At 39.9% G+C, this 114,037-nt stretch overlaps 7 protein-coding genes, 1 long non-coding RNA gene and 1 pseudogene across 9 annotated transcripts in view; 6 read left to right on the top strand and 3 right to left on the bottom strand.

Moving 5' to 3' along the window:
* Positions 1 to 8,423: 8,423 nt before the first annotated feature.
* LOC114559694 (cytochrome P450 2F2-like) lies at positions 8,424 to 27,850 on the top strand. The gene is made up of 11 exons (XM_028584502.1): positions 8,424 to 8,853; positions 9,401 to 9,563; positions 14,606 to 14,758; positions 14,954 to 15,114; positions 21,645 to 21,713; positions 21,826 to 21,930; positions 23,291 to 23,429; positions 25,335 to 25,420; positions 25,783 to 25,884; positions 26,857 to 26,998; positions 27,125 to 27,850. Exons 1-11 carry the CDS (start codon positions 8,629 to 8,631, stop codon positions 27,310 to 27,312), a joined length of 1,533 nt encoding a protein of 510 aa, XP_028440303.1. The 5' UTR covers positions 8,424 to 8,628; the 3' UTR covers positions 27,313 to 27,850.
* LOC114559697 (uncharacterized) lies at positions 11,103 to 38,879 on the bottom strand. Its single transcript, XR_003693136.1, has 3 exons — positions 38,840 to 38,879; positions 31,229 to 31,350; positions 11,103 to 11,194 (listed from the first exon to the last, which is right to left on the bottom strand). It is a non-coding gene; the product is annotated as an uncharacterized LOC114559697 (long non-coding RNA).
* LOC114559696 (cytochrome P450 2F2) lies at positions 32,109 to 52,490 on the top strand. 2 transcript variants are annotated; one of them, XM_028584505.1, is made up of 11 exons: positions 32,109 to 32,270; positions 36,445 to 36,604; positions 39,524 to 39,676; positions 39,901 to 40,061; positions 41,495 to 41,563; positions 41,820 to 41,924; positions 43,923 to 44,061; positions 46,369 to 46,454; positions 46,746 to 46,847; positions 49,652 to 49,793; positions 51,004 to 52,490. In XM_028584505.1, exons 1-11 carry the CDS (start codon positions 32,109 to 32,111, stop codon positions 51,189 to 51,191), a joined length of 1,467 nt encoding a protein of 488 aa, XP_028440306.1. In that variant the 3' UTR covers positions 51,192 to 52,490. The 2 variants fall into 2 exon arrangements, with proteins under 2 accessions (XP_028440306.1, XP_028440307.1); XM_028584506.1 differs by lacking the exons at positions 32,109 to 32,270; positions 36,445 to 36,604 and adding an exon at positions 37,284 to 37,422.
* Positions 52,491 to 60,324: 7,834 nt separating this feature from the next.
* On the bottom strand, positions 60,325 to 66,349 carry LOC114559642 (protein-glutamine gamma-glutamyltransferase 2-like; annotated as a pseudogene).
* A 15,626-nt stretch (positions 66,350 to 81,975) lies between these two features.
* Positions 81,976 to 83,710, top strand: anapc13 (anaphase promoting complex subunit 13). The gene is made up of 2 exons (XM_028586482.1): positions 81,976 to 82,386; positions 83,334 to 83,710. Exons 1-2 carry the CDS (start codon positions 82,288 to 82,290, stop codon positions 83,457 to 83,459), a joined length of 225 nt encoding a protein of 74 aa, XP_028442283.1. The 5' UTR covers positions 81,976 to 82,287; the 3' UTR covers positions 83,460 to 83,710.
* Positions 82,799 to 88,572, bottom strand: LOC114560831 (lathosterol oxidase). The gene is made up of 6 exons (XM_028586481.1): positions 88,415 to 88,572; positions 87,563 to 87,780; positions 86,321 to 86,453; positions 85,944 to 86,044; positions 85,064 to 85,192; positions 82,799 to 84,258 (listed from the first exon to the last, which is right to left on the bottom strand). The coding sequence occupies exons 2-6, from the start codon at positions 87,770 to 87,772 to the stop codon at positions 83,989 to 83,991; spliced, it is 843 nt and encodes a 280-aa protein (XP_028442282.1). The 5' UTR covers positions 87,773 to 87,780; positions 88,415 to 88,572; the 3' UTR covers positions 82,799 to 83,988.
* Positions 88,573 to 95,496: 6,924 nt separating this feature from the next.
* Positions 95,497 to 96,482, top strand: mt2 (metallothionein 2). Its single transcript, XM_028584886.1, has 3 exons — positions 95,497 to 95,609; positions 95,738 to 95,803; positions 96,248 to 96,482. Exons 1-3 carry the CDS (start codon positions 95,585 to 95,587, stop codon positions 96,337 to 96,339), a joined length of 183 nt encoding a protein of 60 aa, XP_028440687.1. The 5' UTR covers positions 95,497 to 95,584; the 3' UTR covers positions 96,340 to 96,482.
* A 2,260-nt stretch (positions 96,483 to 98,742) lies between these two features.
* On the top strand, positions 98,743 to 99,705 carry steep1 (STING1 ER exit protein 1). Its single transcript, XM_028585707.1, has one exon. It carries the CDS (start codon positions 98,911 to 98,913, stop codon positions 99,586 to 99,588), a length of 678 nt encoding a protein of 225 aa, XP_028441508.1. The 5' UTR covers positions 98,743 to 98,910; the 3' UTR covers positions 99,589 to 99,705.
* A 7,092-nt stretch (positions 99,706 to 106,797) lies between these two features.
* nup93 (nucleoporin 93) overlaps positions 106,798 to 114,037 on the top strand; it is a 32,597-nt gene continuing 25,357 nt past the window's right edge. The window contains exons 1-3 of the mRNA XM_028584843.1: positions 106,798 to 106,991; positions 108,845 to 109,025; positions 109,810 to 109,927. Coding sequence (XP_028440644.1) covers positions 108,847 to 109,025; positions 109,810 to 109,927 — 297 coding nt within the window. The 5' untranslated portion in view covers positions 106,798 to 106,991; positions 108,845 to 108,846. The remainder of the gene's footprint in view (positions 106,992 to 108,844; positions 109,026 to 109,809; positions 109,928 to 114,037) is intronic.

Genomic DNA, 114,037 nt, shown 5'->3' with positions numbered 1-114,037 from the left:
AACGTTAGTACAGCCATGAAAGCAGCACACAAACGAACAGGATCAACGGAGATAGATTCTACATGACATACAAAAAACGGCATGTTTCTAACAGTTCCGTGACCAGAGATGTAACAAATTTTGGATAAATATTGGAGATGTATTTGAAAGACAGAGACAGCTTAGAGCCAAGGGGGTAAGCTTTGCTTCAGAACTCGAGAACTTCAGAATCTTTTTTTTACGTCACTTGACTGCGAATAACTTTACATCAGAAATGTTTGAAGACTCTATTTGTCCGTTGTTTAGTTCCAAAGAAACACGACAATGTATAAAAGGCTTCATTACCTTGTACCTCACGTTATGGTTCCGTAGCAGACGTTTTTGTAAATATAAGCTAACGATTGTGTCATAACCAAGTGACTTGCTGTCGCATAGTAGAGGAATTACCGTATAGTACAGGAGAAGCTCACAGGCAGTTTCAACTTACATTAGCTGTTTAGGTTTAATTACTAATATTAACTAGCATGTTAGTTAGCAATAATGAGCCTGTGCCCATGTTATCTCCTTACATACACCTACACTCTCCGTATCTGTAAGATTGGGAATGATTGAGATTTCTCTTGGCACAGCTACCAGAAGACTTACAACTTTCAGACACGTTGCTCACGTCACATTCTCTCAGTTGGAGGCTGCGCAGTAAAGCTGGCCATCACCGGAAAAGTGCTTCTAATAGCCTTCACTGGTCTCCGTCCAGAGCAACGGGGTCTATTGGTCCATTATATACTGTCTATGCTTAGAGCCCCAAGAGGACTGGCTGAGTTGGCTAATTTACTGAACAGGTAAGCATTAGCTTCGGGCTAATTTATCACAGCTACAAGGGACGGGTATTTTATGTAATTTAAACATTTGTGTACTCACATTGAATTATATAGCTAGAGTAACGTTTGAGACACATTCAGTAAAGTGATCCCGACTGGTCCTGGCAACGACGCCATCCTAACCCTGCTAACTGCTAACGTTACCGGAGTAAACAGCTGTTTACAACGTGTACAATGGTGAGTTATTTTAAGCCAAGAGAGGGAGGCTTTGAATCGGGAAGAGAGGACCGTGAGTTTGTAGTGTGTTTAACAATTGTTGCCGCAATTCTAAGCCGATGAAGTGTGTTCAGTCAGGTGAAATAGGATGGCAAGGTAGTGTTATTTTTAGCAGTTCCTATCTTGGCGTGTGGAGAGGACGGCGAGGCTGTGGTGTTTTTAGTGGTTCCTACTGTAATTCTAAGCCGAAAAAGTGTGTCTGTCAGTTGGGTACAGAGCTCCGCGTGAGCACTGGCTTTTATGACTGTCAATATAACCTGCATCTAACGTTAGCTACTCCGCTGTGCTGTGGAGTAACGTCTGACTATGTGAGACAATCATCTAGCAACATTTTTGTGGATGCTGCGGTCTCAGCCTGGCAACCTCTGTGAACTTCCAGTCTGGGGAGGAGGGGGCAGGGGAGACAACTCTCTCCAGTATTTTGAATTTGTACTGCAGTAACTATTTTAAACACTAGCTGTCAGTATTACATATTGGACCTTTAAGTAGATATAGACTTATTTTTGAATTGAGACAGAGAACGACAGCATCAGTCGTTTACAAGTGACAAAGCCCTCTATCGAATGTAGAAATTATTATAGGAGCAAAGGAGGAAGTCAGGTGATGTTTTAGTGTGCCAAAGTCTGCATAGCAGAGGTCCCAGTTGGTGGGGTATAGAATGGGTCAACGAAACATCGACAAAGATCCCCTAACCTTAATGAAATTTTAACCCAAACCATAATGTTTCACTAGACCAAGTTGTTTTATTGCCTAAATCTAATCAAACCTTAACCATAGAATTGTAACAGCATTTACAGTAGCATTTTAAAGATATGCATTTATGATTTACAAAAATAAATAGCAATATTAACCAAATCATCTCAGTCTCCTCATTGTGTCTCTGTTTTGGTTGATAGAAAAAAAGGCAAGAAGTAAAATATAATACAAAAATTAAAAGAAATACAGTAAAATTGCATTATGGAGTGACTGTGACAGAGGTCTCACTGAAGCATGAAAGAGTTGGTAATGTTCTTAAAAATGACCATAAAATCCCACCTCTCTGTTACAGTGGTAATGAAATTCTCTCTCAGCCCCAAACTAAAAGTGGTATAAAAAAACTCTTTTGCTATAAATGGCACAATGATTCATTAAAGACGCTGATATATGATGTTTACATAATCTTCAAAATTTGATAGCACATGGTTGCTATGGTGTTTGGGGCACAATGAAGAATTGGAGGGGGGGCGGGACAGCATCTTAGACAGATCAAAAAGTGAACGTACAATGTGTACATTTCTGCCGCTAGTGGTCTCTCAATCAAAACCATGGATGTGAAGATGGGCTTTGATACTCTGTCTCGAGAGCCAAAAGGCTTGTGTACACTTTTCCGCTACTGCCTCTGATTCCCGTATACAACATTAAAAGGATTTCATTAGGACATCCTGTTAATAGCTCCCCGGTGGTTAGGTAGGTATTAGTCTCGCATTGACAGACCTTCCTCCACAGCACTGCAAAGAGGGGTCTGGCTAGTCCACAATTTATTCCGGGAGTGGACAAAAAACATGCTCTGGTTTATTGGCATTTCTTTAAACCAATCACAATCGTCATCGGCAGCGCTAAGCGCCGGAAAGAGCCACGGTGCCGCTGCAAAATAGCTTCGGGAAGGAACTTGTTTTGGAGGAACGTGTCCATTCAAAAGTTGTTTTAGTTGTGCAACAGAAAACTCAGATTAGACAGATAGTCTAGCTAGCTGTCTGGATTTACCCTGCAGATAACTGAGGAGCAGTTACCATAGCCCTCATAAATCAGTTTAAAATTCCAACACAAAGAAAGTGTAAGGTACATCCGCCTAAAAAGAGTGAAATCCGGCAGAATTGTGGGTGGCAGTGGAGCAATCCCGGAACTTGATATAGAGCTTGGAGGGTGCAATGGTGTTGCATGCTTAAAGCTACATTGTGTAAGAATTTCTTCCATCTAGCGATGAAATTGTATATGAAAACCAACTGAATACTACTTTCTAGCCCCTCCCATTCTGAGCGCGTTGTAACTCCTACGGTGGCCATATTATTCCAACAAGTACCAATATTAACTTTGGTCTTGTTGCTTTGCCTACTTGGACTTTACTTGAGTCTTTTCTTTTCATGCCACTTTCTACTTCTACTCCACTACATTTTTGTAGTACTTTTTACTCCATTCATCTCACAGCTTTACTAGTTACTTTGCAAATTAAGCGTTTTACACACAAAAACACATGTAATACAATGTTTTATTTAATTTAAACTACCCAACAATATACAGGACTACATGGACAGCTGAAATTATTAGCCGATTAAACACTTGGTTGACTGACAGAACTGTTTTGATCGTTTCCAGTTTCCAATGGGTCCAGTGAGTCTGGGAGGGAGACGGCGATGAAGATTTTGACCAACCACTTTGCACTTGTATAAAAACGTTTTGTAGCTGTAGAATTATTTTGTGCATTTGTAATTAAAATTTCTGGAGGAAGTATTTTAAAAGTGAGGTTTGTGTCTGAGCAATGGATACACAAATGTCCTATCTGTGTGTGCGACCCTGAAGTTACAGACTACAAGCTACGAGTTACAAGCACTTGACTCTGTTTTTACGCCTGAGCTGAATAGCCAATCAGCACAATTCACATGAATGCCCTCAGGCACCTCAGGAAATCAACCACGATGCCATCAGACTTTTAAACCTTGACAGTAGTCTCTTGGAATGAACATCTTACTGTATTTTACTATTCTAAGGCTTATTTTGCTTGTGTCCCATTTGTCTGGGAATCTTATTTATTTATTTTTATCATTGTTCTTAACTTGAACTGAACTGTGTATACTCATTGCTTGGCCCTCGTGTGTTGTCTCTGACATACCCCTGTCAAGCTGTTTATGTGTAAATGGGTTTGTTTGGTCTGCAGACTGTTGAACTGAATTGCCCTTTGGGGTAAATAAAATTGTTTGAACTTGAGCATGTTGCCCACTGACCATCCAATCGGAGAGAAGTCAAATAGGGGGGCAAAGGGTTCTGTTTACTTCGTCCATCTGATATGCTGGAGTCAACATGGAGGAGCCCGAGCCTACTCTTCTGGGACACAGGTGGGTTAATTACACGTGTTATCACAGGACACACAAGTAAAAAAATTGTAATTACCTACAAATATCAAGACAGCTGTGCATGCATCCCAGGGTTATTTAATTTTTCATATTTATTAGTTTATGTGGTCGTTGTTGCAGTGTATATGGGTAGTTAATTAATTGACAATTATTTAATTCATTGCAGAATGCCTGCACTCTGTTGGTTATTGGCAAAAGTTGTTAAATGTAATTAAAACAAAAAATACATTTGGGGCACCATCTCAATAAAGAGAAATTGAACACAGAATTAACAAATGAATGGCAAACAATGAATGAAGCAACCGTTTATGCAGAATCAATCCAAATGGACAGCAGCTTAAGTCTAAAGGGAAGTTAACACCATGAAGGCCATATAGTCACCCTATCTTCCCTACACAACCCAAGGCATCAACCAAGTTCACAGGTAAACAAAGTTTTGACCAACTCAGATGGGTGGCTGGATGGATAGATGAAGACACTGGGAACTTGGTTTTCTCAGCTGGTTATTTCCCTCGGCGCAGCTTGGCTGTTTCTGTCTCTCTGCAGCATGAGGCGAAGGAACTTGTTTTGTTGGAACGTGTACGGTCAAAGGTTGTTTTAGTCGTGCATCAGAAAACTCAGATTGGACAGATAGTCTAGCTAGCTGTCTGGATTTACCCTGCAGAGATCTGAGGACCAGGTAACCATAGTCATCATAAATCGATTGGAGTTTAAAACACCAACACAAAGAAAGTGGAAGGTGATGGACATCCGGCCAAAATGAGGCACATCCGGCGGAATTTTCGGCTGCACCTAGGGCTGGGCGATATGGACCAAAAGTCATATCCCGATATATTTTGGCTGAATATCGATATACGATATATATCCCGATATTTTTTTCCGCAAAGTGAGAGCAAATGTTCAGTCAAAGCCAAAATCAAATATGACATGTCACAAGTAGTTTCATAGAAACAGTTGCAAAATCAAATAAATAATAAACCGGTTTCTTCACCTGGTTCATGATTAAATGCTCAGCTGTTCAAATAATAAAATGTAAACCTAAATACTGTATAACAGGAGTACCTTTTTTGAAATCAAAGCTCCATATTTGTGATTCGTTCCAAAGGTCAATTAAGCTTTTGATATTAATATAATCTACTTTGTTCAAAATGTAATGCCTCATGCCTGTAAGCCTAGGTTTATAGTCCCATTCTTCCACTTGATACTGCTTCCACTTAAGTAAACTAAAAGATGAACTATCGACTACAAAACAAAGAAACTAATTAATGTGTTAATACAAAGAATATTTATCCAATATTTATAATATTTAGTCCAAACGTAAACTTCACCCTTCTGAACTAAGAGTTTCTGCTTCAAGGTGAAGTTTAAAACAGACTGAAATGTCCAGGCTCATTCCTCCACTATTTATTTCTGTATGTATTTATGCGTTACATGTAATTTTAACGGGCACTGAGCTCCAGATCCTGCAGCCGCAGACGGTCTCTGCTGCCCCGCTGTAAGCTTCTCCGTCCGCCCGCCTGCCGCCGCAAACTTAGTGGAACTTTCCGCCGATATCGACATACAGGTCGTCCTGAATACGTGTAAGATCCTGCCGATCACCACTCTGTCTTTGGCTGGTCCGATTTGGATCAGCGGGGACCCCAGCAGCAGCAGCGAGGCAAAGCTGTGTTTTTCCCAGGGAAGAGACGCTGCGGCCGGCCACGGAGCTCTCCGCCTCCCGCTGCCGCCGGAGCTCAGGTTGCTGGTCGGCGGCATACATAATCATAAAACACATTGTCACCTGTTAAATGTTATTCATTGCTGTTTGTTCTTTTCATTTCCTCTATCGAACATAATTAAGCAGTACAAAAGTCCGGCATTTTTAGCGTTGATCTGAATGCTTCGGACCCCTGTTCCAAGATGGCGGCGGTTTTGACGTATGTTTAGAACCTCAAGGCGACATCTGTGTATATATCTATGGGAGCAAGGATCACATTTGAACTATATCGATATATGCGATATGGTCTAATTCCATATCTCATTTAAAAATATATCGATATATTTTTTATATCGATATATCGCCCAGCCCTAGCGGCACCTGAACCATACCAGAAATGAAACGTCGTTGATATAGACTACCTAACAAAAGATCGATGCATTCCTATGTCTGTACATATATATGAGTATGAGGATCTGTGTCTACACAATTTAAAAATGAAATAAATGGTGATGAAATTGCATGCTTTTGTTGGGTTCATGTTGAAGTCCCCACCTTCACAGCAGGGATGCTGTGAGACAAAGCTTTCTGTTGCTTGTGTCTCTTGTGATCAGGCATTTGGAAAAGTACTTAAAATGTAAACACACTCATGTAAAAATGTGTATTTTGTTCTAGATTAGGATCTCCAGTTGTGTCCTCTGCTCTCAGGGCATTGGGTGTTAAAGAGGTTGTAAAGTCAAATTCCTATCATCTTGAAGTCTGTAATAGACTTTGGAATTCACTAAAAGGCTATTCATGCTACATTGCTAATGTTATAGCAGCTTCAGTCTGATGGCTAACTTTTGTTGTTGTTGTGCCATTTGAACAAGTAACATTAATGTAAAATATATTTTTAACAGGTGCTTCCTGACATTAAGCCACAGGCACTTAGGCTATAGCTATGGTAATGTTGAATCCCTAGCAAGATTTGAAAGTATCTGCAGCGGGCTGCTAGGTCCCCCCCCCCCGCAGGGAGACTTCTTTGCGGAGAGGTCAATAGACAGCCCACGACATGGACAATCTGGTTAGCCATTTCCCAGTATACAGTATCTGCTCTTCTCCCAGCAGGGAGTGAAGCGGTTCAAATATCCCATTTCCCTTTTTAAATAACCGCCACCTGCTGGCATGGAGAGTCATTTCCTCTTGTGCAGGCGCAGCAGGGGCATAGCACAAGGTCCAGTCCTGATGGGCCCCCATGTTCCTCAAACACCCCCCCCCCCCACCCCACCACCACCACCACCAAAAAAAAAGAAAATCAATCAGATCTTATTATCTTTCTCTATGAAGGATACATTTGATATTAACCTCTTATCCTAATTGTAACCTAACATAATAAAACACACTAACTGATGTTAGTGTTACTTAACACCTTTCAGTCAAAATGGCTAAACATGGTTTGCTTTAATTTTGATATAAGCTCACCTTGTCTCAAATCCAAAGAGGATGATGAGGGGTCTGTTGCTACTCCACTCCCTGGTGGGACAGTTTCTGAAACTGTGTAATGTTGACATGATATGTCTCTACCGATGAGCTACCAAGCTACCTATGACCAGGGCATGAAGTTAACTTTTTTGACCACCAGCCACTTTGGCAGGTGGATTTTTAAATCCACCTGCCACAGTGCCTTTTACCACTGTTTTTTTTTTTGCCACATAAAGGTGAAAAACAGGACTTGCTGTGTCTCCAAGATCCTATCCTATACTCATGGACATTGCGCCATCATCACGTGCTGTAGTAGGGGGTCCCGCCTTGATAATACTGCATAGGGGTCCGGTGTTGGCTCGTTACGCCACTGCATATAAGAGATGAGATGACTGACAAAATCAGGAGTAGCCTACGCGCACCACAACAACAAAAAAAACACTGGTGAGTTGTTAAAGTCATGTGTATAACCAAATTATCATTTGAAAGTGTATGTTCTGCTCTTTCAATGGGTTGTCTCAGTTCGTTTTTAGCACTAACAGTCGCAGAGATATTCAAGCAGTTTAGCACCATGGATTTCGTTTTCTAGTTTGTGCTCACCTTTCTTTGAAAAGAAGTCAGTTATCAATTATTTTCCCTCATTTTGTTTTCTCTCTTTCTCCTGTCTTTCCTTTCTTTTTTGGTAGCATGATTTGGCTTTCTTTGGGAAAGACATTTCTACAGCAGAAGTTTGCGCTCCACCAGATGCTCAACTGATCTAACATAAACAAAATGCGTGCAGATGGACTAAACCATTTGGCGCATTAGCAAGGGGTGGGTGAGACCTTAGTCTTTTTTTGTATACAAAATGTAGTCAGTCAGTCAACAAAGTTATTCAGCCAATACACTAACTTTACATTTCCTCTGACATGCATTATGAAATTTAATTAGGAAATGAAAATATCCAGGTAAAATAAAATATGTTCCAGACTTTTCAAGGGCCCTCTCTCCCCTTGGGCCCTGGTAATCAGTATTGGTTTTACCCCCAGTCCGACGCCCCTGCACATACATGCTACTCAGCTGTAGTCATTGCTGTGTGTTCAAGTGCAACCTTTTGGCCAAGACACAGGCAACATGAGGAGAAATGAAGCAACGTCAGATTCAGGCTTTATAGCCGCTAGTTCTTTGATGTCTGCTCGGTGTGTCAGCACTATAAACTGTTTCTGCTTGATGTTACTGTTCACCTTTTGCTTATTTACTTTGCTCCCTGTATAGGGGAGCAAAGTACACAACTAGAAGGGGCAGGGCTAAGATGAGCTACACTTTGAAAGCAAGTCAATTAGCTTGCCTCTTCAGTTCAGTCCAGTCCATCAACATGTTTGCCTCAATCTTCTTGATATGGCTCTGCATTGTATTCTTCATCTTTCTACTCAAATCCCAGAGGCCCAAGAACTTTCCCCCAGGACCCACTATCCTGCCGATACTAGGGAACATTTTGCACATGAGCCTAGAGAACCCCCTGAAGGACTTTGAGAGGGTAAGAAAAAAATGTGAAATTAATGTTTTGCTCTTACAATGCCTGAAATTGTTATGGCATTGATGTAGTTACTAATACATTTTAGTAGGTAGCTACTTAAAAGGTGTCTACAATGATTCAATACTTACACTTCTGGCCAGTGTGTTTTTCCTAATAGTAATAGTTTCAGCAATTGCTGGACCACACTGCACTTCTAGACTATGAATAAAACCTATTGGCTGCTGTATTGGTGTAAAGGTGTAAAGGATACTCACAACAGGTTGTCTATACATAGTTGACTGCTTGTGCATTTGGACAACAGCCAACCAGTGGTACAGGTATGGAGTCATATTAGTAGCATGTATGTATGTAGCAAAGTTTTTGCAAATTTGTGTGTGGAGATTTCTGCAACTGTATCTCAATCTATGTGTTCTCATTTGCTGGTTTTTAAATTGCACTTTCAGATGATAAAAGATTGAACTTTTTTGTGTTTATTAGTAATATCCATCTGAAGTTATGTGATATATATGCATTTTAACACTGACATTGTTATATTGTTCTCTCCCAGCTCAGGAATACTTATGGGAATGTCTACAGTCTGTTCCTTGGTACCAGACCAGCTGTTATCATCAATGGGATGAAGGCCATGAAGGAGGCTATGGTGACCAAGGGCACTGATTTTGCTGGACGACCCCAAGACCTGTTTGTCAATGACGCCACCCAAAGAAAAGGTAGAACAGACACGATATGTCATAGGGCAGAGAATATTTTATCGAACTTAACTAATTAAAAAAAAAAAAAAAAAAAATATATATATATATATATATATATATATAGTACATACTGTATGTCAGTAATGTATCTCTTTCCAAGCACATACTGTATGTAGGGATCGGTCAGGTACCATGAATCCTATATATCTTGCTAAAATGTATGGTTGTGCAGTTTACATTTTTATTGTCATCATTACTGTATCCCAGTAAATTAAATGCTGGGAAATGGTGAAAAGGGAGAAACAATCACCTGGGGTAGAAATGACAGGTCACATGTTGCCTAGTTTATCTTTGTAGGAGGCTTCTCATCACCACTCTAAGAAAAGCAGAAGGTGCATACCGCTTACCTAGTAGTAACCTGCTATGCGACTGTACAGGGTATTCAAGTAAGGGCACTTTCACACCCTATAAATAAAATTTTAGAATAGAATTTATTTGCTGCTCTGATAGCCGCAAGCTGTCTGCTTTGAGCGCATTTACCGTCACACTCTCACGTACACACTAAGCACTGAGCTATTCCTTAAAGGTCCTATATAGGTCTTATAAAACCAAGATAGCCTGCCAGAGCTTCATTTATTTGGTCCGAAAGTCCGAACCATCCAAAAAATGCTTTCACACTAGAAACAAACCGGACCACGGTTCAGCTTGATCCGGACCAAGACTAACTCTTGTGGTCGAACCAAATTTGTGGTCCGGAAAAGGTTTCACACCTGTAATTTTGGTTTTGGATCCAACTGAAAAGTCTGTGAGTCCGGACCCAACGAGGTAGGTGTGAAAGCCCCCTAAGATTACAAACTGTAGGAAGCAAAAATGCTCAGTTTAAAGGGAACTGTGAACTGAAAAACTAAACAACGGTTCATAACTTCGCCGGACATTCACATGCAATATTACCCATCAGTCATTGTGTCTTGCTGACATTTACGTCACATGGACCGAATTGGACCCTTGCCGACACGTGGAAGGTATACATCTAGCTTCATAGTCTCCCTTTATCAAAACCATAACATTCAACCAGACAGTTAGACTTAAGAATTTACATCACTTTATTGTCCTACGTTGTAGGAAATTTGGATTGGGTTTCCACCCATGCTGCATCTATAAAAAAAACACATAAAAGAGGGGTAAGACAGCTACAGGAAACAAAAAACATAACCAAGAGCATAATAATAAAAAACATACACTGATGCACTTAATACAAAAGTATTAAAGTTAGGACTGATAACGAGGACATTAAGTGTAACGACTGTATTCCATGCAGTCGGGCCATCTCCTCCTCCTGCGGATTTTCATTTAAGATTTGAGTTGGATTTTAGAAGGTGTTTATGGAACAATTTTCACTCAGTACAAGCGCAAATAACTTTAATCTTCATGGTAATGTGGATGATATGGAGTGAAGAAATGTGTGTGAGACATCAATACTTGAAAATATTACGAGTAATCTTTATTCCCACGTTTACTTTCTACAGTCTGACATCAGTTCACTACCTCACCATCTGCGTTGCCAATTCCCATCCAGCGCGTCCCCAGCAGGCTGCCTCGCGGGTGCCTCCCGGCTTATGGAGCATCCTTTTCAGCAGTCTCTCGGCGTCCTTTCCCCGTAAAAAACGAGAAAAACATCTCCGTGAACACGAGAAAAATAACGTCACATTTACACGTAAAAAACGAGAAAAACGTCTCCGTGAACACGTATCAATAGATTAAGAATAACGTTGACATTTACACGAACTGCCGTGAGACTGGGTTGCCAAATTAACACATTAACATCTCTGTCTCTCATTTGCGACTCCTGTAAAAATGCCACGTCAATATTATGCCAGGTGATGTAAACACAGTGCCCATTTAATTTGACCATTCAGCCCATTAATGTTCCAACTCGCAACTTTAATAGCCATCATATCAAAAAGCGAGGGCAGCATTTGAAATATCGCTATAATACACCGAATGAAAACAAGTAATGTTATGAACAGCAATAAGATTCGGAAATTGTCTTAGTGTGATTTTAGTGTTTTGTTCTGTGTGTATGGTGTTTGTTGTTTATATGTTTGAGAAATAGCCTGAACTTGTTCTCTGGAACTTAATTTACCTATGGGTACAAATAAATGAACCTGAACCTGAAGTAATGTAAGCATTAATTTCAGTAAGAGATCTGTTCCACCCCCTGGGTCGCCACAACCCAGATAAACAAACAATAAAACAACAATAAGAACACAAACATCCCCCTCACAAATACACTCTTTACATTCACTTGCAAGAGCTATGTCCCTACCCATGTCACTCAGTCCACTTGACTCTGAGAAAGTGGGCTGCACTCATTCACACACCACTCGTTCCCGTGCAGGGTTATTACAAACAGATACCCTGCCTATATTAGAGAAGATTAACTATAACACGACTAATTAACATCAGTTTCTAAACGTGATTTTAACTATCCGAAAAACAAAATAGTACGATAAGATAATTGGGCTTCAGTTCTCACCAACCATGACAACAAAAAGTGTCCCGCTGCTGAGGAAGATGGAGCAAAAGAAAAACATTTAAGTCAAGCAAAGGTGACAGCAACTGTCCTGATCCATGTTTAACCAAAATATAGCCTAGACCATCCACATCCTAGTCCATCACGCGCTGAGTAACACCTGTTTATGATCCCTGCTGCTTCTAGTTACTGGTAGATGGTCTGCCAGCAATTAGAAGCAGCAGGGTTCATAAACAGGTGTTACTCAGCGCCCCAGCTTCAACTTGGCTGGGTAAATCAAGAAGGTTTGGAAGCCCTGCTTTCTCGCAGCATCCATCGCGTCGGAGAAGGCTCAACATTTGGTGACGGTGTAGTTGCTGTTGTTAGCAGTAAGGCAAATGTTGTTGTTGATCTTCAGTGGAGAATCTCTGGCAGCTTTCAGGATGCATGAAATTGAGCATCTTGCAAATAATTGTGCGGGGGCCTCTGGCTCCCTCATGTGGCAGACAGATGCAGTGAGCTCTCATGATCGCCAACTTTCTCCAATTGCAGGGAACCATTTGGGGATGGATGAGTTAACATATTGTAGCGCGTTGGTGCCCTCAGCAAGTTCGGGGACGCCAATGATGCGGAAATTGCCCCGACGGGGACCGGTCCTTTTGCTGAGCTAAAGATGATTCTAGTTCACCATATTTCCCCATGGCATTAATTTAAACCGTAGACTGTAACCTTCGTTATTTGCACGTCGAGTTAAGAGCATTCCTTGTTTAGTTTCTTGATGTATGCTATGCAGACTGAGATGTCCGACTGAATCTGGTCCAATTTTCCCACAAAAGTTGTAAACTGTGCTTTGATAAACAATCACTGCTCCTGGGCCCCCGGATAGCTCAGTTGGTAGAGCAGGCGCCCACATATAGAGGTTTACTCCTCAGCGCAGCGGTCGCAGGTTTGATTCCAACCTGCAGCCCTTTGCTGCATGTCATTCCCCCTCTCTCTCCCCTTTCATGTCTTCATCTCTCCTGTCAAATAAAGGTCTAAAAATGCCCTAAAAATTATCTTAAAAAAAAGAAAACCACTGCTCCCTCAAAGCTAATTCAATGACAGAGGATAGCTTGCTATTAGCAGCTAGTTTGTCTATACTCACATCTATTTATTGTTGTTTGCTTCTCTATCTTTCAGCCATTGCACACCAAGGTGCTCAGTACACAAAATAAAGTTATTTAAGTTAAGAGTACTGATATGACTACCGATACAAGTACTTAAAAATCCCTTTGGGGTCCAAGGGAGTTTTCAGACACAAATGATTTTGGTCTGCTCTAACATTCAATTAGAAGAAAGCAGGTTTTTCAAAGTACTATGACTTTTTTCTATTCAAAGCTCAAATTGAAGCTAAAATAAATCAATATAATTCCTGATATCAAAATACTGAGTGAAGTTTAGAAAGGGTAAACGCAAAGTCTGACTGCATCATTCATGTGCATAAAAAGTAGCCATGTGATTTTATTGCTCCAGGGGAGAGGATAATAATTTGGCACGACAGAACTCTTCCTTGGCTCACCAGTAGTCCGGATCGATGACAAGGGGCCCTATCTTGCACCCAGCGCAATTGACGTTGTACACCGATGCAAGATAATTACCTCTCCTGAAGGGTCTATGTTTCTTTTTAATCCTCCGAGTTGGTTACAAGCAACTGCATGGAGGAGGGGCTGGGCTGGTGCCAGTCACCAAAGGCATGTATCATGTGGATGCGCTGACAGTTTTGTTGTAATCAATTAGAATTCCTCATGGGGGAGACAGAAACTACACACTATAGCTTTATATTGTATGTGGCATTTTTTTTTTGCAGTGTGCAAATGTTCCACCAAAACATATTCCTTCCCAAGACCATGGTTGCTGGGTCCAGAGCTGAGGCAACACCCAAGACGATGTGATTAGCAAACAACCCCTGACTGTTTTTTTTCTTCTTTTTCTATTCAGGAGTGTATGTGGAGGGACCAGACCCTTCTCCGCAGTACTGTGGAGTGGGTCTGGCAATGTGAGATTAGGTGTCCAGCAATAAAACTGCAAAGTGAGATCAAATCGGACTTTTCTCATAATATGCACATTCACACTAACGATCACAACGCTCACCAATTATAGTAGTGGGATGGGATTAAGAATTGCTGGTGTAGAAGAATCTGGTCTGTAGTGAGAAACATATCAGCATACGTGTTTAATTTTAAAACATGATCATGAAGATTTACTCACTAGATATTGCAAGCATTAATTGCACATGCTAATGGTTCAATTCCAAAAATGAGAAGCAGGGGACCCTTGGCTGTATTAAAAGAGTTCTGAGAAAATAGAATTAGTTAAATGAGAGAGAAGCAAGGGCCTTAATTTAACAAATTAATTTAGGACTGATCAAAAGCTTTTTCTGTGTTGCAGCAGCAGTGATGCAGCAATGACTTGGACAATTCTCGAATAGATAGCAATGTCTCAGGTTTGAAAGTAAATTAAGAAGACCTGTAAGCTTATACTGTATATTCCTTGTTGTCCTACACTGTAGGATTGATTTTGGCAGATTATGGCTCTATTTGGAGGGACCATCGTCGCTTTGCTCTGGCGACCTTGAGGAACTTTGGTCTCGGGAAACATTCCATGGAAGAGAGGATTCGGACAGAGATACAATACACCATTGATACACTGGAAAAGAGTATTGGTATGTGATCTGAGGGTCCACACAATCCTAATAAGGATGGGAGGGTTTTCTGAGCAGCAGAAATACTCATTACTACTCATTGATAAGGTGGATTTTGATTGATGTGAATTAATTTTGCATTGTGTTATGTTTAATGTTCTTTTGTGTTCTTGCACAATGTTGTATCATACTTTATGTCAACATCGTCTTTTACAGGTAATACCTTGAATCCTCAAGTTATCTTTCATAGAGTGGCCTCCAACATCATCTGTCAGGTTCTGTTTGGTACACGCTACGAGTATGATGATGAGTTCATCAAAGTGATTGTTCAATGCTTTACTGAAAATACCAAGATAACCAATGGACCATGGACTGTGGTGAGTGAAAGCATGTTTCTGCCTTCAAACCTGGCTCAGAAATATTAACAGGTATATTTCCCAAAAGGATTGCATTCTTTTACAGCTAAACCTGTACAAATAACACAAAAAGAAAGCATCAGCAAAGTGTAAAATGTACCCTAGGTAATTTGCATACATTCAGTGCAAAATTAGCCCATTTCGATGCAAGTGAGTCTTATTGCAAAAACAGTTCAACTCACAAAGGTTAGCACTAATAGCCACAGACAGTTACAGGGAAATTATTGGCGTCTTCAGAGAGTTGGTGGTAATGAAGCTCATTAATTAGGTGTGTCCTCTGCTTCAAATCATGCAAGTCTGATACCCATGATATAGGCTTAAGCAATGTCCATCCATCCATCCATCTTCGTCCGCTTATCCGGTGTCGGGTCGCGGGGGGAGCAGCTCCAGCAGGGGACCCCAAACTTCCCTTTCCCGAGCAACATTAACATTAACATAATCCCTCCACCTAGTCCTGGGTCTTCCCCGAGGCCTCCTCCCAGCTGGACGTGCCTGGAACACCTCCCTAGGGAGGCGCCCAGGGGGCATCCTTACCAGATGCCCGAACCACCTCAACTGGCTCCTTTCGACGCAAAGGAGCAGCGGCTCTACTCCGAGCTCCTCACGGATGACTGAGCTTCTCACCCTATCTCTAAGGGAGACGCCAGCCACCCTCCTGAGGAAACCCATTTCGGCCGCTTGTACCCTGGATCTTGTTCTTTCCGTCATGACCCAGCCTTCATGACCATAGGTGAGGGTAGGAACGAAAACTGACCGGTAGATCGAGAGCTTTGCCTTCTGGCTCAGCTCTCTTTTCGTCACAACTGTGCGATAGATTGAATGCAATACCGCACCCGCTGCGCCGATTCTCCGACCAATCTCCCGCTCCATTGTCCCCTCACTCGCGAACAAAACCCCAAGGTACTTGAACTCCTTCACTTGGGGTAAGGACTCATTCCCTACCTGGAGAAGGCATTCCATCGGTTTCCTGCAGAGAACCATGGCCTCCGATTTAGAGGTGCTGATCCTCATCCCAACCGCTTCACACTCGGTTGCGAACCGATCCAGTGAGTGCTGAAGGTCGCAGGCCGATGATGCCATCAGGACCACATCATCTGCAAAGAGCAGTGATGAGATCCCCAGCCCACCAAACTGCAACCCCTCCCCACCCCGACTACGCCTCGATATCCTGTCCATAAATATTACAAACAGGATTGGTGACAAAGCGCAGCCCTGGCGGAGGCCAACCCTCACCTGAAACGAGTCCGACTTACTACCGAGAACCCGGACACAGCTCTCACTTTGGTCATACAGAGATTGGATGGCCCTGAGTAGAGACCCCCTCACCCCATACTCCCGCAGCACCTCCCACAGTATCTCCCGGGGACCCGGTCATACGCCTTCTCCAAATCCACAAAACACATGTAGACCGGTTGGGCATACTCCCAGGCTCCCTCCAGGATCCTTGCGAGAGTGAAGAGCTGGTCCGTTGTTCCACGACCAGGACGGAATCCGCATTGTTCCTCCTCAACCCGAGGTTCGACTATCGGCCGAACCCTCCTTTCCAGCACCTTGGAGTAGACTTTACCAGGGAGGCTGAGAAGTGTGATACCCCTATAATTGGCACACACCCTCTGGTCCCCCTTTTTAAAGGGGAACCACCACCCCAGTCTGCCACTCCTTTGGCACCGTCCCAGACTTCCACGCAATGTTGAAGAGGCGTGTCAACCAGGACAGCCCCTCCACACCCAGAGCCTTGAGCATTTCTGGACGGATCTCATCAATCCCGGGGCTTTGCCACTGTGTAGTTGTTTGACTACATCAGTGACTTCCGCCTGGGAAATCGACGACAATCCCCCGTTATCCTCCAGCTCTGCCTCTAACATAGAGGGCGTATTAGTCGGATTCAGGAGTTCCTCAAAGTGCTCCTTCCACCGCCCTATTACCTCCTCAGTTGAGGTCAACAGTGTCCCATCCTTACTGTACACAGCTTGGATGGTTCCCCTTCCCCTCCTGAGGTGGCGAACAGTTTTCCAGAAGCACTTTGGTGCCGACTGAAAGTCCTTCTCCATGTCTTCTCCAAACTTCTCCCACCCCGCTGCTTTGCCTCTTTCACGGCAGAGGCTGCAGCCCTTCGGCCCCCTCGGTACCCTGCAACTGCCTCCGAGTCCTCCGGGATAACATATCCCGGAAAGACTCCTTCTTCAGTCGGACGGCTTCCCTGACCACCGTGTCCACCACGGTGTTCGTGGGTTACCGCCCCTTGAGGCACCTAAGACCCTAAGACCACAGCTCCTCGCCGCAGCTTCAGCAATGGAAACTTTGAACATTGTCCACTCGGGTTCAATGCCCCCAGCCTCCACAGGGATGCACGAAAAGCTCCGCGGAGGTGTGAGTTGAAAGTCTGTCGGACAGGGGCCTCCTCCAGACGTTCCCAATTTACCCGCACTACACGTTTGGGCTTACCAGGTCTGTCCAGAGTCTTCCCCACCCCTGACCCAACTCACCACCAGATGGTGATCGGTTGACAGCTCTGCCCCTCTCTTCACCCGAGTGTCCAAAACATACGGCCTCAGATCAGATGAAACGATTATGAAATCGATCATTGACCTTGGCCTAGGGTGCTCTGGTACCAGGTACACTTATGAGCATCCCTATGTTCGAACATGGTGTTCGTTATAGACAATCCATGACTAGCACAGAAGTCCAACAACAAACAACCACTCTGGTTTAGATCAGGGAGGCCGTTCCTCCCAATCACGCCTCTCAGGTGTCTCCATCATTGCCCACGTGTGCGTTGAAGTCCCCCAGCAGAACAATGGATTCCCCCACTGGAGCCCCATGCAGGACTCCAGTCAAGGTCTCCAAGAAGGCCGAATACTCCGAACTCCTGTTTGGTGCATATGCACAAACAACAGTCAGAGTTTTCCCCCACAACCTGCAGGCGTGGGAGGCGACCCTCTCGTCCACCGGGTAAACTCCAACACAGCGGCGCCAGCCGGGGCTTGTGAGTATCCCCACACCCGCCCGGCGCCTCACACCCTGGGCAACTCCGAGAAGAAAAGAGTCCAACCCCTATCCAGGAGTATGGTTCCAGAACCGAGACTGTGCGTAGAAGTAAGCCCCACCAGATCTAACCGGTAGCGCTCCACCTCCCGCACCAGTTCCGGCTCCTTCCCCACAGAGAGGTGACGCCCACGTCCCCAGAGCCAGCGTCTGCCGCCCGGGTCTGGTCCGTCGAGGCCCCTGACCTTCACTGCCACCCATGTGGCATCGCACCCGACCCCAACGGTTCCTCCCACAGGTGGTGGGCCCATGGGCTGGAGAGATGGGAGCCATGTAGCTTGTTCGGGCTGTGCCCGGCCGGGCTCCGTGGCAAACCCGGCCACCAGGCGCTCGCCGACGAGCCCGCCGTCTGGGCCTGGCTCCAGACGGGGGCCCCGGGCTTCCTCCGGGCAGGGTCACTCCATCTCTACCTTGCTTCTTCATTGGGGTTTTTGAAGAGAAGTTTTTGGCTTAAGCAATGTGCAAATTAAAAAAAATCAGTCTGTATACAGCGCCCAGATTCCTCTACTTCTTTAAGGTGGGCCCTTTCATTGTTGAAATTCCACATCCAAGCTGTATAAGCATGTCATGGCTGAGTTGAAAATTGCAGTCATAGGGAGCTATAAAACAGTTTCATAGCACATAACAGAGCACGTTGAGAACATTTGTTGAGGCACAGCCAAAGAAATAGGATGAGGCCATCCCATTCTTGTTGTTTGCTGTTCAAGATGCTCCCACTAAGTCTCTTGGTTTCAGTCCTTTTGAACTCATTTTTGGTCACGAGGTGAGGGGCACGTTGCACCTGGTTTAGGATCAGGTCATTAAACCGACATAACCAGGGGATGTCCTACAGTATGTCTTTTCTTTAAGAGCCAGGCTGATGTCAGCCTGTGTAGCTGTAAGCCTTTATTGGTGCTTTGGAGTGCAACAACAAAGTACTTACAGAGATCCCAGAAGAGTCTTGGAGATGCCGTAACCCTGACCAATCAGAGCAGACTGGGCTTTTCAGGAGGGGAGGCTTAAAGAGACACGTGCTCCATCAGAGCATCTCAGGCTAAGGGTGAATACAGGAGCCATGTAGCCTAGAAATCTAGACGCACACCCTGGCGGCAGCAAATGCAATTTGCAGCCAGGGTCAGTCTAGCAACTCTCCGTTGGCTTGCAAACTGGAAAAACCAAATTCTGGTCAGGCCAATCACATTGTGTATAGAGTCGGTGGGCGGGCTTAACATAAGGACGGCAGAGTTGCGACGTTCCGCGTGAATTGCCTGCTACTTGAAAACAAAGAAGATGGCTGCTGCTGGCAAACAGTGGTCTTTCGAATCGGCTTTGGCCGCGACTCTGGAAGACTTGGAGTTAAGCACTGAAGTCATTCTTAAAAAAGGAAAATGTGTTCAGAGTTTTGCCGACCGGATATGGCAAAAGTTTAATTTATCAACTAGCGTTGCTCTCTTGTCTTTCAAATTCCCTCTGCACTCATAGCCAACCAGTTTATCCCGCCCCTTGGATTGAGCCCTGCCAATGGTGAGTTCCCAGACCCAACGTCTTGATGTGGGTCTGGCTTGTCAGGCTAGCAGCCATGGGCAGTATGAGAAAAAAAAGTGTTTTGACATTAAAGCATGTAAACATGTTCTAGCAGAATCACAAAATACATGTATGTATCTGAAAACAGTATATAATAGGTTTACTTTAAAAGCTGATAGGCTTTCGCAACACAGCGAGACAAATGTCTTAATCAAGTTGAAAGATTACATCTATTTTTACAATAGGAGGGCAGTTACAACCTGCACTGCCCTCCTATTCTGCACGAATACGAGGTCAGAATAAACTTTCGAACTTTGGCTCGTTCGTCCTTCCATCATTTAATTCAACTCTGTGATTGCAGCAGGTGTCCGTGCTATTTAGGCTTGAGGAAAGATGGCAACACTTCATCATAATCACGGTTTTGTTCACTCTAGATCACGGGTCGGCAACCTTAGGCACGCGTGCCACCATGGGCACGCGGGACCTTAACCAATTGCACGCTGGCAATATGTGTGGAAGAGAGTTATTGATGTGTTGAAATCATGGTTGACATGCTGAAGCACTCTCATCCGCATGCCAAATTACGACATTCACAGTTGCGCGACCTGTTATTTACGGTAGTTTCATTGACTCATATCTCTGACTGGGAACAATACAAAGAGAATTACCAATGGCCTGGGCAGATGCACTAACGCTAGTCTCGTTACTGTAAGTAGGCTACAATAAAAACCTTTGTGAGTAAAAAAGCCAATACTTCAATGCACTCACCTGTATAGACAGGCATAAACATGTAGAAAGCGATATTTCAATCTGCTCTGTCTGCTCAGTCCACTCTTGTCCACCGCACAGTTTTACGCAAACACAGCTCTACTCTGCAAATAGCAAATTTTTACAAACAAACTAAAACAAAAGCTGCCGGTTTGTAGTCTAACTGTTTATCTTAGTTTGCATTGTATGGGAATCTTGAAATTTGGAAAAAAATGTATAAACTTAACTGCTGGCTGAACAAACCATCCTCTCCGCTGGAGCGGTAAATCTATAGATGTATTAAGACCAAAACGGATGCATGTGGCTACTAAATATGCACGTGAATGACGCGATCGTTAAGTTCGCGTTCTTCATTCTTGATGATGATGCTGGTTGTATTATTTTGCAACAGCATTGTTTCATTGCAAATGAGGCATACAGGACTTGCTTATCAGTCCATTCATCATTAAAGCTGGGCTTTTCCACGTCAACTTTTCACTTCAGCCTCTTTGACAGTGACATTTTTACCTGACAAAGGCCGTTTCTTTCTGCAAGCATCTTCCACCAATCAGGACGCTGCATACTACAACCATGTTTCCATAATCATAATAATAATATACTGTACAATAATAATAATTACAATGTCCTGATTATGTGAAATAAATGTTATCAAATGTTACTATGGAATAAACTGACAGATTCCCTGGATATTAAATTTTGATTTGATGTCATAATTATACTTAATGTTGACATGGCACACTAATAAACAAGACATTTTGAAAAGGGCACTTCATATCAAAAAGGTTGCCAACCCCTGCCCTAGATAATTTCCCCATGCATGACAACTGTACGGTGGGCGGTTTTTTATCTCTCCTGTTTGAATTATATTGAGGCTTAGAGTTACATATTTTAAGGAATGGTTGCTTTGAATGACAGGTGGATGGCATCACAGGAGGCTAGCATAGACTGTAGGCTTCATTCGGCCAATCTCAGCTCCATCAACGCTCCACCTCTTTTCCCATATTTGGAGTAGCCTGGAGTTAGGCACAGCTAAAAAAATGATGGTCGGAGCCACACACTTTGAGCTTCATCTTGGCTCTTCAGAAACCTATGGCTGACGTCACGAACTAGCGTCCATGTTTTATACATGCTACGGTTTGGATTGAAATAAATTAATGATTTATCTTCTGTTACAGCTGTATGACTCTTTCCCCATTATTCATGACCTGCCGCTGCCCTTCACTAAGGTCTTTAAGAATGTTGAGGTATGTTAAAAATATACAAAAATATATTGGGTTGAGAATTTAACATGAAATTTAAGAAGAATATTTTTTAATTCATTCAAATTAAATGAATGTTGACTTGAATTCTTTTCAGACTTGTAGGAATCTTGTGATTGGTTTGATGAAAGAGCACAAGAAGACCAGAGTCCATGGAGAGCCGCAAGACTTTGTTGACTGCTATCTGGATGAACTGAATAAGGTCTGTGTGGGTGTGCGTGTGCGCGCACGTGCGTGCGCCGCATGATCTGCATGTATCTTTAGCTTACGTGTGCACACAAGTTTGTGTAGTTTTCATGCCCAATAGTGTGTATTTGTGTGTATCTATACTGTCCTTGCAATGAGTTGCTTCTTCAAAGCTCGACAGTTAGCTAACAGTGTAAAGTTCTCCAAAAAACACAAGGCATAACTTTTCTAGGGGTCCGACAAAGAAACTTTAATTTCCTTATTGTTTTATACTGTAAAACCGTAACAAGGAGCAAAAGACAATCAGAAATGAGATGAAACCAATACAGAAACCCAAAGTATAGTGCAAACCCACAACTTAGAAAATGCTGAGTTATAACTAATAGCCATGCTAACTATCAATTTAGTGATTTGACATTAGAAAACTCCAATAAACCAAAGATATGCCATGTACAATTCCTTTTACATTTTTTTAGTAATATATACTAGCCTGGGTAAACCCTGACGAACTTCCGGCAAATTTGAGATTTGCTCTGAAGGGTCTGGTGTCAGCCAGGCTAAATATATACAGTACTTATGGACATATAGTATCCAAGGGAACAATGTAGGAAGAAACAGCACTGGCACTCTGCTCTGCAGCCCAATCAATGTAACCTGATGGATTGCTTCGCATTTGCTCGGCATATCCATCTGGGAACTTTCCATTGGAGAATTTTTGGGAAGGGGTGAAAATACTGGTTAGCTGATTGGATGAACCATCTGTCTATCACCTATGTTGGTGATAGACGGGCCAAATCAACCAATCAGATCCACGAAGCGTATGAAAATACAACCACAAGCCGGCCCCTGCTGTTGCAGGCAAAGCATAGCTCGTTAGCTCAGCAAGCAAGCAACATGTCGGTAAAGGATATTTGCCGTTTGTGTAACGAGAATTTAGGAATAAAAGACACCATTTCAGGTTCCCGGACCGCTGTCTGAAAATACTGGTTAGCTGATTGGATAAACCATCTGTCCATCACCACCTAACCCGCCTCAAAACCAACGCTGATTGGCCCGGTCGTTTGGCTAACGGCTCCAAATTATCTCTATCTCAAGATGCCAGACTGATCTGCGAGTTGAAAACTGGAGCTCGCAAGATCAGGACGGTCTCACGAGGCTACAATCAATGGACTTCTGATGGAAATTTACAACTGAAAGTGAAACTTAAATTAAAGCTACTGCTGCTGGTTAGCCAAAAGGGGGCACTGCTGCACACACAATTATGTTAAAAAACCAAACTCCTTCTTAATTTACTTCAGAGAGGTCAGAACAGTATCAGGAATGCATAATAGCATTTAATGTCTGTTTATATTAAACAATCATTCTCCTCTTTTTAGAGAGGCGATGATGGTTCTAACTTTTCAGAAGAGCAACTGATTATGTATGCTCTAGATCTTCACTTTGCTGGGACAGATACTACCTCCAACACCCTGCTTACTGGTTTCCTCTACCTTATGACCTACCCACACATACAAGGTATACATGCACATGTAAATTGCTTTTCTGCCACCGGCTCCATAGTTTTACCATTGCCTTTCTATCTAAAATATGTATTCATTTCATGGTTAGGAATTTTTTCTATGAAAGCCATGAACAGAAAAGGCATTTTTTGTCTTGGGACTGAGTTGTTCAAATACCATTAATTGTAGACCAACTCTACCTATCAATCTGCGCTCGATTGCTCTTCCTTCATCCTCCAACTACCCGGATGTCTGTCACACTAACTTGAAATTGAATTTTGAGAACTGAATCTGAATTGTGAGAACTGAATGTGAAGATATATAGAGAGTTGAATTTTCAGTGAGGATCAAATTTTATTGGACTTCAGTTACAAACGAATAAATTCAATTTCAAATTATACTATTCAGATTCAGTTTTTCAATGCAATGATTCAAATTAAACAATACAATTTCAAATTATATGATTCAAATTCAGTTTTTCAATGCAATAATTCAAGTTTAGCAATTCAAATTCAAATATAAATTATTCAAATTCAGTTTCTGGTGGCACATATTTCAGCCCATATGTATGCTTCTGATATCCACAGAGGTAAAGTCAAAGCCTTTAAGAGATTTGCTCTCAAAGTTTGAAGCCTGGTTGGGATGCTCAAGACCCTCGGTGCTGACTGTAAAACCTCACTAAGGTGTTTGCCGTCCACCCAATCCTTCATTCTGCTCATCCAATAACCGAGCTCCTGTTCTAGGATTAAGACTCTAAACTATGCCATCTGGGCCTAGAAAGAGCATTTTGGGAGCTGTGTTGCATTCTGGATTTTGATTGCCAGTGAAGCAATATAAAGACATCATTACTATTTGTTTTGAGTGCCGAAGATGGAAGGCATCAATTCCAAAAATGGCTGATTTACCACCTGCAAGACTCAGACTCTCAGAACCACACTTCCACTCCAAAGGAATAGATTGCTTCGCACCATTCTTCATCAAAATTGGCAGACACAGTAAAAAGATGAATTGTGGGGGAATTGTTTTTAGGTGCCTTAGGTTTGCACCTAGATGTCCTGACAAACATCATTGTGGATTAATTTCTCATGACGTTGAGATTTACTGCACGCCGAGGAACCCCTGCAGAACTTTTAGGCTAGGGAGAAAAAGTTGAGACAAAACTGAGTCGACCTAAGCCCAGACCAAGTTGAAAGACCAACTGGCCAAACAACAGATATCTTTCCGGTTAGAGTGCTCACCCGGTAGAGTCCTTGGCAGTGGTCGGGTTTGTATCTGACCCACAGCTCTTTGCTAGCAAGAAGCTAGCCACCCTGCACTTTGGTGGTGCATAGTAAAGAGAATCTGTTTAAAACTAACCCCAAAGCTCTTGCTAATTGGGCGTCAAGGCACTGTGAACGTCCTCAAGTGATTAACACTGCAATGGGGCAGCTAAGCAAGCACCGCTGGAGATACAGCTTGATGCTTGCTAACCATTTCTGGTCACAGTTTGTGAGAAGCTACCTACCCAATTTACAAACCGGTCTGGCTGCACAAGGCAACATTTTGGGATAAGGGAAAAAACATCTGGGCTTGTTTGTATTTCTTTAAACCAATCACAATAGTCTTTGGTGGTGCTAAGCCCCGGATGCAGAGACAGTACCCTTGCAAAATAGATAGCGGAGATGGCGTAAGGGGAGAAGAATGCTGGCTGAAGTAGGCGGCCAACGGCAGACTTTATCCCAAAAGAGTAGTGTAGTGTAGTGTCTGTATATTTCTTAGTATTTCCCGGTGTTAGTTTGCTTAGTTTGGTATTCATTGTTAAATTGATGATGTGGTAATTTAATGGCTATATTTTTATTTTGGGTTCATTTGGAAGGTGTGCCAATTTAAGTTAGTTAAATTATATTGCTAATTATTGTTATCTCTCTGCTGTATCTGTCAGAGCGTTGTCAGCAGGAGATCAACGAGGTGTTGGAAGGGAAGGATCAGGCCAGTTTTGATGACAGACACAACATGCCTTACATGCAGGTCATAATTTTACTTTCATTGTTTCATTGTTGTCATGGGTCTGCATGTTTGTTAGAGCATGACACAAACTTTGCTACAGGTAGGGGGTCATTTGCAAACATGTTAAAATCAACCATGAATCTGGTAAAATAATCTGTTTAGGTTGGGGTCCTTGGGTTAGATCAATTATAATCACTGCTTTTGAACCACATTTATCATGATATTTTTTGCCTGGTTGTCAGTACATTGCTGGCAGGTTCCCATATTACAAGTTTATTGGTGTACTGTTTTGTGGCTGAGCTTCTGATAGCCCGCATTGCTTTTCTTCTGCTCCATAAAGTCACATAAAGCATAAGAACATGTTTAAATCTCTCTTAACCCAGGCTGTGATCCATGAAGTGCAGAGGATAGCCAACACTGTTCCACTCAGTGTCCCTCACTGTACAACTAAAGACACAGAGCTCATGGGATATTCCATTCCCAGGGTAAGAAGCAACTTGTATAGTGAACACTATAGTGAAATGTTGTGGAAAGAAACCTCACTGTACTGTATCAGCACGGTACCTTATTGTGAAGGCAAGGTATGGTAACCTCTGTAGGGAACAAAGTTAAACATGCCTCTTATTCAAATTTTAAATCTCATTTGATGTGAGTTATTGTAAGAAAAAAGTTTAGTGTCTTTAATGTTGGTTAGAATTTTTCTAGTTTGGATCAACGGAAGTACATTACCAGAGTAAACCTATCCGCTACTGCCATCTGTGTGTCGAAACAACGACAACAACAACAACAACAACCTCAGAGCTAGCAAGCTAACGTTACATGTTCAAAATGGAAGGGTATGACATCATTTTGAGTCTTGCATTATTATGCAGGCCTGCTTGGTCCTTTTCGGGAATGACTGTGAAGATTTAAAAATATGTTTACGGCATTTACTATCTAACTGGGATGTTTCGGCACCGATTGGCAGGGATTGCTGTGGACAAAGTACACGCAGCATGTAGACATGTATCCAGCTAATTTAAACAGCTCACGTTACTGTGTTGTGTGAACATTAACACTTCATTTAATATCTTATGTAGGGTTTTCTTTTGCGGGGTGCAAATGCTGCACAAAACAAATTCTTTCCCGAAAACATTTTGCAGAGCCACCGTTGCTGCGTCTGGAACTTATCGCTGCCAAGGCAATTTTAATTGGTTTAAAGAAATGCAAACAACCCAGAACGTTTTATTTCCTCCTTTCCTAGAATGTATCCTTGGTGTAGCCAGACCTTACTCCACAGCGCTAAAGGTCTGGCAATGTGACACTACAGATTTTCCAAACAGATTACAATACTGTTTGTACCATACTTCAATAATGGTAGGAGCATTATCTTACTAAGGTAACTTAAATAAATCCTCTAAGAAATTTTTTCTGCCTTCCTCTATGCCCTTTACTCTTTTGCTTAATTTTCTCCTAAGGGCACACTGATCATCCCTAACCTGACCTCAGTGCTGAATGAGGAGGGACAATGGAAATTCCCCAATGAATTCAATCCTGAAAACTTCCTCAATGACCAGGGAGAGTTTGTTAAACCAGAGGCCTTCATGCCTTTCTCTGCAGGTATAAGAGCATAAAACAACAACAACAGTATGGATCTCACTGTATGAAAAATGCAGCGGCATGCAGACAGGGTGGGTTTAAATCAAACTGTTGTGGATGACTTTGAGGTCTTTTTTTATGTCCTAGGTCCTCGTATGTGTCTCGGAGAGGGTCTGGCTCGTATGGAGCTCTTCCTCATCATGGTGACCCTACTGAGGAAGTTTAAGTTCATCTGGCCTGAGGATGCAGGAGAGCCAGACTACATTCCAGTCTATGGGGTCACGCTGAATCCCAAACCTTATCGCATGAAGATCCAACTCAGGGCAACACAGTGAGGCTGTCTGCAGACACACAGACTGGCATTTGCTCTTTCCTTAGTTGTCGGCTGCCCTATTCACAGCAGTCACTATCTAAATGCTAGCTATGACAGCTAAAAACACACATGGTGAATTATGCCAGACGTCATGTCTACATCATATCTGTTTAGGTTACAGGTTACAATGTGCTTTTAATGTACTGTGTGTTCCATTAAGTAGACATAGACTTACTAGATACTTTTGAATTGAGACTGTCCTCCCAGGAAGAATGACAGCATCAGTCTTTTGATATGTAATTGATTCATATGGGATTGATATGATGTAGGCCATTCTGGCCAATCTATCTTTTTAGTCTGGAGTGGAACATTTATTGCAATAGCATTTTAATGATATGCATTTATGAGTTAAAAAATAAATGGCAATATTAACCAAATGTTATCATTCTCTGAAGAAATAAATTACAGTTAACATGCTAATGTGCCTAAATACCAAAATGACATTACTTAGAGATTACATGTTTATAGCAACTGTGGAATAAATATAGAAGTGCAATGGTGCTCATTTCAATATGTGTGTAAGCTTGATTAGATAATCAATGATGCTCTTTGCAATATGTGTGTAAACTGGATTAGATAACCAATGGTGCTCTTTGCAATATGTGTGCAAGCTTGTTTAGATCATTACCTTCCCTGTTAACACATGATGAGCTGGTATTGACAGGTTACATCAGTATGGGACAGTGGAAAAATACAAAATACCTACAGACAGGATGAGAAACATAGGTTGTGAAACAACTGTAATGAGTGTGGTCATGTGAGAATTATAGGTACGCTCCTCAGTGTTTCCCACAGGTTGAGAATTTACTTGTGGTGGTGGATGGGGCACGATGTGACGGTGTGGCATGGGATGGCTGGGTTCAGTAAAAACTGAACAATATCAAGACAAGACAATATCTTTCAGATCAGAAAGTTAATTTGAATGTACAATGTGTAATTTTCTGCTGCTAGGGGTCTCAAAACCATGGATGTAAAGATGGACTTTGATGCTCTGTCTCAAGAGCAAAAAGCCTTGTGAAAATTTTTCCGCCACGGCCTCTGATTCCCGTATACAACATTAAAAGGATTTCATTAGGACATCCTGTTAATAGCAGTGGATAGGTAGGTATTAGTCTCACATTGCCATACCTTCCTCCACAGCACTGCAAAGAAGGGACTGGCTGGTCCACACAGCATTCCGGGAGTGGAGAAAAACATGCTCTAGTTTATTGGCATTTCTTTAAACCAATCACAATTGTCTTGGGCATAGCTAATCGCCGGAAAGCGCCACGGTGGCTCTGCAAAATAGCCTCAGGAAGTAACTTGTTTTTGTAGAACGTGTACGTTCAAAAGTTGTTTAAGTCGTGCAACAGAAAACTCAGATTGGACAGATAGTCTAGCTAGCTGTCTGGATTTACCCTGAGGAGAAGTTAACCATAATCCTTATAAATCGACTGGACTTTAAAATTCCAACACAAAGAAAGCAGAAGGTCACGGGCATCCTGGGGAAAAGGGCGTGATCCGGCGGAATTTCCGGCAGCACCGGAGCTATCCCGGAAGTAGAATGTCGTGGTTAAAGACTAGGTAGGTATTGGTTTCCAGCACTCCTCCATTTAATCCAGGACCAACGATTTATCCAGGACCAACGATTTCCCCTGCTGGTCCGGGCGGATCGTGTCTTCCAGGCAACTCTGCAGCTGTGGGCATGGCCACTTCACAGCTCCTCCCTATGGAGTTGGATAATGTCATCATGAAGACCAATGCTAGAGCTCCTTCCATACATGCTAGTTTTTAGTGCCTTTAAGGGTATTTCTGTACTTTTCAACATGGACCCTATTTTCCCATGCATTTGTGTCTAAGTGACTTTTTGGCTATTGGTGCCATCCAATTCGCTAGGTGGCGCCATTGCAAAAAACTACGGTCCTAGAAATGTGGACCTACAAATGCGGCCCTAGGATTTCCGTCCTGAAACTAAGATTCCTCTATAGCAGGAACATAATATTGTGCATTGGCCTGTTGATCGTACGTCAATGTAGCCGCCGGGCAACTTGTACATAACTTCTGGAAAATGATGTCTGACTCGTCTGCAGATTGGGGCTGTACAAACCATCACCAAATCCAAACCAGAGGCGTCATTTATAAAACTGTGCGGCGAATTTGCGTCAGAAGTGGCATACGGACGAAACATAGGGCATAAGTACGCACAGAAAGATTCAAATTTATAAAACCATGCGAATGCATGTCCTAGACCGGTTTCCCTTTATAAATCACAGTTGCCTCTAAATGTCACGTAGGCCTGCACGATAAATCGTTATATAATCGCGATCTCGATTCACCCATTCGTGATTTAATTTTTACATGACTTTTTGTGTAATTTTTTATTTTTTCTCCAATTAATTTATTGAAAGCATTTGACATTGCCATTAACATGTTTTAATTATATAAAAATACATGTTCAAGGAGTTCAGATAGAGCCTTTATCAGGGCCATATTTAGTTCAATGTGTTATATGTCACTATTTTTGGTAGCCTACTGTACTTAAATGGCCAGTATGTACTTTATTTTCTTTATTCATTGAAGCATCTATGTTTACAGGCTTGTGGTGATGTGCAATGTGTTATAGGCACCAAAAATAATCTATGTTTGGTACTGCCAATTTGTTTTGTTTTGTCATGGTTCATGTGTGCAATAAACATTACACTGCGTGAGAAAAAAATTGTGGCAGAGAATCGTGATATCAATTCTAAGCTAAAAAAATCATGATTCATATTTTTCCCCAAATCGTACAGGCCTAATGTCACACCCATAGTTGCCCCTAAATAGTCGGTGAAACGCTCCAAATTAATATTCATCCATATCGACATGATGCACACAGAGGAAAACAAAGCAAAAGACTTTCACTCGATGTGAAGTTGTAGTTCTTGTCAGAGAGGTGGAAAAGAGGAAAATATGTTTGGAGGGCACAGTGTGGGCATTCCTAATGCCAGAAAAGCTGTAGAGTGACAAAATGTTGCAGGCGCAGTTAATGCCGCAGCCTCAGAGGTTGGACCATGGCCCAAATTAAAAAGAAATGGTCCATTATTAAACTTGATGCAAAAAAGCGCCTAGCGCTACACAGAGAAAGGGTTTTTGCTATGCACGTGGGACCCCGGAGCTAACACCTCTTGAAGTGGGACTGGCACAGCGTGGTTTCTCCAAGTGCTCCTCTGTAACACTGGGCCCAAAACAGCTCAGAGATCCAACAGGACAGCTCAAGGCTTGTTTGCCAGCAAGTCTTCTTGCTGTCAGTCTGAATTTGCCACATCTTCCAACAGTGAAAAATCAGCCATCGTGCGTCATTACGCTTGGCATGCCTTTTTATACCCATCAATTTGATTGTATCTAAAAAGCAAAATGTGTCAGAATCAACCTAATTGTAAATGACAATTAGTTCTGCGCAAGGAGCATGTAGGCTATAATTAGAAACATTTATTTAGTTATTTATAAAAGTTATTTTTATTTAATAAATTCCATAACATGCCAATATAATTACAGAACATATTTGAATTTTCTTTCTGTAAATATATCTTCATTTGAATATACGATAGTAGTGAATAGTCTGTCAATCGACTATTCGCTTAATCAATTATGTGTTTCAGCTGTATTTACTGTTGGGTACTTTTATTTAGAAAAAACATATTTGTAAGCTGTTCATATGTTTTGTATGCAAACGTCTAATTTGTCAACTAACTCAAGCTGTCAAATAATTGAAGTAGAGTACAAAAGTACATTTTCCACTGAATGAGCAGAAGTAGAAATAGTACAATTTGATTTAAGCTCTGTTTAGACCCCGAGGCAGATTCAGATGCTGACGCACTGGATTTAGTGTAGAAGGTTCTTTATTTGGCTTAAGCCAATACCTGCAAGCAGGCTATCCAGGTGGAAGGTGATCTGGCATCTTGTGGCAGGGGACTGGTGCAGGCTGGTGAGTTTGGTGGCATGTTATGGCAGGTGGCAGGCTCAGCTCAGGTTCTGGCAGGTACTGGAGGTGGAAACGGATGAGAATATTTTCAGCACAATCACCCCAACAGAGTAAATCAAGTTTCTTTCACTATACAAGGGCCTGGAGAGTTTCCACATAGAGAGCAGAACAATCTGGCGATGAGAGTGGAGAGCCAGGGTTCTGATACTGAGCTTGGTGGTTGATAAGAGTCAGGTGTGCCATGTAAAGATTGCTGAGTCACGCCCCTGCTGAGAAGCATACACACACACACACACACACACACACACACACACACACACACACACACACACACACACACACACACACACACACACACACACACACACACACACACACACAAAGAGGAGGGGCCAGGGACAAGTCTAGAGGTCACAGAAAGGGCTGTGACAAGAAAGTGGCATAAAAAAGAAAATACTTCAAATGTGCACTAAGTATAGGAATTCAGTTAATGTGCTTGGATTACATTGCACCACTGGCTGGAACTCATTGATTTATTTCACTATTGACAAGCCAAGCCATTAGCTAAATTTGCTTGTTTAAAATTAATTTAGCAATATATAACCTAAGTATAGTGTTTATAGTGGATAATTCAAACCGAAGTCTGTGTTAACTTGTGCCTCTAAAAGTGTGTGACCTGTTTCTGTTAGATGTTCCCATTCACCTTTAATACAGGGGAGCAAGGTACACAACCAGAAGGGGCTGGACTAAAAGCTGAGCTACACTTTGAAAGCAAGTCAGTCAGCTTTCCTCTTCAGTTTAGCCACATCCATTTAACCATGTTTGCCTCTATCATCCTGCTATGGCTTTGTGTTGTTTTTCTTATTCTTCTACTCAAATCCCAGAGGCCTAAAAACTTTCCACCAGGACCCCCTATCCTGCCGATACTAGGGAACATTTTGCACCTGAGCCTAGAGAACCCCCTGAAGGACTTTGAGAGGGTAAGAAAAAATGAATGATGTTTTGCTCTTCCAAAACCTGAAAATGTTATGACATTGATGTAGTTACTATTATTAGTAGCTACTTAAAATGTATCTACAATGGTTGAATATTTACACTTGTGGCATTTCTGCTACTGTTCCGAATAATAAAAGTTTCTAAACTGCTGTGGCACTGCACTTTTAGTGTAAAATATAAAGATGTGGGAAAGTCACTAAAATCTTTGCACAATATGCTTCTGAGGGTAAAGGTTACTTAGAGCAGGTTGACTGTACAAAGTTGACTGCCTGTGCACTTGGACTATAGCCAACCCATGCAGTACAGGTATGGGGCCACTGTAGCAACAATATTTCCAAATGTGTAGAGAGTAGAACAACTGTATATGTGTAGACAAATCTGTAGATGCGTACATGGATATTATTGGCTGAAAAGTCAATAAGACCTTTGGCAACACCGACACTGACGCCAATGTTTCGCTGCTTGATAGGGTCTTATCGGTCAACCTTTTCACCATAACTGGAAATCATGTGTAAATGCTTCACAATAAATATGAGCCCAATCAGCCACATAGTAGCTCTGTAGTTATCGCCCAAAATGCCACGGCTTTTACACTGTAAGTGCGATTGACTTGAAATGTCACATATCCAGCTCACTCTGCTCTACAAAAACCCAATCTTGGATCGTAAACGTCCCGCCATGATGGATTTTTTGCTCATTTGCATAATGGAAAAACAGAAATATGAAACGACTTTAAACTGTACAGATTCACAAATCTCAGTACGTATTTAGAGAGGCTTTTACACATTAGGAACTGGATAAGGCACACATGGACTGACATGCAGGGTAACATTCTATAATAACCATTTCTAATAAATGATAAATTGATGGTTTATTAAACTTAAGTTAATAGTTATTTTATTGTTAACTAACAATGAAATGATAATTAATTATGTTATAATTTATGTTATTTTAACTTTTTATTGTTGCATACATAGAAGCTCAAAATCCCATTGACATCCCTTTACTATGAAAATCTCATATTTTGAAACTGCCGCTGAAAACGGGCGAATCCCAACAAAGCTGGAAGTTGATGTAAGCATCCCAAGACCTGTACCTGTCAGCCCATGGATGTATTAAGAGAGCGGTCACGCCCCAACATTTACATAGGCTACACAACTGACCTGAGATCAAGTAGTCTTCTGGATCTAGGTCGCGCAGATCTCTGCTATTCCATTACAAAATTAACTTCTGAAACTTTTTTATGCGAGAAATCACTATGTAAAGCTCAAATATGGGCAGTTTTATTTATTTAATTTTGTCAGACTGTGTTTCGGAGATCAGCGGCCAGTGCTGCCTGTGTTGCTGCTTCGCCGCCTGACCTGCCTTCCTTCACTTACCCCGGCCTGCTGTGAGCTCGATTGAGCTCCGTCATGGCTGGCAGCCCACGGCACTCCATACCCGCGCAAAGTCACAGTTTTTTGGGTGAATGGACTACCAAACGCCACTGCATGGACAGAGCTCCAGGGCCTGCAGTTCCCCTCTTGCTGCTAAATGGCCGGTGTGTATGAGTGAGAGCGCGGTCAGCGAGCTTGTTACGCCAGCAATCTCTTACCACAGGTTGCAGTTAATCTTATAATGTGTGTAGTTATAATGTGTTGAGTTATTTAAACAAATCAGTGAAATAAACGCCCCTTGTCCGCGAGTCTCATTGATAGAGCCTGCGGCTGGATGTAGCTCTATCAATGAGAGCTAGCTAGCCTCCTCTTAGAATTCCTCTGAAATTCACAAAAATTTATAAAATTGAAATCGGACACCATTGTTAGCTTTATAAGACCTTGGGGTAGAGGTTATATAAGTGGCGTGACGAAATTCAAACTGTAAATATATTCTAATTACGCCGAAAATGCTACTATGCAACTAGCCACAATCTGTACACATAGGATTGAAGGGACAGTCGCAGCTAACGAAACCAAATTCAAACTGTAAATATAGCTACTATAGTTATGCCAAAAGTGTAGCTAGCTAGCAGCAATCTTTTCCCATTCTACTGAGTGGGACATACAGCTAGCTATCTGCTCCACCTAACAAAACGCCTGACGTTCATAAAAATGCCTTACATTGAAAACAGACACAACGTTAGCTTTGTAAGACCTTGGGGTAGCTGTGATATAAGTGCCGTGACGAAATTCAAACTGAAAATATATTATAGTTATGCCGGCAGCCGGCCGCGGAGCCCCGGTAGTGCAGTAGCTAATCCACAAAGGGTGACTTTGCCCTGGGTATGGAGCCCAGCAGGCTGCCGTTTTCTCGTCAGACTGTGTGGAGCTCCTAAAGTCCAACACGTCTTACCAAATTTGCAATTAGCCATCAATTTTCGTAAAACAGCCAATATTTGAGCTTTATATAGTTGATTTCTAGCATAAAAAAGTCTCAGAAGTGAATTTGGTAACAAAACATTGCAGTGTCTGGAATATGAGATTCTGTTGCGTCTCTAATGTGTGTGTATGGGGATTCGCTAAATCAATCAGCGCGCGTCTATAATATGTGTGTATGGGGATTCGCTCATCCAATCAGCGCGCAGCTCATCTAAATATTCATGAGCATACCATATTTGGAAGAAAAGCTCTTGTTACAAATAGGGTCAAAACACAGGGATGCATAACGGCCAATAAAATATCAACCAGGCCATTTTCAGCCCAACCAATGTTACATACCCCATTAGGAGACCATAAGGAACAGTGTGAAATACCCTATATAATCATTCTATCACCCCTTTAAGAAATCATTCATAAGCCGTCAATAAACATTATTTGGATGGCTATTATAAAGTTGCATTTGATGAATATTATACCTTGTTAATAGTTAATTAAAACTATGTAAAGCATTTATGAAGATTTAGATAGCTATTATCAGTGCACAAATAATTGGATAATCATCTCTTGTATAGATCGCCAAAAAAAGATTTAATGGGGCTAAATTATTAATCATTAACTATGTATTATAAGCATTAGTTGCAACTGTATGATAGCCCTCCAAATAATGTTTATAGATGGTTTACAAAACAATTATTAATCATTGACAAAGTATTAACTATCTACATTTATAACAGATAATGAGGGCTACTTCTGATTTTGACCCCCCCTTTGTTCAGGGACTTATTATTCCATTTCTTGTCACAATTGTTCAGTTTATGTCTTAGTTGTTAAATCTTTTAATGTTCATGCAAATATTTGCGTATGTTAAGTTTGCTTAAAGTATAAAAGCAGTTGAAAGTGACAGGACGTTTCTTTTTTTGCTAAGTATATTACACTAAACTAATAATGACATAACAAATTATAACCGTAGTAATAATTAGTTAGCAATCATTATTTAATTGTTTGTTAACAGTAAAATAACTAAAGTTTCTTTAACTATCAATTTACCATTTATTAGTGATGGTTATTATAAAGTGTTACCAGATTCAGTTGCACAAGTCTCCACACACATTTGCTAATGGTTTTGCTAAAAAAATGGCACCATGTTATACATCGGGTGTTGTCTAACATACACAACAGTAGAATACTTGTGAAGCATATATTTGTGAGGAGATTTTGAGATCTCCACTGCTGATATCTCAATACAATTTAGGTAAAAGGGGTTAGTTACGTGTATAATAATAATGATATAATACATTTTATTTATATAGCGCTTTTCATAGTACCCAAAGACACTTTACAATATAACCAGCACATTAAGCACATTAACAACAAGTGAAGCAATAACACCAGCAAATAACAGTAGATGAAATGTGATATTATTTTAGGGTGAATGCTTATCAAAATAGGTTTTGATAACCTGTTTTGATAAGTGATTTGAATGTGTCCAGGTCAGTACAGTATGTATATGGCTAGAGAGTTCCAGAGGGAGGGGGCTGCAATGGTGAAAATTCTGTCAACCCAGGTACGGTGCTTGGTCCTGGTGGTGGGGAGAGGAGGTTTCTATTGGAGGAGCGGAGGTTATGGAGGGATATATATATATATATATATATATATATATATATATATATATATATATATATATATATATAGTGTTTAATATATATATAGTGTTTAATATATATATATATATATATATATATATATATATATATATATATATATATATTAAACACTGACATGTTATCTTGTTCTCTACCAGCTGAGGAAGTCATATGGAAATGTCTACAGTCTGTTCCTCGGTACCAGACCAGCTGTAATCATCAATGGGATGAAGGCCATGAAGGAGGCTATGGTGACTAAGGGCACTGATTTTGCTGGACGACCCCAAGACCTGTTTGTCAATGACACCCAGAAGAAAGGTAAAACAGTCATGATATGTTATAGGGCAGGGAATGTATTATCAAACTTTGCTTAAAAAAGAGAGTACATACTGTAGGACAGTAATGTATATATTTCTATGCATGTACTGTTTGCAGAGATGGGTCAAGTATCATGATTACTATATATCTTAAAACATATAGTTGTGCAAGTTTTTATGATGATTTAAATGATAAGTAAAAATGCTGGGAAATAGTGAAAAGGGAGCAACAAGCACCTTGGTGGAAGGGTTCCCTTTGCCATTCTAAGAAAAACAAAGTGTGCACTAAATGATGTATGTCTATTGATATTGTGTGAAAATTAATTATCAAGAGAATAGTGTATTATAAGATAATTATGGCAAACATATTTCATGATAAGTCTTTTTTTCATTTTCAATATCCAATAATTTATAACAAAGTACTACAGATTACCAACACCACACAACTCAAAAGTAGGGAAACAAGCATATGTTTTGTAACGTGTGTATGTTTGTAAACTATACTATTCAGTTTTCAGAAAAGGAGGTAGGGCCAAAACCTATCTCTGGTCCACTCTGCCAACTGGTCACTCCCACCTCATCAGCCACTCTGCTCACCTGGACACACAGCTACTAGTCATCTGCGATCAAGTCACTACTTAAGCCTCCCCAGTTCACTCACTCAGTTTGAGTTTCTGTTACCAACCCTGCCTGTTCTTGTTTCTCCTGCCTTGCCGTGTTCCTGGAAACCAGACCTGCCCGCCGTCCCTGATGCGATATGTTTTTCCCCACTATGGCCACGCCAAGCTACTATTGGCTAGGCGTCCATGCTTACGCAAGGTAACGTAACCTGATATCTCCTATCCCCTATCCCCTGACCAATCGGCTATCCCAATCTTAACCACTCAAGGTCAAATGCCTAACCCCAACCAATCGACCACTATGGCAGATAGAACCCAGCACACACCACTTTGCCGCAGAATCGTTTCAAAAATGAATTAACACCATCGCTAACGTCCAGCAGGCAACAACCTACAAACAGTACTTACAGTACAAACAGACTCGAAGAAGAAGCAGAACCCTATTAGCCACCAACCTCCCATTCGACCACGTGGATTTACAACGTCTATGCGGGGCTGCAGCCAGGAGGGCCTGAACCCATGCAGCTTGATGTGCACCAGTTTAACTCCAGAAGAAAAGGAGCGTCGATGACAGGCTAATCTCTGCATATACTGTGGTCAGGCTGGCAACTATGCCTGCTGTCCATCAAAATACAGGGCTCACCAGTACGGGGTAGATTGCTGGTGAGCCATACTTCCTCTCTGTTTTTCTCCAACCAAAGACCCCTCTTCCAAACAAGGCTTTTTAAGAACTATCAAGAACTGCTACCTACTCCTTCTCATCTTCTCCGCCTTTGAATTGCTCCAGGGGGTGACCATCTTAATTAAACTTGACCTCTGTATGCCTATCATCTGGTCAGGATGCAAGAGGGTGACAAGTGGAAAACTGCTTTCATTACCCCTACTGGAAACTGAAAACCTAGTCATGCCCTTTGGTCTGACATCCCTGCTATGTTCCAAGATCTGATTAATGACGTGCCGAGAGACATCGCTATGTATTTGTCTACCATGTCCAAGTCCTAAGAGTAGCATGTCTACCATGTCCAGTCAGTCCTGCAAAGCTTACTGGAGAACTCTTTCTTCGTCAAGGCTGAGAAGTGTGAGTTCCACGCCTCCTCATCTCCTTTCTGGGTTACGTCTTGGCTCAATGTAGAGTGTAGGCGAAACTGGCTAAGGTATCGGCAGTTACCTCCTGGCCAGTTCCAAGTGCTTTTGTTGCAAAATCATAAAATATGCAACAAATATTTTTTACTAACTACTCTTCTCTCAACCTGCAACAAGCATCCCGTCCGTGGGCATGCAGGTCCAACTTGCATCACCTCCACAGTTCGCGGGGGCGACTTGCGCCAGGGGGCTTTGGACCCCGTTCACACCTGCTTGCAGGTCTAGTTCGACAAGACTGATCAAAAGCTTTTTGTGCCTAAAGTCATGCAGCAATGACTGGGAAAATTCCTAGTATTTAATTGTAGCAAAATGTGAAATAGCCATTGCATATTATTTGCTAATAGATGGCCTGAGATGAGGAACTTTTACCAGAATGTTCTAATTGCAAGAAAGCAAGGCGATAGTTTCTCATTGACTTCAGGTCAAGAGTTAGCCTGACAAGCCAGACCCACATCCAGATGTAGGGAACTCACCATTGACGGAGCTCGATCCGAGGGGCGGGATAAACGGTTGTCTTTCAAAATCCCTCTGCACGTAATAGGATAGTGCTACAACCAGGCAGAGCAACGAAGAAATTAGCGGAGCTAGTTGATAGATTAAACTTTTGCCGTATCCGGTCGGCAAAACTCCGAACACATCTTCCTTTTGTAAGAATGATTTCTGTGCCGTTCTTTGTTCTTTTATCAAAGAAAACTACAAGTCTTCCAGAAGTCCGCTGTTCCCAGCAGCAGCAGCCATAAGCCCCGCCCACCGACTCTATACACAATGGGATTGGCCTAACCAAAATTTGTTTTTTGCAGCTTGAAAGTCAACAGAGAGTGCCTAGACCCCCCTGGCTGCCAAATAAATTTGCTGCCACTAGGGGGAGTCTAGATTTCTAGGCTAGTCAAGAGTAACTTGCTATGGAAAATTACTATGAATAAATTTAACTAATTTTAATCTTGTCTCTCATAGAGCCTCCCTCATAGAGCTGTCTCAGGTTTGAAAGTTAAAAAAAGAATATATCCGGTGAAGAGTTAATACTAAAACAGGTTGGAAAGTACATACGCTCTGGAATAGAACAGCAATGCTCACATTGGACAGTGATACTTTGACAACATTTGACATTAGATGACATGTAAGCTAATACTGTATGCTCTTTGTGTCACTATACCTAGGTGTGATTTTAGCAGATTATGGCTCTAGTTGGAAGGAGCATCGTCGCTTTGCTCTGACAACCTTGAGGAACTTTGGTATGGGGAAGAATTCCATGGAGGAGAGGATTCATGGAGAGATAGATTACACCATTGATACACTGGAAAAGAGCATTGGTATGTCATCTGAGGGTCCACACAATCTTCATATGGATGGGAGGGTTAACTTTAATCAGGGAAATCTGAGCAGCACAAATACTCTAATATTGTTTGATAATATAAACAGGTGGGCATTGATCATACATTTTCATTAATATAAATTAATGTTGCATTGTGCTATGTTTTCTCTTGTATTCTTGTACAATGCTATGTTATACTTTATGTCAACATTGTCTTTACAGGCAAACCCTTTAATCCTCACGTTATGTTTCATAATGCGGCCTCCAACATCATCTGCCAGGTTCTGTTTGGTACACGCTACGAGTATGATGATGAGTTCATCAAAGTTATTGTTCAATGCTTTACTGAGAATGCCAAGATATCCAATGGACCATGGGCCATGGTGAGTCAAAGCATGTTTCTGCCTTACAACCTAGCTTAGAAATATCGACAAGATTAATATTCAAATTCACAAAAGGATTGCACTTTTGCAGCTGCTAAACCTGCATAAATAAGACAAAGACACTGTAATTCCCAAAGCATCCCAAAGGGTAAAATGCATGCTAGGCCCAATTTTATTTGTCACACATTTATCACATGAAATTGTATGAGGTACAATTCCTCGTTTAGGATCCTAGCGGCCTGAGGGTAGAAGTTACTCTTTAGCCTCTCAGTACTTGCCTGATGTATCAGGTATGTTGTTCCCGACCTCAACAGGGAGAACAGGCTGTTTGTCAGGTGGTTTTGGTCTTTAATGAATCTCCTAGCCTTTTTCTTGCAACACCTGGTGTAAATAATCTTTTGGCAGGGTAGAGCACCACTGATTGTGTGTTCAGCCGAACAAACCACTCTTTGCAGGGCTCTCTTTGTTGGTCCCATTTCCATACAAGGCAGTGATGTTTTCCCATCAGAACGCTCTCATTGATGGAGAGGTAAAAATGCTCAGTATTTAAAGGGATACCCAACATTTCTTGAACAGTCTCTGCCTTGCCTTTTTCACCACTGAGTCAGTATGTAGCACCTAAGTCAGACCGTCTGTAATGCGGACACCAAGGTACTTGAAGCGGTTTACCCTCTCCACCTAGTACCTCTTGATATTAATGGGGGCCAAGTTCCTTTCCACCTTCTTCCTACCACAATCATTTTTTTTTTGGTATATCTGAAATTCATGAGTAGGTTGTTATCCTGACACCAGCGGGTCTGGTCCTCTACATCTCTCAGGTAGGCCTTCTCATTGATCGGGCCCATCACAGCTGTGTCATCAGTAAACTTGATGATGGTGTTTGAGTCGAAGTGGCTTCACAGTTGTGTGCAAACAGGAAGGTACAGCAGGGGAACACAGACTTAAAGCACACTCCGTGCTCCGGTGTTAAGGATTTATTGGATTTTGAAATTAAAAAGCCATTGAATTTTTAGCACTGAATATTTATGCATTGAAATGATGTATCTGAATTGTTTGCCTCTGAAATTTCAGCAACTTATTCTCACCTTTTATAAGTTCACAAAGAATAAAAAATTCAACGTTTTTTTCAACTTGCTCAAATTCAATAGGCAAAGTTCAGCTGCAAAATGTAATGTATAAAATTCTGTGTTAACATCCGGAAACCCTAGGAAAAGCCATCCACTCTCCACCTCTTTCCCCATTTTTGGATTAGCCAAGAGTTAGACGGCATAACCCACTTCCAAGACCTTGACTGTCGGAGCCAACAGGAGTCACCCACTTGGAGCTTCATTTTGGCTCTTCAGAAACCTATGGCTGATATGGAAACTACTTCCATATTTTGTACAGGCTATGGTTTGGATTGAAATGAACTAATGATGTATCTTCTTTTACAGCTCTATGACTCTTTTCCCATTATTCGTGGCCTGCCGCTGCCCTTCGCCAAGGCCTTTAAAAATGTTGAGGTATGTTAATTGGACCTAAAGATTTAATGTAAATATCTATATTAAATCATGGAAAAAGTCTAAATTGAAAAAGAAATGTAATTAAAGATTAAACATAAAACAAAGAAAAACATTAATGGTACAATGGATGTTTTTACTAACCTCACACACATACATACAGTGACAACATTTAAAACATAGCAAGCAATTTGACAGTGGAATGGAAATAAATTTAAGTTAATACAAATTATGAATGTTGAACTTGAGTGTTTTTTAGACTTGTCAGAATCTTGCAATTCGTTTGATGAAAGAGCACAAGAAGACCCGAGTACCTGGAGAGCCACGAGACTTTGTTGACTGCTATCTGGATGAAATGGATAAGGTGTGTGTGTGTGTGTGTGTGTGTGTGTGTGTGTGTGTGTGTGTGTGTGTGTGTGTGTAGCGTGTTAAGTGTTCAGCTCACTACCAAATGTACCCACAAGTAAGTAAGTAAAATTTATTTGTACAGCGCTTTTCACAGACAAGGTCACAAAGTGCTTTACAATGTACATAGGCAATAAAACAGTCAATAATATAAAATACAAATACAAAAAATCCAATTATCAAATAAGTAAAAGACATAGGCTACCCAAAAGCTAGCCTAAACAAGTGAGTCTTCACTAGTCCCTTAAAACTGTCCACATTCTCAGCAAACCTAATGCCGGTTGGTAGAGCATTTCAGAGTCTGGGTGCCATAGCTTCAAAGGCTCTATCCCCACATGTCTTCAGACGAGTGCGTGGCGTGGATAACAGAGACCGGGAGAGGGTATGTAAGCGAATTATGTTGGTAAGATAGTCAGGGGCCTGACCATGTAGAGCCCTATAGGTTATGGTGAGAATTTTGAATTGGATCCTGTAGGTTACAGGAAGCCAGTGAAGAGAGCATAGCAGAGGGGTGATATGGTTGTGCCTGTTTGATCTAGTAAGAAGCCTAGCAGCTGCGTTTTGAATGGATTGCAGGCGGTGAAGGACAGATTTATTGAGTGAGGAGAAGAGTGAATTACAGTAGTCAATACGTGAGGAAATGAAAGCATGGATGAGCATCTCTAGTTCTGACTGAGAGACCACAGCCCTTAATTTGCTAATATTGCGTAAATGAAAAAAACAGGATTTGGTCAATGATTTGATATGAATTTCAAAAGATAGGTATTTGTCAAATGTCACCCCAAGGTTCCTTAGACTGGGCCAGACCGCAGATGACAGATGACCAATGTTCTGCTTGATCAGAGGAATAGCACTGTCTGGCAATTAAAACCTCTGTCTTATCTGGATTCAACTGCAAAAAGCTTTCAGTCATCCAGTTGTTTATGGCATCTATGCAATCTAGGAGCCTAGTAAGTTTGTATGTCTCATTTTGCCTAAAAGTAAAATTTAGCTGTATGTCATCTGCATAAAAATGATAAGAAATGTTAAAATTGTGAATAACCTCACCTAGAGGCAACATATATAAAATGAATAATATTGGGCCCAACACTGAACCCTGTGGAACACCACAAGGCAGGGGCGATGATGCAGAATGACAATCCCCAATAGAGACATAAAAAGTTCTATCCGAAAGATATGACGCAAACCAGTCCAAGGCCACACCTGATATACCCACCCATTCATGTAATCTCTATATGGTGGTCGACTGTATCGAAGGCAGAACTGAGGTCTAAAAGTACCAATAGTAAATAATATATAATAATAAACCTACGTCTGAGGCCATCTGAAGGTCATTATGGACTCTCACCAGGGCAGTCTCAGTAGAATGTCTCTTCCTATAGCCTGACTGAAATTTGTCATATATCTCAAACTTCTCTAAAACCGCTGTAAGTTGATTAGCCACAGCTTTTTCGAGAATTTTGGACAATAATGGCAGCTTTGAAATGGGGCGATAGTTTTGTAACACTGTTGGGTCCAGATTAGTCTTCTTTATTATAGGTTGGATAGTGGCATGTTTAAAATAGGACGGGACACCTGTGGCCAATGAAGAGTTGACAATAGCCACTATACTAGGGCCAATGGCAGGAAGTACTTTTGAAAATAATGAGGCTGGTATTATATCCTGTGGACAAAAGGACATTTTCATTTTCTTGGCCATGTTTAGCAACTCCTGGAGGCTGATAGGTTGGAAAAATTCAATGGAAATCGGCCTAAGTAAGGAAAGACAGTCCACATGAAGGTGTTGCCCAGGCTGAATATTTGCTCTAATAGACTCTACCTTATCAATAAAAAATAAACAAAAAAGAACAGCCTAGCGTGTATAGTTTTGCCCCATAGTGTGTATTTGTGTGTATCAGTAAGGCATGATTGTATTTAATGTCTGTTTGTATTAAACAATCATTCTCCATTTTTTAAGAGAGGCGATGATGGTTCTTCCTTTGAAGAAGAACAACTGAGGATGTACAGTCTAGATCTTCACTTTGCTGGGACAGACACTACCTCCAACACCCTGCTTACTGGTTTCCTCTACCTTATGACCTACCCACACATACAAGGTATGCAAGCACATGTAAATTGCCATTGGCTCCATAGTTCTATCATTGATTTTCTATCTAAACGTTGTATCTATTCATTTCATGCTGTTGAATTATTTGTATGAAAGTCATAAACAGAAGGGCATTTTTCATGAAAGACATTTCAAAAAGGTTTTCACGTGAAAAGGGCAGTGACAAGATGCAACACCAACCAATTTAAAATACACTTGACTTTTTGCTGCAAATATATATAAATATATATATATATATATATATATATATATATATATATTTCAGTTATAAAAGGACAGTATACTGTAAATCACAGCAACAGCTCAGGTACACCATATTTCTGCAGTAAAGGCACACTTTAGCACAAATGTGTCCCCTCTGAAATAGTTAATTAAATTCCATAGCTCGCTAATCACAATAACGCACTATGCTGTACAAATGAATCGTTGTATGTAAATGTATCTGTGTTCTGGAGGCTCCACCTTCTAGCTATTCAAGGTATCAGCAGCAACAGGGGACAACAACCAGACCTCCCCTGGTCCAAATGCCCGAAGCAGAATATGGGCCAGCTCAACAAACCTCCATTATGGAAGCTTCATATCATGGGCCCAAACATTTGATTCCTTACTTTGTACATACGGACCTGAGCAAATGTTCACGTCTGAAAATAACCCTCAAGAACATGCTGCTTCCAGATGGGACTAAGTTATTTAAATACCAGCTATTAGTACACCATCTAAAGCTGGAGGAGGTTGTCTGGTGTTTGATGCTTATTTGAACTCTCCTACTACCAGTGTTGGTCAAGTTACTTGGAAATAGTAATTAGTTACTGATTACTTCTCCAAGAAAGTAATCCAGTTACTTTACTGATCACTTATTTTCAAAAGTAATTAGTTACTTTTCTAGTTACTTTACTAAGTTACTTTTCAAAAACATGATGCAGGACCTGAATACGCTATAAAGCAAAAGACCTTTCATCCTAATTCTATTCTTTCTGCATATTCCATCATCTAAAATTGAACTTGCTCCAATTACATCATAAGTGTGCCTGCCTCTAATTCTCTTACATGCTAGGGTGGCCTTGTTGCGCTGTAAAGTGGAATTAATCCAGTGAACTGTTACATCCATAAAACTTTTGTTATTCACCGTCCAGATGTCAGCAGTGGTAGAAACAAATTCTACATCTCCGAGTGCAGCCTTCAAATTAGCGTCCATTATGTTGTATTCTCTTTCAAGGTATCCTGCAAATGACTTTCTCTGCGGCAGCTTGGCACCGTGTTTGGTCAATATTTTTTCTACGATGCGTCGGAACAATTCAGAGTCAACAGTGGATATTGGCAGCATGTCCTCGACAATATAGCCAGCGACGAGCTTCTTCAGTTCAGCGGCACGAAGTCCTGTCGCTTTTAATTCTATTTGTCAGTTGGGGGTTCAGTTTTTTTTTCAGTGAGTTTCACATTCCTGTGCCAGCTTGCTAGGTGTTTGCTCAGATTTGCGGTGGAATTTTTCGCTGTAGATAAAAGTTTTCTTCCCACGCAGACACTGATGTTTTTGTCACCTTTAACCGAGTCAAACTCAAAGTAATGTCGGTACTTCCAAGCGTTAAACGCTGCATGGTCCTGCTCTCTCCCGCGCTCCATGTTGTCTCTTGTTCAACACTACACGTCGGTGTTTACCACTGACATCGCGGCGCTCATACGTCATTGTCACTAACGAAACAAAATCACGGTTAAGTAACGCAGTAACGCAGCCTGCTTACGGGGAAGTAACAGTAATCTAATTACTGTTTTTGCAATTGTAATCCCTTACTTGTTACTTCAAAAAAGTAATCGGATTACAGTGACGCGTTACTGCCCATCATGCCTACTACAATACACACACAATGGCTGCACTGAACGAAAAATGTGCACTTAACAAGATAACTACAGTGATTAGGTGTTTTCATCTCTACATGATAAGACGACCCAATGTGTATCTAGATACAGTGACTATGATATGGTTCAGGGACGATACATTTGAATATGGAACGATTCAGTTCGATTAGGTGTGGCCCAATGATAGACTTTTATGACATGATAGCCAAAGAGTGTTGTGGGACTTATTTCTAGTGGGAAGACGGACAAGCCTCGTAGTTCCTAACTCAAAAGTAAAAAACGACTTTATTTCAGTTACAAGAGTAAATGGAATTTTTTTACTTCTGCACCTCCATCCAGGTTTAACCATTCACCCACGCTCAGTCATGTTGTTCATTGTGTCATCGTCTTCACATTTTAATTATATTGCAAATTATTGTTATCGCTCTGCTGTATCTGTCAGAGCGTTGTCAGCAGGAGATCGACGAGGTGTTGGAAGGGAAGGATCGGGCCAGTTTTGACGACAGACACAACATGCCTTACATGCAGGTAAATCATCAGGCATATTTGACATAATGATTTCACTTTTATCTAAATATATATCTAATATATATATCTTGTGAGATAATCTGTTTATTTTGGGGTCCTTGGGGTAAATCAATTAGAATCACTGCTTTTGTAGAACATTTATCATGATGTTTGCCTGGTTGTCAGCATATTGCTGGCAGGTTCCCATATTGCAAGTTTATTGGTCTACTTTTACACAAAAGTCTTCATTGTTTTTTTTCTGCCCCAAGTCTCATAAAGCATAAGAACATGTTTAAATCTCTCTTCATCCAGGCTGTGATCCATGAAGTGCAGAGGATAGCCAACACTGTTCCACTCAGTGTCCCTCACTGTACGACTAAAGACACAGAGCTCATGGGATATTCCATTCCCAGGGTAAGAAGCAACTTTTATAGTGAACACTATAGTGAAATGTTGTGGAAAGAAACCTCACTGTACTGGATCAGCTGTAAGTGTAAGAAAAAAGTTAAGTGTCTTTCAATGTTGGTAACAGATTTTCTAGTCTGGATCAAGGAAATACATAACCAGGATACGCCCCTCCCCTACTGCTATATTGTGTCAAAACATCTTCGCTACAGGAAACAACTAGAACAACCCAAACTAACAAGCTAACGCTATAGTTGTAAACGGCAAGTTTTGACGAAATTATGAAAAGTGAAATAAGGTAGGCCTGATTGTTGTCAGTGAATGCTTGTAAAGTTTTACAAAGAATATGTTTACGGCATTTAACCTTCTATCTAACTGGGATATTTTGGGACCGATTGGGTGGTGATTGCAATGGACGAAGCACACACGGCAATACACTGGTAAGAGCAAATTACGTTTAACCAAGTATCCCGCTAATTTACTCACGTTACTACTCTTAACTACGTTACTACTTACATCATTTAATATTTTATGTGTCGTTTTCTTTTGTGGGTTGAAAGGGTTCTACGAGACCAAGTTCCTTCCCGAGACTATTTTGCAGAGCCAACGTTGATGCGTGTGATTGGTTTTAGGAAATGCAAACAACCCAGAGTTTTTTTCCTGCTTATTCCAGAATGTATGTGTGGTGTAGCCAGACCTTACTTCACAGCACTGTGGAAATAGATTGTCCACACTACAGATTTTCCAAACAGATTACAATACTGTTTGTACCTTACTTTAATATTGGTAGGAAAATAATCTTGGTTACTTAAACGTACAATATGTAACTTTCTGCCGCTAGGGGTCTCCATAGTAAGGGAAAATAAATGGATCAACAGATAGTTGTGCCAAGAAAAATCTCAATCATTCCAAATCTTGCAGAGACGGAGAGCGTAGGTATATGTAAGGACATAACATAGGCACAGGCTAATTATTGACAACTAAAATGCTAGTTAACATTAGTAATCAAACTTAAACAGCTAATGTAAGTCGAAACTGCCTGCGAGCTTCTCCTGTACTATACGATAATTCCTCTACTGTGCGACAGTAAGTCGCGTGGTTATGATACAATTGTTAGCCTATTTTTACAAAAACATCTGCTACGGAGCCATAACATCAGATACAAGGTAATGGAGCCTTTTATACATTGTTGTGTTTCTTTCGAAATAAACAATGGACAAATAAAGTCTTTAAATAAAGTTATTCGCTGTCAAAGGGACTTCAAAATGAATGGCAGTCAATGGGATGCTAATGGGGGGTGGTGGCTTATTAGCATCAAAATGGCACCATAGGAGCAACGCGTTGTGGAGAGACACTTACCCCCTTGGGGGTCTCTCAATCAAAACAATGGATTGGATTGGACATTTGATGATGTTGGGAAGTTGCGTGGAATTATGGGAGTTGTAGTTTTTATTGTTAAACACCAGCTGCAGTTTCCCCAACATACAGTAATTACGTTTTTTTTTATTCGGTTTGTATTAGTAGCTGACCAGTTAGCTAGTGAGCCAGCAAGCTAACATTAGCCAGCAGCTAAAACCACACTATCACGATATACTGTATTTCACATATCAGTGTCACCTTTTGGATGTTTTCAACACCGGGGCGGACGGGGTTTGTTGTAACGTTACTCAAGGAGGCTGAGGGACGGATGGTGGTAGGGATTCCCGGGGAGCAGCTCCGGGACGGAAAGGATGTTCGATGGTCGTTGTCGGCAACAGAAGATCTCACAGCTGCCCGGAATTATCTCCCCCTTCACTTTGTTGTAATCTTAACTAGTCGTTTTGGTGCTTAGAGCTAACGGAGACGTAGCTAACCTTATGGATCGACATTGTTCTGACTTGGGTGCCTGGGTCTGATATGGTCTGTTTCCCGATGCTTCATTAAACTGCCGTTAGCGTTGTTAGCATCCGGCACTGGAGTTAAGTATTGGCCGGGTTCGGATTGCTGTAATGGTAGTGGCTGTCTGCTAGCTGACTGGCGGCTAATGGTAATTAGTTATGTCCCGGGGCTGTTGTCAGCTGTCATCCCGACTGAAGTCTCTCTGCGCCGGGGAAGTGAGGCAGACTGACCGTTGTGTGCTAGCTGGTTAAATTAGCATTTGATTAATCATCTATCTATACAGCTAACGTTAACGTTACTAGTGAACTTATTCGTGGGTTAGCCCAGTGCTGTTAACCGTGGTAAAAATAATCTTACTAAAAATAACTTTATGAGCGTGTTGAACGATGTTGTAACCTCATAATGTTACCTACCAAGTATAAGCATTAACGTTAGCTACTTGTCAACCAGCACATTGTAGTAAGGTTAAGCTGGATCGATATTGAAATGTATCAATAAATAAAGTCTCTGTTGTATTACTGTGTTGCAAAGTGCATGTAATTAATCAGAAAATGATGCTGTATGGCAAAAAAAAGCAGTATTACACTTAAGAGTATTTCTTTCTGTGACGTACGTACGTATCATCTGGATAACCGTGTTCTGACGGAGGTTACGAGTAACTAGAGGGCGAAAGGTTATATGATGCCACTGACAGGCGACTAAAGGAAACGTCCTGTGTCAAAAAATTAAATAACAGATTTCTCTGGGTTTGAAATTTGGTGGAAACATTTGGGATAGTGTAAGAACACAACTCATAAAAATATATAACATAGGTATGGTAGTTTTTAGACATTTTAATGCAATGTTAACATATTGTATCTTTAAATAAATCCTCTAACAAATGTTTTTCTGCCTTATTCTATGCCCTTTGCTCTTTTGCTTCATTTTCTCCTCAGGGCACACTGATCATCCCTAACCTGACCTCAGTGCTGAATGAGGAGGGACAATGGAAATTCCCCAATGAATTCAACCCTGAAAACTTCCTCAGTGACCAAGGAGAGTTTGTTAAACCAGAGGCCTTCATGCCTTTCTCTGCAGGTATGAGCGCATGACCAAAAAAAAATCTCAATTGTATCACACCTTCAGTGGTATGCAGACAGAGTGGATTTAATCAAACCGTTGTTCAGTCAGGAGACTAATTTAAGTAAACAATTATATAATTAATACATGCACAATAGATGTTAACTAACAAAGTCTTCGGCGATTAGACCCCATTGTGACGGCATCATATTTTAAAGGGTTTAGAGAAGCCATGAGTAGTGTAAGGTACCCATGATGGAGTCTAGACACTGACGATGGTGGTGATGAATGAAGAGGAGGCTGAAATCTGGACCGTTGAGAAGTGGGGCGGGCTTTGCGATCTCAGACCTGGACGCTGGAAATTATGTACTAAAGGCAGGGTGGAGAAAGGTTTCAGTTCACACTGAAATGACAGCTGACAGCAATAGAGAGGAGACATTTTTGTTAAATGTTAACAGCATGGACATGATTTGCTGATAGAGACTTTGGCTAAATCTGAGCAGTTTAACTAAAGTTGCTTTCACACCTACCGTGTTTAGTCTGTTTAAAAACTAACCCTGGTGCGTTTGGTCGGATAGTCCGGTTGGTTTGGGCTGGTGTGAAAGCTCATCCGAACTATGGTGCGGATCAAACAAACAAGCTCTGGTCCGCTTGAAAACGGGGGTCTCGGTTTGTTTCCAAGTGATTAGAGTTTGATTCGCTTCAGGTGAGAATGCGATCTGACCCAAATACAGGAAGTAAACCAAAAACAGAGCATTTACTAGCCTGCAATTTTAACCTTGCAAACAATTTACGGACTTGTATATGACTTAGTTGATAACTTTCATATCCATAAGCTGTTCTGAGCCCCCATGGTTGGGCGTCTGTGTGGCATTGTCATCTCTCTTTCTCTCCTTCACTCGCTGTGTGTCAGCTGCTCACATTGATCGCCTTCTTCTAAAATATTAGAAACCCTAAAGCAGAACCAGAAAACCCAAGATGTTATAAATGTGGTGTTGCTCCATTATTTCTGAGACCAGAATTGTCGGTGAGTTTTGGATATTCTGTTCAATAAACAAGCGACCGTATCGCTCATGTGACCAAATGAAAAATGCAACAATGTTGTAACTTTAGAGGGGGAGAGAGAAAGAGGGGGTAATGAGAATGCATGAGTAACATAAGATAGTCTTCATGATTGAACTTTTGCTAAGCTTCATTAGATGACTTTGAGATCTTTTTTATGTCCCAGGTCCTCGTATGTGTCTCGGAGAGGGTCTGGCTCGTATGGAGCTCTTCCTCATCATGGTGACCCTGCTGAGGAAGTTTAAGTTCATCTGGCCTGAGGATGCAGGAGAGCCAGACTACTCTCCAGTCTATGGGGTCACACTGACTCCCAAACCTTATCACATGAAGATCCAACTCAGGGCAACACAGTGAGGCTGTCTGCAGACACACAGACTGGCATTTGCTCTTTCCTTAATTGCCAGCTGCCCTATTCACAGCAGTTACTATCTAAATACTAGCTATGACAGTTAACAACACACATAGTGGATTATGTTTATTTTTATTATCTGTTTAGGTTACAGGCTACAATGTGATTTTAATGTACGGTGTGTTCCAATAAGTAGATATAAACTACTTTTGAATTGAGACTGTCCTCCCAGGAAGAACGACAGCATCAGTCGTTTCAGCAAGTACCCCAAAACAACATGTGTTTACAAGTGACAATGCCCTCTATCGACTGTAGAAATTATCATGAGAGCAAAGGAGGAAATCAGGAGATGTTTTAAAGTGGCCAAGTCTGTATAGCAGGTCCGGGTGAGTGGAATGGTCAACAAAACATCGACAAAAATCCCCTAACCTTAATAGAACCATGGTGTTTTTGTAGCCTAAACAGTACTTATTTTAACCCAAACCATAATGTTTCTCTAAACCAAGATGTTGTTGTGCTTAAATTGAACCAAACCTTAACCATAGCATTGTAAAGTCATAAAAGCGATTTATTTTCCACCGGTGATTTGTAACCTTTTTAAAGGAACAGACAAATGATGATATGTCGATGGGAGTGTCAAATCAGGAAAACACTTCTGAGTAGTTTGAGTAGGGCTTGGACAAATGTTTTTTTTATGTATATTTTAGAGAACTTGTTGATTCCACGACATGCTTTGACATGTGTCCTTACCACCAGGCCTACCTATGTATTCAAAGGAGTATGGAATCAAATAACGTTTTTAAATATTTTGAGCTTGTGAAATTATGTAGAATTATTTTGTGCCTGTGTGAAAAGGTTTTGTGCACACAGATATACAGTAATTTGCAAATGTGTAAAATGTTTTGTAGCTGAAGAATTATTTTGTGCATGTGTAAATAAAAATTGTGGAGGAATATTTTCAACAGTGACATTTCACAAAGTGTGTGAAGTTACAGACTAAGCTACAAGTTACAAGCTAAAATTTTGAACCCTGAGCTGACTAGCCAATCAGCACATTGCCCACTGACCATCCAATCGGAGGAGAAGTCAAACTATCCAATCGGGGCAAAAGGTTCTGTTTTGTTTACTTCAACATGGAGAAACAAGAATGACACGCTTTGGTAATTGATTTGTTTGGGATTGATATGATGGAGGCCATTCTGGCCAATTAGTCATCTTTTTAGTCTGGTGTGCAACATTATTTGCAATAGCATTTTAAGGATACGCATTTATGAGTTAAAAAATAAACAGCAATATTAACCAAATCTTATTGGTCTTTCCATTGTGTCTCTGTTTTGTTTGATATACTGTACATTAAACACCAAATGCCAAGAAAATAAAATAAATACAGTACAATTGCATTATGGAGTGACTGTGACTCAACTGTAAATGACCATAGATTAGAATTACACCTCTCTGTCACAGTGGCAATGATAACCATGCACACCATTGAGGGTAGTACGGCTGGCAGAGATGTACGGCGCGCTCCATGTACATTTTCTCATTTTTGTTTTTCCAGGGTCAATATGGCAGAACCAGCACCACCAGATCAGCTTGATGGTGTATCTGGTGTAGTATTATTTACCTTTATTTAACCAGGAAAAGATTAAAAATCTCTTTTTTAAGAGTGTCCTGGCCAAGACAGGGAGCAGTACAACCACACATACGTACAAACGCAAAATACATCAATTGAAAAAAAACAATGAAAAAAACTACAAAAACTATGTGGGCCACAGTCTATTGTGAACTTAAACTAATATGCGGGCCGGATAAAAATCTGCGAGGGGCCGGATTTGGCCCGCGTGCCTTGAGTTTGACACATGTGATATACAGCCACAGAGTGGCTGCCTCCAAGTCAATAAACATCCTCTAAAAAGCAACCAATGAGACCAGATCAAAAGGTTTCATGGATTTCTGTAACTTGTTCCAGGTAGAGGGAGCAGCAAACTTAAATGCCTTTTCCCCAGTTCAGTTCTAACCTTTGGAACAGACAGCAGAAAAAGATCCTGGAAACAAAGATTGTATGTCCCAACACTGATATAGGTCAGAAGGTAGGATTGAAGTAGACCTAAAAATAGCCTTGTATATGAAGATATGCCTGTGTTTAAGTCTCTGTGTTGAGGGTTAACTTTAACATAGTACAGGAACCATTCACCATTCACACACATTCATACAGAGTGGCCGAGGCTGCCATACAAGGTGCCATCTGCTCATCAGATAAACATTTACACACCGATGGCGCAGCATCAGGAGAAATGTTTCAGTGTCTTGTCAGAGGACACTTCATCTTGGGACTGCAGGGCCAGGGATCAAACCACCAACGTTCTGATTGGTAGACAACAGCTCTACCACCTGAGCCAAAGCCACCACCTTGTGATAACCAGCTCTCAGCAGACCAGAGCCGGCCCGAGGCATAAGCGAACTAAGCGGCTGCTTGGGGCCCCCTTGCCACTAGGGGGCCCCCAACCGAGTGTTGTTTTTCCCTCTTAACATTCGCCGACGGTCCCATCTGGGCTCCCGTAGTTCCGAATGGGCCCAGCCCTCCCCCCGCGCGTTTGCCATAGTGATACACAAACAACATGGCAGCGACACGGCAGCGACAGCTATTTTCTTAACTACTTACTACTTACTTAACCGTAATATCCGCCAAAATGACCGGCAGCTCATTGTGCTCTGTACCCGGCTCAAAGTCACCTATTTTCGGATTACTGAACTACCGCCTCCTTGAGGAACTCTGATGCGGCTCAACACATCTACTAGCTAAAAGCCACTGATACGACTGAGCTGTGACGGTGGTCTGTAGCTGCTTACAACAACTAGCAATCGCCACTCTGTAGCACGGAGCTCCTCTTCGACGTTTGTTTTTACCGCTAGTTACTACGAAGGAGCTTGCTACAGGTATGCTACACTCATGAGACCATGGCATGTTAATGTACGTTACTCAGCAACAGGTGAAAATAGGGGCAAGGTTGCGCGACTAAAGTTAAAATGAATTGAACTTTTACTGAGGAACGAGAAGTGAATTACCTGTATGTGTGAAAACAGCTTTATCTCACGCATCCGTTTAGTGTAGGGTGACCAAACGTCCTCTTTTGCCCGGACATGTCCACTTTTTACCTACTGTCCGGGGCGTCCGGGTTTTTTTTATAAATTCATTAAAATGTCCGGTTTTCACTGTTTTTCATGGGACCATTAAGGGTGTACTTAAATTGACTGGCACTTTGCTCAACACAATACTACGGTAGGCTACTTTGTTGTGTGACTTAATTCCCGAGAGGCTGCCTTGTGAGCGGTTCTGTGACGCGCACCTACACAGGGACCAGGGCAGACAGACAGGGACCAGGGCAGACAGACAGGGACCAGGGCAGACAGACAGGGACCAGGGCAGACAGCGGAGCAGCATTACACACAAAATGCCGAAGCGTTTCCTGCTAAAGATTTCCCACCGTGGTCAGAAAACACAGGGGAGACACTTTGTTTCTCTCACTATGACTCTAGAGTCGGTAGGACTCGCTCGCTGTCACTCTCACTTCTCCCCGCTCTATACCCACCCCCCCACACACACACACACACACACACACAAGTATAAACATCAGTCCACTTACAACCATAAAAAAAGACTAGTGCAGCTTCACAGTTGAACTGCAAAAAATGTCCCACACCGGACAAGTGGGAGGCGGAGTGAACTGTTCTCTATGTTTCTGTTTTATTATTTATCTCAGTTTTTTGTTGAAGGATTTTCATAATATTTAGAACATTATTTCAGTTCTTGTTACAGATTTTAATTACAGAAGTTATTTTTGCCATCACCACTGTCTGTCTCCTTCATACTCCTCGTCACTCCACGGTCATTCCCCTCAGTCCTAATTACACACACCTGCACCTCATCAAGCCACAGTTCACCACCTGCAGGCAACACCACCTACATAAGCAGCACAGACACACATGTCCCACTCCATTTGTAGTCCTGTATTCTGTTGTCTGCCTGTTGCTCTGAGCCTGACCTACTCTGCTGCCGGATTCCTGCCTGTTCTCTCTGTTTTCAGTTTTGGATCATTGAAATACAGTTCTGCTTAACTACTCCAGTCTGTCTCCTGGTCATTCCCTGACAGTCTCGAGGCCAGGCCGAGTGTCCTCCTTTTTGGAAATCAAAATATGGTCACCCTAGTTTAGTGGTTGTTGAATATATAACATTATTATATAATTTGTTCAATATATAGCATAATATCATTTTTTCACTCTTTCACAGAGGGCGGCCCCCCAACACAATGATAGGGAAAACACTCAAACCAATATTTACATAAAATTGGCATGAATAACCCTGTGTGTGTGTGTGTGTGTGTGTTCTTTTCATTTGTCATCTGCAGATTCATTTTAGGTTGGGTGGGGGGGATTGATTTAAATCATGAATCAGATTCTTTGTGAAAAAATCATTTTTTTGAGGCCATATCGCCCAGCCCTAATTCCTACTAACACAGAGTATGTCAGTATTGTTTGGCCCTGAAGCCCAAGTAGTTGTGTGAAGTCACTACCTTAATAAATCAAAAAGCAAAAGGCTATGAATCTGAACAAATTTAGGTATTGCCCTTCTCCAGCCGACCATCCCCAAAATGCACCAGAATACAGGAAATCACATCTACCAAATTCAAAACTTTCTGGGGGCGCACCCCCAAATCCCCCCTCGTTGTTTGCATCCACTTTTGCACAAATAGAATAGGGGGGGAGGGATCTTATGCATCTGTGGCCCGGTGGGGACAGTAGTTCATAAACCGTCACTGTATTAATACATAACCTCACTGTATTCATTTATAATGTAACATTATAGCGTGACATTTTTGTCAATAATCGTCAAGCACAGGTGACTCCACGTGGTGGGAGGTGGGGCCCCCAAATCAAATTCTGCTTAGGGCCCCCAAAAGGCTCGGCCGGCGCTGCAGCAGACCTTACAAAAAATGTTGATCCCTCCCTGACAGAAGTTACTTGCTCAGCCTGCTTCCCTCTAGAAGGAGGTACAGGCAGCGATGCTTACAAGTCTCTGAGCTGGAGTCCAAGTCAAGTCTCTGAGCTGGAGTCCAAGTCAAGTCTCTGAGCTGGAGTCCAAGTCAAGTCTCTGAGCTGGAGTCCAAGTCAAGTCTCAAGTCTATGGTGGTTCTAATGAGTGTTGTATCACCTGCTGCGTTCCATCCAGGCAGCTCAGAACACTGCATAGCTATATATAAGATATTCCAAGCATGTACAGTAATATGTTATTATGACTCATTTATTTATTAACATACAGTATCAGCTTTGATCAGTTGTTTGGTATATAATCAGTGTTAACAGGCTATTGCAATATGACAAAAAAAACACCAGGAATGCTTTACTTTCAAGTTAATAACTGTTTTTTACCTTTTAACATGAACATAAAGTACAGTACACACCAAATATTGAGGTAGGCCTTCTCAGGTTATCAGGAAAATATTGCTAAAATTAATAACTAACCTATTTTCACTTACAGAGCAAAACCATGTAATGTGCACTGCCTCTACAACTAATGGCAGCCCATAAACTACTGTCAACACATCCCCCAGACTCTCAAACCAGTGGTTATGCAGGACTCAGTGGCGCGAACAGCAGGCCTGACACCGAATAAAGCAGGCCACGTGTCTTTAGTTGGAGTGCACCAGGTAGGAGGCAGGTTGGAGCTGGTTCGGAGCGGTTCTGAGCAGAGGCGCAAAATACATCAATGAGCAAAGTAGCAAATGAAACTGAAACCAGGACAAAATAATAACTGGAATCTTTTCTTTTTTTTTAAAGATTATTTTTGTTGCTATTTTTTACCCATTTTTACCCAGGCGCCCTCAATAACTGGAGTCTAGTTCTCACTCAGGGAGACGCTCTGGCAAAGTGTGGAACCAGGGCTTAAAAGCCTCTGAACACCCACACAGGTAATTTCAGTTTAAGGTTTTGAACACTCACACAGGTGTTTTGAGTTAATCTGTCAGATTGGACCTTTTCCCAGGACTGTGTGGGTGTGTATAGACTGATAGATTGATACTTTCCTGAGCCTCCTCCTGTTAGCTTCCATGCACCTGTTAGGGCATGACAAATGACAGCTTACCAATACCTTTCTTATTGGTAGATGAAGATTTTTTTTTCAATTCTTTATTGTACAAAAGTTCATATAGAAAGGTAGAAACAGGTACATAGAATAGACATTACAAAACAGGAACAAAAGAAAAGACAATACCATAAAAAGACCACCCCAGTGTTGAAGCCAAAGTTACACCCTTGCAACACACACAAGAACCATTATCTTGCCTTCATTATCACACGTGTGCAATATGTTACAATATCATACATCCTGTCGAACATTTTACCTGTCCTTAGTGTCTAATGTCTTCAATTATTCTTGTTTTTATCTATTCATCCCTTATGTTGTTTTTATCTCTAATGCACCTTCAGTTATGGCACTCACAGTTGTTGTTGTATGGGTCTCTGTGCAATGACAATAAAGGCTTATCTTATCTTATCTTATCTTACATGTTGGGAAACAGTCAAGTCATTCTGAGGTGTTTCCAAGCTACTCTATGCGTTATGTGATCCCTCCACTGTGCTCTGGGTATTCAGAAGGTACATTTTAATGGAAGGTTGAAAACATTAGACAGGACTGAAGATTAAAGGTCCCATGACATGGTACTCTTTGGATGCTTGATGCAGAATAACAGCCAATAGAGCCAGTCCCACAATGACCTTTCCTTAGGATGTTCCATTTCAGTGTCTGTAGGGGGGGGCAAGGTGGAGAGTGGGGGTGTGGCCTTGACCAACTGCCACTTTGCTTGTTTGAAAGCCATGATGTCTCTCTCTCATGGGTGGGCAAAATTCTCTGGGCGGGCAAAGCAGAGAAAGGGGAGGTAACCTTTCCCCTTATGACCTCATAAGGAGAAGATTCCAGATCGGCCCCATCTGAGCTTTCATTTTCTCAAAGGCAGAGCAGGATACCCAGGGCTCGGTTTACACCTATCGCCATTTCTAGCCACTGGGGGACCATAGGCAGGCTGGGGGAACGCATATTAATGTTAAAAAAAACGTCATAAAGTGAAGGAGCAGCAGATTTCTTTATAAAGGCCTACTTGTATTTCAATTTTATTTTAGAAGTTATCTACTGTAGTTATGACTGATACTGGGGCAGGGCCATCACAGAAAAGAAGGAAATTAAATGACAGAACAACTAAAATCTAAAAGGGAAAGTGAAAGACAACGGGCGATAACGTGAGTCAACTTCGGCTATCAAGAGATGGAGACAATTATGGGATTGTAAATGATTCAAAAACGTCCCTGGCCCTCATGTAATATTTCATTTCATTGTCTATTTCATTCAGAAAATAACTTTACGATGCATGATGTGGTTGTATGTCAGTAGCCGGCATTAAATTACATCCCCCAGTAGTCCGTGTTTGTTTTGGCTTATTCATTTATTTTTCCTTGTCCCTGTAAAGTGTGCCTCATGTCAAGTGGGTAATTCAGCACCGTAAAGAAAACGTGTGGTAAAAACACTATTGAGAATGAGGACATACGTCACGATTTGGAAGGTTTCTGAGCCTGTCCACCATTTTGGGATCCTACGCAAACGGTTGCCAGGGTGTCAGAGCGACACAGACACGGAGCTGGAAAAGACGGCTCAAGGAATTATCATTAAGGCATTTTGTTCTCTTAATAAATACATGGTTTAAACAGAGAAATTACAAGAAAATTAAGAAGAAGGCAGCAAAAGAAAAAGGCCCTTACAGGGACAAACTGATAGGAAACAACAATCTCTGAAACTGGTCCAGTATAGTAATCAGTTAGTGTCAGTTAGTGTCCACTAAAAGTTTAGTTTTTGCCACTGACAGACTCAGATTATTATTCTAAGTGTCTGACAACATTATGAAAGGATCCCTACAGAGATAGAGCTTTTAGTTAAAGAGTAAGATCCTTTTAGTTTAACATGAAACCATCACCATCACCAAACTCCACCAAGACTCCTTGTAAATAATCAGGACTTTTATTATCGTAAAACACACTTCATTCAAAGTGGACAGAAACTAAATAAAACTATCAAAAGCCGTCTTGGTATGGAAGAAATATTTATTCATTATTCAAATTGAAAGTCCAGAGAGAAATTGAAAGTCCAAAGAGAAAACAAAGCGAGATCAAATTAAAAATATTATTATTATTTTTTAAATTTTCAATTTAGCTTTGGCTTTTGAATTTAATATTTGGCTTTTGAATTTCAATTTATCATTGGCTTTTAATTTTCATTTAATATTTGGCTTTTGAATTTCCATTTAACATTGCCTTTTCATTTGGACTTGACACATGTCAATGTAAATGAGGAGGCGTGGCCCAAAGGCTGATGGGAGGGTCTGAAACGAAAGGGGTGCAGAGGCACCTTATGAGCAGCAGGGGGAGCTTACTGCTGAGGAGCACACTGTTAAGCATCTGTCTCCAGATTCACCACTAGGCTGGATCTTGTTTCACATGATAGAAAATGATGATGTAGGCTAAACAGAAACAACATTTCATGCAACAACAGTGAAGTTTTCATGTAGTTACTATAATTGGGCCCGTGTTAGTGAGGACTAGATTAGGACTGTATTTAAAGCTGATTCTGGTTCCCAACTTTGCCCCAGGTGTGTCTGTTTAAAACACGACTCAGACAACTTCTCTCTTTTTGATGTTTTATTAAGCAACAGTAGAAACATGGGTGTGGGTAGCTCTGCTTACGTGTGTTTGTGTGTGGTCAGATCTCGAGGACACACACACACACACACACACAATCTCAACTGGATAGTCATCGTCCGAACTGCGACCTCTCCTTTTTATTTCTCTCACTTTTTTCTCCGGGTGGTGCGCATAGTGGCTTTAAGGTAATTAAACTAGCACTGTGTCCAGCATTTCTTTGTGGACAAAGTCACAGTCATCCTGGAAGATAGAAACTTATCATTCAAGAACTTATTTGCATATACAGTTCACTGTTATAATACTTGCAATACATTCAAACAGGTAGCTCCTCCTCTCCCATCCAGAAAGTTATCTCACAATACAAGATGTGTCGGTTTCTGTAAGCTCAAAGGTTTTTTAATAATGGTCAGGAATTCCATAGGGGTATTTGTTGCGGACAACCACAGTGGCGACTCCCTTCACGTCCTTCAGTCTATCACAGTCAAAGTCCACCAGGAGCTTCCTGACCCCGGTCCGCATGGGTGAGAATATGAACTCGACAGACACCTTCTGGCCCAGAGATATGTCACCACTGAAAAAGAAAAGAGAAAGAATTGTTCATTTTCATTTTATTTCGTTATTGAGGTCCTGTCGTGAACCAAAGTGTTGCACAATTTTGATCTGTTGTCATTCTCTACTGTGTTTATGAACAGGTAAAAACAAGAAATGTTTTGCCAGGATACTTTCGAAGTACCTTTTATGGTTTTGGCATGTGACACATATTTTTGTTTGTTGATTTAAATACTACTACCCTATGCTCTAGATAGGACTAAAAGCATTCATGGTTTCCTCCAGGTGAGTTTTAATTTATCCATGCACTCTCAACACAATGTTGTGTATTAGCAAGTTATGTAACGTTATTACTGTCATGTCTTTCTCTTGGCTAGAAATGTATTGTAATCAGCGCTAATCTATCGTTTTAGTCTTTTTAGAAGGATTTTTTTCACAGGAGAGAAAACAATTTAGATCAGACTTAGAAAATGAATCCCTAGATTTGCTTTTTTCACTTGCCTCTCAGGGCTTCCGTAGATTATATACCAAACACGTTAGTTTGGCTAAAACAGCTAGTTTGTAAACTCAAAATACTCATTCTGAACTATTGCGCTTCTGGGCTTCTAACATAAACTTAACACTTTTTGGAGGCCAGGCGGCCTTGTTAATTCTAACCATCTTTTTAATTAATGTGGGATGTTTAGATATGGACACAATCATCATCTTTTATTGTAGTGTGTGTGATATATGTGGTTGTGTGAGGAATTTGTATATTGGCTGTCAATTTTTTGCACATGTACTTGCTTAACATGGACCTCAGTGGCTGGCAGTGGCCCCCTCCACAGTGAACACGCCACCCTTCAGAGCAACTGGCAGAGGATTGGTGAAGGAGATGTAGCCTATTACTTGATCCTGTACAAAAGCCTTTCCGGGCACCTGGAAAAAGAGACGACAGCTGTGTAGGACATCACAGTTTCAAATCTGGAAACATTAAAACATCAAAAGACTTCCACCAGACTGAATTGTGGATTCATTGGGATGAATGCCTGTTTTTGTCCAAAGAATTTCAGGTACTACCCAACCACAGAAACTGAACTCAGGGACGAAATGTCCATTTTAGATTTGCATCTGTAGAGAGTATGCAAATGAGCCCAGAGACAGAGGGAAAAAAATCGTAACCCTGGTTCCGTCAGTCAAAATGCAGGCAAGGTTCCTGAGTTCCTAAACTGGTTCCTGGGCTCCTGGAAAATTTCAAAAATCCAAAGACCTTCCAGCTGATTGTACATGCATTATCCTGCGGTTTTATACATAAACTTAAATTTTCCATTAAATACTGGGATAACAACCTCCAAGAATGATGCATGGGATGTTTCTCGTGCAGTTAAATCTCATATCAAATTCTTTACGTCAGTAGTCTCCTAGCTCAACGTAAACCTTATTTAACTGAGATTAACCTCGACCTACACACTCAAATAGTTAATATTTCAATTCTAATCAGTACTCTACCTTTCTGTTAGACACACATTGGACAAGCATTATAAACCTTTTAAGGTCCAACTACACTATGACCTCTGGGCGAGCTCAGCGTGTACCTACCTGTACGAGGAGTTCAGGCATGCTCAGTGGGATGTTGGCGACGGTCATGATGGGTTTGCTCTCACCTGGAGCCTCTAAGAAAGCTTTCACCCTCATCGGATGATGCCCTGGCATAGTCGTCATAGTGCAGACACAGGACTTCCTTGTGGGCTGAAAACACACGCACACACACAGTATTAAAATGGAATATGGTACTTCATGCTGCTACAAAATAAGAGCGGGATGAAGTGTGCAGGTAAGACACAGCACTGTTGTTTTACATTATGTCTGCACCAGAGACTTTTAGTGCGTTCCATTTACCTCAGAACTTGGAAGCCGAAGCTGGGACTGACGTCACACCCAAGTTAAATGCGTTCCATTTACAAGTCATAGGGCATGTGTCCGACTTTGACCTCGGAAAATCCCACTTCCGAGTACGAATGGAACGCACCATACATTGTGTGTTTATTTGAGCTACTAAACTTTGTGAGCAGGTACTGTCACACTGATTGCTTGTCTCAGGCACTCCCCCCGCTGGAGAGAATTATAAGTTACAGCCATGACTAGCATGGTCAGCTTAGCATGAGCATCTCTGCTTCCTTCATTCTTCACCTGCAGGCATAGAGGATTTATGAGTGGATGAATGGATTGACCACTGTGATGGTATCTCACTGTATGTCCATAAATCAAACAGAAGAATATACAGTAGATACACTCTGACAACGACAGCCCCAGATTCCCTGTGTATGATGTAATGGAATCATTTTAGCATTTCATCCATCCATTTATTCAGCTACAGTCTAAGCACTCCATACCTCAACAATCACAACAAAGTCTGTCCCAAATACAGGCTTAGCATGCTGATTGACAGCTTCAGTTGTCCTGGTTCTGCGCTCCCATTGGTCGGCTCTGTGACCTTGCGCCCCGCCTTCTCGTACACCTCTCTCTCCTTCTTGGAGCCTGTGAAGAGGACGTTGGTCCATGACCACTAGCCCTATTCATGAGTCTAAACAGATGACTCTGAGGAGACATTACACAAGTTCAACAGTGGAAGTTTTCACAATTTTGCCACAATTTTCAAAAATTCTTGAAAAACTCTTCAATGACAGATTAGACAAATTCATAGATAAATTCAAATTACTTACTGATAGTCAATATGGATTTAGAAAAAACAGGTCAACATCACTAGCTTTAATTGATCTCATTGAAGAAATCACAAATTCCACAGACAAAAAGAAATATGGAGTGGGAGTATTTATTGATTTGAAAAAAGCATTTTACACAAATAATCATGACATATTAATTAATAAATTGGAACGGCTCGGGATTAGGGGGATAGTGTTGAAGTGGTTAAGCAGTTATTTAAAAGACAGGCAACAATTTGTGAAGTTGGGAGATTATACATCTGAATGTTTGGACATTGTGTGTGGTGTCCCCCAGGGGTCAGTATTGGGACCAAAATTATTTATCCTCTATATAAACGATATATGTAAAGTATCTGAATTACTGAAATTTGTATTATTTGCAGATGATACAAACATCTTTGGTTCTGGTCAGAATTTACAGCAACTCTTGGATATAATCACTTCAGAATTCAGAAAAATAAAACAGTGGTTTGATATGAATAAGCTATCATTAAATGTGAGTAAAACCAAATTCATGATATTTGGTAATCATAAATCAATCAATCATGTACAGTTACAAATAGAGGGTGTTAATATAGAAAGAGTATATGAAATGAAATTTCTTGGAGTGATTATAGATGACAAGATTTGCTGGAAACCTCATTTAAAACATATCCAAGCAAAACTAGTATTGCAGTTTTGGCTAAAGCAAAGCACAATTTATACAATAAATCATTTCACATCTTGTATTGTTCAATGGTGTTACCGTATTTAAATTACTGTGTAGAGGTTTGGGGTAACACATATCACAATTCATTGAAATCGTTAATTATACTTCAAAAAAGAGCAATAAGAATAATTCACAACACTGGATATTTGGAACACACCAATTCACTATTTTTACAGTCTAAAGCATTACAATTACTTGACCTAGTTGAATTTCAGAAAGGTGTAATTATGTTCAAAGCGAGAAACAATTTATTGCCTGGCAACATACAGAAAATATTTTCTGAAAGAGAGGGGGGCTATGACTTGAGGGGAAAGTCAAATTTTAAGACTCCCATTTTTCGCACTACAATGAAAAGTTTCTGTCTATCTGTCAGCGGCACTAAATTGTGGAACACACTAAATAATGAATTAAAGCAATGTCCAAACATATTCCAATTTAAAAAGATGTTCAAAGAAACTATATTCCAGAGGTACAGATAAAAACAGTGCAATTAATTAATAATCTGGGTTTACATTGAACAATGTGTAGTATGTGTATAATTATTGTTTATAGGTAAATATATGAATTTCCATTAACTACAATTTTTTTTATCTCTGACTTATTATTATAACATTATTATTATATTATATTATTAGTATAACACATTTAATAGGAAAGAAAGGGTATGAAGGGGTAGGAGTACATAAGTTTTACTTCTTCCTACTCCTTTTTGAATGTGTAAATAGGTCTTGAAGTACAAGAAATTATGGAGTTTTATTTTTTATATTTAACTGTTCTTTTTTTACATTACTATTTTTTTTTGGATGTTGTATTGTATTTACATGTTCAAAATAAAAGCTATAAAAAAAAAAAAGTTACAGAAAGCTGGAGCTTCAGAGCATCCATCAGTTACATGCTCAATCAGTTGTGTGATTTCTTTTAAATCACATGAAATAAAGTCTTACAGTCACAAGATTTAACAGTAGGAGCCTACATAGTGTTGGTGAATGCTTTGTTCTGATAGTCAGTAAAGATCCTTGCACACTGATTCTGAAATGTTTGTATGCGTTTTTTCCATATCTCTCATCCTAAAAATTTGTCACGCACAGAAACAGATTTTTTCCCCCGCAAAACTATTTGAAATTGATTCTTCAAGTAGTGAGGTTGATTTTTTTTTTTCCTTCTCTCTTCTTAAAAAGAGAAAAAGGATAAGGAAATATTGGGTCCATCCAATCCTGAGATTGCACAGCGAGCAAGGAGAGTTCCACCTCCTTATTGAGGAACTGAGGCATTATCCCGAGCAATTTAAAGTTTACTTCAGGATCAGGTCAGTGGCTCAGCTTGATGCTTTGCTAGCCATACTGGAGTCACATTTTAAAAAGAAGATTTTGATGAACCAATTGATGCTGAACAGAGGCTGACAGGTATGGACATGCACAAAACACCTAAAAATGCGACAAAAACAATTTAACCAAATCAGATTTTTTTTTTATGATGGACGAAAGTTTCAGAGGCAGTGTGTAAACGTGATTAACACAACTTGAGGTCGTATTTATTTTTTACAGTGCGGAAAATTTGGGATGAAAATTTCTTTAAGGACCTTAAGGGTTTAACACTATGGCTGCTGTACATTTCTGCAATCAGTGGTCCCATTCTTTTAATTCCTCTTTGTACGACTTTCTAACTAACCCTCAGGATATTTGTAGTGTAGAGTGACATCGTCTCTGTGGTTGCCGTAAACACTTTTGGTGCTGATGTTCCTCCCCACACCCGACTGGTTCACTTTGACCTGTAACAATAATACCAATCATCATTATCATTAAGTCTTTTTAAAGCTATAGTGCGTAGTTTCTGTCGACCCCATGAAGAATTCTAAGTAATGACAACAAAACTGTCGGCGCGTCCTCATTATACTAGCAGTTGCTAGTAGCCAAGGAGGACATGATGGACTCTTCAGAAGAGGTCATTATCTTCATTATCTTGTGACAAGAAGGGGCTGGTCTGGTGGAATTTGATGTGTTTGAAGCTGTTATTTTGTACCAATATTGACATTGTATCTCCAGAAAGATGGTATGAGAAAAATTAACATTACGCCATGTAAACATATTCTAGTAGAAACCCAACATACAAATATCAACTTGAAAATGAGCATAACCTGTCCCCTTTAAAAACTTTATAGTGTCACTAGCAATTACTCCAGAAAACACGTTTTTCCTTAATTTTCAGAACTATTAGCCTACGCTTCATTCAATCATGCAGCAGTGAAATCTCTTAAAGCCTCACCTGTGCAGGCGATGGCAGCAAAGACCCAGCATTGGCCGTATTTGACCGCCCTTGCGCCGGCCTTACTCCACCGTTGAAGGATCGGCACGCTGCCGGTCCATTTGTACGGTGGAACTCCACCGGAGTATGAGTCGTCCCAGCGACCGGTCAACACACCCCTGTCTCCGTTAGAGTTCACCTGAACGGGTGGAGACAACATGTCAATCTTTAAAGCTGTGAACCACTACATGAAGCATAGGTTTGAAAAGGAGAGATCTATCTTTCTGACAATATATCTATAGGGTCATATGTAAGAATCATTTGTTAATCAAACAGTAAGGTTAGTATGATGACAACTCCTTCCTGGGGAGGGTTTCTATGGATCTAGCTAGAACACCCAAGGTGTTTACTTCATTGAATGTGAAAGCTTTAATGACAGAGAAAACTAAATGCAGATTTTTTCTTTTCCTGTACTGCTGATAAACTGTCAGGACTGTTTTAGCAGCAAGTAGAAGAGATCGTCACCATTGCAGTGATCACCCTGCTGACATAGACGGGGTCATATCACATCTTTGAGTTTTTCAGGGCATCCTTGGAGTTATCCAGGACTTCAAAACAGATGTCCATCACATAGTCCTCAAACTGAGAGAGAGAGAGAGAGAGTCACAGGGAGATGGAGAGAAAACATGAGAGAGGAGCAAAGATTAGTTGTTGAGAAGCAGAGGCCTATGAACCTTTTTTAAAAACAGATTTCTAATCACATTTGTTTCCCATTGGTTTCACATCTGTTTGCCTGCCTGTTTCTCTTCCTCTCTGTCCTCCCAGTGAGCTGTGAAGGAACAAGCCCTCGTTCAGGGTTCATACACATTTTAACCAATACTTTTTCTTTTTGGCAAATTTCCATGACTATGTGTTCCTGAAAATGTCAGTCGACATTATACAAAACAAATACAAATCTGTGTTAAAGTTTACCCTCACAGGTTTAACTATAAAATGAATGACAATGTATGTGGTTCATAGTGTGATTCATGGGGAGCTGGGATTACATCAGAAGTAACCCCTGGAATTATTGACAGGTAACTCACAAACACACACACACACACACACACACACTGTGTGAAAGGATTGAGTGTATCTGTGTCTGTCAGGCCAGTAGGTGGCATGTGTGAATTGTCACAGCAGTGTGACAGAGGAGACTCGGGGGGATTCGGCTGGATCAGGAAATCTGTTTGTTGGACGGAGATAACTTCTGGACAGGAAGTGTCAGAATGTAACCAAACCACACAAATAAGCAGGGTTCATACGTTTTTGAAAAAACCTGGAAGTTATGGAATTTGAAAAATGCAAATTCCAGGCCTGGAAAGGTTTTGGAAACATAAAAAGACCCAGAAAGTTTTGGAAAAGTCATGGATTTTTTTTAACACAGCATAATAATATGTCATTAATAAATGTATTGTCACGTTGTCTTAACCTCAACATTCTATTCGGGGAGCGATATTATGAATGTTGCAGCAGTGGTTGGTTCGGCAGTTTGTCTTTGGTTTGTGATGCCTGTCTTTGATGCACAACATGTAGATCATCTGTGTTCAGGCAGCAGGGCCAGAGCGGGACTCATTTTCAGCCTTTGACGGCCCCACTTCAAGACTGACTATATTAAAAATAATGTAGTTAAAACATTAGTATGTAAGTCTGTAATTGACATTTACAGCCTTTATTTTGTATTTTTGTTCATCAGAATTTTCCAAAATGCACAGGGACACAAAGGGATGTTGTTCACTATCATGTTAAACAGTTAACATCTTTATAACAACACAATAGGTTTGGTTTTTAGAGCAGCCTGGATAAGACTTACAATATGGCTTTAAATAGCAGCCTCAAACAGAGTTGAAATATAGCTTTAAGTTGACATTTAAGCCTTTATTTTTACTTTCCTTCATCAGAATGCTCCGAAAATGCACAGGGACACTAAGGGATGTGTATACTATCACCCTCGGGTGAAATTAGTCTGGCTAATATGGAGGTTTGGTTTTTATAGCAGCCTGAACAAGACTTAAAATATGGCTTTAAATAGCAGCCTCAAACAGAGTTGAAATATAGCTTTAAGTTGACGTTTAAGCCTTTATTTTTACTTTCCTTCATCAGAATGCTCCGAAAATGCACAGGGACACTAAGGGATGTGTATACTATCACCCTGGGGTGAAATTAGTCTGGCTAATATGGAGGTTTGGTTTTTATAGCAGCCTGAACAAGACTTAAAATATGGCTTTAAATAGCAGCCTCAAACAGAGTTGAAATATAGCTTTAAGTTGACATTTAAGCCTTTATTTTTTTTTTTCCTTCATCAGAATGCTCCGAAAATGCACAGGGACACTAAGGGATGTGTATACTATCACCCTGGGGTGAAATTAGTCTGGCTAATATGTAGGTTTGGTTTTTAGAGCAGCCTGGATAAGACTTACAATATGGCTTTAAATAGCAGCCTCAAACAGAGTTGAAATATAGCTTTAAGTTGACATTTAAGCCTTTATTTTTACTTTCCTTCATCAGAATGCTCCGAAAATGCACAGGGACACTAAGGGATGTGTATACTATCACCCTGGGGTGAAATTAGTCTGGCTAATATGGAGGTTTGGTTTTTTAGAGCAGCCTGAATAAGACTTACAATATGGCTTTAAATAGCAGCCTCAAACAGAGTTGAAATATAGCTTTAAGTTGACATTTAAGCCTTTATTTTTACTTTCCTTCATCAGAATGCTCCGAAAATGCACAGGGACACTAAGGGATGTGTATACTATCACCCTGGGGTGAAATTAGTCTGGCTAATATGTAGGTTTGGTTTTTAGAGCAGCCTGGATAAGACTTACAATATGGCTTTAAATAACAGCCTCAAATAGAGTTGAAATATAGCTTTAAGTTGACATTTAAGCCTTTATTTTTACTTTCCTTCATCAGAATGCTCCGAAAATGCACAGGGACACTAAGGGATGTGTATACTATCACCCTGGGGTGAAATCAGTCTGGCTAATATGTAGGTTTGGTTTTTAGAGCAGCCTGGATAAGACTTACAATATGGCTTTAAATAGCAGCCTCAAACAGAGTTGAAATATAGCTTTAAGTTGACATTTAAGCCTTTATTTTTACTTTCCTTCATCAGAATGCTCCGAAAATGCACAGGGACACTAAGGGATGTGTATACTATCACCCTGGGGTGAAATTAGTCTGGCTAATATGGAGGTTTGGTTTTTATAGCAGCCTGAATAAGACTTAAATATGGCTTTAAATAGCAGCCTCAAACAGAGTTGAAATATAGCTTTAAGTTGACATTTAAGCCTTTATTTTTTACTTTCCTTCATCAGAATGCTCCGAAAATGCACAGGGACACTAAGGGATGTGTATACTATCACCCTGGGGTGAAATTAGTCTGGCTAATATGGAGGTTTGGTTTTAGAGCAGCCTGAATAAGACTTAAAATATGGCTTTAAATAGCAGCCTCAAACAGAGTTGAAATATAGCTTTAAGTTGACATTTAAGCCTTTATTTTTAATTTCCTTCATCAGAATGCTCCGAAAATGCACAGGGACATTAAGGGATGTGTATACTATCACCCTGGGGTGAAATCAGTCTGGCTAATATGGAGGTTTGGTTTTAGAGCAGCCTGAATAAGACTTACAATATGGCTTTAAATAGCAGCCTCAAACAGAGTTGAAATATAGCTTTAAGTTGACATTTAAGCCTTTATTTTTTACTTTCCTTCATCAGAATGCTCCGAAAATGCACAGGGACACTAAGGGATGTGTATACTATCACCCTGGGGTGAAATTAGTCTGGCTAATATGGAGGTTTGGTTTTTAGAGCAGCCTGAATAAGACTTAAAATATGGCTTTAAATAGCAGCCTCAAACAGAGTTGAAATATAGCTTTAAGTTGACATTTAAGCCTTTATTTTTACTTTCCTTCATCAGAATGCTCCGAAAATGCACAGGGACATTAAGGGATGTGTATACTATCACCCTGGGGTGAAATCAGTCTGGCTAATATGGAGGTTTGGTTTTTAGAGCAGCCTGAATAAGACTTACAATATGGCTTTAAATAGCAGCCTCAAACAGAGTTGAAATATAGCTTTAAGTTGACATTTAAGCCTTTATTTTTTACTTTCCTTCATCAGAATGCTCCGAAAATGCACAGGGACATTAAGGGATGTGTATACTATCACCCTGGGGTGAAATCAGTCTGGCTAATATGGAGGTTTGGTTTTTAGAGCAGCCTGAATAAGACTTACAATATGGCTTTAAATAGCAGCCTCAAACAGAGTTGAAATATAGCTTTAAGTTGACATTTAAGCCTTTATTTTTACTTTCCTTCATCAGAATGCTCCGAAAATGCACAGGGACATTAAGGGATGTGTATACTATCACCCTGGGGTGAAATCAGTCTGGCTAATATGTAGGTTTGGTTTTTAGAGCAGCCTGGATAAGACTTACAATATGGCTTTAAATAGCAGCCTCAAACAGAGTTGAAATATAGCTTTAAGTTGACATTTAAGCCTTTATTTTTACTTTCCTTCATCAGAATGTCTCCGAAAATGCACAGGGACATTAAGGGATGTGTATACTATCACCCTGGGGTGAAATCAGTCTGGCTAATATGGAGGTTTGGTTTTTAGAGCAGCCTGAATAAGACTTAAAATATGGCTTTAAATAGCAGCCTCAAACAGAGTTGAAATATAGCTTTAAGTTGACATTTAAGCCTTTATTTTTACTTTCCTTCATCAGAATGCTCCGAAAATGCACAGGGACACTAAGGGATGTGTATACTATCACCCTGGGGTGAAATTAGTCTGGCTAATATGGAGGTTTGGTTTTTAGAGCAGCCTGAATAAGACTTACAATATGGCTTTAAATAGCAGCCTCAAACAGAGTTGAAATATAGCTTTAAGTTGACATTTAAGCCTTTATTTTTACTTTCCTTCATCAGAATGCTCCGAAAATGCACAGGGACATTAAGGGATGTGTATACTATCACCCTGGGGTGAAATTAGTCTGGCTAATATGGAGGTTTGGTTTTTAGAGCAGCCTGAATAAGACTTACAATATGGCTTTAAATAGCAGCCTCAAACAGAGTTGAAATATAGCTTTAAGTTGACATTTAAGCCTTTATTTTTACTTTCCTTCATCAGAATGCTCCGAAAATGCACAGGGACATTAAGGGATGTGTATACTATCACCCTGGGGTGAAATCAGTCTGGCTAATATGGAGGTTTGGTTTTTAGAGCAGCCTGAATAAGACTTACAATATGGCTTTAAATAGCAGCCTCAAACAGAGTTGAAATATAGCTTTAAGTTGACATTTAAGCCTTTATTTTTTACTTTCCTTCATCAGAATGCTCCGAAAATGCACAGGGACACTAAGGGATGTGTATACTATCACCCTGGGGTGAAATCAGTCTGGCTAATATGGAGGTTTGGTTTTTAGAGCAGCCTGAATAAGACTTACAATATGGCTTTAAATAGCAGCCTCAAACAGAGTTGAAATATAGCTTTAAGTTGACATTTAAGCCTTTATTTTTACTTTCCTTCATCAGAATGCTCCGAAAATGCACAGGGACATTAAGGGATGTGTATACTATCACCCTGGGGTGAAATCAGTCTGGCTAATATGGAGGTTTGGTTTTTAGAGCAGCCTGGATAAGACTTACAATATGGCTTTAAATAGCAGCCTCAAACAGAGTTGAAATATAGCTTTAAGTTGACATTTAAGCCTTTATTTTTACTTTCCTTCATCAGAATGCTCCGAAAAATGCACAGGGACATTAAGGGATGTGTATACTATCACCCTGGGGTGAAATCAGTCTGGCTAATATGGAGGTTTGGTTTTTAGAGCAGCCTGAATAAGACTTACAATATGGCTTTAAATAGCAGCCTCAAACAGAGTTGAAATATAGCTTTAAGTTGACATTTAAGCCTTTATTTTTACTTTCCTTCATCAGAATGCTCCGAAAATGCACAGGGACATTAAGGGATGTGTATACTATCACCCTGGGGTGAAATCAGTCTGGCTAATATGGAGGTTTGGTTTTTAGAGCAGCCTGAATAAGACTTACAATATGGCTTTAAATAGCAGCCTCAAACAGAGTTGAAATATAGCTTTAAGTTGACATTTAAGCCTTTATTTTTTTTACTTTCCTTCATCAGAATGCTCCGAAAATGCACAGGGACATTAAGGGATGTGTATACTATCACCCTGGGGTGAAATCAGTCTGGCTAATATGGAGGTTTGGTTTTTAGAGCAGCCTGAATAAGACTTACAATATGGCTTTAAATAGCAGCCTCAAACAGAGTTGAAATATAGCTTTAAGTTGACATTTAAGCCTTTATTTTTACTTTCCTTCATCAGAATGCTCCGAAAATGCACAGGGACATTAAGGGATGTGTATACTATCACCCTGGGGGGAAATGAGTCTGGCTAATATGGAGGTTTGGTTTTTAGAGCAGCCTGAATAAGACTTAAAATATGGCTTTAAATAGCAGCCTCAAACAGAGTTGAAATATAGCTTTAAGTTGACATTTAAGCCTTTATTTTTACTTTCCTTCATCAGAATGCTCCGAAAATGCACAGGGACACTAAGGGATGTGTATACTATCACCCTGGGGTGAAATTAGTCTGGCTAATATGGAGGTTTGGTTTTTATAGCAGCCTGAACAAGACTTAAAATATGGCTTTAAATAGCAGCCTCAAACAGAGTTGAAATATAGCTTTAAGTTGACATTTAAGCCTTTATTTTTACTTTCCTTCATCAGAATGCTCCGAAAATGCACAGGGACACTAAGGGATGTGTATACTATCACCCTGGGGTGAAATTAGTCTGGCTAATATGGAGGTTTGGTTTTTAGAGCAGCCTGAATAAGACTTAAAATATGGCTTTAAATAGCAGCCTCAAACAGAGTTGAAATATAGCTTTAAGTTGACATTTAAGCCTTTATTTTACTTTCCTTCATCAGAATGCTCCCAAAATGCACAGGGACATTAAGGGATGTGTATACTATCACCCTGGGGTGAAATCAGTCTGGCTAATATGGAGGTTTGGTTTTTAGAGCAGCCTGAATAAGACTTACAATATGGCTTTAAATAGCAGCCTCAAACAGAGTTGAAATATAGCTTTAAGTTGACATTTAAGCCTTTATTTTTACTTTCCTTCATCAGAATGTCCGAAAATGCACAGGGACATTAAGGGATGTGTATACTATCACCCTGGGGTGAAATCAGTCTGGCTAATATGGAGGTTTGGTTTTTAGAGCAGCCTGAATAAGACTTAAAATATGGCTTTAAATAGCAGCCTCAAACAGAGTTGAAATATAGCTTTAAGTTGACATTTAAGCCTTTATTTTTACTTTCCTTCATCAGAATGCTCCGAAAATGCACAGGGACACTAAGGGATGTGTATACTATCACCCTGGGGTGAAATCAGTCTGGCTAATATGGAGGTTTGGTTTTTAGAGCAGCCTGAATAAGACTTAAAATATGGCTTTAAATAGCAGCCTCAAACAGAGTTGAAATATAGCTTTAAGTTGACATTTAAGCCTTTATTTTTACTTTCCTTCATCAGAATGCTCCGAAAATGCACAGGGACATTAAGGGATGTGTATACTATCACCCTGGGGTGAAATCAGTCTGGCTAATATGGAGGTTTGGTTTTAGAGCAGCCTGAATAAGACTTACAATATGGCTTTAAATAGCAGCCTCAAACAGAGTTGAAATATAGCTTTAAGTTGACATTTAAGCCTTTATTTTTACTTTCCTTCATCAGAATGCTCCGAAAATGCACAGGGACATTAAGGGATGTGTATACTATCACCCTGGGGTGAAATGAGTCTGGCTAATATGGAGGTTTGGTTTTAGAGCAGCCTGAATAAGACTTACAATATGGCTTTAAATAGCAGCCTCAAACAGAGTTGAAATATAGCTTTAAGTTGACATTTAAGCCTTTATTTTTACTTTCCTTCATCAGAATGCTCCAAAATGCACAGGGACATTAAGGGATGTGTATACTATCACCCTGGGGTGAAATTAGTCTGGCTAATATGGAGGTTTGGTTTTTAGAGCAGCCTGAATAAGACTTACAATATGGCTTTAAATAGCAGCCTCAAACAGAGTTGAAATATAGCTTTAAGTTGACATTTAAGCCTTTATTTTTACTTTCCTTCATCAGAATGCTCCGAAAATGCACAGGGACACTAAGGGATGTGTATACTATCACCCTGGGGTGAAATTAGTCTGGCTAATATGGAGGTTTGGTTTTTAGAGCAGCCTGAATAAGACTTACAATATGGCTTTAAATAGCAGCCTCAAACAGAGTTGAAATATAGCTTTAAGTTGACATTTAAGCCTTTATTTTTACTTTCCTTCATCAGAATGCTCCGAAAATGCACAGGGACATTAAGGGATGTGTATACTATCACCCTGGGGTGAAATCAGTCTGGCTAATATGGAGGTTTGGTTTTTAGAGCAGCCTGAATAAGACTTACAATATGGCTTTAAATAGCAGCCTCAAACAGAGTTGAAATATAGCTTTAAGTTGACATTTAAGCCTTTATTTTTACTTTCCTTCATCAGAATGCTCCGAAAATGCACAGGGACATTAAGGGATGTGTATACTATCACCCTGGGGTGAAATCAGTCTGGCTAATATGGAGGTTTGGTTTTAGAGCAGCCTTTTATGGCCAGTAAATATAGCTTTAACTTAGACTTGGCTAAAAATAGCAGCCTCAAACAGAGTTGAAATATAGCTTTAAGTTGACATTTAAGCCTTTATTTTTATTTTCCTTCATCAGAATGCTCCGAAAATGCACAGGGACACTAAGGGATGTGTATACTATCACCCTGGGGTGAAATTAGTCTGGCTAATATGGAGGTTTGGTTTTTAGAGCAGCCTGAATAAGACTTACAATATGGCTTTAAATAGCAGCCTCAAACAGAGTTGAAATATAGCTTTAAGTTGACATTTAAGCCTTTATTTTTACTTTCCTTCATCAGAATGTCCAAAATGCACAGGGACACTAAGGGATGTGTATACTATCACCCTGGGGTGAAATTAGTCTGGCTAATATGGAGGTTTGGTTTTTAGAGCAGCCTGAATAAGACTTACAATATGGCTTTAAATAGCAGCCTCAAACAGAGTTGAAATATAGCTTTAAGTTGACATTTAAGCCTTTATTTTTAAAATCCTTCATCAGAATGCTCCGACAATGTACAGGGACATTAAGGCATGTGAATACTATCACCCTGGGGTGAAATCAGTCTGGCTAATATGGAAAACATTTGGTTTTTAGAGCAGCCTGAATAAGACTTAAAATATGGCTTTAAAATAGCAGCCTCAAACAGAGTTGAAATATAGCTTTTAGTTTTTTTAAGCCTTTATTTTTCCTTTCCTTCATCAGAATGTTCGAAAATTTTACATTAACATTAAGGGATGTGTATACTATCACCCTGGGGTGAAATCAGTCTGGCTAATATGGAGGTTTGGTTTTTATAGCAGCCTGAATAAGACTTACAATATGGCTTTAAATAGCAGCCTCAAACAGAGTTGAAATATAGCTTTAAGTTGACATTTAAGCCTTTATTTTTACTTTCCTTCATCAGAATGCTCTCAAATGCATAGGACATTAAGGATGTGTACACTATCACCCTGGGGTGGAACCATTCTGGCTAATATGGCGGTTGGGTTTTTAGAGCAGCCTGAATAAGACTTACAATATGGCTTTAAATGGCTGCCTCAAACAGAGTTGAAATATAGCTTTAAGTTGACATTTAAAACAGCTATTTTTTTTACTTTCCTTCATCAGAATGCTCCAAAATGCACAGGGACATTAAGGGATGTGTATACTATCACCCTAAAACAAATACTAGTCTGGCTAATATGGAGGTTTGGTTTTTAGAGCAGCCTGAATAAGACTTAAAATATGGCTTTAAATTAAAAACAGAGTTGAAATATAGCTTTAAGTTGACATTTAAGCCTTTATTTTTACTTTCCTTCATCAGAATGTTGAAAATGCACATACATTATTTGTTATATACTATCACCCTGGGGTGAAAAAAAGTCTGGCTAATTGGAGGTTTAAATAAAGCAGCCTGAATAAGACTTACAATATGGCTTTAAATAGCAGCCTCAAACAGAGTTGAAATATATTTAAGTTGACATTTAAGCCTTTATTTTTACTTTCCTTCATCAGAATGTCAAAATGCACAGGGACATTAAGGGATGTGTATACTATCACCCTGGGGTGAAATCAGTCTGGCTAATATGGAGGTTTGGTTTTTAGAGCAGCCTGAATAAGACTTAGGGTATATGGCTTTAAATAGCAGCCTCAAACAGAGTTGAAATATAGCTTTAAGTTGACATTTGTTCCTTTATTTTTACTTTCCTTCATCAGAATGCTCCGAAAATGCACAGGGACATTAAGGGATGTGTATACTATCACCCTAATGGAAATGAGTCTGGCTAATATGGAGGTTTGGTTTTTAGAGCAGCCTGAATAAGACTTAAAATATGGCTTTAACTAGCAGCCTAGAGTTGAAATATAGCTTTTAAGTTGACATTTAAGCCTTTATTTTTACTTTCCTTCATCAGAATGTCCGAAAATGCACAGGGACATTACGGGATGTGTATACTATCACCCTAGGGGTGAAATGAGTCTGGCTAATATGGAGGTTTGGTTTTAGAGCAGCCTGAATAAGAAGACTTAGAATATGGCTTTAAATAGCAGCCTCAAACAGAGTTGAAATATAGCTTTAAGTTGACATTTAAGCCTTTATTTTTACTTTCCTTCATCAGAATGTCCGAAAAATGCACAGGGACATTAAGGATGTGTATACTATCACCCTGGGGTGAAATCAGTCTGGCTAATATGGAGGTTTGGTTTTTAGAGCAGCCTGAATAAGACTTAAAATATGGTTTTAAATAGCAGCAGCCTGCAAACAGAGTTGAAATATAGCTTTAAGTTGACATTTAAGCCTTTATTTTTACTTTCCTTCATCAGAATGTCCGAAATTTACATAAGTTTAAGGGATTTGTATACTATCACCCTGGGGTGAAATGAGTCTGGCTAATATGGAGGTTTGGTCTTATATTTCAGCCTGAATAAGACTTTATATATGGTTTTAAATAGCAGCCTCAAACAGAGTTGAAATATAGCTTTTTTTTGACATTTAAGCCTTTATTTTTACTTTCCTTCATCAGAATGCTCCGAAAATGCACAGGGTCATTAAGGGATGTGTATACTATCACCCACATTTGAAATGAGTCTGGCTAATATGGAGGTTTGGTTTTTTAGAGCAGCCTGAATAAGACTTAAATATGGCTTTAAATAGCAGCCTCAAACAGAGTTGAAATATAGCTTTAAGTTGACATTTAAGCCTTTATTTTTACTTTCCTTCATCAGAATTGAAATGCACAGGGTTTTAAGGGATGTGTATACTATCCCCTGGGGTGAAATCAGTCTGGCTAATATGGAGGTTGGTTTTTAGAGCAGCCTGAATAAGACTTACATTTTTTAAATTCCAGCAGGGGTTTTTGAAATTAGCTTTAAGTTGACATTTGGAGCTTATTTTTACTTTCCTTCATCAGAATGTCTAAAATGCAGGGACCTTAAGGATGTGTATACTATCACCCTGGGGTCCAATAAGTCTGGCTAATATGGAGGTTTGGTTTTAGAGCAGCCTGAATAAGACTTACAATATGGCTTTAAATAGCAGCCTCCAACAGAGTTGAAATATAGCTTTAAAAACATTTAAGCCTTTATTTTTACTTTCCTTCATCAGAATGTCCAAAATGCACAGGGTTTAAGGGATGTGTATACTATCACCCTGGGGTGAAATTTAATCTGGCTAATATGGAGGTTTGGTTTTTAGAGCAGCCTGAATAAGACTTACAATATGGCTTTAAATTGCAGCCTCAGAGTTGAAATATAGCTTTTTGTTGACATTTAAGCCTTTATTTTTACTTTCCTTCATCAGAATGTTTTAAAATGCACAGGGACATTAAGGGATGTGTATACTATCACCCTGGGGTTTGAAATTTGTCTGGTTCATATGGAGGTTTGGTTTTTAGTTCAGCCTGAAAAAGACTTAGAATATGGCTTTTCAACAGCAGCCTCAAACAGAGTTGAAATATAGCTTTTAAGTTGAAATTTAAGCCTTTATTTTTACTTTCATCAGAATGCTGTTGCATTATTGACATTAAGGGATGTTTATACTATCACCCTGGGGTGAAAAATAGTTTTTAAATATGGAGGTTTGGTTTTTGTTCAGCCTGAATAAGACTTTAAATATTCTTTAAATTGCATCCTCAAACAGAGTTGAAATATAGCTTTAAAAACATACATTTAAACCTTTATTTTTACTTTCCTTCATCAGAATGCTTTGAAAATGCACAGGGACATTAAGGGATGTGTATAAACCAACTATATTCAGTAGTGTTGAAATTGTGTGAAATGTATACAGTCTGATTTTGAGCTAATATGGAGGTTTTAGTTTTTTTAGTGCAAACATTGTAAAATCTTTACAATTAAATTTCGAAAAAATAAATAAATTACAAATTTGAATAGAGATGTAAGTTGATTTTATCAAATATTTATTTTTAAGATATTTAATTATTTTGCTCTTAAAAACACATGGACATTATGTGATGTGTATACTATCACCCTGGACTGTCAGATAAAAATGGTAAGGTTTATATTTTATTCAATACAAATCATCACAGCCAACTTTAAATAGCAGCCTCTAAACATATTGAAAAATAGCCTGAGACTAAAAAACTGTTTGTAGAAATGTTTTTATTTTCTGAAACCGTCTAGCTCAAAGAGTACCATAGTTGAAGAATTACCCGTATACTATCACCCTGGGGTGAAATCAGTCTGGCTAATATGGAAGTTTGGTTTTTATAGCAGCCTGAATAAGACTTACAATATGGCTTTAAATAGCAGCCTCAAACAGAGTTGAAATATAGCTTTAAGTTGACATTTAAGCCTTTATTTTTACTTTCCTTCATCAGAATGCTCCGAAAAAGCACAGGGACATTAAGGGATGTGTAAACTATCACCCTGGGGTGAAATCAGTATGGCTAATATGGAGGTTTGGTTTTTAGAGCAGCCTGAATAAGACTTACAATATGGCTTTAAATAGCAGCCTCAAACATAAAATGTATTGCACTTTATGACACCATCATCTCTATTTTTCTTTGTATAAAATTAAATATTACTTTCATCCTATTCCCTTACAATTGTTGGCTTTGTATATGTACTACCCTACTTTTGATGATAAAAGGCATAATGGTTCACTAGTAACGTTTGAGCATATAACGTGATTCTATTGTAACTAATCTGATCATGTTTGCTTGTGTCACTGAATGTTAAAAAAATAGACTGAGAATCAGTTTACTTGTTGTCAAAATGGTCACATTTATTAACACTTAATCAAGGTCTTTCAGGTCAGGGAATAAGGAGAATATGGGAGAGGAACTCTAGGTGGGCCGGGGGATTCCATGTAGCATGGTCCAGGTTTATGTTCCAGGCTGCAGTCCATTTTAGTAAGTCTAAAAGTCCTCATGTAATCATAAAAAAAATATATATGGTTTGACATCTCTGGACCAGTTTGATGTCTCAGAATTGGGGCATGTGAACTCTCACTAATATATAGTTAAAGTATTATTTAAAGACGAAACTGGATCAATTAATATGGGACGCCAAATGTAAAAAATCAGATACAATTTTATAGCTGATATAGTTTGATTATTTAGCTCACTTTCCTCACATTTAGATCATTTCCCTCACATTTCAGACAGTCGTGTAAAACAAGATGTTGTATGCAATTGTCAACAACATGTTTAAAAAAAGTTAAATAAAAAGTTAAATTGTATCAGAATTTTTACATTTGGCACCCCATAGAATCCACAATATGCAGTGTAATAAATATGACAGACGAGTACAAAATACAATCTGGTTTGGTTCTTTTCTTACAGGAAATAAACACTTTACAAATATTTTCCGTTAAGAAGTGGCTAATAGCCTCAAACATAATGCTGTAATAAACGGTCTTATCTCATTATCAAAGATGATGGGTGTGCATACATTGCATAGGCATTCTTTTTCTATTCACACTGATTCAAATAGAGTGGTCTATTCTAAACTAAGTCGTCTCATGAATTAAAAATACCACAGAATGAACTGTCAAAGTGTTACATTAAGTCAATCATGCATTTAGATGGTGTGCTGTAAATTGGGACAGTCATACACCCTGCTTTGGTCTAGGGCAGTATTGAAGGAGTTGTCACGATACATCCCACTCTTGCCCAGGTCTTCAGAGAATCTTTGTGATATAGGGTGGAAAGTACACGGTGAGCTTTCAAAGGTGGAAGGGAGAAGACCATAGTCACTGGAAGTGGTCCTGTACAATAGATTCTGGGGCTTTGCCCCCAGCACTGGCAGCACATCTTTAACTGCTGCAGTCATCATGCAGGAGAAAACAGGGTTTCCAGGGTTGGCACACATTTTGGTATTTTCTTCCTGCTGTTCTTGAGAGGCTGACATCATTGCAGTGCCTATGAAAAGAAACTGATATCAAAATTCACAAACCTCAACTTTAGTAGGCCTTCATTTGGATAGAAAGGTCGGTAAAACTGAGTGATGCGAAGTTCTCTATCAGTTTGTGTACCTGTTAGCAACATTAAAATCATATAGGCCAAATGTATGAAATACATGTGAATACACAAGAATGAACATATTTAGTTGTAGAATAATTAGATGAGTCTTAACATTCTCATTAAAGACATTTTACAAGCACAGAGATTCTCAGCTATCTTTGATGTTAAGAAAAACACCATTGGATAAAGTTCTAAATGGAATCGCAATATAAAGCTGATTTTTCTTGAGTATCTAGCTATTTTAAAAGTATAGCTACACTCTAAAAGAAAACCTTGTCTAACCTAACGCTACAGGGAGATTTGTCTAGCTAGATAACTTGAGTGAAATGATGGCAAGCTTAGCTAGATGCTAAAGTAACTAGCTATGGTAGCTAATTGTCTTACTAAAGTAGCAACAAATATACAGTAAGCACCAAATGTACTCTCCGAAATAATTAATGAACTATCAATTTAATATTAGTTACCTTCAATGCAGTAAACCAACACAAATTTGCGACGTCTTTAGCTGCGTAACCCGAGCGCACGGCGCACCGCCTGGTTACCATGGAAAACACAAAACATTAGGTAAGAGTTGTAGGCGGGATATTCACGCCAAGACCCGCATTTATTGGCCAGGTGTCCATGAGAATACAAGGTAACGTAACCTCATTTGTACAGGTCCTATCCCCTGACCAATCGGCTATCCTAACCTTAACAAACGAGGTGAAATGCCTAACCCCAACCAATCGAGCTGCTTTGTAGGGCGGGTCTTGGCGTGGGATTCGTAATTTTGCTATCCGGGATGACCGGTTGTATGGTTGTATTTCATTCATGGAAACTTACTGATTATTCCATTTTATATATGTCAATGGTTATTCCCTGATCTTTCATCTATCAAGTTACTTTTACATAAAATACAGAATACGTTTAACATGAATTAAACTTTTGTGCACTGGTTTTAACTGGCATAAAGCTGACAATTCTTCTTCTTCTTCTTCTTCTTCTTCTTCTTCTTCTTCTTCTTCTTCTTCTTCTTCTTCTTATTATTATTATTATTATTATTATTATTATTATTATTATTATTAGCCTATTCGTTGCGATTCGTTGTCTGTGACGGAATCCGCATTTAACCATACTGTCTATGGATTTAACACAGTATTTTCCAAAGTACGTGAAGGCATCATCGGTTTACATCATCACCAAGCGCCTGCTGTGTACTCTACTGTGTATGTGTGTACCCGTGTGTACCGCATCTGCTTTGCTCAAAAGGCTAAAAACTAGAAACAGACCCATACTCAAAGCCTGTTGTTCACAGACTTTGCCAAACCGTGTGTCACTTGTTTATTGTCTGGTAGGCTAACTGGTATATTTGTAAGAGTAGCAGTGGACTTTGTCTTGCTATCTCCACCTTCTGCCACAGTGTGTTATGTGTTGCATTTAGCTAACTAACTTGGCCAGAGGAGAAGATCTTAGCAGCTTGCTCAGAGAATGGACAGTGAAATCCAGCGAGATGGGAGAGTCCTGGACCTCACAGATGACGCCTGGAGGGAAGACAGACTGCCGTATGAAGATGTCACCATCCCTCTGGTAAATGCTGTACAAACAGATTATCGTTAGCATTAGCAACAGGCATTTTATAGAGTTTGTTTACAGTCCGGGGGCCGAAATTTCTCCTCGACATTTTGAACAAAAGATTTGGTTTTTCATGCAGGAGGATAAGTTTAACAAACCCAATCTGTTATCTGCTTGTGAAGAAAGCGTTTTGAGTATCGGAATACATATATTGTTTTCCAACGGGTGTGACAGTTGCTGAGGAGTGGAGGTCACTCCCCTGAGATTTAGTCTTTAACAGGTCATAGTATTTCAGGCAAACGATAATCTGATAAAACACGCTAGGAAGCAGCCTCAAGTTAATGCATGTTGAAATTGGGTCACCAGGGTTCAAAATTAGCACCATCCACCAGCCAAATCCTGGTAAAATATGCCGGTAGATTTGCTTCACTCACCAGCCAAAAAAAAAAACAATTGTATCCTACTCTATGAAGTGTCTGGTAAAATTGGAACATTCACTTGCCATTTGGCTGGTTAATTTTGAACCCTTGGTGACATTTTTCCTACGTGAAATCCATTGCAATTTGATCTGTTGTCAGTTGGAATGCCAGGCTCACAAATCTCCAAAACAGAGAGCATGCAGCTTTGATGATGGTGAGAAAAGGAAGCTCTATTTTCTTGTTCAAATCTAGTGGCAGACTAACAGTAGTCCTCTTTTAGGCTAACAACATATTTGAAGCTATCGGACACTCACTAATAGATTAGTTGTCTACGTGCTTAGTAGTTGTGTCAATAATGAGCAGAGCAACCATTAGCTCCTGCCTTAACCTCTGACAGAAAATGTTCCTATTTATTTTTTATTTAGATTCATCTTTTGTTTCAAAATGTAGCGTTTTTGACTTGACACCGTCCTACTGTCGATAGAAAGTAGAGTGAACTGCTCCTCTTTTTCATGGCATCTTGTCTCCCCTGTTCTCTGGCAGAGCGAGTTGCCTGAGGCTGAGCAGGACAACGGAGGCTCCACAGAGTCTGTGAAAGAACAAGAGATGAAGTGGACAGACCTCGCCCTGCAGAGCCTGCATGAAAACACACCGAGCACCGGCAGCTGAAAGACTAATCTGGACTAATAAAGACTAACTGTAAGACAGAAAAACACATGCACAAGGACACCGGATTCAGACATGTTATTCACCTTCTCTTTGCATTGTATTGTGTCTTTTGAAGGATTTGCAGGATGTTCCACTTTCAGCTAAGCAGAATTTGTGCATACATGTATTTCGCATTGGTATTGGGTTTATATTGTAGTCTTTATGAATATTAAATAACAACTTTGTAATAACATCAATGGAAAAGAGTCACTTCCAATTGTCCTGTGTTTTTTTTGTGTTGAATCCAGAAAGTGAGGAGGACAGTGGACATTCACACAGATACTGTGTGTGTGCTCTGTGTAAAAGTATATTCTATTTTTCTTTGCTTACTAAAAATGTGTTTTTTTTTTCTTCTCATTTCTGCTTTTGATGGCTGGTTTTTTCATCTGATGCGATTGTCTCTTCCGTCGTGACCCAGGCTGAGCACCTCTGTAGGAACCTCCCTGAGAGGTTTAAACCAGAAAAGAAAGTCCTGGCTGTAGCTCCATCATCACTGTGTGCATGCAGCCTCTGCCATGAGCTTGCGAATGTGGTCATGTGGCCCCCTACCCAGCAGGGCTGAGGGGTGTCGGTAGGAGCCCCCTAGATGGTCCCAGAGTGTAAAGTATTGTCCATAGTTGTAGTTGAAGAAGAGATGATGGTCTACGTGGTGAGCAGCACCATTGATCAGACATATCAGGGGGCCTGGGATGCGGTAGTCCCCATCATGTATGGAAATGGTCCAGATGTTGACAAAGACAAATAGTGAGAGGTAGACCACCTGTAATGTACATATCCAAAACATTTCACAGTTAAGTAGAGTTTGCATCAAGTTAATAATGTACTTTTTTTCCACTACTTTTTAAAATGCTCATATTATGCTCATTTTCAGGTTCATAATTGTATTTAGAAGTTGTACCAGAATAGGTTTATGTGGTATAATTTTCAGAAAACACCATATATTTGTTGTACTGCACATTGCTGCAGTTCCTCTTTTCACCCTGTGTGTTGAGCTCTCTGTTTTAGCTACAGAGTGAGGCATCTCACTTCTGTTCCATCTTTGTTGGGAGTCGCACATGCTCAGGTAGTCAGTTGCAGAGTATGAGGGCGGGCCACGCTAGCAGCTAGACGAGCATTATAACGTGTGTCACTTTGTAACACACGTTTGTCTCTGAAGTAAAGGCTGGACTACAATAGAGCTATATATATATATTGCTGGTTTCTTGTTCTTTACGGACATGTGTATCTACTGGATACACCGTTCCATGCACCATAGGAGCATTTACAAGGTGAGCTTAAACTTGTTTATGGCTAATGTATGTATGTATGTATGTATGTATGTATGTATAACACAATAAAGGGGAAAAGCCAAAAGCATAATATGAGCACTTTAAGCAAACATCAAAAAATTTGGCCACAGCTGGTCCTGAAATAATTTAATTCAAGTTTAAGTTTTAACAACATCATTGTGAAAAAAGCAGTAGAGCTTGTGTAGTCCTTTTACAATATAATTTACATTTACAATACTGTTACTCCTCAGACCTAACATCAAAATGTTTATTAAAGAGTGACAAGTAGACCACTACCTTGTGGAGGGGGAAGATGAATGGGTAGACGTGATAGGGTAAGCTCTGCAGGAAGCCGTCGAGTGGGTGGAAGGCATGGCTGGCAAAAGGCGAAGGGATCTTGAATATATGGTGCTGCTTATGGAAGTGCTGAGGGAGAGAAACAAAAGTTGTCTATATATTAAGACTGTCTTCAGATAGAAAACCTATTTTTAATTCCAAACAAGTCAGCCATCTAAAAAACAGGTGTGATTAAAAATGTACAGTTACTGATTTCATATATTGAGTTGTAGATCAGTTGCTTGTGTGTCGTGTTGGTGTCCACCTGATGAATGTAATATTTGTTTATGGAAATAATATTGCTTAGAGCAGCTTTAAAGTACTCATGCTCATTTTCAGATTCATAATTGTATTTAGAGGTTGTATCAGAATAGATTTACATTGTTTAATTTTCAAAAAACACCATATTATTGTTGTACTGCACATTGCTGCAGCTCCTCTTTTCACCCTGTGTGTTGAGCTCTCTGTTTTAGCTACAGAGTGAGGCATGTCACTTCTGTTCCATCTTTGTTGGGAGTCGCACATGCGCAGTACCTAGGTAAGGACTACTAGCCAGTCAGAAGCAGAGTATGAGGGCGTGCCACGCTAGCAGCTAGGTGAGCATTATAACGTGTGTTCCAAAGTGACCACGTTAGTCTCTCAAGTAAAGGCTGGACTACAATAGAGCTGTTTGGAGCAGTTTGTGAACAGTGTTTTCTGTTGGAGATGGTAAGCTTTTTCACTTTGTAAACCTATTACATGCACACAAAAAAGAGATATATAACACAATAAAGGAAAGGGGAAAAGCCAAAAAAGCATAAGATGAGCACTTTAAACTAGCCATAAACAAGTTTAAGCTCACCTTGTAAATGCTCCTATGGTGCATGGAACGGTGTATCCAGTAGATACACATGTCCGTAAAGAACAAGAAACCAGCAATACTCAGGTACACCCCAGGCCAGCCTGAAACAGAAACAACCAAATAGGCTAATGGGTCTCATTAGGACTTAATGTTTAATAACCTGTTTTAAACCTGTGACGGTTTCCTTCATGTCTTTCCCTTCTCTCTCCCCTTTTTATATCTCAGCTGTCCTATCCATTAAAGGCACAGAAATGCCCCCCAAAAAAACAACTTTAAAATGAGAAATATTTGATTTGTGGCTAATCAAATAACTTCCATTTCAATCTTGAGTGGAGCCCCGGCCTGGGTTTTAATGTTTCAGGTAACCGTTGTCTCACCCAGAGAAGATTCGCTGATGTTGTCATAAAGTTGGCTGTGTCCCTTGATCTCCACGAAGAAAAGGACGACAGTGGGGAAGCTCATCCAGAAGATGGAGGCTATTCCTAGTTGAATCTCTTTTCTTACCTGGTTCTGTTGTTGGGACAAAGACAAAGTTAGGATCTGGGAGAAGGTTGCATTGGTATTGTTATTTACGTTTTGTTATCTTAAAGGTCCAGTGTGTAACGTGTTCAGTTGTTCATTATTAAAATCGGTGTTGCCCGTTCACAAACGTGTCCTTTTTCATGAATATTTACCACCACCATCAATTCCAAAAATTCCTTTTGGCTCGAAATATTACATTTGCATATGCTCCATCTTGAAATACGTTAGCCGGTAAGGGACATACAGGACACACTGCTCCGCCTTTCGCGTTTTTGCTGCTAATGGGTATCGTTGCTTCCCGGCCCCGGCAAGTTTGAAGAAGGAAACATGGAGGACCACATGTAGAGATGTTCCGATACCGATACCAGTATCGGTATCGGCTCCGATACTGCCTAAAACACTGGTATCGGTATCGGGAAGTACTGGAGTTTATGCACCGATCCAATACCACGTAATAAAGCCCTAAAGAAAATCTACATTAAAGTAGTTTATTTATGTTCTTTTTCCGTTATAACTGACTGTCAAACTGGAGAATAAAAGAAAGTTCTACGGCATTCATTGTTTGTGTTTGTTCATGTTTCACAAAGAGTTTAACCTGAGCCAGACCGACAACAAAGATAGAAATCATATCACATCCATACAGGGATAGTAGTATACAGCTGTTAAAACATAATGAACTATATGACACTCTGGTATCGGATCGGTACTCGGTATCGGCCGATACGCAAGTTCAGGTATCGGAATCGGTATCGGGAAGCAAAAAAGTGGTATCGGGCCATCTCTAACCACATGTATTGAAAATTCAAAATTTCAGGAACAGGAGTCTTCTTATTTGCCCAGAAAAAGAAAAAGGATATTGAAAAGAGCAAGAGACCAGCTTTTTGAAGCGTGAAGGCTACCGTAGTAATAATAATACGTACTTTGAACTGCGTGGCGCCAGAGAGTTGATTGCGATATACGATCTCAATGCTAGATGGGACAGATTCCTACACATTGGACCTTTTAAATAAATTAAAAAAAAAAAAAAAACAGTCTCAGTCACTAATAGTTAAAACCGCCAATTCATTTCTTTAACATTTTAAAATGGTCTACCCAACCTCGATAAACTGTGGATGTTTCATGAGCTTATGGTCAAACACGTAGTAGAAGCTAATAGCACCGAAGCCCAGGTAAATCAGCAATGCTCCCAGGTTGGTCAACACCCACAGGCTGATTATCTGACGCGGAGCCCAGTCCTCGGGCCACGAGGCCGGGTAAACATACGGAGTCCAGATGTAATTGTCAGCAATGTTCAGCACGTGATCCATGGCACAGTCTGTGAAGAGAGTGACAAGTACTGTTTGATTTTGATTTTGAATGCATGACTTTTACCTGTAACAGAGTATTTTTACAATGTAGGTATTGCTACTTTTACTTTAGTCAAATATCTGAATACTTCTTCCACCACAAATGGCTTATTTCTGATTTTATTGCAACCTGTTTATGCCGGACTCTTCACCTCATATGTTGGCCTATGCTTTAAATACAGGATTACTTAATTTTGTTTAACCCAAATGTTTGACTCCAGAATCACCAGCCATGCACTGTGATACATGGCAGCCAGATGTTACTGGTATAAATTGGAAACAGTTATAAGAAAATATTCTCAGAATGTATAAGTGGAATGTATGTTAAATCGTATGCTTTAATAAAAAGATGTTTGATAAATTGGTAACACATATAGCAGCAGAACAATGATTCTTTAGGACAGTTGCCTTTACTCAAAACAAAATATATCACACACTCTAAAAACAATTTCACCTTGTCGACAGATTTATTAAACTAAAGTGATTTCAGTGTTGATCTCTGCAGTCACTCTCAGAAATTCCAAAAAGCTGTCTCGTGCTTTTTAAGGAACATTTTGTTAGGATTTTGAAAAGAGCTCATGGCTGAATTTCTGTTGAACTGACCTGCTTTAGGACCTCAAAAGTGTGTGAACCTTCTGATAAAGTGGACGAGTCCTCCTTCCTCCAAACGGCAGGTCCACCAGCATGTGATTTACACAGAAAGCACGTGGCTTAATGTAGCAAATTGTTTAGTGGAGAAAGAACCACACCTCCTGCTCATATGTATGAGCTTTCCCAGAATAACTATTTTTTCTGGAAGCTGGTAAGTAGGCTATGGAGGAATCCAAGGAGACAGGTGGAACAAGATCCTAGCATGCTCAGCAAATATTAAGGAGCTCAGTGACAGCAAGGCTTGATCACATATGTGTTTTTTATATATAAATGCTGCAATAGCTATAAATGCTGTATGCCTACATCTTTCAGTCAGATCTGTGATTCTCTTGGAATTTGACATTCCAAACTTGCTTAAGAGTTTTTATTGAATTCATTATTTATAATAGTTAATGAATCATTATATAAAAGTCACCTCAAGATGATCCATGATAAAAAAAAAAGCCACGTCATTACCATCACTGTCATATTCTCACTAAATATGACATGCTAAATCTTGAATGGGGTGGGAAACTAATGTCAGTAGAATTTTATGATTTTATGTATCTGTATTGTATACTGTGAATACTTTGCCTTTATTTTATTGCGCCATCTACCTGCCCAGGGACTACGGGCGGAAACTAACAATTTGCTACAACCTGGCACAAGACATCTATTAATGTTTTTTTGTGCACTGTCCCTGTTCAAATAAATAAATTACAATTACAATTATGTGATTCCAAGTAATGGAATGTGCTTTATCATAATAGCATATTTATTGGAAAGTGGACAAGTCAACTTATGGTCAAACACATAATTTGCACAGTGATTGTGATCATGATGTCTTTATATAGCATTTATATTTACATTCATAAGTCATTAGAAATCAGTGAGCCAACCTTGCATTGCCTACATCTGTTTTTATCCTATGCAAGGGTAGGCTTGTAATTTTTTTGCAGTGCATGAGCCCTGTCCCATGCTGGGCTTGAGGATCACATTCCCACTGAACTTTGTGCCCTTTACACACACACATACACACACACACACACACACACACACACACACACACACAGTACTAACACCACACTGTAAAGCTACTCTGTGACAAGTCAAAGTCCTGCATTAAAGACCTAAAGTATTAAAAGTGTTGATGAAATAAAACGGTCCCCTACGACTGTGGTATGTAAACAAATGTTTGGCATCTTTGCATTAAGAATGCAGATTAAAAATAGATGGCAATTAATTTCTGTCAGTTGACTAACGTAACGTAATTATTTCAGCTGTACTTCAATTAGAACAAAACATGTTTTATAAACTCTTTGTATGTTTTAAATGCTGACATGTCGTGGAGTAGAAGTAGCCTATAAAATGGCATGACAAGAAATGACTCAAGTAAAGTACAAGTACCTTACATTTTTCACAATTCCATTCCACTGACATACATTGTATACAGCCCATACATATGAGCATAGCAACAGTAAAAGGTATGAGTTTGATCATGAGTAAAAACAAATATTTAGCACTTCATCCCATCTTGCGGTAGAATCTGTGTGTCAACACTTCCGACCTGTCACACACAAACTGTCACTGAGCAAGAAGAAATACAAGAGGACGATGTGATCTCTACCCCTACACAGAAAATCTGAACAAGATGGTGAATGTTCTCATGCAAAAGCTTCTTGTTCCGCTCTATTTTCTATTAGTTTTAATCCATTATCACTTATATTACTTGTATACCAACACATGTATGTCTAATGTACTGTATACTTGTCTAAATTGTTAACAGATGTATACTGTGCTCATGTTTTGGATCCTTCAAAGTACATATGTATAAATATTACAACAAAGATATGGTATTTTATGCATACACAGACAGATTGCTTCCCTTCATACTTTGCTGATTAAATGGTTTTCTGCATTGCAAGACAAATTAAAAATGTAGATTACCTTTTCAAAATGTGCACCTGAAATACCTGATGAGTAATTCAAGAACCAAACAGTTCAAAACTGTCCCACAAGGACAGCGCTCTCAATATAAAGCCTATGAATGTGCAGATGTCTCCCTCTAGAGCTCTCTGACACAAACAGCACCTCTCTGTGCAGTTTGCAGTCCCTCATGTCTTACCAACCAGTGACTTGGGATTCATAAACAAAGGATGAATGACATATTAATACCTTCATGTTTAACTAAGTGAGAATCCAAATAGAATAATAATAATAATAAAATCCAGCCTTGACAATGGAGGGGTTGTTGGGGCTGTTTTCCTCAATTTTAAGAAGGCATTTGATACAGTGAATCATAATGTTTTGTTATCCAAACTGTCAAAGATTAATTTCTCTCCCAATGCTCTGACATGGATGGAGTCTTACTTAGATTCTAGAAAGCAGTGCACCAGGATTAATGATAGATGCTCCTCCTTTGCTAATTGCACTACTGGAGTACCTCAGGGATCTATTTTAGGACCAATTTTATTTAGTTTATATGTTAATGACCTGCAATTGATTTGGCCAGAAGTCCACATCCAAATATACGCGGACGATTCAGTTATCTATGCAAAAACTAGAGAACAAGCTGCAGCAAAACTTACTGCAGTCCTAACCAAAGCATCAGACTGGTTAACTCTCAGTTGTCTTACTCTTATGTAAGCAAAACAGTGGGCATGTATTTCTCTATTAAGATGTTACACAACATCAGCCCGATATCTGTATTATGGGAGAGGTGATACATATTGTTGATCATTTCAAGTATCTGGGCATAATTATGGATTCTAACTTAAGTTTTAAAAAACACATAAAAAAGATCTCCAATTGTGTCAGAGCTAGTTTAGCTAATTTTAAACATATAAGACACCAGTTACCAATAACCGCAGCTTAACTGTTTTTGATTCAATGATCTTCTCACATTTATCTTACTGTTCTACAAGCTGGTCCCAGGCGGGTGGGACTATGCTAAAACCTTTATGTACCCTTTACAAACAAGCTGTGAAAGTTCTTGACAAAAAACCCAAGAAACTATCATCACTGTACGATTATAAAAAAACACAATCTATTAACCTTTGACAGTTTTCTCTCTTTTGCAGAAAAATGTGCCTGATGTGTAAATTGACCCATGATCTTGCACCACCCCCACTCAAACAATGTGTGTCATTTTGCAGAGATAATGTAAGGGTCACCAGGGCGTCTGTAAGAGGTGACTGTTGGACTGTTACACTCAATTTAGGAAGACTAAATTTGGTCAATCAGCTTTTTCATTTACTGTAGTAGAAAAGTGGAAACTTAATTCCACTTCACATTAGAGATTGTGCAAGTCTCAGCAGTTTTAAAATGTCCTTAAAGACTTGGCTGAAGGCAAATCAACTATGTGATCATTGATCTTTTTATCTCGGCTTGATTACTGCAACTCTATTTTCACCTGTCTCAGCAAATCGTCCCAGGACCGTTTACAACTAGTCCAGACCAGGTCTAGCAGGATGTCGCACATCTCTCCGATTTTATACTCATTACATTGGCTTCCGATTAACTTCAGGATCAAATTTAAAGTTTTGGTTCTGACTTATAAAGCTTTGCATGGTCAGGCTCCGGCGTATATCTCGGACTTGCTCCATTCATACACTACGAATAGGCCCATCAGATCTTCTAACCAGGGATTACTGGTTGTCCCACGCACCCGTTTAAAGACTAGAGGTGACCATCCCTTCCAAACCTGTGGAATGCTCTTCCTATTGTTTTACGTTCTGCAGTCTCTGTTGAAGCTTTTAAAAAGCAGCTGAAGACGCACTTGTTTAAATTTGCTTTTGATTCATGTATGTAAAATCTTGTCTTTTAATGATTGTTTTTAGTCTTTTAGTCTTTTTAGTTGTATAACTTACTATGTTTTGTACAAATGTTTATCATGTGAAGCACTTTGTGACTTTATCTGTGAAAGGTGCTATATCAAATAAACTTATTATTTATAACATGGAATGTATATTTGTATTTTGGTTTATATGTGATGTAATGATTGTCACATGTTGTTTGTTGTTAAGTTTTTATCTGTTTTGATAGTATTGTCTGTATTGTCTATATTGTCTATATTGTCTATATTGTCCTTTTATCTCCCTTGCCCAGGCACCACAGATGTAAATTAGCTGTATATCTAGCTCTGGTACAGGGCCTGAACTGTGCATTGTCCCTGACTAATAAACTAATAAAATACAAAAAACTGAGTCTTAACAGACAAAGTTTGGAATCCGGGCTTATTGAGCTTGAAGGGTTTTTCCATTTATTATAGGCCTACTTACAATACACTTATCACGTGCTCTCCAACATCCTGTTTAAATAATAAATCATAATTACAACTGATGTGTCTCTGATAACAATCACACCATTGTGCAATCAGAAGAGACAGAAACTGAGTTTAGGCTACACACAGGAAATTGTAAACAACAATCATAACTGTCACATCCATTCTTACTTATTGATCCTTTACACTTTATGGGTGCTATATGTTTCAATATTTGTTGTTTTTCCCCATAATCATCCTGAAAGTTAGATACGATTTTCATCTTCATATCACATATTCTTTTATTTCCATTATTAAAGGAATTGCACTTACACTTATTGAATGAAATATTAAAACCCAAGGGTACATTTGTTATGGTTTACTACATAGAGTGGAACATTTTTATGTGTATCATTTATACACTTTCCTGTGTAATTTAGTATTTTGGGGACTGTGGGATCCTTTTTTAAATTTAGGATAAAGTTAGGCTACTACACACAACAAAACATGTATGGGCCTGCTCAATGCTCAGTGCATAAAGTAGATATGGCCCTTGTCGTAACATTAACAATGTGCAATATATAAATAACTTTACAATAAAATTTATATTTTTCCTGCAGGAACCACATTTATTGTCATGCCATGTGGACTGTGATTTATGTGGTGTGATTATTATATATTCATTGATATTGTAGTTGTGTTTTTAAATAAATAAATTCAAATACAATTCAAAGCTGTAAATCTTTTATTTCGTTACCCTCAGTTAATCACATCGGTCACATCACATTACGTCTCATTATTATGTAGAAATAACGGAAAACACTCGGACAGTGGCGAGCGCAAAAAAGGGACAATGCTGCATTCAGGCTCCCACCACAAGCTCCTACATCCGACAGCTGTGACGGTAAAAAGTCACCCACCTGTGAAAATGTGTGCTAGCTAAACGTAACAAGCGGACATAACACGACATGTAGACATACCATTCGCATATAAGTAACGTTAGCCTGTTTTTTTGCTGAAGAGAGTGTTCTCATAATCTCTAGAGGATCCAAAACAACAGGAAGTAGCCTAACGTTAACCAGTCTAGTCACTTCTGTTCAGCCTGTTCAATTTTAGCGTAAAACTGTAAAGTTGTTTATTTACAGAAACGTCGCTGACCATTTTGTAGGCTACGATTGCCCCTAGAGCAGGGGTCACCAACGCGGTGCCCGCGGGCACCAGGTAGCCCCCAAGGACCACATGAGTAGCCCTCAGGCCTGTTCTAAAAATGAAAATTGAATATTGATATTATCGGTTACCCACCTTGTTAAGTCATTGTTGATAATTATTGTGAGAAATCATTAACATGACCAGTGTCTTCACATAAATGAGTATCATTAATCATTAATAATCATATATAACTAAAGGCAAACTGAGCAAATTTGTTATTTCATAAGAGTGTATCAAACTGGTAGCCCTTCGTATGACTCAATACCCATAAAGTAGCTCTCAGTTTCAAAAAGGTTGGTGACCCCTGCCCTAGAGCGTCAAGACAAAAATAAGTTATGTGCACTCGATTGGTGAATAAGATATTTCCTACAGCACACCGTACGTGAAGGCAGCGTGTTACAATCGTCTATTTACTCTGGTTTGCTCACGGGCGTTGGGTGAAGCGGCCGGGTGCAGAGCAGCGGGAGGGAGGGGGCAGAGGGAGCACCTTGCCAAAGATTTGGCAAACTGCTCCCTCCCTTTGTTTGTTTGTACCGTGTGCACAGGACCGAACGCACCAAACAGTACAGAAAATGTGATGGGACGTCCGCAAATGATTATCCTAAAATGTTGAACGTCACCATGACATGACATATTCATTACCGAGACAAAATAACCTAACATTAAGACTTAGGTCTGTATAACCTGGCCTACCTATACAATTCCAGAGACCCTACGGATCCCACGGTCGATTAAAACCGATTAAATATTAGGCCGTTATAATTGTGTAAAAGTGTAAAATAAGTAGGCCTAACTAATGTAAATAAGCCTTCTTATCATGTAAGACAAACAATGAAGCAGATAATTAATGTCCCCTTTGAATAATTAGGCCTAAGCGTAATATTAGGCTATATGTCCGAATATGTCTAATAAAAACAATAAAAAAGAACAATAAAAGGACTATAGCCTCTAATTTAGACACAACTTTTACTGTTTGGTCCATTATGTGTAGCATAGGCCTACGATCCTTAACTCTTTATTTAAAATGTATTATTAACTTTCATGTTGTGAGTAAATAGGGCCTACCTGTAGATAGATAGATAGATAGATAGATAGATAGATAGATAGATAGATAGATAGATAGATAGATAGATAGATAGATAGGCTATACTGTGGATTGAAACTGTGGCTTAATGTACGGCTTTATATGAACGAAAAGCACTGGACAAAGAGTCTAGTGCAGGGAATCAGTCAAATAATATCAAAAATCCCAAACCCAATCATAAGCTATGTCAAATCACACAAATAAACCGGAAATAAAATAAATAAATAAACTTTCGTAACATGTGTTCTACTGCTATAATGGTGTTTTTCTCGTTAATTATTCGTGTCGACGGGGTGGGGTGGGGGGCTCCTCGGGGTCTTGTGATGTTCAGACAACTCGCCAACTCGTCCTCGCCTGGGAATCTCTGCTCTCGTCTCGCTGGTTAACCAACAGGTCGTGTGCACAACCCTCTTTCTTATGTACATGCCTGCGTGCAGAGCGTGACCTGACAGGCGCAGTTTGCACGCGGTCCTGTTGTCCCCAGGACGACATAAAAGCGCCGCCCATTCTGTAGCAGCAACAACACTGACTCGACCGAGAGCCGAGACACATCACCTTCACACGAAGACAAGCGAAATCACCTGAAAAAATGGATCCCTGCCCGTGCTCCAAGGGTAAGTTTTTATTTTTCTTTATTTTTTGGTGACCGGTTATACGTTTATCCTGTGGTGTAGTGTTTTGTTAAACTATATGACATTAGTGGACCACGTGACGCTAATCTGGCTTGATTTTTGTTTTCCAGGTGGAACCTGCAACTGCGGAGAATCCTGCACTTGCACGAACTGCTCCTGCACCACCTGCAAGAAGAGTAAGTCAAATTGCATCCTTACAGAGTAGCCTTTATGGTGTTTTTATTTTCACCCTTTCGGGGTGACTATTGAATGCAATGTACCCCGAATCGATACGATTTTAATATTTCCTCTGCAAAGAGCTTATAGTGATGTAGCATATAATTTTATTTAAAATTCGTCACTTGGTTAATGTTGGGAGTTTTTCTATTGCTTATCTGAAATCAAATTTTTGCATGAAATTAAGGCCGGCCAGGTGCCTGTAATTGGCTTAATGAGCTGCAACCTCAAATTAAACTCAAGTCCCAATGGACTCAATCTTTGCGTTTTCAAAAAATGCTCTGACTTGCGTTGCCATTTCTTGTCCTGAAATTTAGGGTGGCAGTTGTCTGGTCCACCCCTACAATAGACTACAAATTACATAACCACTGATTTTGTCACGAACTACTTTCCTCTTCTTGCAGGCTGCTGCCCATGCTGCCCATCCGGCTGCACCAAGTGTGCCTCTGGATGTGTCTGCAAAGGCAAAACTTGTGACACCGCCTGCTGCCAGTGAGGATCCTCCTGTAACTAGCCCTGTTCTGCCCTTGTGATTGAGCTGATGTGCGCTACCTTTTGAATTATTTGCAGCTGCAAGCGTCTACAGCGAAAAATGCATTTTTGTCTTCAGTATTGAAATAAATGGGATTCCTAATGTGATTTTTGCTGTTGTGGTTTTAGCTTAACGCTGCCAAGCATGTATAGGGTTTCAAGCCTCAGATCTCTTATAAAATCAGCTGAGGTGGTGCAGTGTAAAGTCATCTGACCAAGGTCACACCCTCAGAGGAGAAGGTGGCTGGACAAGGCTGAAGTTCTGTCATTTGACTTTTGGTGTCCAATCGTAACCAGTTATCTCAGGATATTTTACAGTTAAGAGGTCTATACAGCTACCAACAATTCCCAAGAGCATGCAGTGAGGAAAGACTACCTGCTCTGGGTGGGTGGTCCTCTGCCTTGACTTTTTTTTTTTTTTTTTTTTTTTTTTTTTTTGGGGGGAGATGCACAGCCACTCCAGAAATGACCATTATAGCAGAGGTTCTAATGGAATGACATGAGCTGTAGCAGTAAAGAGAACCAACTTAAAACTAGTAGCAGTGGGCTTGTTACAAGTAAGTGCCTTCTGGGAGGGGTAGTGGGTTTATAGCTCCTTGTGTGGTGTTGACAAAAAGGGGCTATTTTTTTTTTTTCTAGAATATACCAACCAATATTTCATTACAAAAAGGTGTAATTTTTTTCATTTTAACAGGCAAGTTCTAGTTGGGCTTCCAGTTCAAGCCAAAGGCTTGTCCAGAAAAGGTCATAAGTAGCCTATGTCACCCAAAAACGGATTCATTTTACCTTAAGTTGTAGGCGTTTAGCAGTACCTGAAAGATTTGCTTAAGTTTCAAACCTTTCTCATCCTTTCAATCCTATCTCGGACCATCATACGTGATTTGAATGGAATTTATTTTTGGGGAGGAATTAAACAATTTTTATGTAGTGACTGCAACAAGATGGGTTTATTTAACTCTTTATTGTACAATAGAAATACAAACAATCAAGGTACAATGTGTTTGTGCATTTGTCAAAAAGTGTTGACTGCTTTGAGGTAGAGACAATAAATAAATATATATATATATATATATAAAATATATATATATATATATATATAACAAAGAAAATAAAAGTACTGGGGGTCTTTATAGTCAAGTAGGGAATGCCAGTCCAACAAATAGTCTCTTGGCGTTTTCCTTTGTCATGCATTTAAGAGATTTTCCAACAGTTGATGTCGGGCTTGACCTTTAAATACTTACACCTATGAATAAAAGTTCAATCAAGTTATTTATCAAGAACTCTAAATTCTTATCCTTTAAAAATATTCCAGCTTGAATTGACATTTCATTGAATATGTCCGTATACCTTTAGATTGAAGCCAGCATTGAAAAGACAAAAGTCATGAATCGGTTCACACTGAAAGAAATATATGTTCAACCGTCTCAATATCGTTCTCACAGAAAACACAAGAGTTACTTTCCCAGTTAAATTTTACATGTAAGAAGTGATTCAATGGATGAATATCATTTAATATTTTAAATGTCACTTCTTTGGCTTTTGGTGGGAGAGGATAGGATAAGGATTGTTTCCTAATCTTTCGTGCCTCGTCATCAGTCTCGGACAACATATTTTCTTTTCAGTTGAAAGGGATAATATTTTGTACATAATACATTTCTAATAAACTTGTTTAGTGAACCGTTTGCTGTTCAAACGGACACCTTCAACACAAAGAGGCCTCTTCTCTGACATAACGTTTGAATGAACCAAAAGTTGTTGGGTCATTGCTTTGTAGGGAATTGGAATGGCTTTTTAACACTTTAGTGTATTCTCTGAACGATGAAGTGAAAATGAAGACTAAATTTGTCACAGAATTCTGTATAGTTTAAAAATTCACCAGATCCATGCATTAATAGAGACACAGTCCAAATTCCTTATTCCATCCAAGTGCCTAAAACAATGACTTCCCTATTGGATAAGATGTAGCCTACCTGTTGTTCCATAGGGGTGTATTGTGATAAGTAAAACTGTGTTTATAAATCAAATTCCAATAGAGGAGAACTTGCTGGTGAAAATCTGATAACTTCTTCTTCTTCTTATATCCGGCTATATAGCCCAGTGTCTATTAAACATTTGAAAAAACAATGTCTTCCCCTCCCGCTTGATCCTACTTCTAAAATACTTTTCAAAGACACTACTTCCAAGCCAAATTCTTGCAATTCTTGGAGTAGATCTTGTCTTTGGCGGTCATAATTTCTACAAGAAATCAAAACATGTTGCACTCTCTCCGATCTGATAACTTGGTTGGCAGTAGATGGGTTTATTTTGACCTGGGCCTGCGCGTAACGTTGTAATCACGCGGAACAAAAAGGAAGACGCTTTTGGTTTCGGGTAGGAAGCGTAAAAGTGACGGACACAGGAAGTGTTTCCTCGTCTTTCTGTGTTGGTTCCGGACGGACGACAACATTTTCTTTAACCAGTGGTTTCGTCGTCATGGCGCTTAAATAGACGCCAACGTTACTAGTATTAGAATACCTTTAAGAGGCTAACGTTAAACATGCCGAAGGTCGTGTCTAGAAGCGTTGTGTGCTCGGACACCAGAGACCGAGAGGAATACGACGACGGAGAAAAGCCTCTTCACGTCTACTACTGCCTGTGCGGTCAGATGGTTCTGGTGCTGGACTGCCAGCTGGAGAAGCTGCCCATGAGGCCCCGGGACCAGGCCAGGGTCATCGATGCGGCCAAACACGCCCACAAGTTCTGCAACGTGGAGCAGGACGAAAACGCGTACCTGAAGAGGGCCGAGGGCATCGAGAGGCAGTACCGCAAGAAATGCGGCAAGTGCGGCCTGCTGCTCTTCTACCAGCACCAGTCGAAGAACAGCCCGGCCACCTTCATCGTGGACGGAGCCGTGGTCAAGTTCGGCCAGGGCTTCGGCAACACCAGCGTCTACAGCCAGAAGCAGCCGGAGGCTCCGAAGAAGGTCCGCGTGATGATGACCAAGCGGACCAAAGACATGGGCAAGTTCAGCTCCGTCACAGTGTCCACCATCGACGAGGAGGAGGAGGAGATCGAGGCCAGGGAGGTGGCGGACTCGTACGCCCAGAACGCCAAAGTCATCGAGAAGCAGCTGGAGAGGAAGGGCATGAGCAAGAGGAGGCTGCAGGAGCTGGCTGAGCTGGAGGCCAAGAAGGCGAAGATGAAGGGCACGCTGATTGATAATCAGTTCAAGTAGAGGAGACTCATTGAGGGACACACTGTGATACAGAGGTTCCCTCTGGAGCAGTGGTGTAGTCTAATGTATTCTAGTGGGTATACTGTACTGTATATATTGGCCAGAATCTACCTTTGGGGGAGGGGAGGGGGGGCATATCATAGTGGGGGGGAATCTGATTGTCCTCCCCCAGGGAAGTTTGGAGCATCAACGACTTCATTTCCTGTATTCGGATACACTTCTATGCACTATTTCACCTTTTTATTTAGCCTATGTGAAGAACAAAAACACAGATGACAATTCAAAATATATCTAAAATATGATGGAAATTATGTTGTTGTGGGTCATTGGGCATTTTTAAGTGGGTATATGGAAATCATGGAGCTTTCTTAGTGGGTATACTGCGTAAACCTGCGTATCACATAGACTACACCACTGCTCTGGAGAGCCTCTTCCACAGCCGACCCAATTACTATCTTTCCTGTACTGGCCAGTAGTTTGTCAGCCAGTACTGGACAGTACTAGTGGACAATATTTGGACATATCAGTAATACAGGACTGATGATTTGTCCAGATGTTTCATATTAAGATGGTGATCTGGTGGTGAGGTTGTATACCTTTTTGTTATATTGTCATTTTGTACAAAAATTAAAAGACCAAAGGAACATGTTTGGTATTTTTTAAGCATTTGTTTTGCGTGTAATATTCCCCATGGTGTCTGTAAATCCTGCCAAAGTCTTCAGTTATTGGAGGTTTTTGAAAAACGTGTGGGTACAGACTTCTTTAAATGTCTTAAATATGACTCTGAATGATAGAATAATCTTTTATTTTTTTTATTTGTTTCATCATTTAATTCTATTAAGTTTACAATCGATTATTAGAAAAATAATCCCCAACAATAATGGAGAAAATAATCGACAATTGATTAAAATTTATCATGACAAATTCTTAAATGTTCTAAATTGAATATCTTTAGGTTTTGGATCATTGGTAGGACAAACCAAGTTACTGCAAGACATCAGCTTAGGCTCTTGTGATGAAGAAGTTTCATTGTTTATGGCATGTCATGTTATAGACTAAATGATTAATTAATAGAAATAGTAATCGCGAGAATCGATAAATGTTGAAAATCATGAATCACAGCCTTAGTGTAGGCCTTTATTCACAGAAGACATTTTGACATGCTACTGTAGGCAAAGCACAAGTGTAAATAATAGAATTTCAATCAGGAGAGACTTCGTGGCAGATATGCAAGACTTTATTTGTTAGCTACATATGCAAAATATGAAATGTACAAAGTCTTTGGAGATTAGACTCCATCGTATAAAATATATAATTGTTTTTAAAGTGGTAGAGAAACCCAGATACATCCCCCCCGATGGAGTCTAGATACTGGTGGTGGCGGTGAAGGAGCCGATGGGAGAAGACCCAGGGTGCCATGGGTGAAGACGACTGGAGGTGGAAGGGGACGAGGATGGTCGCACTCTGTCTGAATTGACAACTGACAGCCGCGGATGAGAGAACAGATTTTAAAGCAGGGATGTCGTGCTGTGATTGGCTTGTGAAATACATGGCCGACACTGATTGGTTTGACTGAAAAGTGAACACCGCAAAACAGCTGATCAGTTTAGGAGAGAGGTGATAAAGTTATAGAAGTCTCCCTGAAAGAATTTACGCCGAGCTTCATTATTGATGACTGAATTCCATTTAGCTGCTTCAGTTCCAGAGTCCTGGTATCGTGCATGCTAGCTCACTGTCACGCTGTCAAGGGGAGCTCCCGAATAGCATAGAGCCTTGATATTCAGAAGTGAAACCAAACTATACAATTATATGGGAATATAATACCTCAAACAATTAACAATACTAAGGAAAAACATATTTTATATTTATCAGCTATATAAGAGACAGACTATTGGTGTTTTCTGTGTCAGACAGTGATTCATGATCCGGTCAGTGTAGGCCAGGGTTACCCGGCCGGTCAGAACCTTGATGTGGGTCAAAACAATACAGGTGTTTAGAGTGGATCACAACTTGGCCACAGCAGACAGGCAACATTGTAGTGTGGTTTAGCAGGGCTACTATACATGACCTTAATTTTCTGACGAAGGTGGTCAAAACTGCATCTAAAATCATTGGGGTTCCACTTGAACCGCTCCAAAATATTTACTAGAAATGCAGCACTAGGTATTATGCAGGATTCTAGTCGTCCTGCACACAATCTCTTCTCCCAGGGCTGAGGTCTGAGCTTAGTTACTATGTTTACCGTGCTTGGATGTTTTTAATCATTATTTATAATAGTTACTTTTTGACCGGTGCTGAAAGAGTGCCAAGGCACATTGTATTTCATTGCTGTGGTACTCTAATAAAATGCATATGACAATAAACTTGAACAAGAACAACATATAAAAGTAGGGCTGCAGATGTAGGCTTTTCTTTCTCTTGGCAAAAAAACTGAAATTTGTTTGAAATGTTTAATGGTTATTCATAAATGCAACTACAAAATGCAATATTTACAGTAATTTCACTGTACATTGCAGAGAAACATGAGTAGGTGATGGCCCAAAAATGTCTACACAATTGAAATGAATTTAGCAAAGTTTTTTTTTTTATAAACCTATAAATATTCGCTGTTTTAAAGGACAAAGGGCCCTGAGAGCAAAACCTTTTTTTTTTCCCCATCTTGAGATTTTAAATTGTCAAGACAGGAAAAGCCTATACTATTAATGATTGCATTGATTGCATTGCATTACATGTTATTGTGATGTGTTTTTATTTCCTTGTAAAGTCTGACGTCTTATTTTAAGTTGGCAGGCATGTGGATCGTCATATTTTGTCCCTTTTGAGCAAATGCTTTCTTGCATTTGCTGCTTCTATTTTATTGCTTTCTGTGTTGTATAACAGAGAAAACAGTTGTACATTCTGTATTATATAATGAAGTAGCTCTGGGGGTTTGTCCCCACATGACTAGAGCTGTCCTGACTAAACAACAGACTGTAGCCTAGAAGCAGCCATTCATCAACCAGCTGGGCTTTGTGATTCAAGCCACAGTCAGGGGTTTCCTGTCATGAGGCAACAGGAAGGGCTTAAGTATGACAAGCCCTTTCTCCATGTGGGGAGACAGTTGCTCACCTAGCCTAATCTAGAGACTTTTGTTTTCAAGAGCGATGTAATGACTGAAAATCCAACTTTAGAGTGGAAAGTGCTCATATTATGCTTTTGGGCTTTTTCCCTTTACTTTATTGTGTTATATATCTTTTTTTTGTGCATGTAATAGGCTTCCAAAGTGAAAAAGCCCAAAGTCAACCCCAAAGGGACTTACCATCTCCAACAGAAAACACTGTTCACACACTGCTCCAAACAGCTCTATTGTAGTCCAGCCTTTACTTCAGAGACAAACGTGGTCACTTTGTAACACACGTTATAATGCTCGCCTAGCTGCTAGCGCAGCACGCCCTCAAACTCTGCTTCTGACTGGCTAATAGTCCTTACCTAGGTACTGCACATGTGCGACTCCCAACAAAGATGGAACAGAAGTGAGATGCCTCACTCTGTAGCTAAAACAGAGAGCTCAACACACAGGGTGAAAAGAGGAGCTGCAGCAGTGTGCAGTACAACAAATATATGGTGTTTTTTGAAAATGTAACCATGTAAACCTATTCTGATATAACCTCTAAATACAATTATGAACCTGAAAATGAGCATAATATGAGCGCTTTAAGATGTGTTTGATAAAGAGCAAAAACTCTAAGCATTTGTGCTGGATGGACAAGTTATTGTGAAATGCTACTACATCAAATTAAAGTAAACATGTACAGAGGTAGTTCAGTGACATCCGAACATGACATCTTTCAAATACACATAAATATGAGAAACATAACAATCTAGTCACCCATCTAAGAAACCACTGAATGTCTGTCCAGAATCAACATGCACAATATTGTATCTATTTTCAAAAGCAAATGTTTTAGACTGCTAGACTTAGAGCTTTTTAAGTAAAAATCTTATATTTTCATTTTTTTTTTAGAATTGGACCCTTCCTTACTTCATACCCCCCTACCACACCCTTACTCGGACCACACGCACACACACACACACACACAGACACACTCTCTCTCTCTCTTTGTGTCCTGTCTATCAACCTCCAGTACTCCAACTCTCTTGACTTTTTTTTTGCATTATGCATTATTAACCTGTCCTGCCAGATAGTTTGTTACACAGAACCATCTGAGAAACAGACATTGGAAACAGGGTTTGAAAAAAAAGGGCAGGCACTTTCAAAAAATACTTGTCAATTGAGTGACAAACCACGCCTGTAGCTGCCAGTGGCTCCTCATAGCACACTGATTGGTCGGAAGCACTGGTGGTTCGGACACAAACGCCATTACTTGAAGCCTGACAAGATGGATTTTCGTGTGATCTTGTGATATCGCGAGAATCCAGCTGCTGTGCAAGATAAAGTGACTATAGGCAGTTCAACAATACTGGGGCAAATCAAGGTACTGCTCATAAACCTAGAAACTAGAGTCTCCAGTTTAACTGTAGTCACGTTAATCTAGACTATATTTACACATATTTTCACATCTAAGGATAAGAATACTGTAACACTGTCTGCTGTTGACTTTGTCAATCTTGCATTGTGTTGCCATCTTGTAATATCTCAGCTCCAATTAGGCATGGGCCGGTTCCCGGTTTCAAGGTATACCGCGGTTTGAAAAGGTCACGGTTTCAAAACCACAAAAAGATTTCCGTCATACCGTTCCTAAGGACTCAAGGTCTTCAAGGACAGAAAGTGCAGTTTAGAAATCCCTCTCCCTGCTAGTGTGCAGTGTGTTTAAAAAAATAAAAATACATTGTGTTCAATGGTAAAAAAAGTAGTTTTTTTTACCCAGACATTTAAAAAATAATAATTTATAGCTGTAATTGCAATACCGTAATAACGTGAAACCGTGATACATTTTTCTCAAGGTTATCATACTGTCAGAATCTCATACCGGCCCATGCCTAGCTCCAATTAACCTCCTTTCACCTCAGTGTACTTGGTGACCTAAAGTTACAGCAACTCTCCCAGCAGGATGTTGAATAGAGATCTGTAGGAGGAAAAAAAAATGGGCTGCAGTGTGACTTTATGTTGATCACAACTTGGCTCCGTTTTCTCAGAACAACAGAATTCACCATAAGCTTTCCCTGTTGTTTTGTTATTTCTTGTTCAACAGGCCTCCTGAGTCTGATTAATTTTTTGTCACTTCTGGTAAAAGATGTGAGCACTGAGTATAATGAATGAGTCATGTGCTTAGTCAAGCTGTAATAATTGAAGTTGCAATCTATTTTTACCAGAAAAAGTAGTATTGTAATTATCCTAACAGAAGAAATACCATAGTCGGCTTTATAGGTCAAATGACAAGTCAAAGACCTGAAAACCTGTCACCTCTTTTTGCCCATTTATAAGTAACCTATACTCTCACATGTTGTATTAACAGGCTGGGCAATATATCAATATTATATCGATATCGTGATACAAGACTAGATATTGTCTTAGATCTTGAATATCGTAACATGACACAAGTGTTGTCTTTTCCTGGTTTTAAAGGCTGCATTACAGTAAATGATGTCATTTTCTGAACTCACCAGACTGTTCAGCTGTTCTATCATTTGCCTTTAATCACTTATTCATTACATCCACAGTATTGATGATTATTTATCTAAAATAAAAAGTGTGAAGATATTCTCTTAAAGCACTAATTGTCAACTCTAGAATATCTATGCCATGTGTCAAACTCAAGGCCCACGGGCCAAATCTGGCCCCTCGCAAGTTTTGATCCAGCCCGCATATCAGTTTAGATTCACAAGAGATTTTGGCCCGCCTAGTTGTGCTCAGAAACCAAAAAGACGGGAAACTCTTTTCAAACTGTAATTATGTGACACTCAAAGCAGAATTTGGCAGATTTGCCAATTTTGAGACTCAGGAATTCCCACAGAAGCAGAGAGTTTTCATATTTAGGCTTTTTCTTGATTTGCAAAACTCAATGATGTCTAAGGAACTTTTTTTTAGGGTTTTATGTTGACATAACTGTTAGTGAGAAAGCTATATGAGACATGCAATAATACAGTCAAATATGTTTGACTTCAATTAAATAAAAGCATGTCAATAAACTCTACATTTCTGGCCCCTGATGTGATTCTTATTTCCAAGTGTGGCCCTTACTGAAGTTGATTTTGACACGATATCAATATTGAGGTATTTGGTCAAGAATATCGTGATATCTAATTTTCTCCCTATCACTAAAAGATTCAACAATATTGAAACAACAGAGAATTGAGAAATACTTGCACTGGTGTCTAAGTAACCTTATAATGTGTCCTGAGTTGTCACGGGGGCTGTTTACGTTGACTGACATGATTTGTAGGTTTTACATTTTTATTCAACACACATCAAAGAACACACAAGCATCCTGGAGTATAGGTTGACTACATATAGTACATCTCAAACATCAAAAAAGATGAAACAAGAAAAGACAGAAAAAGAAAGGTTGATTTGCATAAAATACACATAGAAATATATAAATGAAGTTGGCACAGATAAAAAAAACACAAACAGGAGCAGAGACTTCAACAATAAGGGGCATAAATCAAAACAACAAGAAACGAGATATACGTCTTGCAATTTTACCGAAGTACATTTTAAGCGCTGGGGGAAATAATTTGAAATCATTTATAAAACAAACGAAGGAGGGCTTACTGTTTCTCCATTTGCTACAATGAATATGATAATTACCCAAAAGAATTACCATATTAATCATGTCAGAAAAAGATGAGGCCATTAATTACAGTTACAATGTGCTTTTTCATAATGGACAACGTTTACATATAAAGCACTGAACTTATACATAAAGTCCTCTATTATAACTGTGAAACACTTTGGATTTCAGAACAGCACTTGTTATTACATGGGTTATCAATTGAATTACAGTCAATAATTATTGAATTTAGCAATACTGATTTAACATTTGAATACATTAAAATGTTTTGGATAAAAACTAAATGAGGAATGATAGGAATAACTTTACAAATTTTTATATACTCTCTATTTATGCAATTTAAATTATATTTTCCTAAAAAAGGCCATATATTCCAGAAGGTTGTTACTGCAATACAAAAAAATAATTTACAAACAATCTCGTGCCAATCGTTATAGTGCGTGTACGGCTGTTTGACAAAGTCCTCCCGTCCAACTGGCAGAGCAGCGCGGTGTGTCACATTTAAAGAAGACGACGAAGAAGAAGACCGGGTATCGTCCAATCAGCATCGACCCCAGAAGTGCCGGGGCAAATAATATACTTTCACGCATGTTGTACTACTGCTGAGCCGAGTTTATAACTGTAAACACATTCACCCGAGGAATACAGACAGGACCATACTTACAACAGGTATTACGTTTGTTTGCCCGCAAACAACAACATTTTTTTTTTTTAAATTAACGCAACTGCGAGTATGCTAAATAGTGTTAGCCGTTAGCCATGTAGCCTGCTAGCTAACTCTGGAGCGCCATTCATTTGGGCATAAAGCTAACTAGTGGTGCGTACTAACAAAGCTAGGTCGGAAAAGAAGTGTGTCTAAAAAGGGGTTGTTGTCATACTTTGTTATCTATTTGTCCTTCTCAACAGTTAAAATTACCTCTCCGACTGTCTCTTGAAGGAGCTAACGTAAAGGCGAGTTTCTAAACTTGCTAGCCGAGGCGTTGTGCTAACGCTAAACCAATCTGACAACCACGGCACTCCATGCGCGCGCTGCAATGTCATTCTGTTTATGTCAGCTGTCAGGAAATGTTCTGGTACCTGTAGCCTGTGTCCTTTAAGCCCAATGCTACACATAGTTGCTTCACAATTTGTACGGCATGTGCTTTATACTTGATGCTTTTAATGTGAATGTTTGTGGCAGTGTTCAAATCATAGACTGCATACTGAATACATTATGTTAAATATGACTTGACCACCTCTAGAAACCTTTACATTAAAAACACCAAGTATAGTATAGAACACATTCCATACAAACTGTGAGTTATATGTATCTATATACAGTATGTGTGGTGAAATGAAACACAGAAGAGACCCTTTGAGGGATGGTGGTCAGATATATAGAGCAGCAAGAATATCTAACATGGGTTAATCAATGTTCCATAAAGTCATCTTAGGTGAGTCAGCTTTGTTTCTGATGTGTCCGTTTACCACACTTCTGTAGTCTCAATTTAAGCAGTTCCCTCTTTACACAGTGTTTTGTTGTGTTTTGCTCTGAACTCAAGTGTGTTGGATTTGAAATGCAGCTTTGACCATGGTCAAGGTGCCACCTATTAGTTTGAATATGAAGTTATTTACTATTAATAAATCCTTCATGCTGAGTTCTTCAGTCAATGAATCCTTTAAGTCTGCATCCAAAAAATATCACACCCATTCCCATCACCATTCCTTGGGGTGGCAGTAGCTTAGTCTGTAGGGAGTTGGTTTGGGAACTGTAGGGTCCCTGGGTCAAGTCCCCGTACGAACCAAAGTATGGTGGTGGACTGGTAGCTGGAGAGGTGCCATTTCACCTCCTGGCCACTGCCGAGGTGCTCTTGAGCAAGGCATTGAACCCCCAACTGCTTGGGGCACCTATCTATGGGCAGCCCCCTCACTCTGACCTCTCTCCATTAGTGCATGTATAGGTACTGAGCTTGTGTGTGTGTGTAATACAGGCCTGTGTGTAATAACAGCAGAGTGAAAACATTGTAATTTCCCCTTGTGAGATTAATAAAGTATAAATTATTATTATTATTATTATGGTGATGCTCTGCCAGGCCTGTGCAGCAGCCATCTTATATCATGCCTTGTTTTGGGTTGGGTTTTTTTGTCTGTGAAATACACCAACTGTTGAACATTGCACTTATTGCTTTTCTGAATGTGCTGTTGTATCTTTCTAAGCAGATAAAATATGTCTGTATAATTCTGTATTCATCCAAGTCATTCAAGTTTGTTGTATCCATAAAATGTGAATGTGAAAAATAGCGTAAAAGCGTAAAATGTGAATGCTAAACTTGAAGCTGAAAGTTGTCATTTTAACCTCATAGTCTGTTTCATGTAAAAAACAAATGCTGGAGTACATGATTTAAGCAATAAAGAAAAGGTGCATCAGTATCCAACAAGTAACGTCCTAACTTAGTACTGTATACTGTATCTCCCAGATATATGTAATCTAAATATATTATCTTTGTAGTATTTACTCATACACTCTTCCTCTCTTTCTAGAGGTATGGATGCGGAGGGTTTTGGGGAGCTGCTGCAGCAGGCAGAGCAGCTAGCTGCCGAGACAGAAGCAGTGTCAGAGCTGCCGCACGTTGAGCGGAACCTTCAGGAGATCCAGCAGGCGGGGGAGAGGCTTCGATCCCGCACCCTGACTCGCACTTCGCAAGATGCTGCCGACGTAAAAGCGTAAGGAATACGTCTTATGCACAAAGGGTCATGACCCACAGTCAGGAAATCTCCGTTGTTGTAGTATGTTCCTGTATAGTGTTTACATAACCTACACAGATCCTAATACAAATCCATCTGCTTCTGTAAGTTTAACAGTTATCTGTCATTTTACATTACAACTCACCCGTGTTCGTAGTAGTTCGTTTTTTTATCAGGGGTTGACATTCAAAGCCATTTAATATGATGCTTTGCTGACTTAATAACCTTCTAACCCTGGAAATATTTATGACACCTCCCATAGTTGTCCTGGCTTCCATACTGCATGTCTGAAGATCACACATTTTGATTTTGACATTTACATATAATATTTAGAATCTTAGAGTGGCCATTGATAATATATTACTCAGTACAATTAAAATTGTTGATGAAATGTTAAATGAAACAGCACTTAAGTTCTTTTCACTGATCCCCTGCTACACAAATGCCCAATACAGGCTTCTTGTTTTAAGAAATATGTATGGTAAAGTAACAGTTTCATTGAGTCCTATTTAACCGATTCAATCTTTTATGAATACCAATTGTTTAAATTTCCTTATAAATGACTTAACACAAACACTGTGTATTTTGTTTGAAGTTGGCACAATCTTTACGGAATGAGTAGTACTGCAGTTGTAGCAAAGCCACGTATGCCCTCTAGTGGTTGTTGAGCAAAAAGTTCATTGTCAGTCTTGATCTCAATTTAGTACTTCCATTTCATTCATTCATTCAATTCATTCTCACCACCTCTCTGTCTTACTCTCAGGTCAATCCTCCTTGGTTCCAGAGGTTTAGACATCTTCCACATTTCTCAGAGGTTGGAAAGTCTAAGTGCAGCCACCACTTTTGAGCCCCTGGAGCCGGTCAAAGACACTGACATACAGGTATGAATGATCTTATAGGCCACAAGAGAGTTTATGACACTTAGATAGATGGTTTCACTAGGGAAAGACTCACCAGTGAGTGATTCTTGGGAAATGCTAAAAGAAACAGGCCAATTTAGTTTCAGATATCATCTTAACAATAGAGAGTGATGGAAGAAACCATTTTTGGCTGAGCACACAAAGGGAGAGAGTTTATTGTTTCCATGGATAAATAGGCTTGCAGCTTGACCAACAGGCTCTGTTTTTGTGAACGGTTGAGAAAGGTCATTGTGGTCATGGAAGATGTACTGATGAGCATTTCCTTTTTTTTTTTTTTTTTTTTTTTTTTTTTTTTTTTAAAGGCTTAGCAAATTTAGCTTATTTCACCTGTAGTTTCTTGTGTTACCTGTGTTTGTACTGAAATAAGAGGCTGCTGCGGCTCCGCTACTGACTGCCACAAATTAGTCTGTGTGGGAAACATTGACATATGATACGTGACTCATAATACATGGTTCTGAAGGCTACACTGCGATTGTGTCCTTCCAGTGTACACATGGAACAACATTTTCATACAGAGAAACATAGCTGAACTGTGTCAGAAATAAACTCTTGTCACACATGTAGTTTGTGCGCTGTCATGTTCAGTCAGGCGTAACAAAGGAATAGAGTTGGAAGTCTGAATCTAAAAAATGGTTTACAGTGGTTGGCTGGTGGGCAGCTTTAACTGTGAAGCTGGGAGTGGACTTGTTACATTAGCGTTAAAAGAAGCTCTACTCCATTACCGTTCAAATCAAAGTGGGAAAACGTTAAGTGTGACAATTTGCCTTAAGTGATGTCAGTTGAGTCAGCGTCGGTTGGGGCTGAAGACTGAAAGTTTGGAAATGAAAAGATCTGGGGGTGTGGAGTTAGAAAGATGTGAACTTTTCCAAAACCTCTGTAGCCTGCTCTTTATCTCTGCTTGTGGCTAGTGGCCGCTACTAGCATAACGCACCCAAATCAGGAAGTAAAATGACAATACCTCCGGTTCTGCTGCATTGATTTGAATGCTTTAAAACACGGTCAATTGTGAGCCTGACAAGGTTATAGAAGTGCAATTTCAAATTGGTGCGGATCACAGTGGGTTAGTGAAAGGGTTTGAGCATTTATTTATTTGTGGTGTTCATTTTATTAACAGTGAATAATGCATAATCCTTTACAATGCTCCACTTAGTAATGATTCAAAGATCTGTAGCTCGTCTTTACCGTTTCTTCCACTTGATACTGCTTTCCTTTTTACCTCTCTCTGTCCTCCTCTGCTTAACCTCTCTATTCCTCTGGTTCAGCAAAGTAGCTGCATTTCCCTGAGCTCCATCTGTTTCTCTCTCTTCATCCTTCTTTTTCTATTACCCTGCTTAATCCTCTGTCTATATCTTTTCATTCATTTCTCTCATCCCTTCTAGTCTTTCTCACCTCTTCAGCCATATATGTGGCACCAGTTTTTCTCACTCTTTTTCTTTCTCTCTCTCTCTCTCTCTCTCTCTCTCTCTATCTATCTATCTATCTATCTATCTATCTATCTATCTATCTATCTATCTATCTATCTATCTATCTATCTATCTATCTATCTATATATATATATATATATATATATATATATATATATATATATATATTATATATATTTCACTGTCTCTGCTTTCCTGCTTTTCACTTTCAGTTTTCCAGTTGTTTCTCACTGTCTGCCTTTTTTTCTTTTACATTTACTCATCTTTCATTCTTCTTGGTCAGCCCAGATGTATGCTAACTGACTGACTGGAAGAGCACTTAGCTTCTGGCAATGTGGGGGAACGCACACACAAACACACTCCCTCTCTGCTGCTCTTTTCCCCTTATTGGTTTATAAGAAAACCATACATTACAAAGCAATATCTCATTCAGTAGAATAAATCCGCTGCTGTGTATTCAAAACCACAGCTCCATTTGAACAACCATTTTTTGGGAAGGTGGTGAGAAGAAAAGGCAAGTCAGTATAGCAGCATTGTATTGGCATTCATTTTAAGGCCCATATTACCAGTAATATATTATGTGAATGGTTAATAAAACAAATTTTTAGCATATTGCATTACAAAATATAGGGGTTTCTACTTTTCTAGTTACTCAGTGTATCTGACTAGCTGGCCACAACAGAGGTGAGTAGTCGTCTAATAAGCTGGCTGCTGGCACTTTGGGAATTTTCTTTTAATTAAGATCATGGGAATGATATACAAACAAATTACTCTCAATTGCAAATTGTGACTAATTGTGACTCTAAACTCACTGGGTGTGTTTGGCTGGAGCCAAAAAAATTAATCAGACTCAGGAGGCCCGTTCAACAAGAAATAACAAAACAACAGGGAAAGCTTATGGTGAATTCTGTTGTTCTGAGAAAACGGAGCCAAGTTGTGATCAACATAAAGTCACACTGCAGCCCATTTTTTTTTCCTCCTACAGATCTCTATTCAACATCCTGCTGGGAGAGTTGCTGTAACTTTAGGTCACCAAGTACACTGAGGTGAAAGAAGGTTAATTGGAGCTAGGCATGGGCCGGTATGAGATTCTGACAGTATGATAACTTTCAGCAAAACATATCACGGTTGCGCGTTATTACGGTATTGCAATTACAGCTATAAATTATTATTTTTGAAATGTCTGTGTAAAAAACAACTTTTTTTCAATTGAACACAATGCTTTTTTTTTTAAACACACTGCACACTAGCAGGGAGAGGGATTTCTAAACTGCACTTTCTGTCCTTGAAGACCTTGAGTCCTTAGGAACGGTATGACGGAAATCTTTTTGTGGTTTTGAAACCGTGACCTTTTCAAACCGCGGTATACCTTGAAACCGGGAACCGGCCCATGCCTAATAGGAGCTGAGATATTACAAGATGGCAACACAATGCAAGATTGATAAAATCAACAGCAGACAGTGTTACAGTATTCTTATCCTTAGATGTGAAAACTGAGTGTGATGGAACTATTGACGTCTGAGTTGTGGGTATTATGGGTAATGTAGGTGCCGACAGGGAAGAAGAAAACGTATAGACTATCGCTGGTTTAAACTGTCCACCGCCAGTCCAATAATGCTATTGAAGTGCAATGCTAAAGCAGTGCAGTACTCACATTGATCAACAAGTCAATCTCCTACACTACCCATTACTGACATGGTTTAAGCATTTATTAATTTGTGGTGTTCATTTTATTAACAATAAATATTCCTCTACAATGCTCCACTTTGTAACTATTCAACAAGGATCTGTATGCTTACCCTCTATTCCTCTGTCCTGGTTTAGGGAAGTTGCTGCTTTTCCCTGAGCTCCATATGTGTCTCTGTCTCTCCAGTTTAAATATAGTCTAGATTAACGTGACTACAGTTAAACTGGAGACTGTAGTTTCTAGGTTTATGAGCAGTACCTTGATTTGCCCCAGTATTGTTGAACTGCCTATAGTCACTTTATCTTGCACAGCAGCTGGATTCTCGCGATATCACAAGATCACACGAATATCCATCTTGTTAGGCTTCAAGTAATGGCGTTTGTGTCCGAACCACCAGTGCTTCCGACCAATCAGCTTGCTATGAGGAGCCACTGGCAGCTACAGGTGTGGTTTGTCACTCAGTGCCTGCCCTTTTTTTTCAAACCCTGTTTCCAATGTCGGTTTCTCAGATGGTTCTGTGTAACAAACTATCTGGCAGGACAGGTTAATAATGCAAAATGCAAAAAAAGGTTGAATTTTGCTTTACGTAAATGGGCCAAGGCCATGTAGTCAGGAGTCAGTTGAGTACTGGAGGTTGATAGACAGGACACAAAGAGTGTGTGTTTGTGTGTGTAAGTGTGTAATTTGATGCATGCCCAAGTGATTTGATGCATGCCTCTGCAGTGTCTTCACACACAAATCCTGAAGGAATTGATGTGTACATGATGTGTCAGTAATGGGTGAACACATTAGAGACGATCCTACTATATACTTACTATAGAAAGCAATACAGACACAGAGTCCTAGATTTAGGGCTTCATGGATGTGGGAGTGGCTAGTTATGTACAGAGTAGACCACATTTCTAGACTACATTATGCATTGGTTTGTTAATGTAGGTTTTCATCCTTTTCCTCTCAATG

The sequence above is a fragment of the Perca flavescens genome, chromosome 8 (genome assembly GCF_004354835.1).
Source record: "Perca flavescens isolate YP-PL-M2 chromosome 8, PFLA_1.0, whole genome shotgun sequence".
Classification (NCBI taxonomy): domain Eukaryota; kingdom Metazoa; phylum Chordata; class Actinopteri; order Perciformes; family Percidae; genus Perca; species Perca flavescens.
The sequence above is the reverse complement of the archived record's forward strand: the minus strand, read 5'-3'. Positions and strand labels throughout refer to the sequence as shown.

What these genes read in the sequence shown, in the direction of transcription:
- mt2 (XM_028584886.1), top strand. Translation starts at nt 95,585, where the DNA reads ATGGATCCCTGCCCGTGCTCCAAGG. An exon ending in TCCCTGCCCGTGCTCCAAGG is followed by an intron (nt 95,610 to 95,737) that starts GTAAGTTTTTAT and finishes TTTGTTTTCCAG; the next exon opens with GTGGAACCTGCAACTGCGGA. An exon ending in CTGCACCACCTGCAAGAAGA is followed by an intron (nt 95,804 to 96,247) that starts GTAAGTCAAATT and finishes CTCTTCTTGCAG; the next exon opens with GCTGCTGCCCATGCTGCCCA.
- LOC114559694 (XM_028584502.1), top strand. Translation starts at nt 8,629, where the DNA reads ATGAGCTACACTTTGAAAGCAAGTCAATTAGCTTGCCTCTTCAGTTCA. An exon ending in ATCTGGATGAACTGAATAAG is followed by an intron (nt 21,931 to 23,290) that starts GTCTGTGTGGGT and finishes TCCTCTTTTTAG; the next exon opens with AGAGGCGATGATGGTTCTAA. An exon ending in TGGGATATTCCATTCCCAGG is followed by an intron (nt 25,885 to 26,856) that starts GTAAGAAGCAAC and finishes TTTTCTCCTAAG; the next exon opens with GGCACACTGATCATCCCTAA.
- LOC114559696 (XM_028584505.1), top strand. Translation starts at nt 32,109, where the DNA reads ATGTTTGCCTCTATCATCCTGCTATGGCTTTGTGTTGTTTTTCTTATT. An exon ending in AGGCCTTTAAAAATGTTGAG is followed by an intron (nt 41,564 to 41,819) that starts GTATGTTAATTG and finishes AGTGTTTTTTAG; the next exon opens with ACTTGTCAGAATCTTGCAAT. An exon ending in ACAACATGCCTTACATGCAG is followed by an intron (nt 46,455 to 46,745) that starts GTAAATCATCAG and finishes CTCTTCATCCAG; the next exon opens with GCTGTGATCCATGAAGTGCA.
- steep1 (XM_028585707.1), top strand. Translation starts at nt 98,911, where the DNA reads ATGCCGAAGGTCGTGTCTAGAAGCGTTGTGTGCTCGGACACCAGAGAC.
- LOC114560831 (XM_028586481.1), bottom strand. Translation starts at nt 87,772, where the DNA reads ATGGATCACGTGCTGAACATTGCTGACAATTACATCTGGACTCCGTAT. An exon ending in AACATCCACAGTTTATCGAG is followed by an intron (nt 86,454 to 87,562) that starts GTTGGGTAGACC and finishes TCCCAACAACAG; the next exon opens with AACCAGGTAAGAAAAGAGAT. An exon ending in ACCATAGGAGCATTTACAAG is followed by an intron (nt 85,193 to 85,943) that starts GTGAGCTTAAAC and finishes TCTCTCCCTCAG; the next exon opens with CACTTCCATAAGCAGCACCA.
- anapc13 (XM_028586482.1), top strand. Translation starts at nt 82,288, where the DNA reads ATGGACAGTGAAATCCAGCGAGATGGGAGAGTCCTGGACCTCACAGAT. An exon ending in AAGATGTCACCATCCCTCTG is followed by an intron (nt 82,387 to 83,333) that starts GTAAATGCTGTA and finishes GTTCTCTGGCAG; the next exon opens with AGCGAGTTGCCTGAGGCTGA.